Source organism: Strigops habroptila, chromosome 2 (assembly GCF_004027225.2).
Source record: "Strigops habroptila isolate Jane chromosome 2, bStrHab1.2.pri, whole genome shotgun sequence".
Lineage (NCBI taxonomy): Eukaryota > Metazoa > Chordata > Aves > Psittaciformes > Psittacidae > Strigops > Strigops habroptila.
This window is the reverse complement of record NC_044278.2, coordinates 31202301-31346479: the sequence shown is the minus strand read 5'-3', so window position 1 is coordinate 31346479 and position 144179 is coordinate 31202301. Positions and strand designations below refer to the sequence as shown.

General features: G+C 40.6%; 1 protein-coding gene across 2 annotated transcripts; it reads left to right on the top strand.

Annotated features, from left to right (window-relative positions):
- The first annotated feature begins 67164 nt into the window (after positions 1-67164).
- Positions 67165-132275, top strand: ERG (ETS transcription factor ERG). Of its 2 annotated transcripts, none has more exons than XM_030476956.1 (10): positions 67165-67356; positions 97719-97936; positions 111968-112119; positions 115518-115721; positions 116669-116749; positions 118900-118971; positions 124399-124461; positions 124826-124882; positions 126971-127018; positions 129795-132275. In XM_030476956.1, the coding sequence occupies exons 1-10, from the start codon at positions 67339-67341 to the stop codon at positions 130313-130315; spliced, it is 1434 nt and encodes a 477-aa protein (XP_030332816.1). In that variant the 5' UTR covers positions 67165-67338; the 3' UTR covers positions 130316-132275. The 2 variants fall into 2 exon arrangements, with proteins under 2 accessions (XP_030332816.1, XP_030332817.1); XM_030476957.1 differs by lacking the exon at positions 67165-67356 and adding an exon at positions 68115-68267.
- Positions 132276-144179: the final 11904 nt, after the last annotated feature.

The window sequence follows — 144179 nt, the reverse complement described above, 5'->3', positions numbered from 1 at the left end:
AAGCTCTCCTGGTGAACAGGGAGAAGGTAATAAAGTGCTACTTACCTCACTGAGGTTTGACTTTAAAAGGTCTGTATAAGCATAGAAATGCCACAAGGAAATAAAAGTACAAGTGGCTCAGCAAGTATTGTGGATGGCAATGGTTGTCCTGGGATGAGTGAATACAAGGCTGGGTTCAATCTGCTGCAGTCAATAAACTGTGCTGCGCTTTCATGCTCTGCGATGTCAGAAGAGTGTTGGAGTGAATTGCAGCGTTCTGTTTACTCCAGGACTGTTTATCATCCCTTATATAGTTGGAGATATGTTTCACTACATGAAGCAATTCACAGGGCATTCTCCTAAAAAGAACAAAAATCAGTTTATATCGGTGCATGACTTCCTACTATCTCTGTTTTACCCCCAAGCCCCATATACCCACAAATGTATTCGTGCCTCTCCTACTTGTCACTAGAAACGGGTATTTCATCTCTAGATTATTTCCCCAGTGCTTTTATTTTTCAGCCCACTCTATAGTAAGGGTTCATAGAGTATGTCCAGAAAGATGTTTTTGTTCCCCCACCTTGGGTTTCAGTCCCAAGACTGCCAATTAAATTATCCCATAAATCCTCCATTATAGGTAGTAAAACCTAATTTTAGATTTCCTGCCCACTCTAGTGTCCTGCCTGATTGCTACCAGTTGGATAGAGGCTCAACCTGTTAAGCAGACAATTGCAGTGAATTGACTGTTTCTTTCTGTGCCACATGTGGAGAACTTTTTAATATGTGGCAGTTGGTCATAATTCTCTCTGGTGATTTTCTAGCTTTTAGTTGCTCTAACATTTTTGGTCTTTCTTTGTTTTGTTTTTGGAGGCTGTAAAGTAGACATCTGTAATTTATTCTTTCGTCAAAATTTTTGTTAGAGAAAAGGTTGTTACCCTATGGATTAGGAAAAATGTTAACCTGTCTGCCACCACAAAAACATTAATAGTTTAAAATCAGTTTTTATACAATTCCTGTTTAAAAGAAAACCCTTCAGTAAATAGAGCTAACACATTTCTGTGTAAGGTGAAAATATTTCAGGTTATCTGTGTATAAATGCTTTATTCCCCTTCTGGTTCAAGTACAAATGCATTATTTAGCTGCAAACAGTGCTAAATTTCTTGAGGGCATCTTCTGCTAACCATATTCTCATGGAGGAGCATTTGTTTCACATACAGTATCATTAAAGATTCCTATATTATTCTGAGCATAAATGACCCCTAGTGTGACTTTTTTCTTCATAAACTTTACTAAGGACAAATAATAAATAACGTCACAAAAAGTGGGTTTATCATGTGAATAAGATGTAAATATTGGTGCAGAAGTGCCTTGGTCTGTGGACAAAAGGATATTTGCATTCAGCATGGAGCACTTTTGTCACTGAGATTTATATAGAATTCAAGAATGTGTATGTAAAGAAAAACTGGAGCCTAAAATACATGAGAAATAAACACCTTTCTTTGGCTCTCTGCTAGATTTCTTGTTTTTATTGTTCACCTGGTAAAACTTCTGGCCCATCCAAATCACAGATTTGGATACTGTAGAGGTATCTGAGTATATCTTGTACCTCCACAAAGCACCTTTTTTCTGCATGTATTTCCTGCCTGAATGAATTGGTAATGTTTTAACAGCTCTGTGTCAAATCAGGAAGCTACGTGGCAGTTGGCAAGGGACTGTTTCATCTCCAGAGTACAGTGACAGGAAGTTTAATTCCAGATACAGGGTGCATATACTTTTACAGGAATTTGCAGAAAGGGTAAAAATGCTGCTAAGAGATGGCATTTGAAGGAGTAAACACTGCTTCTCAGACTAACACATATGCCGGGCCAGGACTTTCCTCCAAGATCCAGCTTTGGTGATCCATCAGCTGGCTTGCCTAAGTAGTCTTCAGCCGAACCTGTTGGTGACAACCATAGCATGTGCTGGTAGTGCTCAGATTATGGCATGAACTCGTCACTTAGGAAGCATCTGTCCTTGCTGGCGGGCAGGACCACAGGCACAGATGGGCAAATTCATGTGTTTAGTGATCCTGATCCACAGATGCCAGCAGTCTGTGAGCTGTGAAGTGAATCATTTCCCTTTGGCAGTGCTGTCCTGTGTGGATTCTCTGAAGTCTAGTTAAGGCTGCTCCTTTTTATCTTTCCCGTCTAACACTAACAACATTTCCCTGCTTCACCCAACTGCTTCCCTCACTCTTTATGCAACGTACTATTTTCAAGACTATTAACTCTGTTAAATTTGGGGAAAACCAGGCAATGATTCCTAAGCTGATGGAAGAAAAGGTCAAGAAACATTTATATATACACACAGTATGATATCTCAAGTCTTGTTGCTCAAAGAACTAGGCTAAAAATGGAACAACTGTGGTCTCCTTGCTAAATGGATCTTCTCCACCTAGCTTTGTTTATTGTACTGTGATTCTATGTGGGGAGATTATCATTTGTTGAGTGATGCCTGAAGTACTGTATAAAAAATAAAACATACACAAAGACTAACAAAGAAGAGAAGAAAGAAATTTAAGCCTCCCAGTCACAGCACTGTTTCTTTAATGGTTGATGAAATATTATATGTATCTTTACAGTCCTATTATTTGTCCAATTTAGAAACCTGGAAATATGAAATGGGGTGGTCATATTGGTGCTCAGAAATAGATAACAGACAGAAAGCAGGAAACAATCTATGTGTTTTCTGTACTGAAGTTCAGTGCAAGAGTGATAGACAGTGCCCTTTGAGGTACAGAGCTCTATGAACTGCTGCTGAATTTCTTGAATGTGTAGTTGACTCCAGAAATCATCCCTTGTAGGAGAATTGTGCTGCACAATCAGAACTTTAGGTCCCTAGACACAGTGCCTATAAAGGAACCCTTGAAATGTAATCCGTCTGGCTCAGTCACATTTGTATATCCGTAGACAGGTTGGGAAGAAAATTCTTCGAAGCAGAGAGCACTTGATTTATCCGTGGGGTATAATTCTGAAACCTAATCCTGGTGTGTAAAAAGTCAATACTGTAAATTATGTCCAAGTTGAATGTTTGGTATCAGATTACTAGCAACACCTTCATGTGTGCCAGAGGTTCCAGCTCCCTATTCTAGCATCATCTGCATTTAAATGCATGTTTGTTGTACTCTGAATTTCTAATTTAGGAGCAGCAAGAAGTGGAGACAATTTGATACCCAGTCCAGTAACGCTAGGAGTTGTACACTGATTCATTGTACTCGGTGCTTTCATACTTATCTCATTTAAAAATATTAGCTTTTTAGATTGAGCTGAGATTTTTGCTGAATATCCAATGTCTTGCATGGGAATGCTCTTAATTCGAGGTATCCAGCTTCCAAATTTGAACTAGGCTTGTGTCAATCCTGTGCTGTCTTGAATATGCCACTGTTACCAGAAAAAAAGTCTCTCTGGTATGCTACGAAGAGGGGACGTGCTAGGGTTTGCAATTTTAGCATTACAGATTCTTTATTATTAATAGATTAGTGGGGATTTTTCCAAAGACTCCTATGGGTCACAAGAGCTCCTGTTACTATATTTCATATACTCATTTATTTATACAACTATACGTGAGGTCTTATGGTCTTTTCAGCCCAGAAAGAGCCAAGGTACTGTAAGTGTAAATGCAGTTTATTGAGTTCTGGAGATCACAAATATCTCCTTTAACATCTGATTTATCTTGAACTATGTGCATTGAAAGAAGTGTCTCAAAATCAGGAAAGAAGGGGCATATGCTAGTTCTTTGGACAGCCTGTGTATTCATACCCAGAATGAAACCTTGGCAGAGTAGTTAGAATTAAACTGTCACCACCGGGGCAGTTTTACTTTATGTACTGCAAGGTTGTATGAGTTTTATAGGTTCATTTATTTTGCCGATTAACAGTCCAGTCCTGCTCTTGACAAAGTCTCCTGTTTTTTTCTTTTTCATTCCTGTGGCTTCCCCAAGATAAGCAGAAGAGATAAAGTCTCAGGCAGAGGGAAATGTAAGAACAGGAATTTCAAGGGAAAAAATTCCTCATCCCAACATAGATTTGTCTGGACTTTATAAGAACTTTTTGTTTTCATACCATGCAGAAACCATCCAGACAGATCTCACCAGTGCAAGACCTCAGTATATAAAGGCGCCAGCTACAGACAATGCCGCATGGGGACTTTTGAATGCTGTTAAATATCAAGCAAAGGGATGCCATCAGCCCAGTGGATTGCTGAGTGTATCTGTTGGTACTAACCTACCAGGCATGCTGCTAGCTCCAAAGAGGCTTGGTGGTCACAGACGAAGGTGTTTTACTTTGACTTCCCAGCTGTTTGATGGGTATTTTCCAGAGATTTGTCACTGCCACAATTAGCCTTTACTGCAGGAGCTCACTGGCCACCTATCTTCCTCCATTGCCGCTATCAATGATGTTGATGTTTTATGCTCCAAACAGCCAGAGAAAGCCTGGAAAATTGAGTGGCAGCATACCCAATAGAAAGAAAGGGCTCAGAAGGAATGTCCAATTTACTGATGTTGCTGAGGACTTACTGCTTTTTATGTCAAGGAGAAGAACTTAGATATATAAGCCTTATTATATATATAATATATATATGTTGAGTTATATATGTATATCAAACCAGAAGAACTGGAAGAAATGTGTAGCATGAATTGGAGAAAGAAATAAGGACCAGATGGTGGTTTATATTCTGTCAACCTTTCAGCTCTTTCAGGTTGTTTACTCTATGGGTAAGAAGCCTGCATGTTTAAGGGTGCATGTGTCAGCCTGAGTTTGTGTGCTTCTCTACTAAATTATTTTTTTTCACGATTTGTTCATGATTGGGGGTGCCCCATCCTGGCAGTGTTCATGGTCAGGTTGGATGGGACTTTGAGCAACCTGGGATAGTGGAACGTGTCCTGCCTGTGACAGGAAGGGGTTGGAACTAGGTGATCTTTTAGGTCGCTTCCAATCCAAACCATTCCATGATTCTACAATTGTTCCATGCCAAGTGCTAGAAAAATACAGCTACATTCAAACACAATTTTATGCAAAATACGTGGATAAATATTAAGCAGATAATAATATTGGTTAGAGTAATTTTTCTTTCATGAAATGTAATTGAGCTATTCCAAATAATTAATGAGTTTGGGTCTTCCTTGTCTTCTTTCGAGTCTTACTTTTAGCAGATGGGAACTGAGCAGTTTCTGAAAATCTGGTCTCTTTCTCATTTTGACTGGGCTGACAAAATCACTAGCCTACTTGCAAAACAGTTGGCTGTGCTTCTTGCTGCCACAGAAGAAACAACATCCTCAGAAAATATTGTACTAATGTTATCTTTGTCTTCTCTTGCAATCTCACCACTAATGAAGTGGAATGACAGGCAGATGTTGTTTTTTTGAAAACTAAAGGTGATTAGGGAATGCTCCTATAGAATTTCTTTCAACTATAATAATAATAAAGTGAGAATTAAGAACATTCTGAATAATTGAATGACAGTAATATGAGTATTTTCAAAAAACATACTGTGATTTTGTTTTACACAAGCAAATGAAGATGATGCATCAAGACATGCAGGTGATGGTGATAAAGATGAAGAATATTGTACCTAAAGGTGCAAAATGCAATGACAGTATATAAAAATTCTGAAGAAAAAAAAAATAAATTCGTTTGGGTCAAAATGATAATAACACAACCTGAATACATGCCTGTCTGTAGGTAAATGTGGTGCAACTCTGTCTTTTCTTCCAAAAGGTCTGCATGGACATAGCTGGCTGTCCACCCCGTATTAACAAGACAGGGAACTTGTCCCATGTGCTGGTAGTGCAGAGCTGCTTTTCTACTGTGTTGAGCTATGGTGACTTCTGTCATGCCCTCTGCCGTGCTCCTTTTCTGTGGGCCTGCCATAAAGTAAAAGTTGTTTTCCAAAGTAGGAGAGGATTTAAAAGGTCATGGTGATCATAATAACCCTTTGGCAACCTGGATATACAGGACAGTGTGTGCTGTTGTTGCTTTATTCTAAGGGGTATATTAAAAAGGAGACTGGTACGAAGTAGGATATTGGTTATCCTCCTGTGTCTTCTAACATGACAGCTGGCCAATGTGTTATTCTGCTCTTCCTTTGCCGTTATCTCTTCTTTCCTGTAGAAAGCAACATCTTCTTTTAGGAAACAAATTGTCTTCTTACTTGCCTCTGTGTTCCTGCATACATGTTATGCTCTTTCCTTTATTTGCCTTTCACCTGATGCCTCTGTTGGAGACAGCCTGTATCCGGAGGGCATGTTAGTTGAGCAGGGAATCTGCCTATGAAATTACCCCCAGAATGAGTTTTTTTCCAGTGACTATGGAAAATAACAACTATGCACTGTGGGTGCACTGTTTATATGTTAATTCATATGAGTGCTTCCAGGAAGAGGTTGCTGGCTGGGGAGGGGCATCACCCGTGTTAGTTTCCAATAAGCTTGTAACTGGTACCCAACTGGTGTTGGTTTAAATATGTAGTCTTGAATAATTTGAGATTCAGTTACAAGAAGTATCACATTTTTCCACAGTTGAGATGAGAAGAGGGAGCATTTATAGGGGCAGGAAATTCTCTGTAAATAGTTCTTGTTCCTAAGCCCAAATTATTATTTTTAAATCCCTTTCATTTGTTTCACAGACTTGCACAGCACTGGGGAGGTGTCCACAATCATATTCTAAAACAATTAGGGTAACAGTTTTTTCTTCTCTGTGCTTCTTCAGCACTGTTGTGAATCTGACCGTTGGAAGTGTTGCCCCCAATCTCTTCCTGTTTCATCCTTAAAAGTTTACAAATTTGATTCCCTTGCTGGATCATGAAAACGCATTTTTCAGGGTGCTCTGGAACACCCAGACCTCAGTTCAAATCCCTACTGTGATTTAAGTAGAGTGTGGATGTAAAATGGGATCTTCCTGTTTGGGATATCCTCATTAGAGTATTAAAGGGTGCTGTCAGATTGGGTTCTCTCCATCCCCTCTGTAGGAGTGGGTCCTTTTTTGAGTTAAACGTTCGGGCATAGAGTGAAAAAGACTGTAGCAGCGTGGCTGAAACATATGGAAAGTAGGACACATTCATGCTAATCCCTGCTACAGCAAATGTCTAATTATTTATGTAAATCATAATGCTGCCAAAAGGAGCAGTTAAAAGGCCCATTGTGCTTTTGACTATCCTGTTGCATGTCCCTTGGAGCGTGCTCCTGAGAAGTTTGGGCTGTGACACAAGGTAAAGCAGAACCTACTGGGATGGAAATATGCTTGTATTTTAGGTAAATATCTTTTGCTGTATTGTCCTGCCTCAAAGGCAGTTATTTTTGGTTCTGTCAGAGTGATCCCACAGCTTGCAATGAAGATTTGATGTTTATCCCCGTGTAAGGGATTTTAAGCCAAATCAATGGAAACTAAGTTGAAGAACAATTGCGGCTCAGAGAAACTTTCATGTTGAGACAACACCAGTTTTCGGCTCCAATATGAGTAACAGAAGGCATCAATTAAATTCATCTTACTTATTTAGATGCAAGTTCATGTGCAGACCCTTTCTCTAGTTAATAGCTAAACAAAAATATGACTGAGAGGAAAAACTATACTTTGTAGCTAGACATTAAATATTTATCTCCTTAAGTGGCACTTCATGTTTTCTTGATATTCTGTGGCAAAAATTCCGTGGGAAAAAAAAGTTTGTAGATTAGGGAGAGAAGCTGCCCAAATGTAGTTACGAAGATGCTTGATCCCAGCTGGGGATTTGGTTACTGTTTTAAAATATTTTCTTTCCCCCCATTTAGTAACTCTGATCCTGGCAGAGACCTGGGGTTTTGTTGCAGATGGTTGTTATACATACTGAAAGGCCTGTATATTTACAATATGCTCCATAAGCTATTAAATGCTGTAAAAGCCTGGCGGACTTTATAGTTTGCATCCTGCCATTAGAGTTCCCTCTGAAGTCTGTCAGAGGGATATAATTCCACTCTAATTAAAGTTATTCCCCTTTTCCAAATGTGAAACTGGCCTAATTAATGACTAATTGTTTTGCAAATATAAAGTAGGCCTAATTGTTCCTTACCTCCTGACTACAGTGCCCTGCTTACTCCCAGCTACGCAGCACCCCTGTGAAGGCTGTTTTGTCGACATTAAACTCCGTTAGGACTACAATCTGTAGCCAGTGGAAACGGGAAGATATTTGGAGCATATTCTTTTTCCATTGGTGGTAACAATGGTCTTCCTGAGATGGTAGTATGCGGGTCCCCAGCTGCCCTACAGACCTCAGAAGTGGGATGAAGATTTTCAAATCATTGTTCACTTGTGGAAACTCCAGCTCTTGTCTCCTCCTGCTTTTCTGCAAGGAGAGGAGAAAAGGATTGTGGGGCCAGTTAACTGAGGCAAATGGAATTAATGTTATAGGATCTGTGGTGTTGTGACATTGTCCGTGGAAAATCCTGTGTAATTTTTAAGTCATCTGGCACTCAAACCCCAGCTCATTACAACAAATTCATGTGTAGCACTAAGTCCTTAGGAAATATGTACAACTTCTGTATACCATAAAGGGAAAGCATCATACCCATTACTAATACCATCCTAGTTAACATTCCCTGCCATGCACATACTTCTACGGCAATGGAATTTGATTCCTGTTTTTGATTTCCTCATTTTGGTGTATTGACCAATCTCAGAGTGCTCGCTCCTTTACTGCTCATTACCATATTAATTCGAGTCAAATCCACAGCCCACTGATATGAATGGGAGCTGAGCAGGATGTGGGCCTTTGATCTTTGTAGTTCATATCTGAGACTGAGTCAGTTAGCTACTCAAGGGGCTCCTCTGCAAGGTATGAGCTGCTTGAAGATGAAGCACATGAATAATATACAACCAGTCCTGGAAACACGCAAAAAGTAAACTTCCCATTTGCTGTGTTTAAAATTATGGCACGCTGCAACTGCAAGCATCAAAGACAGTGGAAGTGACAGTGCTGATTTGTTTCTTTTTCATCCCAACTATGTTCATTAGCAGGTTGTGCAAAGATGAGTCGAAGCTTGGGGTGTAAAGAATAGTGATTTACTTTTTAAATTCTTCTGACAAAGCAGAGTTGTTGCTGTTATAGATCTGGTAGTTGATATTTATACACACCTGGAACATAAAAAAGTGGAAGAAGTTGGATCTACATTTAAAGGAAATATTTTGCATCACTCAGTTAAATTCTTTGAACTTGCAGCTTGCCTTTTTTTTTCCTTTTAGGAGTACATTTGTTCAAAGGAAATGCCAGACTGATGTTACAGAAAACATAAATCTTAATCTACATGCTGCCATGTCTAGACCAGACCTTTAATACTGACATATATGACTTTTTCTAATGGTTAATAATTTTAGAGAACACAAAATGAAGTTTTAGAGCTGCACCAGGGCTTTGAATACTTACTGAAGCTCTGATCATACATAAGTTGTGACATGGCAAGCCAATGGTTTGAAGAACTGATGAGGCTACCACAGCCACATGCCTATTCTTTTTATGTCACTGGTGAATGTCCAAGAGGAATTTTGACATGTAGTCAGTATGAGATACCTACAATGCCTATTGACCCTCAGAAATGAAACAGATCCTAACTTCCTATTATGAAAGTTCATATGCTCTTGAAATAATGCCTTCATTTGTAACACTACACACAGATACGGACACATCTATAGAGATGGACATTAAATCTCTTTTTTCACTAAAAACACAACTGCGCTAGTACCATACTATTGTACCAAGCCAGTGTAGCACTGAGCAATAGATCAAAAGCATAGATGAAAAAGGTCCAAGGTTTTCAGGATCAACAAAAATAATATCATTGCAGTCTTTGGCTATGTAATGGGCAGGTATAGAGAAGACAGAGCTACACTATTCTCAGAGGTGTGCAGCAAAAGTCCAAGGGATTGCTGTTTAAGTTGCAACAGTGGAAACTGTGGCTAGAAAAAAGAAAAAAATAATTGCTGTAAGGGTGGCAACACACTGGAATGGGTGGCCAGAGCAGTGGTGTATTCTGGCCTGGGAGATATTCAGAGCTCAACCAGGCATGGTCCTGAGAAACCTGCTGTAATTGGTCCTGCTTTGGGCAGAGATTGGGCCCAATGACTCCACATGTCCCATCCAACTGCAGTTTTTTTGTGGTTCTCCTGCCTCAGAGCTTACCTTTACCATGTGAACATGGAGGTGCTGCAGGGAGCATGTGGTAGGGCCAGAAGTCATTGCCAAATGAGTACAGCATCTTCTCCCAATATGAGGTGGGGTTTTCTTGTGTGCTCTGGCAGGTGGAGGTGAACTTGGTACTGTTTGCTGTCTTGTGCATTTGTGTTATCTTGTGGGGAGTTTCCATTCATATGGAGTAGGGAGGGTTTCCGTAGGGCCAAATTGAGAAGATACAAGCAGAAGTAAAACTCAGCCTACACTGGCAGTTCATGTCAAACATAAAACAGTTTAAAGGGTCACAGTTCGACACCACAGTTGTTTTGGTAGGCTCTGCCATCTAAATTAGCTCTCCTTTGCTAGATCTCCATGGTGGGTCTGGAGTTCACCATACGGGAGATCTCAGGGCAGCACTGTGTTTGGAGTCCCACTGGACATACTGTCTCTGTTGACAGAATCTCTGTAGCTGACACAAAAGCCATATGCTCACATTACCATCAGTACTGTTGATTGTTGTTGAAACTGGTCTGAATGAGCACAGGAGAGTCAGTGGGTGTTTGGAAGAAAAAAATGTTGGGAAAGGTTGCATAAGTTTTGGATGAAATATTTCTTAGCTCTCACTGAACATAGGAATGGGAATGAGACCTGGAAATTAAGAATATTTTAGACATAAACACTGCAAAAAAAATGCGAGCAGTTCCTAAGTGTACTGGAAGCTGGGAAAATGTATAGAATAGCGGTGAGGGCAGGAGGGAAAAAGAAAGAGAATTATTTGTTGTATTAAAACATACTGATGAGTCTTGCTTAAGGTTGCACCTTTGAGGAAGGGTGGCTGAAATCCAAACAAATATGTAGAGAAGTGCAAAAATGTATTCTAAACTTGGATTCTACAATCAGGTTTTGAACCACCATAAAATCTCACAATTGTTACGCATCCATGTCTCATCAGTTTTTAGCAGGAGAATTTGAGGTGGGATCTGTTGGTTTGGGGGAAGAGAACAAAGGAAAAATTTTGATTACAAAAATACTGGAAGAACCTTTTCTTGAGAGCTAAACGATTTTGGGTTAAGTCTGTGGTGACAAGGTATCTTATGTATGGCTGAACCAAAATAAAGAGTGATGGCCAGCCTGGGGTGCAGGCAATGTGTGTTAAATTCCCATGCACAGGTAGCAGCCCTCAAATACCATCCAGAATGTACCAGTTTCATAGGGGCAAGACGTTATTTGGGCTTCCCTTCCTAAAGAAACAATCTGAATTATTCCTATCTCTTAAAATTACCATCTATTTCTGCTGTTTCTGGGAATTAGCTGGTTTCTGCAACAGCATTCTTTGCTAGCAGAGTTGCTGCTTCCTTCCTGGTACAAACCCCTTCAGAAGTGGGTGAAACACGTGTGTGCCCATATAGTGGTTGAGGTCTGATCCTGCATGGCTGAAATCTGTGATAGTTTTGCTGTTTAATGTAAATGGGATTGGGTCCTGTGCTAGTTGTGTGCTTTTGTGAACCGTCTTGATAGAAGGCATGGCAATAAATGTAGTAAGATAATAAACTTTGGCCGTATTTCTACAGCTATGTATAAGCCCATCTGTACACCGTATGTCAATAAAACCAACTGATTACAGAATAACTAAATATAAAGGGCCCCACTGCTTAAGAAATCCTCCTGTATCCCATTCCCAAACTTCCTATTACATCTATGGAAAATCTGGATGATAAACTGTATTTGTTGCATGAAGTCCTGATTTTGAATCTAAGCAAGAAGATAACTGCAGCCTTATCCTTGCCAAGGCTTATTCATGTCTTTATACATTAAAACTAATCCTGTTTCCTTTGGTGGAACTACTTCCAAAGTGCAGAGGTGGTTGCATCTGTAACTCTTAATTACTCTGGGGCCTTCCAAGGTTCTGCTGGAAAAGCACATCAGGTGAGTGAAGCCTGCTTTAACCCTGCAATCACTTTTGTTCTCCAGCTCTAAGGAAAATGCATTGTAATTGTTAATATATTTCTTTTTCATTTATCCACACGCAAACCCCCATGTGCTGCTTTTGCTGCACTTTTTGCCTCTGTGGAATCAGAATTGGTGAGCTAAATTCATTCCTCTTCCCTCTGTTTTTAAATAGTGTGTGAGGAGAAATACAAACATTTCCTTGCAATATAGAGAAATAAACATACTACGAGTTTTCGGTTGACCTTAAAGAGTGTCTTTTCTGTGTGAAATTTTGTCTCTTCTAATTTCTAAGTCAAAATTGCATCTTTGCTTAGCACAGGTTCAATAACGTGTTGTAAATTTTATGTTATGGCTTTACGCTCACTATTAATAAATACATTTAGATCCACAAAATATTATTTTACTAAACACTTAACTTTAGACTTTATAGTTTCACAAGTGACAGGTCTGTGTTTCATCTAGCAAACTACTGCCAAATCCAGATGCTGAAAAAATGACCCTAAAATTATACATTCAGTCAGTATTAGCTATTTATAGACATTCTTCAAATGCATTTGAAATAAAAAGGAAAACAAAGTTGTGAAGGTCACAAATCAAAGCATTATTGAAGATTACTTATATCCTTCCAAGGTACTTTCTTGCTAAGGATATGTTGTATTTCTATTTTTATAATGCCTTATCATTTTTTATTGATAGACTCAAATTGCAATGGAAGTGCCAGCCTTTTTGGTATGTACTTTTGAAGCCCTTTTTGCAGTGCAAGTCACCACTTAATGGAAGTCACTTTGTTTCTTAAATACCTTGTGTTTATACAGCTGTTCTGATTTTTTTTTTTTTACTTCACAACATCTGAAATGAGAGTGCCACAAGTAAAAAGAGAAATTAAACCAATAGAAGAAAAGGATTTTATGCCAAGGACATAAAAAAAAAAAAGGAGCAAAAAGCATTTAGTAACATAAAGGAAAATTGGTCTGAAGAACTTCAAAGACTGCTTAGTTTTGTTTGCTAGTCAGATGATCATTTCCACTGGAAGCTAGTGGAATTTACTAATTTACTAATATGCTGCAGGAGGATCACTACATGTGTTTACACTTTGTCTTAAGAACACTCTAGGAAAAAAATGGTGTTGCCAGTCATGTTGGTTGGGTTAATATTGTTCTTCATGGGAGCCTCTTTGCCATTCTTAGGGTGGAGTTTCAAAACAAGAGAAATCCTTCAGGGGGTTGTGAACAGTCATCCACCATCACCCTCTCTATCATGTTTTGCTTATCCCTAAATAGAGCGCTTACCCATTCTTTCTGATGCTGACATCCCATGAGCTGATCCCCCCTTTTTTGCTGGTGCAGGGGATGCCCATACATGGCTGTAGAAGGGAAGCAGGCACCACAAATGTCTTTGAAAACAAAGCTGTGCTGGAGAAACATGCTTCAGACACCTCAGCTGAGTATTTGGTCAAGTGTTGTTTCGCTTTCACTGAGTGTCCATGGCTAGGTCAGGCCTCCTTGTGGAAAGTTTCCGTCATATGGGACCATTTTTCACACTCTGGGGAACACCTTAGGTCTACAAAGCTAATGGCTTGGATGTGCCCAAATCTGTGTGGGCGTTTTCTCTGTGATAGGGATTGTCAGTATACTTCAGTGAGTGGCTATGCAATGTAGTTTACATTCAAACAGTCTACTTTTGATTTATCTTGCTTCAGAAAAGTTTTTGTCGAGCTCAACTTAGGGCTTGATATGATCTTTTCTCTCCTGGCAGGCCCAGCATTTCCCACTTCGGGGGTGGGAGTAGTTGATGGGCAGCTGAGCGAATTTGGCACCGGGAGCCCCACAGTGAGGTGCCACAGCAGAAGAAAAGTGTTGGTAGGTCATGACTGGGGTGTACAGGAGCAGGTTGGGCAACAGTTTCTTCCCACCGATGCTCTGAGATGGCTTCAAAGAAGTTTTTCAATGGAGCTGTCTCATGGGTGAGTTCCCTAGGACACAAGGGAACTCTGCCTCTCCTCTTGCAGCACCTTGGACCAACAAGAGTCCATGCACACAGGAAAAAAACAGGAAAATGTGTATTTTACTGTTTAAAATGCACATTAAAATTTAATGTGAATTAAAACAAAGATTTTCCTCAATTAGAACAAGAAGCCCCCCCACCCTGGCAAACCAAGGGGGAGAAAAAGGAGGACAACTTCCCAGTGCAGATTACTGAAACATTTCTTGCATCCCCAAAGTGAGCGTTTGCATGCAACAGATTTGTTGCCAGTACATTCTGTTCCTGAACAGCATATATGTTTCTTGAATATGACAACCGAAGAAATTTATTGAAAGCAGAGAAAATGTTAACTATTTTTTATTTCTTGCTCATATATTTCTAAGCTAAGTGGCAGTACACTTTAGTTCTCCCAATCTAATCTAAAAGAATCTTAAAGAATCTTAAATCTAATTTAAGATTCTTCAGGTTTTAGATATTGTTTTTAACTGCAACAGTTCAGTACTTTTCTAGGGTTCGCAGAACTTGGATAATCTGCACTAAATGATGTATTAGTCTAATGTACTCAGTAGTTATTGAAAGCGCATGGTGCATGCAATTTTTATTATGCAAATTTAATCAAGTAGTTATCCTTGAAAAATCTGTGACGTGTTCACACAATTATTTGTGACTTTTTAGAAATATACTGTCTTCTGCTTATTATGTATATTCCATCAGTTTGTACTAGATGCTTAAATGTGTTTGAAAATACTAATGTATCACCCAAATGCTGTGTGTGGTGCAAAACTTATACTGATTCTTGACTAGCAAGAATCCATGCACTTATTAGAAACAGATCTCTTGTGAACAAAATCAAAAATAGAGGCATAGTATTTGACAGCTAGAGGGCAGCTATAGCATCTAGTCTAATCTCCTGTACATCATCTGTCCTTTAGGTTCACACAGCTAATTCTGACCTGGAATGTTCAGGCACCTGAACTGAGTGCAGAATGCCAGCATTGGGTAATCCGCAAATCTTTCTCAAACAAATGGTCTTAAAGTCCAAGAGGCAGTGGCCAAGAAAGGGCTGAAGGAGCTGGTAACATGCACCATGGGAGATTGATGTGTAATTTGTTATTATTGAACTGGATCTTGTTGTTTCACTTTCTAAAATACTTTCATTTGCTTTTATCTTTCAAAAGGAGATACTAGTTTTCCTTAGCTTGTGACTTCATCCTCAGAATAATTTTTTATTAATTCTTTTTATAACAGTGAGCGAATCTTTCCACAGACATAATTTTAAGTGGAACATCCATTAAAATGTTTGAAAGAGGCTTGGGCTTAAACAGTGGAATGAATGTAAATTAAAAACTACTATTTGTCACCATATATTTCTCCTTATGTCATCCTGCTTTTGTACAACACACTGGTTTTCTTCAGAAAGCTGTATTTCCATAGAGCACTAGGGTCCATAATTATAATCTCCAGGCAGAAATTACGAGGTACTTACTTTGCGGCCATGTGTCTTGCTCTTGCAGAGCTGATTGGTGGACACCTACAGCTAAGTGTGGAGTTGAGCTGAGTTTGAATATTTAAATGCAGAAATCCAACAAGGCAGCTCCAGCATGAAACCGAAAGGCAGCAAAGTACACCAAGCAGGAATTTGACTTGATCTGGGACCTTTTCTGCTGACCTCTGTGGTTTTGCATTTGGAGAGCACAAAGTCTTGAATTCATTCATTAGCTCTCCCCTTCGTACCCTGTGCATGTGTATAAGTATCCTGTAACAGGATAAGCATCAGGGAGTAATCATTATCAAACACCCCTGCATGGTATTAAGATAGACAGTCAAAACCACGAGCTACAGAAAGTGGTCGGTGTAGTTAAATGTGTCAGACGTGACTCAAAAGTCTCCTTCCTTTCTGAAGATATTACTTCATTCATGTTAACCACATTTGTAAGTGGCCTGGACTGAAGAGATAGTGTTTGGGGAATTCCAAACTCTTTTATATGCAGTTGGGAGTTTCAGGAATAGCTGCTCTGCATTCCAAATTGATATATAATCCTCATTATTGCTTTGAATAAGAATATGGTAATTTGCCAAAAAAATAAATATAACAAGTTATTGGTCAGAGGCGTACTATATAGGGAGTACTAATAAAAACAAATATTTTTGGCTGTAGTCTAAAGTTCCTACTGTAAATGAGCTAATTTAGGGCTGTATCCTCCCCTGAGATCATGGGCTGGAACGTCAGATAAGCAGTAGCTGCACAGATACTTTTGGGTGGTAGGAGGGAAATGTGGCTTCTCCACCAGGTCCACATTCAAAGGCAAGGAGCGGGTGGACATTTTCTGTCTTTTCCCTGTAGGAGGATTGACCCCTCCAAGAAAAATTAATGCAGATCAGCTCTGTATCCTGGAAGAAAATCCTTCTTCCAGCTTCGGTTTTGATGAACTCCAGGAGAGACAGACAAAGGCACAGATGGCATAGACATGTCTTAAGATAGATGCATCCATTTGCCCCCACAGACCTGGAGTATTGCTATTAGTATAGAGCTAACTGTAAACCCCAGACATCTGTGCCTTCACAAACAGGTGGTGACACATGGCTTATTCTTCAGTTACTGACTTGCTTACGATATTATTCGAGTTGTGGTTTCACTGTCAGCTTGAACCACACCAAGCCCACGCCTGCTGCTGACAGGGGCAAGCCTTACGTCCCCACCACTCCGAGCTGGTACGGGCTCCCTCCTGCTGTGTGTTACTCCAGAGCGCCATGACTTGCTGCATTGGAGAACTCATGCTGCTGGAAGGGACTCCCATCATAAAGGTGATTTGCTGCCAGTTAGACCAGCGCTCTGATTTGACTGACAGAAATAGTGTTAACATTGTGTGAGGGAGAACTTATCAGTGTGAGCCGGTCATAAAACCAAAACCTCAGGAGGCTTTTCAGGTGGAGGGCTGGGCAGTGAAGTTTCCTTTATTTCCAGGAAAAAAAAAAAAAAAAGAAAAAGGAAGCGATTTAGTACTTTTTTTTTTTTAATTATTGTTAACTTGTTTAGGTGTTTTTTGCAAGTGAAAAATCTTTACATTTCTAGCTGCCAGAATTTAAACCCATCAACCAACCAGCCCCACTCAGCTTTTGTTTTTCCCACTGATTTTTTAAACAAATAATGGCATATTGTTAAATACCCATAAACTATCAAGGAGATGTAATTGTAAAATTATCAGTATGTTATTCCTGTATATAAATTGCTTCTAAAGAAGTTACCATTTATTTAATGTGCTCTTAAGTACAGAATAGAAGTGTACTAGATTCACAGGTTAGGAACCTCTCCTATCCCAGATTTATTGATCCTAATTTAATACTCTGCCAACCAATTCTACTTTCCATCACTTCATTCCTGCAGCTAAGCACATTGGATGGTGCACAACACATCCATTGAGCTCAGGTTTGCAAGGGCAGGACGAGTACAAAAAGTTTTCATTGAGAATGGAAAGTTGTAGAGGTGTTGATTGACACATCTTTTCCTATTTTGGTTTTCTTGTGCTTTACTGTTGTTTTATTCATGGTATCCACCTGCAGTTGTGAAGTTTTACCCAAACAGCAAATACGCACTGACTTCAGGTGAACTGTCTTGGCAGTAAGCAGCATTTTGTGTGTGTGGCAGGACCCTTCCTCAGGGTTTTATCGTTGAGGCTGTTAAAATGCAGCAAGGTTACAACTAAAGAAGGGAGAAAAAAAAACCCCAACCCCAAAACAAAAACTGAAGTGGTTATACCCAACCACAAGTTAAACACAAAGCTTTAAGCCCATGTCAAGCAGCTCTGCTATGTAATAGCTTACTGTCAGTGTTGGCCCTGGGTTGGAAGAGTTTTTATTTCACAGTCTGCTTATGGGACCCCTAGTTTATAAATGCTGAATTATAAACACTCCTGTGACTTCAGTTCTGGGCACTTCAGTTCTTCTTCACTAAATACTACTGGGTTTTGCTCTTTGAGACATTTCTTCCACGTCTGCAGTGCAGAGTGGAGCATGGTCTGCCCCAGCCCCTGGCAGGTCTCCCCTCAAGGTCCTCGGCAAACCTCAGGTGCCGGCAGAAGCTGCCTCCAGCTCCTCGACTGCCTCTACAGTAACATCTTCTAAACCTGGAAGTATTACAGAAAGGGAGGCATAAGCTTACGGTACCATGCTGTGCAAGAAGCTTACTGTTTTGTTTGTTTGTTTAGCAGTGTCCAAACTGCATACTTGTAATGATCTTCTGCTCCTGAGTTTTGCACAGATCAACTAAGGCAGAGTGTGTGAATTTCTGGCCTGCTTCAGACAGTGGCAGAAGTCCAGTTTATTTCAGTGGATAAGGATTTCACCTCTTCTTTTCTTAGTCCTGTTAAAGGAGTTAATTTAAAGAACTTAATAATTTAATGACTTAATTTCAATAAAGTCCTATGATAGGAATAAAGCAGCAGCAGCACCAGGGGAATGAATGATTGCACACTGGTTTTCAGTTAATGGTCCTTGCAGCTCCTCAGATTTGTAGACAACTTCTAAAGTGCAGTAAGCTGAAGTTTGGCTTAAGTTTGCTATAGAAAGGCTCCCACCATAGCCGGAATGATTTTAGGTGTCCACAAATCACGGAAGTCTGAAAACCGCATCCGGGGGATTCATCTACCAAAGAAGTGCAGGTCTAAGCTACAGCAGTAAGAGCTGCTGTTTCTGTATGCCACTGAGAGCAGGTTATTGTCCTTCCTTTTGAATATCCCAACCTTTCTCTCTATAGACACTATTACCATTGCTGGTAGGGCCTGGATGCACAAAAAGAGATTTCCTGAAAAATCAATCAAGAAATGGATGTCTCAAAAGTTCTCCCAACAGCTGAAAAGCATCAGTTCTTATGAAATATGTGGCAAGTACAGTTGCATGACAGTGTGAGGGGTCTGAAAGTCCTGCTGGCACTCACTTGGGATAGTCTGCATAACTGTTCAGGGATTCACCTCCTGTGAGTAATGGTAAACATCCTAAAGTCACGCTGGTAGAAATTCAGTGCAATGCCACTCTGTATTAGTCATTGTAGCAGAGCGTGTGTCTGTGTCAGTGGGTGTCTGTGTGTGTGTGTAACTCTTCAGTGCTGTGTGCCATTCATAGCTTTTCATGCTGTCTGACATTCACATATATGTAAAGTGCAGGCCCTTAGTGTCCCAGCAGCAGTGATACAGGGCTCTTTGGAGAGAGCCGCTGTCCTGCAGGCAGAGCATTGGTGCTGCTCTCTCCAGCAGCCAGTGCTTGGGTAACCATTTCTTATAGTCTTTGTTTTTGCTGCACCAGGAATCTGGCCCAGCAATTCTGGCATCTCATTTGCCATTGATTAACCAGCCCTTCATTTTCTGGTATTGGATACACATTGTGGCTGTATTTTGAAAAGCATTCCCTTTGTGAATAAGTACCTTAGGCTACATTCAACCCTGGCAGAGCAGCAGCATGGACCATATTTCTTTATTTGCTGCAGCCAAGCTGTGCTCCATGTGGGCATTGCTTTGCCGGGAGTTTTGCCTGGAGCCTTTTTCCAAAGCTGACTGCCTGGTCATGCTCTCTCCCAGGGCTTTAGTGCAGGGTGTAGGACACATCAGGAGGAATGTGCCTTTTTTTTCAGGTGAGCATAGCATGCCAAATTATGGAAAATGGACTTATGTACCTGTCTACAAGGGAACATGAGTGAGAAAATATATGAGAGGTGTGCGTACTGCCCCCCATGAAGAAGGAACATTCAGCCTCAGTACTTTGGCAGTATATGTGTACACTGAAAAGTCTAATCCTTTGGATACAACTATAAAAAGGAAAAACAATGTAATCACATCTGGTGAACTCCAGAGCTGTACATAATTCTGCAACTCTTTGAGGTACTTACATAACTCCAAAAACGCGGGTTGCATGCATGCAGGCACAGAAAGACAACAGGCTCCATCGCTTATCTGTGTCCTCCTGTGTTGGGTAGCACAGGCATACCCAGGTCTGGGTGGTCTCATACAATAACATGGGTTTATCTTGATACATTATTCTGTCCTGAACATCAGAGGGTAATTTGTGTCTCCTGTCTCATGAGCAATATTGCTACTTTTTGCTATTGCCGTTGTTCTTGTATGATACTTTCAATGGGTCAGGGGATGGAAACCAGTACCAAAAGCCATATCTTGTCCTGAGTAATTAGTACTGTCCACAGTCTGATGCCAGCTATCCTCTTTTCTTGAGGATGTGGGCAGGGCATGTGAGCCTGGTCTACTGTCCCAGCAGTCTCCTGCCTTTCCTCTGGTGCCTTTTCTCCCAGGGCCCTTGGGGCATGCTCAGTACATGCTCTGTCCCCCACATATAACTAAAATACAGCTTCTTTTCACTTGGTGGGAGTGCACATATGCTCCAGCTCCATTGAGAAGCCATTTCTTGCCTGTCTATGCTGCACTGCGGCCCACAGCAGCTCTGCAGCTCCGGTTGGGTGACCAGATACGCACAGTCCCACTGGTTACACTGACCTAATGAACTATTATTTGTTTTACATGGTGGTTTCCCATTATGTGACAGGGCCTTTTTCCTTTTCAATCATATGATGGACTTGCATCTGGCCACATGCCAGCAGGAGCGGCAGGGTCCACCCTTTGGGTGCTGCCAGAAGGACTGCTGCTATCTCTCTGCTCTCTGTAGATACAAATATGTCCTTCCAGGGCTAAACCCTAAATCAGGAAGGCACTTAATGAAGTGCTTAACTTTCAGTTTGTGTTATCATTTCCTTGTTTTGGTTTCCTGAAAAGAGATGTCTCAGTAAACCAGGCTTTAGTGTCATTTTGGCTCTTACATTAGACTCATGCTAGCCAGTGGAGGCATGGCAAAATCAACCGCGACGTGCAGACCCTGTGACAAACTGTCAAGCACAAACATGACCAGCATGAAATTTGGGCTGGGGATGGAGGAGATTCTGGCACTAAATACCATCTGGTTCAGCAAGTTAGTACCAGATGTCTGGAAGCTTCCAATTCCAGCCAGTAAAGGTGGAGCTGAAATAATTAAAATTATATTTCTGCTTGGAAAAGGCAAGAAAAGCTTTTTTAACAATGATTTCCAGAAGTAAAAGGGCAAAAGTCATGCTTTTTGCAAACTAGAACATGTCCTGCTTTAGAGTAGTTATAGATGAATATCCAGGTGAGAAAGAATGCACTGCCAAAGGTTGTGTTTAAAGCAGAATTCCCCCTTTTAGGATCACTGCTACACAGCAGTACAGTGAAAAGTCAAGTGGCCAGAACAGTTGCATATGCATCTTTCCAACTCATATTGACTAACGTTTGCTTGTCTTCAATTCCCATACCATGTGGTATAATGTTGGCAACTGGTTTGCAAATGTTGTCCGTCATTTACTCTTCTATAAAGAATCCATCTTCTTGGGGAAAAGCTGTGATAAGAATGGGCCTGGTGTAGCTCAAACAAATTCCCTTACACACCAATAGCTTCCTAAGTACAAAATCGTGCTTTTGTCGGGTGAACCACACAGGCAGCGAGAGCTCAGGAGAGGCAGAAATCCCTGCATCACCGTCAGATGTTCCCAGCTCAGCAGCTCTCTGAGCTGTAGCAGGCTAGGAGTCTTGCATGCTCCATCTTCACCACAATGGGAGATGGCACATAGCTGGTCCTCGTCAGGGGATAGGCTCCAGGGCAGGGTACAAGCAGCATTTTGGAGGGACAAAAAGGGGTGGAGGTAATCAGCTCTGCAAGAAGCATCGGAGCCCCTTCTCTTTGTCTAATTGTTGTGGGAAGATGTTTCCTGAAGTCCTCTCTTCTGAGACCTGGGTTGACCAAGTAAAATACATGGGTAGGGAGGAGAGACACAGTGCATACTTGCATGCTGAGCAAAGACTTAGAGAGACAAAAATAGACACTGATGCGGCACAAGTGCCCACTTCCTTGAGTAAGCTTCTTTGCTGGGGGTGAGGTACTGTTATGGCAACACAGTAATGAAAGTATGCAAACTGTGAAAACATGATCTAACACTGGGTTCAAAATATTTTTCTGTTCAGTTTAAATGAAATTTAGTAGTTTCCAGATCCTATGCATGATGTTTTGAAAGCTTAAAATACGAATCCCATAAATCCAATGAATAACATGGCAGGCGTGGATTTACTAGAGAAGGGAGGAAAGGAAGCGAAAGGCCTGTCAGTGCTGTTAGTGTTTCTATATGACTTAAATCTGAACAACATTGCAGTTGAAAGTTTGCTTTTACCAAAACAAATGTCTGTTGCTTTTGAAGATATTTAAGTCTATGGAAAGAAAAATCTTCTATTAAAACCATTACCTCAGTATCTCATTTGATACTCACAGGTAGCTGAGGAAAATGGGAATTTGGCCTGTTTCGGGGTTTCTCTAATAGGCCATCAAATTAAGTACTTAGTTTTCATGGATTTGAAGGGGGTACAAAAAGCTGGTTTTTCTAAGTAGTAAGGGGGAAGTGTACTGAGATCTAAATGGTGATACCTTTAATTGCACTGTGTAGTGCCATAGTTTATAGATGGTTCCCTTTTATCATGAAGACTGCTTCTGGGGCAATCTGCAACTCAGTTTTAGTCAGCTTATCAATATTTCTCCCAAGTAAATAGGTAAAAGCTATCTGCAATTTGATTTGCAAATTACTGTAGACGTGAGGACAGATAATGAAATAAAAAAGCCAATGCTGAGGAAAAAGAACTTTTTTTCTGATAGTGCCTTGCTGCTTTAAAACATGAAAGAAGTTCAAGGTCACAGGCAAAAGGCAACCTCTTGCATGAGAAATGGGAATTTCCAGGCTTTTAGGGAGAATGCAGAAAAAGCCAGATTACTTTAAATGATATTTGCGTTCCTACATTTTTCCGTGTTTTCTAGTTCCCTGATTTATTAATCCCAATTTTTTAGCAGTTATTTGATGTTCTAGTTACTGAGCAGTACTCTATTTATATTATATATTGTTATTATTTTAAATTTTTCTAATGGTCACCCACCCTTGCACATTCAGACATGCACCCCGCCTGCCCAAACCCCTCAGTATTTTATGACCGAACATGGATAAGGGATCCCAGAAGATTCATACCCTGAAGTGCTGTTAATTGAACGAATGGACAAGATTTGCAGCTCTCGTAAATGGGCACAACTTCAGTGAAATGATACTCATTTATATCAGCTCCAGATCTGTCCCAATCTTGCTGTATATTTCTAAGTCGGCAAGAAGCGATTGTGGAAATTGCTGATATCTTGGGTGAATAATGGGGCTGTGCAGGGTAGAGCACATCCCAGAGTTCTTATTTTGGGGAAAATCCTCAGTTACGGGTAAAGACCAATTTTCCAGGAGAATTTCAGGGCCAACTGTTTTCTCCTGTATGAAATACATCCTAAACAGATGGTATAGAAACAGAAATACCTTGGAGTTTCAACTGTACTTGTTCTCAAGTAGGTCTGGGGAAGGAAACATGCTTATCAATCTATAAAAAGATAAGAGATTTCTATTGAAAATAAGCTTTTAAAATATAATCATATTACTTCTGTTTCTTTGCTTATGCAGCTGCCTTGGGATCTGAGCTCCTGGTAAACACATTGGCCTGTTAAAGGACATGATTCAGACTGTCCCAGATCCAGCAGCTCACATCAAGGTTAGTTTCCTGTTTATTGTGAGTTCTCAGATGTTTTCAGAGTCATAAAATTTAAGAATATGTATACATACGGTAGGTTTTCTTGCATGTTTATAAATTGTGCTACTGCACAAAACTGGCTCTTTTATTGCTCAATATTTATGTTATTGTCTGAATCAGTCCTGCAAACTTTGTTGCTGACGCCTGTATTGATGTGCTCTGAAGTATGTGGAGATTTTAAGGATAGCTTTTCCTTACATTAAAACCCCTTGATGGTCCTTTAATATTTGGTACACTTGATAAAACACATCCACTTGAAAAATACTGAATTCATATCTCCCCAGTTCTGTGCCATGAAAGCCAGTGGCAAACATTAAGTTCAGTTGGAGAATGAAAATGAGCATCATGCAAAAATTCAAAGGCAAACAAGCATCCCTTTGAAAAGATTCAGTACATAGTTTTCTGTAAGTTATAGTAGCATAGATATTGAACTGTGGTATTGCCTTAAAAATTGCATTGTTTTGCCACATTTCCGAAGGTGGCGTACTGTTTTTCCTGTATCGTTACTATTATTATTACTGTTACTGATGTTACTGTGTTTTTCCTACCATTCTTCAGTGAAGATTAGGAACCTGCTAGCCTTAGCAGGTGCAGCTAATGTTGTGTTGTTAAGAACAAGACATTTTAGGGTATTGCACGTAAACATCTGAGCCTCACAAAGTGACTGATTTGGGGGTCATTATTCCTGACTTACTATTTCACCATCTAGAGGTTTTGTTTGGAAACAGTTTCCTGACTGCTTCTAGAGAACAGTAATTCTCCTTTGCAAAGTAAAAAGACACTCATATAGCAATGTCTTAGGTGGGAAGAGCCATCTGATCCTTATATACAAACTGCATGCTTCTCATTCACATGGATTTTGCCATCTGAAAATACTGCTGGTGTAATCAAATTGCTGTAATCAAATAAATAGTTCAGCCATGTTAAATGGGCTGTAAGTGAAAAGTTTTCTTTTATTCTTTCTGACTGGTTTTCTCTCTGTCTGTCTTTCTGTATTTTCTTGAGGTTACATTTTCTCCAAATTTCTCATCTTCTTTCATGGAGTTTCTTTTCAATCGACTTCTATCTACAGGTCAGCAGCTCCCTATAGAAAAACTAATTTTACAACTTATATTTAACTGAATAAAAATGAAATATTATTTTAAACAACTCATTTTTCCTATGAAAGGGTAGTGAATGAAAGAACCTCTCTGTATATCTTCCTACAGCATTTTTGGATTGTGTTTAGATACTAGGATGACTGACAGCAGTGGGAGAGCTCATCCCTTCTCTCTTTCCAAGTTTTCCAAAACCCAGCACTTTCACAGCCACCTGGTCCTCAGTTGTTTTTATGGAAAGAACAGAAAAACACACACGCTCTCCCCAGAAGTAGTCTTGCTTCAGCATGTCTCGTCACCTGGATTTCAACCAGTAAGACTTCAAAAAATTGAAGGGGATTTAGTACCTCTTCATGCTGCCTGTCTGTGGCACCAGAAATAACATTAAGAAGAACTCATTTTCATGCTTTCTGCCAAAACTGGTATCTGAAGTATCTGGATTTTTTTAACTATGGGAGATAGAGTTTGAGAGGGCAAGGCTGCGTGTGTGTGCATCTTACTAGAACATGTAAAACAGAGATGCATAAAAGTCTCTGTAATGCTGTATTCAAGGGAACTTGCAGGAGCCTATTTTTAGCAGATCATCACACAGAAGTTGCTCTTACATTGAAAAAGGGTGTGAGGAAGGCAATTAATACTGTGTTTGGGATAGGAAAGCTAGCCAACTAGACATCAAATCCTTCACATTTCTGTTTATGTCATTAGGGTCCACTTCAGTCTAAACACATTCTTCAGAAAGCCACCATGGATGCTCCATTCTGGCTTTAAAAGTGGACATAACTATGGTCTTAAAAATAAGTCATGAAAAAGTACAGTGCATAGGATGTGGGAAAGACTATTTGGTGTGATGGTCTTTTCTATCTCTCATTGCTGTGGTGATGTAGAAAGGACAGACTGGGTTCATTACAGTCATCCTTCATATGGTTTTGTTTAATGAACTGTACTGCATCAGGTAGTCACATGGTATTGCTTCTTCTATTTTCTTGAATTAGCAGACACAGCCTAATTCATGCACATTTAGAACTGTAACTTTGAAGATCGCTTTCTAGGAAGTGTCTGAATTATTAAGATTTGACAGGTTTTAAGATTTCAGTTTTCTGCCTGAACATGTGCAGAAAATTAATGTGAAAGAGACATAAATATGGCAAAATGAATATTCAGAGACATCTTTCTTGCAGAAAGGGTGATTTCATTTGCATTTATGTGAATTTTTATGTGTGCTGTTCTGAAATCAGCCGTTCCCACTACCAGGAGAAAATGTAACCACTCACAGGTTTTGTGCTCCATTCCTGAATGAGAAATGGTAAGAGTCAAATTCCAACACCAAGGCAGATGCTGTCCAATTTTGGGAATGTTTTGGAAGTCTCAATGTGTATGCCCTCATTCTGTTTGGGCAGCTTCATTCCATAGCTACTAAAGATTAAACTTTACATTCTTCAGCTTGAATGAAGCATCCATAATTGAATGAAGCATCCATAATTGATATGGTGAACTTCTGTTCCTGTTGCTCCCTAATGTATAGTTTTCACTTGAGTCACAGTCTCACGTTTTGCCCAAGTGTGAAGGAAAGAAACATTTGATGCGGACAAGAAAAAAGAACTTTTAGTTCCAGTTCAGCAAAATGTGGGGAATTTTGACTCTGATCTTTGATCAGTTCTATACGTGTTTAGTGCCTATGAGAGGGCTGAAATAAGCAAGACTACTCACATTAATAAAATTCAGTGTGCCCCCAATGGTTTGTGAGATCAGCACCTTAGTTTAGTAAGATTTGCTACTCCTAAGGCTCAAAATAGTACCATTAATTTGGATTAGTGGCAAACTGTCAAGAAAATTAATTTGATTTAAAGCAAGACAAATTAATTCTTGCTATCCAGTATCCCTAACCAGAATGAAGAAATTATTTTGGGGCAGGTTTTGGTGGTTGAAAGGGCTTGAGTACAAGACACTCATGTTTATACTGAAGTTTGTGTATTCCCTCACTCTTCCAGAATAGGTTTTCTCTAAAAAGTCTGCACACTGAAGAGAGGTTTGTAGATAGGACTTTGCAACTAACTCTGTCCTCACCTCTCACCCTGCCCATGCCACTGAAAGGGGCTATTTTTTTAATTGGGAGCTAAAAAAATTTTCAGTGTTAAGCATAATAATAAGAGTTTTGTTTATGGTGTCAGGAGATCAAGGTCCTTTTGTCACCAACAGAAGTTTTCAAACACAGCCAAAGTTGATCTCTATTCTATGTACACCAAGGGTCACTCCTAGAAGTGTACCTTTGAATGGACAAGACTGACTGTCATTTACACACATGTTTTAATGTGTTATTTTTGCTGTTCTGTTACTCATCAAACTAGTTCTTACAACAGCAGTCACAGAAACACTGTGAAAATGCTCCCTTAGCTTTGCATGATTTGGTTTTAGTGATTTATGCTTTAGGAATACTGACTATTCAATAAGATTTTTAATTTTTTTAAAGGGTTAAAATCTGCTTTCAGCAGCCTTACGTGCAAAGATCAAAGGCTATGACTTTATGCGCCTTTTGCCATCACTTTATGGAGATTTTGTGGAACCAATTCTCAGGAAAATATGAGTTACCGCTATTCCTTCGCCCCTGACTGGGAGAGGAAGAGTCCAGGGTACGCCTTGTAAGAAATTACTGTATTTATCAGAAATGGTGTCTAACCTGGAAGATTTGGTCTGTGTATATTTAGGTGGTCTGATTTTTCTGTTCCTTGGCAATGATTTTGAGATCTTGGAAGACTAAAGAGATAGATAGGTGAATGGCAGCAACTGAACAGAGGTGCTTGCAGATTCCATAGCTGCCTTTTGCCTTCTGGAAGTTGAAGAACAGGGGCACTTTATGTCCCAGGTAGCTTAAGCAAAGAGGGCATTTTTTATAAAAAATTCTCAAAGGGCATCAAGCGCTTTGAGCCAAATTCAGCTGGTCTGTATCTGTAAAACTTTATTTGTTCTGTGGATGTAACTAGAGATTGTTGCCTCTGAATCTAAGAAATTGGGGTACCAAATCTGAAAGCTATGCCTAATATTACAGTGAAGGAAAACCTGGTTTCTCAGAAGAAATAGAAGAATTACTCCATAGCTGTTTCTGAAAATTACTCCTATATTTAGCATTTATGTGCCTGGGCTGTTAATTGGGTGGCATATGCACGTTTCCGTGCACAGCATCCCATATTGTCATTGGAAGTATTACAAAACCTGATCCTAGAGCTCCTTTGTTGGCCAAAGAATATGTTGGATTTCAAATTGTGGTGGTTTAAAGATGATGCTGGATGTACCTAATCTGTTGTGTTACAGTTAAATCTGTTTGGTTTTTGTTTTGATTTGTTTTGATTTGGGTTTTTTTTTTTAACTGGTATTATTCATTAAGGAGCATAGTCTGGGTCTGATATAATCTGTTATTTTTCCTGGAATTGTAGAGCCTCTAAATAGGATCCAAGACTTCATTATGCTGGGAGTTTTGTATGCACAATACAGTCTCTGCCTGAATAGGCAAGGGGGACAAGAAGGGAAGGAGGATAGAATTACTATTATCCTCTAGGATAAGGAGGATAAAGCCAGGCTTTTCTTCCCACCTCTTTTTAGAGTCTTGACTAAGCTAGGAGCCTAGTCTTTGTGGATTCTTTGCATTGCTAAAGCACTTCTTTCATTGCTTATAAAATTATATTTGGGCAGCTCAGCTAGGAGTGAGAGCATGGAAATCTAAACCAAAGATGCAAAGGGCTTTGCCCAAAGTCACATGTCAAGTAAGCTAATGGCAGACACATTGCAGCACAGTTTAGTAGGCGATCCATATGGAGTATGTAATGCTACTGTATCACTGTATGTCACCACTGGAGTCGATTTGATAACATACTCCCATCCCCTCCAGAAAATACGAAATAACTGCTCCTGATAGTTGTTGGCTAATGAGCCAAACCTCCTACAGCTATGAATTGGTGATGACCCCATGGATGTATTGCCTGCAAAGGCCTTTAGGCATGAGAAGGTGCCTTTAGCTCCACTGCACAGAGGTAAACAAGCTACTGTGAGTTATCTGGGCTGCAAACTTGCTGCCTGACAGCTGCTCTGGGATAACTGCTGCATGCAGGCTCTCGCCTTGTGGGTTACAAATGTCCCTCAGTGACAGATGTGAAAAAGCATCGTATCAGCAGTCCCCAAAGCTGAGTAGCTCTAAGTCCCATCCCCTTTGCTTACCCCTCACTGTGTACTTCATTCATTATTCTGGCAAAACTTTAAAAGCTCTTCCTCTGCTTTTGTACTGACAGGGTAACACCACTGTTTCAATTTCATACTAATTATGCTAGCTGAATCACAGTTGCTAAGTCTTGTTTGAATGATAGCCATGGTTTACACTGGGTTCCTCATAAAATAAAGGAACTGAGTTTATCATGAATGTGGCTGACTCTCCTCCACACTAGCACTCATTCACCGAGCCCCCAAACGACCAGGCTTAAAAATCTGGTGCATTATTTCCATCCCCTGTCAGCATACATCAGTTACCTGTAATAATGCCAGAATCACTACTGTATTTGAATGCTAGAATCACCTGATAAACAGAACTTGTGATTTACTTTTCAGAAATTTAGAATTCTGGATTGCAACCAAATGATTGTCATAGAGTTTATATGAGTAAATTATTTTTTTTTTCTTTTCTCTTGAACTTTACCTCTTCTCTCTGCCTGAGCAAACACCTCCTTGCTAAAGGAAAAGAGAGATAATGGCTTCTGTGTACTATAATTAATGAACTATCAGCAATTCAGAGCAAATCCAAGATTGCTGCCAACAGCCAGATGCAAAACAGTGTTAATGACATGTTCAAAGAAAAGTATGTTGTTTTGATAGGGGATGGTCTAGAGACTTTAATCTCTATTGTTCCGGGGACTAATGGCATGGATAATTCCTTAAGTGAAGCCATTTTTAAACAAAAATTATCTTTTTTCATAAGCAGGAAAGAGCAAACTAAAGAGTACCAAATGCATTTTCAATGCTTCAGCTGATATATATGCTTTATACTAACCCTTTGTTATGTGGACTCAGATGTGTTTAAATCTCATTTCTGCAGTCTGCCAGACAGTTAAAAGTCTGGACATTTCTACTGCTGATGGGTAGAAACCAGAAAATGGATGGTCATGGAAACTAGAGCCAGGGTGGCAAGAAGAGGGTGAGGAGAAGTTACAAGCAGTTGGGAAGAACAGGCAAGACAGACAGGGACAGGAACAAAAAGAGTTAGGCTTTAGGGAAACTGTGAAAGAAGATTCCTCCAGTTCCTCTTCTTCTGCTAAAGAGCCTGGATTGGGACAGAGGGCTCCCAGATCTCAGGCTTGTTTTGCTGCCTGTAAATCTCTCTCAAGCTACTGCCGAAGTAGGTGGTCCTTCTTAGGTCCTGGCTATCCCAGTAGACAGGGCCAGCAACTCCATGTGTGTGTGTCCCTGTCATGTTTCGTGCCTCCAAGGCCCTGCCTTTTGTATGTGGCCACAGTGAGAGCACTGAAGGGAAGGGGTGCAAGAAAGTCTGCCTTCGGAGGTCCACCGGAGCAGTGCTTGGGCAGCCTTGGGACTCTGAGAGGCTGTAATGGCAGTCTCCTTCTTTGACAAGTGGTTACAGAAACGACCTGCCCAGGACTATCCTCACGCAAATCTACAGTGCAAATGCTAAAGATGTGCAGAGATTATCTCCCAGTGAGTCAGAGATTACTGTTTAATGTACATTTGCATTTTGCCTTGATCTGGCCGCAAATAACCCAAACAACAGGTCATCTTTAACCTTTCTTGAGACATTATTCCCCATGACTCATAATTGTGAAGAATTTTTTCATATTCAGCCACCCTGCTCCCCTCTTTAACCACCCTTTTTTTATCTGCTCTGTACAAATCTAAACTCCTTAATTTCACAGTACTTTTGCTCCTCCTCACCTTCCTGAAGAGGGAGATTTATAGAGAGCTCTCAGGAGGTTGCCAAGCATCCTACAGCCTGTCCTCATTAGTTCTGGTCACAGTCTGTTTCAGGTGATGGAGGCCAGGCAGCCTTCCCCCCCTTACCACTATAGCTGCATTCAGCCCTGCTTTCAGCCGTACTTGTTGCTTGGTCACGAATCACCGCATTGTTATCCTTCTGGCAATGCTGTCTAGAGCTAAAAGGCATATTCCAGGGGCTCTTGTTCCAGAAGACTACAGACAGGGAGAGAGGCTTCTCCTGGGCTTGGTGTGTGTTTTGTCTGCTCCAAAATCTATCAAATACTTCTACTGACAACCCTTCTCCTTAAATCGGAAATCTTATTTCATTATTTCCAACCCATGCTCTAATCTCCTCAAGACCCTTTTGGATTATTTCACCAATCCCATTGGTGTCCCAGAGTTGACTTTAGGGCATAATATCTTTTGCTGATGTGTTGTTTAATCCCCTTCTTTAGATTTTTAATACAGACATTACCTCATAAACAGTTATGGGCATTTGATTAGATACTTTCCACCAACTTGCTGTTTTATCATTTGCTGTAAGTCTTTGTCCGTTATTCTCTAGGACATTTTCAGACTCATAGTCTTCTTTCCCAAGACAATTCAAGTTCTTGCTGTGAAAAATATTTCGTCTTTGGCACAAGTCAGTAGCTAATATTTGGGTATTATTTCCAGGCATGTTTCATTAGAAAAGGAAACTGATCCTATACCATATGTATATTCTTGGTACAATTTTATTTATCAGAAAGTTCAACCTGTCCTTTTTTGCCCTAGAAGAACAGAAAGGATGACAGGATGACTACTGTCCCCCTAAATTCCCACGTCTGACTTACTAGCAAGCTCTGTTCCCAAGCGGCTCTACAGTGTGCTCCCTTCACTACCAGGTCCATCTCCAAATACAGGTTTTTGCTGCCTAATAAACTGCAAAATCCAAATGTTTACCATATTTACCACATGGTTAAACTCAAGTAATATGGGTGAGTTTTACTGTGTTACATTCCCTACATCCCTAGGCCATTACTCTGTTGCTTCTAGTACTTTTCTGGTGACATGAAAGGGATCAATTTATTCTGCTGCTGAGGCCTGCAAAGAGTGTTTGGCATGTGCGTTATATATTTCGTATATATATGTGATTACCTATCAAATATAAACTTGATGGCAGTCATTATCACCTCCTTGCAGAGCAGTAGGTTTGGTAGGACGCTATAACCTGCTATTTCAAATCCAGCAAAGTGGCATTCAAAAGGAGGTAGATAAGTCTGCGATGTGCTGTGAGCCTTCCAGGGTGAGCTGACATAATTATTTGTCCATACTGCCCTGGTCATATATAGAGATTTTCTGAGAACCCAGAAACCTGGCATGTCAGGGCTGTGAATAATGCAGGAGGAATCCTGCAAACGTGAGAAATCCTGTGGCCAGCATGGCAGCCCATGGGCCGAGCACTGCCTGCACTTCTCGGGTAGGTGTCAGAAGGAGCAGTGCAGTATGTTGGCTTAAATCAATGGCAATCTCACTGCAGCAGAAATCTGAATGTGCACCAAACGTTGCTGCTGCTGTCCTTAAGGGAACAGCTGGGAATAGGAGAGGGAGCTTTGTGTAACCCTTTTGACCTCTGTGTTTTATGTTTTCTGCTCTGCCATGGGGACTGCTGTTGTGAATGGTAACACTCGCTCCATGACCTCTGGGGAGGAAAAATAGGATAAGGCGGGATAACTTTAAAATGGCAGATTTTAATGGGAGAGCCTGAGGATATGCTGGACAAAACACTCAGCTAACTTTACCTGCTTGTTGGTTGGTATTTAGCTTAAGCAGTTTCTAGGTCCCCTCTTTAAAGAATAGGGGAGACCTATATTAGAAAGTGGTAGATTGTCCTTGGGGAGCACCAGTATCTTTCCACTGCTTACATGGGGACTCAGAATAGTTACATTACGCACAGGGGGACTTGTAGGTAGCTCTTCATTATATGGACTGAATCCCATCTACATGCCATATCTTCAATATGTAACAGAGGACTAGGGGTACGCCCAGGCTTTTTCAAAATAAGCCAGCTCCAAATCCAAAAGGAATATAATCACATCAAGATTACATTTTACACAAGTGTAGTAATTCTTTGGAATGCAGGGAGCAGATGGCAGGCCATGCAGCAGCAGCCATGCCCCAAACCTGAGTTAATATCTCTGGATGGCAGGGTGGAACGGAGATTTGTGTGGCAGGACCGCAGGCGATGTCTGAAGACACTTGGAGCACAGTCCTTGCTGCCTTGTCGACAGAAGATAGGCTAAGCTGCCCTCCTCCCGGCCTCCAAGCTTCCTTGCAAAGGAACCTGTGTATACGAGTGAGTGGCTCCTGTAGGACCCCTCTACGGAGAAGATCTGGGGAGAAGGGCTGCAGAGCACAGCATGCTGTGTGGCATGGACCCAGCTGGCATATGTGTCCAGGTCTGGGACAGCAGCGATTCCCTGCCCAACATTTAGACTAAGAGGCCCTCAAAATGAACACAGAATGAACAAAAAAAGGTTTTAAACTTAAGTGGAGGCCATCTGAGAATTCAGATTCATTCAGTTAAGGGAAGCCACTTATTCCTTAGTTATAGGTTCACAAAATCTTTCAAATTCTCTCTGAGTTGTCCCAGAACTGCAGCCAGTCGGCTAACAGCACGTGAGCCATCGCAGAGAAGTTATTAACTCGGACAGAAGAAAATATACTTTCAGTTATTACATGCTAAAAAAGCACAAGCTAAATAAATTTAGGCAACAGAAGCAATTATATCATTAAGCATTTAACTGAAAGATTGACTTTTAAATTGCTAATAATTCAAACCAAAGCATGCACACAAAGAAGAAGGGGGAGGAAGGTAATTGTAACAATTGAATCTAATCAGTGTCTCAGTTCAAATGCTTAGCTATAAATGTCAAAATATGTAAGATCTCATGCAAGAACAGAAGTGGAACCAGAATGAATGAGCATTCCTCACTTGACCAGATTCTTCTAATTGGGAGGAAGTTAAACACATGGAGTGGGGGAACTTTGTGAGCTGGGTTATCTCCAGATCTCCCTTTAGATACCAGCCTATGTTCCTGAACAGCCTTTCAGAATCCGCAGGAAGCAGTGAACTGAGGCACAGATTGCAGGCTTGGCCTCGTGCTTTCATGAGCCCTTCCTCATTCTGCTGCCGTTACCTGCAAAGCTGGGTCCTTATCGAATCAAGAGAGGGCTGCTGTGAGGGAATGGAGAGGTTCCCCTCCTCATCTGAAAAAACCCTGTTTTCTGGTGCTCTTCAAATTGCATGGTAAGGAAGGGAGAGTCTGTTCTGAGCTGCAGCAGAAGGTGGGTTTGATGAAGCTCAGTGCTGCTGGGGCAAAGCAGTGTGGGTCATTCTCTCGGTGGCAGAGTTGTATTTGTTTTCATAGTTTAGGGCAGGGCTGCTCCCTTTGAAAAAGTGTAAATCTTAATCAAATAAAACTGATGTGCTGCCATATTTACCCAATCTCACTGGTTGTCCTACATCATGTTTTAGCATATAAGTTACATGACAGAGTTATCCAGGGGTTGCCAGCTGACACAGAAACAAACCCTCATGTTAAATTGCCTGCAGATGTCCTCTTCCAACTCCTGTAAGGAACTTCTACCAGTTCTCTCTCTCCCCCCCTTTTTTTTTTTTTTTTTGTTAAATAAAAGCAGCAGAAGAGGGGGAAAACAATCCCAGTTGAATCTCTCTGCTAGTGACTCTGTTTGCAGGACAGGAAGCCTTAAGAAGACAATGCAATTTATAGGCAAGTGCAACAAAAACCCCTGTAAGGATTTCCATGGACTTTAGTGGACCAAATGACCGGTGGTTATTTTAAGACTGGAACTGACTGAATAATGCCAAGTCTAATGCTACCAAGGTGGGCTTTTCAGAAGATTCAGACCTGAGGAGGTGAGAAGATCTTTATGTTCTGTTGGCTGTAATTTATTTGATACTACAATGTATGGCTTAGAGGTTTGACTAGACACCCCTTTTGTTTTGATATATGTTTTGATAATGATCTAAAGAAATCAGGATTTTATCTGATGGACTTAAACTCTTGTTCTATTTGGCAGAAATCTCCAAGTAAGAGTGTGACATTCTTGAAAACATTCACTGTTTTCATTAACATAATTGGGAATTTTTGTTTTGTTTTTGGTTTCATTTTATGAACTTACTGAAGTTTGTGAACTTTTTGCCTGGCTGTCTCCCTTGGTTGGGGAAATCACAGAATGTTGTTTCTTTTTCCTGGGTGGAGGAGTATGGGCTATTTATATGTAGTTTTAAAATATGCTTTCTGTGAGTGCTTGCATTGCTCTTTGCAATGTGATATTTCTGGATGATCAGTCTAGCCAAAAGCAATTGCAAAAGGTTAGTGAAGAGCTCCCACTTAGATACCTACATGAAATATCGGCCCTTCAAAAGTTGTGAGTGCCAAACAACTCCGACTTGGAACAATGGAAGCTAGGGCGTGCTGACAGCTTCCGAAAATCTGGCCTCACGCAGCTTCAAAAGAGATTGATTAGCAAGTCTAGCAAACTGTGTGTTTTTTCTGTACTTGCTTAGCTTTGCATGGAGAATATTATCCACTTTTGAAGTGTACTCAGCAGTTGCAGGTGATGCTCTAAGAGGAAGGTTCCACCTGGGAAGGTGGAGTTCCAGGCGGGTCAGTAGGTAGGCAGGTAGCTAGGTGGGCAGGCAGTTTTTTGCCAGGTTTGCTTCAGGAGAGCTTTGGCCTGGAGTGTTGAACTTTGCTAGGCAGGTAGAAGGAAAGCCCTCTGTAACTCCTCCGTGTGGATCTTTTTTCAGTAAGAAAACAAAAGCAGTTTTCCCATTTGTCTTAAACTGCTTTGGAAGTGACATAAACAAAACCAGAAAAGCCACTCTGACATTACTGAAATAGGGATGTCCAGATGGGAAATTATAGTAATATAATTCTTGCATTCAAACTTCATGTCCTGTGTAACTTCCATGTGTGGGCAAAGGAGATAAATTTGCTCTCTGGAGCTACACATGCGCTTTTCTTTTGATTAAGCCTGAAAAGCTTTTCTCTCCCTGCCCCATGATGATGTTCTGAAGTCTGCAGGAAAAGCAGAATTAGCAATTAACGGTTTAGGAACTTTATTTCTAAACTAAGTTTTATTTGTGGCTTTCTGAAACTTTTTTTTTTTTTATTCTACCCATCAAAAATCACCAGCCACCTTTTTTCAGTAAAGCAGACCTTTCAAATACAAGAACAATAGGACTATGCTAAAATGAGGAAAGATTAATTGTGAATATCAAATAATGAGTTTTGGTTATTGTTGCTTTTTAAGCATGGTAAACAGGTTGGGGATCAATATGCTTGCAAATGACCAGTCTTCCTTTCCAGTGGTAATCCATATTCTTTTGAAAAGCTAATAAAAGTGGTGTATGAAAGAAATTCCTGGGGCACTGCAGAACTCACCCTCCTAGGGAGAGAGCCAGATGTGCTGGTTAATAACCTAGCAAGCATTCAAAGCCAGGGCAGTAACCACTTGGTATCACCTAAGCCAGACGTTCTGTGTCGGTGCAAGGCAATATCGCATACTGGTCACATTCTCAGCAGAGAGCTGGAAGACATGTGCAGTCTTATTAAAAGAAGGAAAAAAAAATAAGAAAGGAAAAGAAAAGGAGGGGACAGGCAGAAGGAGAGGGAGACAATGTGTCTGTCCTGAGAAGCAGCAAAGTAGCAGACACACTCCTCCACATATGCATTAGTCTGTCAGCCTGAATTCTGTTATCCAGATGTTGGGGTGGATCCTATGGCAGGGACCATGAAGGAAAAGGCTTTTAAAAGAAATCATATTTCAGTGGTGAAATTAACATTACCAGATTTTTCAAATGCAATCACTAGTGTAATTTTTCAGAATGCTTTAGTAAAATAACAAATTCTAGATTTAATGCTTTTTACAGGCTTCTTTGGCAGTGCCTCTTCTACGCACAAGCGTACATGTGCAAAACTTGTCAATTGCTTTTAGAACCAAGATGCCTTAGAGTAAATAGCACATTAAAATTTTTCTTAAACTAGTCCTACTGAGCTGAAAATTGCTTGTGGAGAGGGTCCCGAAGTCCAATGGGGACTTTCTCAAGGCCCCACTCCTTAGCATCAAACCCTGAAAGATCTTTAGAAATCACATCAGAATTGTGCTTGTGCATAATAATAGCGTATATATTTGCAGTGGCAATCAGAACACATCAGCATCAAATAAGATTTTTTAAAAATCCCAAATTTACTTTCCTAGGCACAGCAGAAAAATAAAATACTTATGGCGTTTATGGTATATTTGTAACTTGAAACTGTTGGCTTCATGTTACTGGGCATAATGTGTGTGGCATATAAACAAACATTGCACAAAAAGACAAGTCCCAGCTTTGTCTCTCTGACACTTTGCCTCTGTGACCGGGATCCCACAATGAACGCCACATGTGTGTTTCTGCTGAGCTCGTGTTTATGTTGAGCTCAGCTCAGCCCTGTGCTGATCTTGCCTACACATGGCAGGACCAGGGTGTACGAGGAGAAACTGGGGTGCGGTGATAGGAGACAATGTGCATGCCTGACCGGCCATGGTCGTCACAAGGGGAAAGGCAGGGCATCTGCGAACAAACATTTATTTAAATGTTTTAAACAATGCAGTGGTTGTTCTTGCCTGTAAATGTTTCGTGAAGCCTCAGGAGTGCAACATTTACATAAAAAGATGGTGATATGCTAATGTTACTAAACCTCATATTCATGACTGATAAGGAGTCACTTTTTTCAGCTGTCACAGAAAGCAGAATGTGGATATGTGAAAACTTGAAGCGTGGATTTGTGATTATGTTGCAAATAGAAACAAGGCAATTTTATATCAATATTAGTACAGTGCACTTTGGAAGCAGTCTGGATGTTTTCATACATAATTATAGGTTCAGTAAAATTGTAAATTTATAGAGACAGCTGGTGTGTCTTTTCGCATGTTGGAATAGTATCAGCTGAGTAGGTCTTGTGAGAAATCTCAGTTTGTAGTTTTGGTAAAAGCCAGACTCGCAGATGTAGATTTCTTTGTGGCATTTCACCGTTGGATATTATCTTGACTCTGCTGTGAATCTCAAAAGTTAGTAGACCTCTGCAGTTCATTCTTGCATCTGCCACACAAAGTACATGGAGAGGTGCAGCACCACTTAACCGGGGTGAAAAGAAATAATATTTTCTTTCCTGATACAGGCAGGGTGTAGCTCTGAGTGCCCAGCAGAGATAACCAAGCCAGCCAAGGATGGGCCAGCTGTGGTGCTGCCCACAGCAGAGGCACACTGTTGCGATGCCGCCAGCTCGCTAGCTTACCCTGCTTGGCAGCCGCACTGTTTGGATTCAGCACCCCCTCTTGCCTTGGGATAGGGGAGGAAGGGGCCCATGGCCTCCAGCCCTTGCCCTGCAGGACCTCGAGGAGCTGAGTGTTATCTCAGACACCCATTAACCTCGCAGTGTGCCCCGGCATTGAGCACACGCCTCAGGCGGGGCTGGGTTGAGAGCTGCGGGGGCTCCATGGGTGAGAGTTTTCCAGGCAAAGCAGCCCGTCATTGCACACTGCAGTTTGTCAGAGTGAGAGCCATGGAGCCGGCAGGGTGTGATTCATCCATCCCGGCAAGGTCTCTGAGGCAATCTGACATTATTCGGACTGATATCATTAATTAATGAGGGCTGAATGTTATTCTTAGACACTGGATTGAGTACTGGGTAGAGAAGCCTATGAAAGGGCTCTTTGATTTTGGAAAATTCCTATGGCACTGTCAAATTTGCTAACAAAATTAAATCATCTGCCAACTTTCCAAGTTAAGGAGCACATCCCTTCTGGAGGTTTGACTGTGTCTCCTCAGTGCCTTAGTGGGATCAAGGGATTATTTGGTTTATATTAATGCCAAATGAAAATGACAGATAGCCTCCAAAAACCAGTTATATTAAATATATCAGGTAGGCTTTGGAGAAAGCATTTTTGTTTGTTTGCATTTTGTTTGTTCAGCACAGATTTGATCCTCCCCCACCTTTGTTTAGCTGTGTTTGGTTTAATGCGCTCAAGGTGGAAAGGAGCCAAAACCCAGAGCTTTTGTGCAGCCTGGGGATTGGTCACCAACACTAGGTTGTGTGCTTGGGCTCTGCCTTCTGCCGGGGTGACCCGCAGCCCTCCGCAGCAGGAGCGAGGACCTGCTCATGCAGCCGTGGCTAACTCAAATCCCAGATTTAATGAGGTTTGGGTCTGGCCTTGGAAACATCAGGGTGTGCTCCAAAGCACTTGGGTCCCGGGGCTGGCACTGCTCTTCGCTCCTCCTGACGCTTTTCCTCCCTGAAGCTGCTGCTTGCCCTGGTGTCAGCAGGCCGCCTGCTTCATGGACCTTGCAGGTGTCCAGAATTAGCCAAGCCTTTGCGGGCCTCTGGCGGCAGATATATAAATATAATGCTGTCATTTAAAACCCCAGCCCCGGCAGGGCTGGGAGTACAGGAAGCGCGTGCACATGTGGGCCGGCTGACAATCACACATGGATCCCATTGCAGCCCTAATAACGCTGTGGTGGGGGAGAAGGGCGAGGGGGCCACCGGCAGGTCAGCCCCTCCGAGTTCGTCTGTCTCCAGACAGCTCTTGGTCTTTGTGTAAACAGAGAGGTGCCCAAGCATGGCTGGTGCCTCGGTTTGCTCTCACTGCCACAGTTTTTGGGCAAGGAGGTGGCATGCATAGCTAGCTGGTCTGCATTCCAGTGCTTTGTGGTTGAATTAATGTACATGTTATCTGAGGTAGGCACTTTTGGGATTATACACAGTGACAGTAATGATGTCACCAAGTGTTCATCTGCATTGTGGGTCAGGTTCGTCTGCAATACGTGTGCATGCATGCACATGCACACAGACAGAGCGCACACACACACAGCTGGGAGCAGACCAGCAGTCACTTTAGCTGAATAAAGCGTTGGGGCTGGGGGGAAGGTCTCTTATGGATTGTGCTAATTATAAAGAAGTTTGCTGTGGTACCATACGTTCAGCAGCAGAAAGACCTGGGTTATTTGAATTCCCTGTTTGGTCTGGTGTGGCTTGTGTCCATGAACCAGGATGTAATCTGTAATTCTGGCTGCTGGAGTGATGTTTTTTTTAGGGATGTATGTGTGAGTTGCTTTAGATATCTGCTCTAGAGGCGCCCTTAAAGCATTTTGCTTCTATTGCCAGGATCAACAGACGAGGTGCTGGAACAAACTGATAAATTAAATAGCAACAAGTTACCCAGACCTGATGGTATTAATCCAGGAGTTGTGATGGGCCTGAAGAATGATGTGCCTGAGCTGCTTACAACAGAAATGTAGGGACTCGAGGGAAGCAGAGAACTTAGGAGTCACAGTCTTTGTACTTTTAAAAACAAACATGAGAGCAGTGCTGGGAAGCACCTCCAAGCCTTAGTGCAGGGCAAAAATAACACCTACCTAGTTGCAATAATAAACAATGGCAAAGTTATAAATACACCTCCTACATCAGTGATATGAAAGAGATGAAGTGGGATGTATTTTCCAAAGGAAAATTAGAAGTCACTGTTGTACCACAATTTTTAGAATGCACAAAAAAAGCAGATTTGGAAGAACAGGTTAATTAAAAAAAAAAAAAAGCTCAAGGAGTTTTCTTTCACGGGTAGAACTGACGTTCAGTCACACATTAAAAATTGATAGGAAAGAGAAAATAAGAAAATAATAGTAAATATCCAGTTTTCAGCCTGACACCCCAGGTCAGCAGCAGGGTGTCTGTCTCAAAATGCATCCTAAATCTGGCATTGTTTAATACATTTAGTAATGAGCTGGAAAACAGGAAGTGAGGCCCCAATCAGATTAGAGATGATATTTATGTTCGTGTGTTTTTTAGGTTATTCAAGACAAGCCTAAGGAAATACGGAATGTTTCACCAAGCCAAGTGGAGAATACTGTGCTATGACAAATCAATATGAAAATGCATATGAAAAAGTAATGTAGGTAGGAAAAAAACATGTGCCATTGAATAACTAGCACTGTGATTAAATATACTGAATACCACTTTTGAGACACACTGCATTAATCTTGTTCCATGCCGAAAACTGGCCTCCTACTCTTTGCTTATCAGTTTCTAATTTATGGTGAAATACGAACCTGCATCCTATGACAATTGTTACTCTTTGATAACTTTCTTAAAGTTACTCTGCAGAAAGTCCTGAGCTTCTGGTACACTTGTATTCTGTCTGGACTAACAAGTGATCCATGTGGTACAGTGGCTGACAAATGGCAGTGATGGTAATTAATACCATAATCAGCTGTTGATGCTGCTATGATGGGCCTCTGCTCTTGTGGTGGCTGGGGTTGATACAAGATTAAAGTGTGTCCTATTACTGCTTCTCCACAGAATCATCCTCAGTGCTGCTGCTGTTGGTTTTGGTAGAGAATTTGGTATCTGTATTTTTTTTGTGATACCTGTATAAAACATTTTTAGCTGCCTTGCGTTTACTGTCTCTTGCAGTATAAAAATGTTAATTTTTCAACTTCTATCGAGAGAAATGAAAGAAATTCAGTGATTTCAGGAATAGAGAAACGGAATATGAATAAGAAATACAGAAGAGTTGGTGCTTAGTGGCATACCAGAAACCCACTCTATAACTTTTCCCTGGCCAAGGAAATCTCACTTGTTCCGAGGCCCCTAGCAGTATTGTTGAGTGATGTCCTTGGGGAAATGCTTTTAGTGAGCCTCAAGATTGTCTGTAGCCCCTTCAAGAAGTTGTATTATTCTGTGATGTTTCTACTCAGGCATCATGTCTGCTTTTGTGTGAGGATTAGGCACTGTAAAGGGACTGTGCATCCTAATGACTGGTGACCCCTTTTGCCCATGGGAACAGTACAGAGCAGAAGGAAGCTGGGTGAGCATCCTCTCCATCATGTCAGTGCCTTCAGGCATGGCCTCAAATATTCACTTGCAAGATGAGAGAATAATTTGGTCTCTGTCCCTCCAGGAAGCCTTCTCCTTTCCAGAGGAGACTGCCAAGGTTAATAGCCATGCGTGAGTGTAACCTGAGGTGTGGTCAATGTCTTATTTTTCGGGACCTGGATTAAAACCACCACTAAATAACCACCTGTCTGCTGGTGATGACTTCTGGTTGTTCCTGAGCTGAGCTGGATTTAAGACGGAAATGTGAATGACCCAATTTCTATTTATAGTTTCCTTAGCTCTCCCATGCTCCCTGACATATCTTTACTTGGGGAACTACATAAAGCAGTTGCCACATACCTCTTTCAGAGTTTCCATTAGTATCAGTTTGTGCAGAGCGTGCCAAGTCCAGTTCTCACTTATGTCAGTGAGATCCCAGTGCTCTTCGAGTTCCCTTAGATCAGAGAGCTGTTGTGGCTGGCACTGGTTGCCCAGTACCATGCATTCTGCAGAATGTGTTTTCTGCCTTACCATCTTCCATTATTTCTGTCTTTCTGATGTCCTGTACATATGGTCTATGAAACCCTCCTCTGGTGTACATGCCATGTCTTCATTACTTTATGTTACTAGGGTCAGGATTCATCTCACCTAAATTTACTTGTCTGAAAGCTAAACCTTTCTTCAGAGCTAATGAAAATAGAGGCATATCCTGAGGGTATTTCATCCCATTTTAAAAGAGATTTCAAAGGAGCCTTGACAAATATTTAGTCTAGATGTCGAACTTTTGGGTAGCTAAGGTAAGGTAAAGATAATCTTGCTAAAGGATTTGCATACATTGCTGCTTTTTGATTCTGTAGTGAAATGGTGCATTCACAGGCTTGAAGAGTCTCCTCAAACTTAAAATAAAAATCATGCACCAATATTATAATAATGGATCAGATGAAAAAAAAAAAGTTCTACAAAATACATTTCAAACTTCTATCTCGGGTAGTTCTAGTACCCAGTTAAAGGCATCAGAGGTACAGGGATTAGCAATTTGGATTTTTTTATGGTTTCTTTCGGGGGTGGGAGGGCAAAAGTCATTCATGGCCTTGTGAGATTGTGACTTTTTGAGAGTTTCATAATTCACTTTCATATGTTAGTTTTTGTTTCACCAAAATTACAGGATTACACATAATTTAAAGAGTATATTTAATCCTATTTCTTTAGGAGTATGGTGAAATACTTTGCCATATGCTTTGTGTCTGCTTGGCTCTGCCTGAAAATTAAATACATGCTAATCTTTATTCTTTCCCTGCCCCAGTAAGAGGGTCTTTTAAAATAAGTTCAAACTGACAACCCTATTACCCTAGTTGATGCTATCATTCCTAGCTAGGATACCCTAGTGATGCTATCATTCTTAGCTAGGATCCCTGTGTCTCTTGCAGATTTTCGCTTTTGCTGACAAGGAAGCACAGCATTCCTGGCTATGCACCATATGGTAATGGTAATGGCTATGCACAGAATGGTTGAGAACCACAGAATGCTTTGGGGCTGGAAGCCTCAAAGATGACACAAGAGGTCATCTAGTCCAACCTGCAGCTTTTATCATGAAGGAGTCCTGTGGACTTTTCAAGCTATTTTTGTGGGAGTCTCTTCACTCATCACTGGCATGGAGCCAGTGCTGGGGTAAAACATGGCAACCATTCAGTGGTAACCAGACTTACCACTGCAGCACTGCTGAAAAACTGGGGACCATTTTGCAAAATGTCAGTATTTTTTATGACATCGGTCATGGGAAACCAGGTCCTCAGTATGAATAAATTAATGTTTTGGCTTTGCTGGTGTTTGCAGAGTTGCTGTGATTTCTACCTGTGTCAAAACTGGCCCTGTCTGTGTACTTTTCGCTCTCTGAAGCCTTGATTATACAAAAGCCACTTTTGTGTGATTTCCCACTTTCTAAATCTTGAAGCAGCAGCTGTCAAAGGAAGCATCCAACATCATCCAGAGGGGACTCCAGCACTGCCATTCCCTGATCCTGCTGCTCACTGATCTCCCTAATCCCTTTGCAGAGCAATAAACTGCAGCTATTGCAGGCCCTGCATCCTTCTCACTTCAGGGCGATGGGAATTAAAAACAGCCTTATCCTTGGCTCATTCTTATAGCCAGCACCAGGTGGATTCTTATAGCCAGCACCAGGTGGAGGTAACCACCTAGGTGGCCTGTGTTTGTTGGTCTTCTGATAGATACAGCAGCTCTACCAGTTGCTTACTTGATCCGGAGGGTGGCATGAGATCTCCCTCTGCTTCAGTCTCCTGCTCTGCAGTGGGGAGATAGCATCTCACCAGCAAGAAAGGAGGGAGCAGTATTTTGCCACTTCACTCATCTGTAATGAGGGTAAATTAAAGGTAACACAGGCAAAGAGCTGCAAGGTGAATGCATTAAGTTAAAACCAAGCAAACACCAGGTAAAATTCCTGAAGTAAACAATACAAGTCCATCTCAGATGCCTAAAAGTAGAAGTGATAGCTTCCTGCCATCACTTAAGACAAATAAAATTAGAGATTTCCTCTATGAAAGGTTTTGAAAGGAAATTATCCTCTCATGCAGTCAAAAGCCCCTCTTAAAATCTGTGGGGTGCTTGCTTGAGTCAGAGCCATAGGATCTGTCCTGGCATGCATGGCCCTAGCAAGCGCAGCACCCTTTGTCAAAGGGAAATCTCACGCTGAAGAAATGAAACAGTAGCTCCAAAATAATGGGGTTTGCCTTTAAGATGTGCACATTCTCATGATCTTAAAAGTACATGCCTTAACTAGAGGCTCTCTGAGACAGGTTTAATGTGAACCCTGGGATCTGGTAGAGCAGGACTTCCCATGGCATCTGCTGGGCTTTTCTGAAAAATACAATAAAAACGAGGGCCATGACATTATGGGTGGAGTTGTGTGGGAGAAAGTGTATGTCTGACATCATTTTTTCCAGGGAGCTGGACAGTGGGCTTGTGATTTCAGATGCTTTACTAGATATGGCTGGTGATCTTGATGAGCAAACCAGGCTGCCTTTCTGCTGGGTGAGGTTCAGATAACTCCTAGCCCCACTGTTACGTACTCTCATGTGGTTTAGATAAAGAACATTTTTATTGCTTTGAATGAGATAGACTTTAATGAGAAGGCAGTTTTGGAAGTGCTGGCTGTAATAGCAGCACTGTTAATATTACTGGTTTTGGCATGGAAGACACAGGAAAAGGTCTTTCTACAGCCAGACATCTGACAGGCTTGAGGGGGGGTAGCATCTCTTCTATCTGTCTTGCTCTGCATGTGGCTATAACTTGAAACCATTATTTCCTCTGTGACAGGCAAACAATTTGGGCTAAAAATTAACTTGGACTGGGGAGACAAAGATCGGCTTCGCACATGTAGGCATAACTTATTGCACATCACATTCCTCCCTCTTCCAGAAAAAAGTTGTGAGGGAGTTTCCTGAAATATTTCACTGACAGGAGCATGAGAAACTCTTTTTTTTGTAAGGAAAGCTGCTTAGAAGAAAGGAAGGAATCTGTAATTACATAACTTTCATTTATGCCAACATCCATTTGTAACGATTTTTATATTCACGTAGCAAATCAACAATACATTTTCAAATAGTCTGTTGGCTGCGTTATTCTGAAGTGTTAAAATGTTTCTATATCCATTTGTATTTACATTTGAAAACAAAACCCTATAAGAAATATCTTTACATTAGTGTTGGGGTTTTGAGTTTTGGTTTTTTGGTTGGGTTGGTTTTTTGGGGGTGTTTTTTTTTGGTTTTTTTTTTTTAAGAAAAAGAGATATTTAGAGGAAACACAGTATATGAATATTGCCATTTTAAGCTATATATCACTGAACACATTGAACACAGGAAAGCAATACAAAATGTTATACTTTCTTGCTTTGAGGAATTCTGCGCTCTGAACAGAATAAAATTGCAGTAATGTAGAAGAAATATTTTGGAAACCTATCAAGGAAGTAAAAAAAGATGTAAAATAACTTCACAATTCTTAATTTAAGACAGTTCACAAGAAAACAGTCAGATGCAATCTACTGTAATATTTGCAGTCTGTTTTCCTACACACTGGTGTCGTACTTTTGAGATGCAACCACAAAATGACAAAACCCAGAACAGAGGCACCCCGGAGAGGTTGCCAAGCCTGCACCTGCCCTAGGTAAGGAGCAGGGGAGCTGGTGGGGTGCAACTCTCATAAGCATCACCTCTATGCACCTGCAGGGGAGCTCAGCACCAGTATGTCACAGAGCCTGTTGTGTGGCCACAGCCCAAGGAAACCACCCCAAGGCTGTCTCTGACCAAACACTTTTAACTCCAAAGGCCACCCTCTCGGGTGCAAAGATCTAATGTGCAGAAGCAGAGCTGGGCATGTAACAGTCCCCTTGCAGGAGAGCAGGGAAGCAGTGGGTCTGGGGGGAGGGAGACAGGAGTGCTGCCCCATTCCAGAGCAGAGGGCCCCGCATCGAGGCTGGTCTAAAGCAAAAATGTTTCTTCTGGGAGAAGCTGCCTAACTTTAAACAGCTTCTCCTCTCTCATACCGTTTCAGGGTGGGAAAAATATTCTCCCAGCAGTCCTGGATTGCTTGTCCTTCTTTAACATGAGGGCATTTAAATGGTGTCTCTTACTCTCCCCAGAACATTGTTCAAACCACAGGGTCACAGGAAAGCTTAGGGTGTGGTGGAGAGCAAGGCAGGGTGGGAGGGGAAATGTTTTCCTTCTCGGTGAGGTTGATCCCCCCTCTCATGCAGAGTTTATCCCTGTCAGTGTTCAAGGCCAGGCTGGACAGAGCCTGGGGCGACATGGTCTAGTGTGAGGCATCCCTGCCCATGGCAGGGGGGTTGGAACTAGATGATGTTAAGGTCCTTTCCAACCCAAACCATTCTATGATTCTATGATTTAACCATTCTCATTGCACCTCGTGGCAAAGATCAACATCCATGGGTGCTAGGTCTCAAAGACAAAGTTTTACAGCCAGATCTCATGGACAGAGATACAATCATTGTGGATGTGACTACAGGTTCAGGACATCCCAGTGAAGTTTCTACCAACAGGAAATGAGGATAAAGTTTCTGGTGTGTGGTGTAAAGTGTTTTTTCAGAATCATGTGAAACTACATCTTAAACAGTGTATACACGCATAAACAGAAATAATTTTCTGAGTGAAGGTTGCTTATGTGGTTTGGTGGCCCTTGTAATTTTTTTTAAATCTGGGCAGCCTGAACTTAACATCTTAGAAGATTACTCCAGAGGGACTCCACTGTCTTCAGAGGGAGCCAGTCTGACTAGCCCAGAGCTTTCAGATAGCTAGCATAAGCAGAAATGTATCCCCTACTTAAACATAGATTTAGCCTGGTAGGCCAAAAAATCTCAAAACTGCCAGAAGATGTTTTACTTTCAGCACTGAGGTGTGGTGTTTTTTTTTTTTTTTTTTTTTTTACATCTTTCCCTTCTCACACACACATGCATTTTGGCTGCAATTTATCACTTTAAATTGTTCCCTATCAAATATGAAAAGTGTTATGAGTAGCTAGGATGAAGTGCAGGCTCTAAGGAAGACAGTGACGAAACTCCCCTGGCTTCAATGGAGACAAGATTTAACCCTCACCTTTTTTTTTTTTTTTTTTTTTTTTTACCGTTTTTAAGCTATATGTATATGCTTGTATTGGTTATGAAATGCATGATTTTTTGTTATTTTATTTTGGCAGATTCTAATGCTAAATAATAGTATGTATTTTTTGAAGTTGCTAGCTTTGTAAAAGGAAATTAAATAGTCACTTTTAAAGATAATTACTCTGTTTAAAAAAAAAAAAAAGGTGTATTGAGGTATTAGAAACTGGGACAGTAGAGCCATCCAGAGGGAGATGGCAAGATAAACTGGTGAGTAGGGCTCTCCATAAGGCAAAGTGTTTGAATTTTTTTAACAAACTGCTCAAATTCTAAATAGTGTTTGGGGTTTGGTTTTTTTATTTTTTCTTTGATAGCTGTCCTTGAGCATAGAATTGTTTTCTATGCATTTGCATGCCCTTTGAAGCAATTCACACATTGCGTCAATGCATTCAGGCTGTGGCTTGCTCACAAGCTCTGAATTTAGTATGTTGATTTAAAAACCTATACTGGAACTGTATGACCAGTCTACTCCGTGCATTTCCTGTAGTACATTTTCTGAATGGATAATCAAAACTGTCTAAGCTACAGGGCCAGAAAAAAATCTGTCAATGCTCAAATGTCTTGCACTGAACTCATCCTTCAGTACAGAACTTCCAGGAATGAATACACATTGGAAAGACGCTTGTATCTTTAGCTTACAAAGCACCACAGTCTTGTCATAATTTCATGTCAGTGACTTTACAACTGCACAACTGTAGAATATATAGATTAGCAATAGTTATTTTGGAAGGTTGATGTAGCACACAGCTGGGTAATTCCTTTTCTGTATTGAGTTATGACTACAGTAACTAATGGCGCTACATTTTAAGGGAGCTCATAGAAAATCCTACTGAATTTACACTAACAGTTGTTATTGAATCTCAAAGAGAAGTGATTACAAATGAGCTTGTGGAGTGTCAGAAATGCCAAACAGTGAACATTTTTAGAAGTATGCAAATATTTACATCAATGCTTGCATTAATCTAAGTATTTTGACACATAATGAATAAAGCATTAGCATGAGGAACACATTATACAAAACCACAATAATCACTGAGGTTCCATAACATCTTGATGACCTTCTAAAATCTAGCTGATGTAGACTTTAAGCTAGTAGTAACACTGATGTAATTTGCCTTGTAAACAGATTAAGAGATTTGGATGAAAAACATCAACATCGGCATTTGAGTTTTCTGAAAAAGCCACCAAAAATGTATACACAGCAAACTTACATATCTCAGCTTTTTTGGTGGGCTTCATCTCACCTAACTTCAACCATTTGTAATGTCTGCATTTAAGCTTCCTTTACTCTTCAATGGGAGGGAACCAGCCATTTTTACAGGCAAAAATAATCTCAGCTGAAAGCAGTTGCTGGAAATTAAACAGAAAAATATTCATATGGATTACAGTCTTCCCGATTCCCACAAAAGAGGCTCTAGAATAGTGTCTTACTGAAAGAGGAGACATCCGCAAAAGGTGAAGGCCTTTGGGAGGAGGGAAAGGTTGTCCTCAGGCCCATGTCCCCAGAGGAGAAGCGGAGCTGTCCAGCAGTGCCGGCACAGCACACCGAGCAGTCGTAAGAGAATACACACACGAGGAGAAAGTCCCACCTTTCCCTTCCACCAGCAAGCAAGCACTGCACTTGCATGCGTTACAGCTGCAGCCACATTGCTTTTGAAGCCTCCTGTTTGCAGGGGCTAAGAAAGTACTAAGTGTGTCTGACATCATCCACAAATGTTAAACACAAGTGTAGCTGGGTCGACGGAAGTTCTCCTTTGAAACATGCTTTTGAAACACTGCAGCCTTCAAAGCTGGCTTACATGCCCTGTGCTGTGACACACAGCCTTTTGTTTTGCATAAGTGTTTGTTTTAATGAGGTAGTGCAATGCAGCTCATCAAAATCAAAAACATATGATGCACCCTAGGCAAAAGAAAGGCAATAACTATACAGATTTTTGAAGAGGGCTGGTCATACCACAGGCTACCATTATAACAGAAAAAACAACAAGAATTTTAATATAGCTGTCTGGCCAAATATATTAATTTAAATTGAATGGCTTTTTCTGATATTATAGCTGTGAGGCACAATGTTCTACTGGCAAGCATCTTCAAAACCTTTTTTAGAAGATTTGCTTCAAATTATTTCTGTGCACCAGATCTTGATGGTATGTACATTTGGGAGTCTAACCAAAGGAAAAAAGCTTTTGATTAAATCAATGACCTTTCCTGGAGGTCGAATGAAATGAAGATTGTAATACAAAAAGCTACCTCCTCTAAACAGTGTTTTCTTCAAAATATTTACTCTAAGCTCTCCTCCATTAACTTTACCCTAACTTTTTCACAAATATTCATATCCTTGTGGCAGAACAGTAATATACTTTCCCATTAGCAAATCCTTTTAATAAATTTTAGTCATTTCCACAATTACTTCCCCAAATGGCTTGCTAACCACCAATTTGCATTCTTTGCCAGAGAAGACTGCTGGCTGCTGTTTACTCTTGCAAACTTGGTCATTATTGTGGTCAACCTGTGTTGTGCTTCTTCAAAACCGGTTTCCCTCAGCTCATTGCATCCCTTCCCCCTTGGCAAACTGGTGACATTTTCCCTCTGAAGTGGAGAAGAATGAATGTGATCATTTCTTAAAAAATTATTCCCTGTATTGATTTCACTTGATAAAGAATGGTATCATCTTATCCTGGAAAATACCTTTGCGCTTTATTATTCCATGAAGCAGAGCTCTGGGAACTCACTGAAGCTGAGAACAACATGTAACATCCTCTCCAGCAGTTGATGTTAGTGAAAATTGAGTCCCACAAGGAGACCAACAACTTGCGTGCTGGTAGCCTGCCTATTATTAGATTAGGCTTCCTACAAAGCCATCATAAATTTCACCAACAGGCACAGACAATAACAACTACTGTGCTGAGCTGATGGAGGAATAAGATTGCTTTCCTGCTCACCTGGGTGTCCTCATTTTCACTTGGGTGTGGGACAACCTACAGACAGCCCTGACACAGATTGCAGTGTTCTCAGGATTTCTTCTTGTGCTGTCTGGGGTGGATACTGATTCTCTGCAACCCAAGTTGTCTTCTACAGCAAAAGAAATCTTTAGTGAACTCTTTAGGGAAGCGGGTTTTTTGGCCTGTGCCTGTCTGATACATCATAAATGACCTGACCAGGATGTGACAGTCTGGCTCTATGCTTATAATGCAAAGATTATTTTAGAACAGAAAACAAGCTTTTGCTATATACTTTTTAGAAAACAGTCTACTGTTTTTCCCAACATGCTTTCCATAATTTTATAGCCATAAGAATTGAAGCAATTCTGATAAAAATCAGTTAAGTAAACAATCTTCTAATAACATTTCTCCCATCCCTTTTGCATCACATGTTAGATTGTGCTGCACTTCTAAAATGTTGGTGGGCAATTCTGTGCCCCTCACAGGAGACAACAAAATTCTTCAGGGTGTAAGGTGACAGTAATTTGCTTTCTCTATCCACAAAATTGCTAATGGAAATATTAGCTAATATTATTTCCATTATAATAGCTCTGCTGCTCTGAAACACGAAGTAGTTCCCTTCTACCCCTTTTAGCCTGTGGTACCTTTTCCGAAATCCCCATGCAAACATCTTCTGCAGTTAATAGGAGTGCATCTCTGGGGCAGACCCAAGAGGCAGTATCCTCCTTCAGTGAACTGCAGGGAAATAATTTTAGCCAGAGAGTTTAATGGTTCTGTCTTGGTTTCCAGGTTGCATCAGTTGTCTCCTTAGGGAGGTCTGGATGGAAATCTTGCTTGTGGAGTACCACACAGCCACATGCGACCCCAAGACATGCGGGAATGTAGACATAGTACTGCCAGGCTGAGAACATGCTGCTGTCTCAAGTGTGTGGTTTCGCACTGCTTAATAACAGCGAACATTTGCAATGTTTTATTTTGTTCTCACTTACTTCATTTGCCTATGAGATGTTTCCTTGTTGGCAAGTTACTGTTCATATTTATTTGTCCTATGCCCAGGAAAAAATTCAAGATCCATAGTTAAACCAGGTTTTGCAACCCATGGGATTGAAAACAGAGTTATGGTTGGTTTCCAGAAAAACATAAATGCCCGCTCCAACTTAGAGGGCTGAAAAGCCTGAATGTAGAACTTGACAGCAATGCTTAAGATTGGTTCTTTCAGCTGCTCTCACACATGGGCAGCACAGGGCCCTGATCAGTTACTTGTAGTCATGCTTAGCTAAGAGTGTTTCAAATGGGAACCTTTCTTCTCAAGATATAGTGCTATATTTTAGCATGATCAGCATTGCTTCTTTAGCACAACCAGATAAACAACAGTTTCCCAAAAGAATTCATTTTGTTATGATACCAAAATAATCTTACTCTTTTCATATCCAGACATTTTTTGGTGAATTTGTCCACTTACCTGAATGCTTCTCTGAGTTTCTGACTATAATGTTGGTCACCAAATCTGGTACGATTGGAGTTTGGCAAAGCTATTTTTCTTCTGACTTACATGCATTTGATACCTGAGTTGTTGTTCTGTAAGCATTGAAGGATATCTAAGCCTGTCTCAGATTTGAGCATTTTCCGGCAAAATGTTCTTATATATAAGCCTAGCTTTTATAAAGCAGAGATGTACTTTGCTTTTATCAAGGCCTCCAGCTATAACTCTCTCAGGGTTAGACCTAGAGAGGTACAAGGGCCTCAGGATATACCCTGATTTCAGAGATGTCAGTCTTGGCACAGCTTAGAACTGAGCCTGCACCATGACAGCCCTTTTATCTCTGCTCAAAGGTGAAAGAGGCAATAAGCACCAGCTGATTGATGGGTGTGATCAGATATCTCCTACAAGTCAGTTTGTGGCAGCACAGCACATCTCTGTTCTGCTGTTCTTTTAATGGCATATGAAGGGGTGATATTTGTGACTTTGGGTAGGAGACCACTTTCCTTCCAGTCCTGCTCACTTAGGTTTTCTTTCTTGTTTTCTAGAAGCTTTCTTATTAATAACTGACATTTTATTAGTTCCCCATCTGAGCTGTTGTTTTTTTCTTCCCCTAGTTTCTTCATTTACCAGTAGCAACCTGTATTTCTACTTGTATTTGCCTACTGACCTTGGATTCAGGAAATTGCCTCAGTGCATGCTTAACTTTGAGGATAAGCTTAAATTTTTACCGATTTTAATGGGATTTAAGCATGTGCTTAAAGTGAAACCTAAAATTAAACATCCTTCCTGAATAAGTATGTTCTTCTGAGTCAGACTCTGCCTTCATTGCCTGAGAATAGATCCTGGCTGCCCCTTGAGTATGTTAGACATGCCGGATGTTTTCAGAAGTGGTTAATCTGGTGAAAGAATTTATCTCAGTGTCATAAAGAAACCACAAGTTTCCTTCACTTTCAGTCTGCTGCTTTTATATCATTGGTCAACTGCTTGTGCTGCAAGAGAATGTGTGGAAAGTTTCGTAGTCTTATGGTTGTATAGGTAAGAGATCTACCCAACTGCTCACTCATAGAAGCTGGTGTGACTCCATGCAGATAACTGCCTTTGTGAATAGAGGCTGGGCTTATGTGCTAGCTATTTGAAAGCGGAAGTTGTCAGATGAAGCCCAAAACTCCAAGACTCAAGAAATAGGCACAAGATGGTAAACAACAAATACTGTAAAACAAAAAGAGGGCAAGAAGTGCAAAGGACACATACATTCCCATGACTCTTCTTCCTTGGACAGGCAACACACTGAAAACTTTGAAAGGGAAAGAAATACAGTGTCAGTACACAGCACAGTACCATATAAATGTAATATGGGAGATGTGCACCATTATTTCTGCTTGTGGCACGTTGTTGTAAATGGGATGCGACTTTCTGACTATATAAGTTCAGTTTGGTTTAGAAATGCACAATGTTTTGACTTTTCCTAATTTTCCCACTTTTTTAATCAATAATCCAAAGCAATTCATGGAATTAAACTCAAATTTGCAAATATTTCGGATGGCTCAGAATTGTATTTTATAAAGGATATATTATTCACTTCTCTCCAAAATGTGGGAACAATATCCCCATTATGATATGTTTTCAGTTCTCCTCAAAAAACATTAACACGGTAAAGTCTTAGTCCCTAACTATCTGCTTTACTTCTCTTAATTTATCCAGTGCATAAGGATGTTTATCACCCTACTCTATCCTTTGCATTTCCTTAGTACATCCTAAATATTTGGGGAAGTGGGTTGTTTCCATGTCTTGCCCAGTGAATCACCATGTAATGAATGAGATTGTAGCCCAAAATAGCATACTTTAATGCATGAGATTTATTTTAATCTCTAGGTGTTCCAGCTTGAAAATGGCAGGGTAACTTGAAATTTAAAAAAAAAAAAAAAAACACCCAAAAAACCCACAAACAAAAAAAAACCCCAACAACAAAAAAAAAACCAAACTGTAGAATAAAACCCCAAACAAAACCATGATGAAAATAAAATCCCTTAAATGAACCTTCACCCATAGCTCAACAGAATATTCAGCTGCTGAACACACCAGAAATATTTTGTTAGAGCTGAACACACAAAAATTGCCATTGTAATTGAAAAGTCAACTGGTTTGACTTCTTTTGTACAGTCTTTAAAATTAATAACGTAAATTACCATGTATGAATCTGGCTATCCATAGTGCACAGATTTCTGTTGTTTGGTATAGGAAGCTTGCAGAAGAAATCTGCTTGTTTTCCAACCTTACTTGAACTAACATATCATTTTATTTGTTAGCCACTTCAATTTTGTTTCAAAGGACAATTTCTAGAATGACATCTTAGTAACATAAGACTTGCTGTAACATTTGCATTTCTATTAGAAGCTCAAGCCAGAAAAATATCGCACTTCTTGGCAGTTGATTAAAACCATTTACTATAATTTTTGATACTGCAATTATATGGTTCTGTGTCAAATAATACATTCTAAATTCTTTCCTCATGGAGGGAGCTGCGTGGCTGGCAGTATCTTGATGGACTTTCTTGGATCATACTCGTGATATTGGCAGATACACAGCTTTGGTTCTGCATATGCTTGGCTTGAACAAAGCCTACACAAACATAACTTCGAGAGAAATGCATTCTTTTCTAACATTATTCCTGTGTGTTATTTGTACTCCAATAGCAAACAAAGCTTCCCCAACCTGCAGATATGGGACTGCCGTTGTGCAGGACCTGGGAGGAGTTTATGGTTGAAGGTCCTGATCCAAGAAAACATCTGACCAAGTGTTATATCGCAGTTAAGTTGCTTGTAATTGCTTCTGTCCCACTTTGCACAGGACAATTAAAGAGCAGGCAAGAGGCTGAGCTGGGGAATGAGTGACTGAATGATGAAGCTGCTGTCTTGGCAAGTAGCAAATCCCACTGGTGAGGGATGGAGGTGATCTGAGTCCTGTGCCTGGGCATGTGCTGGGCTACCATGGAGAAAAGAGGGAGGGCTTTCCCTCCTGGAAAATGTTGAGAACTGTGCTCTTTCCTTCCTTTGCTTTTATGACATGAAAGTGCCCTGAAAACAAAGCATTGAAACTACTTAAAATATCTGTTCAAGGGAATGGCCAAAGTTTTCAAAGCCTGCTACTTTTTGTTCAGGCCAAAACTACTCAGCAGGTTTGTCCTGAACTAGCAAATGGCTTCAGCTGTCCCCCAGCCACATTCTTTGGCAAATAGCTGCATTGCCCATAAGTAAATACAGGTTCACCGAACTGTGATGGAAATTATGCATATGGTAAGAGGTCTTTCCAAGACTGGAAATTCAGCTTGGCCTTGGAGGGGAACAAGCTCTGTGCTTGAGCGCTAGGGTGTTAAACCACCTGGCTGTCTAAAATACCTTTGGCTAGGTGGTGAAGTAGGTTGATATGCTAAGTAACTCCTTATGGAGTATTGGCACTAATAGTAGTGTCAGCTGCTCCCACTGTTAGTGGGAAGGTCAATCCATCTATACAGGACTGTTTTTCAAGCAACATTTTTCTATATTCTTGGTAAGACCATTATCAATATCATGTCTAAAAGAAGTCTGTTGAAGACTATTTTCCACATCAGATAGGAAAGTCCAGGTTTTCTGAAAATTGCCTGCATTTTTTTCACCTGCTGCTAAGGTCTCCTAAAACTCTGCATATTTGACTACACTGGTAAGTCTCACAGTTGACTGACCTACATTGGACATGCACACCAGTGTCTTCAAGCATTTGTACCGATAGTATGTGAAGGCACGAATAAAAGCTTAGTTACAGATAGGACGAAACTTCTCAGAAAAAGTAAAAATGAAAAAAATGAAGTCCCAAGCCTGGAAAACCACATTCATAAATTTGTTTCTTACATTTTATCTAGTCTTCATTGAAGTCAGTGAGAATGTGGGGTTCAACTGTGTAAAGATAAGCTCATACATAAGTCTTTGCAGGATGAAGTTCACATCTGTGGTGTAATTTTTAAAACCAAAATGAGTCACTAAAAGAAATCCAACAGTTCTAGTTGCTAAGTGACAACAACCCTGGACTTGGTGAAGGCTGAGGTTCTCAATGACTTCTTTGCCTCAATCTTCACTGGCAAATGCTCTGACCGTACCACCCAAGTCTTGGAAGGCAGATGCAGGGACTGTGAGAATGAAGACCTTAGGCCCACTGTAGGAGAGGATCAGGTTTGAGATCATCTTAAGAACCTGAATGTGCAGAAGTCCATGGGACCTGATGAAATCCATCTGTGGGTCCTGAAGGAGCTGGCGAATGAAGTTGCTAAGCCGCTGTCACATATGTGAAAAATGATGGCAGTCAGGTGAAGTTCCTGATGACTGGAAAAAGGGAAATATAACCCCCATTTTCAAGAAGGGGAAAATGGAAGACCCAGGGAACTACAGACCAGTCAGTCTCATTTCTGTGCCTGGCAAAATCTTGGAGCAGATTCTCCTGGAAAGCATGCTAAGGCACATGAAAAACAACGACGTGGTTGGTGACAGCCAACATGGCTTCACTAAGGGGGAATCCTGTCTGACCAATTTAGTGGCCTTCTATGGTGGGGCTATAGAACTGATGGACAGGGGAAAAGCAGTTGACATCATCTACCTGGATGTGTGGAAAGCAATTGACACTGTCCCGCAAGACATCCTTGTCTCTAAACTGGAGAGACATCAATTTGATGGATGGACCACTCGGTGGATAAAGAACTGGCTGGATGGCCGCATGCAAAGATTTGTGGTCAATGTCTCAATGTCCAATTGGAGACCAGTAACGTGTGGTCTCCCTCAGGGGTTGATGTTGGGACCGATATTGTTCAACATCTTTGTCGGTGACACAGACAGTGGGATTGAGTGCGCCCTCAGCAAGTTTGTCAATGACACTAAGATGTGAGGTTTAGGTTGATATGGTGGAAGGAAGGGATGCCATCCAGAGGACCTTGACACAGGTGGACCTTGACACAGAGGACCTTGAGAGGTGGGCCGATGCCAACCTCATGAAGTTCAACCAAGCCAAGTGCAAGGTCCTACACCTGAGTCGGGGCAATCCCAGGCACAGCTACAGGTTGGGCGGAGAAGAGATTCAGAGCAGCCCTGCAGAGAAGGACTTGGGGTTTTGGTTGATGAGAAACTGAACATGAGCCGGCTTTAGTGTGTGCTTGCAGCCCAGAAAGCCAACCGTATCCTGGGCTGCATCAAAAGAAGCATGACCAGCAGGTCAAAGGAGGTGATCCTGCCCCTCTACTCTGTTCTCATGAGACCTCACTTGGCGTATTGTGTACAGTTCTGGTGTCCTCAACATAAGAAGGACATGGAGCTGTTGGAGCAAGTCCAGAGGAGGGCCATGAGGATGATAAGGGGGCTGGAGCACCTCCCATATGAAGACAGGCTGAGAAAGTTGGGGCTGTTCTGCCTGGAGAAGAGAAGCTGTGTGGAGACCTCATAGCAGCCTTACAGTATCTAAAGGGGGCCTACAAGGGTGCTGGAGAGGCACTCTTCATTAGGGACTGTAGTGATAGGACAAGGGGTAGCAGGTTCAAACTTAAACAGGGGAAGTTCAGGTTAGATATAAGGAAGAAGTTCTTTACTGTGAGGTTGATGAGGCACTAGAACAGGTTGCCCAAGGAAGTTGTGAATGCTCCATCCCTGGCAGTGTTCAAGGCCAGGTTGGAAGGAGTCTCGGGTGACATGGTGTAGTGTGTGGTGTCCCTGCCCATGGCAGGGGGGTTGGAACTAGATGATCTTAAGGTCCTTTCCCAACCCGAAATATTCTATGATTCTAAGATGCAAAGGAAACCAAACTGCCTTATTGCCACAGCTCCTTTTTGAGAAATGCAGTAACGCTTCATGTAGAAATGTTTAACAAGGAACTTCTGTTGCCTAGTCACAGTACATTGTGGGAAATACCAGGCTAATTCTAGAGTAAGATCAAGTCATTCAAAGTCAGATCCAGCCCAATAGAAAAAGGGATAGTTTAAAATATTTATCTCTCAGTTGACCCATGACACAATCTTTTGAGAAGATAGAGATGAAGTAGACACCCCATGCAGCTGAGTGCCATGAACTGGAAAAGTTTAGCATCTTCTAGGGCCAAGCCCAAAACACAGCTCATCTTAGACTAAGTGCTACCAGACTAATGCTGCATACAAAACTTCATTTCTGTTTTACTGGATCCCAGCTAATTGTGAATGGTTGTTGGGAAAGTCACAGGCCACCAAGGTAATTCAACAGACATGTTTTAGCAAGTTTTTCACACATGTCTGGCAAGCCTTTCATAGTAGGAAAAGGTTTTAGGGATTCTTTCCTGGGCATTAAATCATGCATTAAATCCTATCAATTATTGGTTCCCTCCCTGTTTCCACTTCTGCTCATTTTTTGTTATTGGACGGTAACTTTTGTGTCTTGTAATATGACCTATTTAGGGCCTTTTGAAACTCAGAATTTCCGGTTTGCAGGAAACTGTGATAATGTGTAATTCTGTTTAATTCTTAATGGGTTGAAACCTTAGTCCCATTGAAGCAAAAGGAGTTTTGCCATCCGTGTTGGTAGAAGCAGGACATTCTTTATTTTTCTTAAAACACTGTGAAACCTACAAAGTGCTTTTAGATATTGATAAAAAGATTGTGGTGATGATGATGACAAATCCCAGGTTCGTAAAACATCTGAGTTAGAATTATAATGGCAATTAATTACATTCAAAGCTTTTTTGCAATTTTATGCCCGCAGTTTTTATCCATTAAAGTAGTTGAGAACTCCTTGCTTGCTTTCTTGCCAGTGTGTTTAGTTCCCGAGGAAAAATATTTGGTTTATCATTGCCAAGTCCTGTGGTTTCGCTTTTGTACTTTTAAGATAATAATCTAATTTTCTGGTATGTTGTTGGAAATGCATTTCTCTAAATGTACTGAGCTTTAGAAATGTCGTCATAAGGAAATTGGATCAGGTAGGACTTTATCAACTTGGCATTTCTTGGGTGTTGGAAATACTTGGTATTTGTCATCAAGCTTTAGAGATCCAAGGTACACTGTTACTTTTTAGAAGAGTTCTCAGGCACGTTTCGTTCTGGTAGTAAAAATTTAGTTTATAAACTGCTTGAATAATGGCAAAGGAAGAGAGTTGCCAATAGGCAGTTCCTGGGATCACCCAGTTTCCAAACAAAAGTACTTTCTCCTACTCAGACGATCCTGCGTGACCAGCACTGCAGATAAAGCTCCCAGACACAGGATTTAGCAGAAGAGAGGAATGAGTGGTTTCGTTGCCTGAGAAATGAGTGAGCTATTTGTAGCACATCATCATGCTGTGATCTGAGACTTACCCTCTCTGCTCTTCAGAAAGCCACAAGAAAACTGCAGTCTCTACGGGCATTTTTGGTTATTATTTCTTCTCAACATATTTGTCCTGCTCTTCAAAAAGGTGATAAATATTTTTTGTTTAATTGTATAGCTGAGATTCAAGACCAGTGTTAGTTAACAGTGATTTTTTTAATTTTATTTTTTTTCCTCACAAGGCATATGGTATTGCTGGGTCTTGGAGAGAGCTAGAAATATCAGACAGTTACAGAAATGTGTGAATCTTACCCTTTTTGGACCACACAGCCTAGCCTTTGGAGTACTCCTGCAAGATGTACTTTCACATTTTCCAAGTGCTTGATTTCTATGTATTTTCTTGAATCTTATTGCAAAATAATTTTTCACTTATTATTCTTTTCATGTTTTCAGTATTTAAAAGAGACAGCTAAATTTATTCTTCTGTCCTAGACAGAAAAAAAAGAAAAGCAAGTTACCTGTGGAAGTAATTTGCTTTTACTATATATGTATGCAGTGTGCATTTAGTATTTGGAACCAATGATGGAAATGACATCTCCTGCAACCTAAATTTCTTCTTCATAACTGATAAAAGGAGAGTGTTCTTGGAGGAGTCTAATTAGTGCGTTGCTCCATCAACCCCCATCCCACTGCTCTTCTGACTGTGCCCTGCCACACACAGCCGAGGGTGGCACCAGGCAAGTGGTGCCTACTCCAGACAGGGCAATTTTTTCAGTTTTAACATTAGATACTGTGAAATACCTGTCATGAATTGAGATGAAATAAGTAGACCAAAGCTTTGTGTATCTATAATTTCTTTTATATTTCCTCTCTTCCCCACGGCTAAAGAATTCACCCTCAGTGGAAGACAGCTGTCTAAATGGAAGGTGGCTGATTGATACTAGGGAAAACGATCAGTGGTCAATCCATCTTTTTGTTCAAATCTTGAACTACATCTGAGTTCATAATTAGCTTAAAGATGTATAAAGTCATGAGGGTTTCTATTTGTGTCTTGTCTGTCTGCTGGGGTGGGGGATATTTCTGAGTGTGTGCATGTATCTCAAGGTGGTCAAAGGGTGGCAGATTTCAGTTATTAAGAATGATCTGGATTAGCCCTGGTCTTTCTGGGTCACTAAGTTTCAAACACAGATATTTTACATCTGTTTCTTGTTCACAGCCACTAACAAAGAAGTACAATACCAAAAGAGTCCCAATTTTAGTTGCATGTCTGGTCCTTTAAGGAATTCAGCCAGTTACTTAGAAAGAGGGGAAGAAAAAGGCACAGCTATACCTCCTATTCAAATTTGCAGATTAGGCAAAAGCCCAGAGGTGAAAGGTCAAATAAAACAGTTGAAAGCATTTTCTACAGACTTCCTGGTCATAGAGGGTAAAAAAAGACCACGCAGTCCTCCAGAGCATGCTATAAAAGCCAGAAGAGTGTGAGAGACACTTCAATAGGTTCCATTCTTGATGAAAATCTTGAAACAGCCTCACTAATATGGTGTAGAAATCCAATATGCCAGACATACTTGCTGTGTGCAACGGCCATCAATCTAGCGATGGTAGGACCTTGAAGGATAGTGTTCTGTAATAACCAGTTCAAACTGTTGTGTAGTTCAGTTAAAATTACCTAAGACATTTGGAAAAAAGTGATGAAAAATGTTGGCTTTTGCCCTCACCGTCACTTATTTTTTCCTTGCAGAGTTGTTGTTTTTTTGAAGTGTTTTGCTTTGTTGTTTTGGGTTTTGGTTTTGGTTGTTTTGTTGGTTTGGGTTTGGGGTTTTTTTTTGTGTCATGTGGTATCATTGTCGCTTACCCAGCTTTAAATTAGCACCAAATTTAAAACAAATAGCTGTCATATCATTGGCAACTTTCCGCCAAAGGTTTTGGTGCACTTTAACTATTAGTCCATGCAGCACTCCTTCAACATTTGGTGGTACTACTGTTACCATGTTGGAGATGGGGAAACTAAGGAAGAATGAAAGGAAAGTTTAGGGGAGATTCATCTGACATAAGTGGAGTTAATCTAAAAGCTGGGTGTCTCAGGTAATTGTACAGGTTCCCATTGTAGGTAATAGAGTGAAGTACTTTAAAGGTGCAATTCATCTCACCTCTTCTAAGTAGCTGTTGTAGGTGAGACTGATTGACATGATGAAGACAGTTGTGTTGGGAACTGCAGAAGTCTTGAAGAACTAGCTTAGTCTTAACACTTACATTTAGAATTGTTGAAGCCTGATAAGTGAATCCCACTTCAGCAGGCAGTATAATTCAGTTCCCTGTCTGTGAATGAGTGTGTCAGCACTTCTCTGTTACTGACTATTGCAAATAAATCCACTGTCAATAGAACTGTGACTGTGCCAATGTAATTCATGTCAACAGAGCTCCCATTTAATTTCCAATTTCTGTGGTATTTTGTTTATGTAGAGAGTATAGCTGATCTCCAAAGATGATCAGAACAGAAAGATGGGCAAACAGTGGCGTAGTCACCAAAAAATATTTTTGCTGATAGAATTTTAAATAGCTTGAATAACAGGGACTCAAAGTCAGTAAATGAAATACTTTGACTTTCACTTTGAAAATTTCTAGTATTTAATTTCTGTAAAATTTTGTCCATTGGAAAACAATCCATTCTTGATTGCTGTTGTTCCATGAAATAAAGTTTAAAAAAAATGTGTTGCCCCTGAATCAGGCCCTCTCCCAACTTTTCAGCTCTGTCGGCAAGCGAAATGAATTCATTGCTGTGGCAGGAAGGAAGGTGGGGATGGGGGAAAGACGTGCAGAGGCTAATTGGCCGAATGGCTTGGAGCAGCTGAAGATAGCATGAGGGGTTATTGAAAGGAAGCAAAGACATGAGAGTGGGAAGACATGACCAGCCCTGAGGCCAAAGCCGATGGTGGGTGCCACCGCAGCAGGAAGAAATCTCTTTTATCTGCTTCTATTAAAGTACTCTTTTTATGAAAAGAAGTAATTTCTGTCTTTGGAATGAACTGTTCATTGCATCGAGTTGGAGGAAACAATGTGTCCCGGCGAGCCAGCAGCTCTCCTTTAGAGGCGCACGGAGCACCCTCTAGTGACCACTGGTGCCAAGGTGCCTGTGGCTCCTAGGTGTGTTCCCAGTGCTCAGAGCCAACTGGGGAACGTCAAAGGGATGAGGACATGGTCCTCCTACTGCCACTGTGGTGCAAGACGTGGTAGTAAAGCATACAAGAAGCACAAAAGCTTGTAAACAATGCTGGAGGAAAGGGTGCCTTTCATGGGATGCATGCTGCGTTGTCCCAGTGGCCAAGTAGTGATAATAAGTATGAATTATGCTGCTTTACAAGGGCTGCTTGCTTTGATATAGTAATTGGAGTTTGATATCAGCAAATGCTCCACTTCACTGAGAGCAGCGCCTTACTCATATGTTTCCAGCCAAGGGTCAATGGGCAGAGCCAACCCCAGAACTGGACCCCATTTTTCCCAGGATGGAGTCTGTCCTGTGCCCACAAACCTGGTGCAGCATCAAACCCACCCAGATGTGGAAGGAAGAGGTTCCTTCAGCAGCCCCGAAGGCCCAGCAGTCCTGGGGATGAGTAACAAGAGTCCATCATTCTGGAGAGCAGCGCCTGAGTTGCTGGCCTCACAGCCCTTTGGGCCAGGCTGTGAAACTGCTCTCTCCTCAGCATGCCCATTGGTTCCACTGCTAAAAGTCTATTTGTGAGAGCTTTATTTGTGGTGAGGGGAGAGTTTCGCCCTCTGTGAGCAGATTTACTGACATTTTCTTCAGAGCCAGCTGAAAGCTGTGGATTTAAGGGAGGAAGTCCTGCTGAAGGGCTTGCTGACAACTTGTAAGAGTGTATCTGGCCCTCACACCAAGCTGAGCATGGCGAAACTGATGTTTGGAGCTATATTTAAGCAAAATGCTACATCTTTTTTTGATGATTAAGACCTTTATAGATGTATCCTCATGTTCCATGAAGCAGCCTTAATTTGCCTGAATTTCTTAAAATCTGCTTCCAAAAACTGAAATGCTAAGTCTCATCTTGTACTCAACTTTTTGACTTGTAGCCTGGTTCTACCTGGAGGAGAACCTCCTTTTTACATGTAATGTTCGTCAAAGGAACAGAACTCACTTCGTTTCTCATCTCTCTTCCTTTCTTTTAATACCCACATATGCAGGCACTGTATGTACACATACTAAGCAGAACAAACAAGGTGAATGTGTCTCCAGCTTCCCAAATTATTTATTCAGAGTTATTTATAATGTAAATAAATTTGTACAGTTAAAGGGATGACGGCCACATTATTAGCAGTACTATCAACATTTTTAAAGTAAAAAGGAAAGAAGCTATCCGAGCAGAGGGCTGAGCAAGCATTGTGAAAGTAAAAGACACAGTGGCACTAGTGAGGATAGCAAAGCGCGCCTCTAGTCTCCTGGTCAGCCTAGGCTGAGCAGTGTTCTTGGTTTACCTTGCAGACAGCAAGATGGATTGCAGATCTGTTTACATAGGGAATATTGCAATATGTTTCCTACAGCCTAACACCCTAGTGGATGTGACATGAAAAAATCTGAGGACAGGATTGCTTTTTAGAGTTAGTGGTGTTTCAAATGGTGAGAAATGGTCTCTCTGGAAATGTTTCTAGTACATCCTAGAAAGGGTGCAGCAAGCAAAACAACTTCTTTGGCAGTTCTTCTTCTTTGTTTAGGACCTTGTCTAATCACTTCTTTTGCATGGTCAGACCAAATCTTTAGGTCTGTACAGGGCCCTGTTGGTTTAAGCAGGCTTAGATCAACATAGATTGGATCCTTCCTCTCCAGTTTAGAAGGCTCTTCTCCAAAGAGGGAGCTCTTTAGTCCTAAAGGTAGAAAGCACTTAAAGCAATGTTTAAGCCTGTCTGTATTCAGGAAAGAACTTAAGCAGAGCTGTAATTCTAAAGCATGTGCAAACCCCTTGTTTTCATCAAGAAACTTCAGCACATGCGCAAAGTTTAACACAATCGGTAGTGTTTTGTCACTCTGCTGTTTCAAGATGCAGGCTTGAATGTAGAAGAAAATTCCAACAGAAAGGAGCCTAGAGAAATTAGGGTTACGAGCTTGAGAAAGAAATTAAGGGGGAAGGGCATGTTAGGTGACTTGTGCGGATTTTGAATACTTTTTTGTGTTTTCATTCTGCTCTTTGACCAAGCCACATTTTTTTCAAGCTCACACAGCATTATTTCAGACAATAGCACATAGGTGCCTAACATAACAAAAACTTATTTTCTTTCTATTTAACCTTACCAAAATGCAGAAAAGAGAAAAATAGTAGAAGTGTTTGTACTATTTTTCTTTTGCAACTGGATGATGGTGATTTGGTAACCCAATATTTGCCTTTCCTTACAATACTAAGGCTCTGTCTTGGAATTGGAGCAACAGAAGTGTAAGCGCTCAGAAATCTGCCTGTGGCTATTAGTTTGAAAGTCAAATAAACTTCATTGAATTCTTTGGCACAGAATATGTGCCAGTTTAAAATGGCAAAATCCTTACCGGGCTGTGGGTTCTGTAAAACTTGTATAATAATGATAACAGAGCTCAGCAGAGTCTGATACTGCCTGGCTTATGGTTCCAAAACCCTGTATAAATCAAGAGGAGGTTTGTCTGTGTGGAGGTAGGCTGGAGAAGAATCATTACTAAAACCTGCTTGTGAATGAATTTGTTAGATCCCATCCACTGGAGAGCTGGAACTGATACTTCAAGCCTCTCAATATATTTGAGAGAAAAACCAAAATATCATGGGCTTAACTGGAGTGGAAGTCACCCAACTGAAACATTATACAACTCTTTGAAATTTCAAGAAAAAAGTTCTAATCTTTTGGCTGTCTTGCTCATTGTTTGGAGATGAAAAGGGAGGAAATCAACATCCCCATGAAATACAATTACTGTAAATTGCTTTCTTTTCATACGGTTCGTAATGAAAATAGGAAAGTTACCAGAAGTTACCTGCTCTGCATAAGCACAGTGATTTGGTGGATGCAGACTGCAAGAAGACATTCAGCAGTGTAACACCAGATTTCTAAATGAACCAACTAATGAATAGTATAAACTGTTGTACAGCAGTGCTGACTCTGGATTGCACTGAAGTGCCCAGAAATCATCTTTACAGTGGAAGAAACCATATGTCCTCAAAATGGATAAAATAAAATCAACCTAAATTTGTACAGGGAGTTGATCCTGTAGCGCTTTAGGATCCAGACCAGGGATGCAAAGTAGGGTGTTTGCTCTGCCCTTCCCAGTGAGTGATCTGCTTGTGAGGCAGCTGGAGATAAGTTGAAACACAGGCTCAGCTGGCTGACACACCACCAAACTTGAAACAGGGTCTTCCCAGGGGCAGCTCTAGTGAATCCCAGTTGCACTTGTCCTGTGTCATTCTGTTGTATTCCAGGTATTTCCAGCTCTGAAGTCCCCGTGGGGAACTTGGAAATAAGGATTTCCCAGGACCTAGTGGGTGGCAGAGCCATCCCTGTGAGCAGGGGTGAGTGGATGACCCTTTCCTCTACCCTGCCTTGGGTGAGATGGAGCAGTGCCTGCAGGACGAATGCCCCAGGGTGTGCCTCTGGAAAAGTGCGTGGCCACTTTTCACCTTCTTTGGGTCAGGATAGGAGTGGTAGAGTGAACTGGGACTTACCACTGTCATTGTGTACCATTTGGAAAAAAATGCATGCCAAATGCCAGCAGTCATCACCAGTTACAGAACAGTGCTCGATTTCCTTTCTTTTCCTAAGGAGCAGCAGAGGAAGGCGTTAGGAGAGGGTGAGGTCATCTGCTTCCACTAAATAATGCTACAACAAGCCATCACTATTTCTTGTTCTTTTTATCATACTGGAGTCCCTGGTCGGAGATCAGAGCCTTATTACAGTGGGAATTATCTACCCAGTGCTGCAGTGCTTATAAGCAACATGTGCATGGTTTGATGTTGTTATAGGAAGCATTGAGAAATCAGCTATAATTAGAAGATTATTAAAAAATTAATACATTCTGACTTCTTCTAGTTTTTCCTTCAGTTTTTGAAGGTCCTATTTTCTAGTTCTTCTTTTCTAGCTAAAAGCTCAGAATCTCTTGACTTCAAGAACTATGTCTTTCACAAAAAAATAAACCATTGCGAGACTCATAAGAGCGAGAGGGTTGTGCCAGCATTGGATCCTGAGTGGTTCTTTACATATGGATTTTTACACTGACTGATACTGTGGAAAAACTTTGCCTTTCTTATTCCCATCCTTTGGGATTTTTTTAGTTCAGCACTAAGCAAGGGGCTGGGACAGGGACGGTATTTTGTTTGCGCAGCTGGTAGTTTTGGGGTGCCCTGTGACTGCCAAGTGCTACAAAAGGACAAATAAAAATATAACACTGAATAAAAATGACTATCACACTCCAACCGGGAAGGGAATCGCCAGTGAAACCATCTCATTTTCATGCATGGATAGAGCTGTGAAGTAAAGGAATAGTGTGGAAAATTTAAGACTCTTTATGGCATTCAGACATTTGCTTCTTGAAATGTATGTCTTTTTGTGACTTCCTTTCCACAGTAAGAAAGAGTCATCAAGAAGAAATTATTATCCTGAATCCACTTGCTTCTTTGCTAAGAAAAAAATTGTGCTAGATCCCATAAGCTAGAAAATGTCAATAGCTCAAGAATTCAGGAATGAGGTTAGTGGACAAATATAGATGTGGTATAAGCGGGGCTAGGCTTCATTAACATATTTGGAGTTACACCCGCTTATACCAAGTCTGGCTTCAGCCCTGAATCAGCAATTCCCCAGTGAATAGACTGCATGAAACTAGTGCCGAATTTGGCCCATTTCATCTGACATCTGCATCCTGCCTCAAAGTGGCATGTCACACTTACTGCACATCAGATCACACCTGCCCAGGCAGTCACAGGCAATTGACTTTTTTGTTAAAAAAAAAAAAAAAATTTTAGTCACATATCATCAAGAAAAACAACATTGTTTTAGGACTCTTATCTCTTTGCTCCCAAATATCCTGTTTCTTCGAGCTGCAGTGGCCAGGACCAATAGAAACCTCTTCCTGCCATTGGCTGACTTCATTTCCCAGAGTTAGCACAATCTCATCCGCTCTAAACAACCTCATCAAAACTTCTTTCTGGTCAGAGCGAAGCAATAATTATTATTAGCAATTATTAGCGATCAATAATCTTGATCACATTATGGCAAGCACTATTAAGGTAAGAAAGGGGTACCTTTTTTGTTGGAATTTTTTTTAGTGGCGTGTTCTTTGGTTTCCTTTATCAACCTAGATAAGTTAGAATTGGGCAACACCCCCACTGCCACAATAGAGGACAACAAGATTTCCTTTGTACTGCCTAGTAAATTTCCTTTTTCCTACTCCAACCATCCGCAAGGCTTAAAAACTTCAAACTCGGAAAAAAAATTGGGTTTTTTAAATTCACTGTTCAGTGCTGTGGATTGCATATGCGAAGCCCTTTTATGAGAGCTTCTGAAATTTCTTGTAGGTATCGTTCTGACAACTTGGATGTGTTTGCGGACTGCCATAAGGGGAGAGGGTGTGCACTGGAAGGAAAAAACCCAGTTCCTAAGAGCACTAACCTTTTGGATACTTTTAAATGTTTCTCTTGCTGAAGGGGACACAAATATTAGCAAGCGGGAATGAGAGGCACCAGCTCTTGTTTCTCTTTTGTACAGGTGTTAATTACGTGCTTTTCTAGAAACTCTTATCCTCATACTCGGGACCTTTCTGAATATTATTTTAATGGTGGCGGCAAGATCTCATGGGTGTGTTCTTTTTTGTTTTATCTTTTTTGGACAATAAAATTCTCTTACTGGCTTATAAATTGATCTCAGTGCATGGTTTGTTTTTTTTAAGAATGGCTTCACTGCATTTTTCAGGTTGTGTCACTTAGAATGTTAAATAAATCTATATGTCTATCTGTCTAGTTTTTGCTTCGCTGTATGTTGCAATAGATAGCAGTTACAGATATAGCAATAGCTGTGATTAATTGCAGAAGTATAACTGTAACTAAACGCTTTGTGAGAGTGAAACTAATTTTACATAAAGAGCAAAACAGCATGTACAGTGAGGACTCTGTGGTGTTGTATTATCAGATTTGGGATCAAGGTATTTGCTTTCTTCATGGTATTATGTATTCCTGTACTTTTCTAATTATGCCAGAGATTTAGTAGGAGATATGGAATAGCAGCGGTGCCTGGCCATTAGCTAAGTGGAGTTGCAGTTTGATTTCTCAGTAACTTCTGCTTAAATGTTTACATTTGAAAAATCATTCAATGCTTTTTGTTGTGCTTTTTGGAATCTGAAAGTCTTAACTGCAGACAATGGGACTAAAAGGACTAATGGACCTTCTCTTTTTTGATGCTTTCAAAAGGCTATCTATAGAGACAAAGATCTGAATTGCATCTGCATTGCTGGCCAGTATGTATTATATGCTAAGCAGCTCCTGAAACAGCTGAGTTCCCTTTGGTTTTGCTGCACATTTGAGAGCATGCAGGGTATGACAGGCGTTCTATGAAAATCTTGAGGTTCAGGGAGTCAAGTTTAACATTGCTAAAAGAAGGGCTATGTGCTGAGATAGTAACGCTGGTTCTTGTGTTTATTGGTCAGAATGCACTATCGATGTTGATGGGATTTTTTTTATTTTTTTTTTTTCCAAAATGATGGTACAATGAGAGGAGATGTATGCATTTTGAGTAGCTCTTATTTTTTGATGTTGTTTTATTTGCTGAATTATAATAGGGTAAATCATTGTAAGCAATACCTTATCGTTGTTATTATTATACCTCCACCTTACACTTACAAAGGTGAGAAGAGACTGCGTGCAGCTGTGTATCATACAGCCTGGCAATGTAATGCGGTCAGCAAAGGGAGGTAGTCAGCAAAGCCTCCAGAGTGGAAAAATGTACATTATTGTCTCCTTATCTGGGAGTGTAAAACTTGCAGGGAGAAATAGGCACCCCAAAATATTGAGGATTTTGGTGCCCAAAGTGCTGGGAAGGCCTTATATGGTGAAGCAAGGATTTTATTTATGCAAGTGCAAAATGTAAAATGACTGGAAAGAAATGACAAGTGCTTTGTACTCCAGATGGAGAAAATGTGCTCCTACATGAATCTAAGCTAGTCCAAAGAGGTTCAATTCCTCTTCTATAATGAATATATAAGGAAGTCATTTAATTGGGAGGTTTCTGAAATAAAGAAATCACATTTGAAGGCCAAATGTGTGTTTATGCTTTTGCTAAACAGTTACATTCAGCAAACGTTTTTTTTACAATTTCAATATAATGGCCTGTGTTGTCTGCTGGCAATGGGTAGCCTAGCTATCTCAATGCAGGTGACAAGAGGCAGTGCCCAAGGAAGGTGGAGAGCCTTATCCGGGATCTCTGTGCCAGGAATTCACTCTTCTTTCGTGAAACCCTGGAGTCATTAAATGTCAAAATTGGGTTGCAAATGGCTATATATCTGTTGATAACCGAGTAGAAATTGCTTCAATCTTACAGTCATGCAAAGGTGTAAGTTTACTTACAGTAAGACTGTTTAATTCATCCATTTTCCTATCATAAACGTGCAGACAGACCCATGGGACTCTCAGGGCTCATGAGAAACCAGGCTGGCTTAACTGGGGCTAATTGATAACTAGGAAGGCATTTGTGTAAGTTTTCTGGTGCTGGGTTTGACGTCACAAACGTGGCTTTACTGGGAGATACGTCTCTTCTTGTCCTGTTCCCTTCTTCTGCTTCCTCCTTCCCCTTCTCCCCCATGATAAGGGAAGCACTGCGGTGGAAGGTTTCTCCTAAGAAGGAGGACACAGCAGTGCCTTTTTCCCAGGCTCTAACATGAATGGCTTACTTTAATTCTGACCTTCATGCTGTAAGAGCAGCCTCGCTCGCTCAGGCTGGGGACCTCTCCCTCTGACCGGGAGCAGGGCCGACTCCTGTGGAAGGCAGCATAAGAAACTGCGGAGAGTGGTGGGATAAGGTGTGCGCCTCCACAGTCAGAATTTTGTTTTCAGTGCGCAGTCAGGCATTTGATACTTCTAATGTATTCGCTTCCCTATACCTGGTGCACACGGGGCTAACCTCACTGCTATGTTTTTGGGTGTTTGAAGGATAAAATGTTATTTTCTAGTGGAAAAAGTCTCCTCACAGCCAGGATTTCAGCTCTAAGGTGACTATTACTGACAAGTAATATCTGGCAGCTATATGCAGTAGCACAATGTCTGCACAATTTTCAGAAGCTGAAAATATCCAATCAATACAGCACTGCTAATTATAAGCATCCCACTATTTACTGTAAATAAATTTTAGAAAATATCAAAGGCTTCTGAATTAAGCATCTGTCTTTTTGGTGTTGGTTTTTGGTTGCTGGAGTTTTTTTTAATAGAATGGAGAAAAAATTACTTAAGTGTTACCTTGGGATGAAGTAAAAATACTTATCCTGAAGGTCATTTTGTTTGTTTTCCCATTATCCTATAGTGGAGGAAAGAACATTAAATAGAAAAACACAACTAGAATTATACTTCCTTGGCATGTCGCAAGCCTTGTTAAATTTTTCTCCCTGCCTGCCAATGCAATTACACTTTTCCTTAGAAAAGCTCTTAAGTAATCTTGACTTTGCAATGACTTATTGATTACGCTTGTGGTTATTTCTTTTACTCTAATTTACTTCTAAATATGTGCATGTCCACTTTTTGTTATTGATTTCTAATGTGCTGTTCACATGAAAGCTATGATTTCTGGGAGAAAAAGTCTATGTGTTTGATAAAGGACGGGAGAATCTTTGTGGTTTCTGAGGTTTGAAATAGTATGGATATACTGATTAAAGCAGTGTATTGTGGCAAGATATTTTTCTTTTGTAAAGAATCTTAGTCTGTGCTTCTATCTATAGTATTACTTTCCTCTCACTTTCTATTAGAAAATTTAAGCACTCACTCAAATACTTCTAAAGCCAAGGAAAGCTGGAGACAGTTAAAAATAAAAAGTCTGTTCTTGGCATATGGAAATGTTTAAGTCTTTGTTTAGAGGACTGCATCTGCACTGAATCCAACAGAACTAATACAGTAATTTGTACTTCTGTTCCTTGCATTAAAAAAATTACAAAGGTTATTCTCTTTTTGTTCTCATCTCAGTTAGCAAATGATCCAGTGGTCTATTTAACTTTAAGCCTGTAAATGCTTCCATTGGCTTTGGTGATATGACACAAGCCACTTAAAGCTAAGCACACACCTGAGTGCTCTGCTGAATCAGAAGCAAGAACAGCAAGAGTGCCTTAAACCACTTAGCCTGATCTTGCACTCCTTAATTCAAAGTTTCCAGCAATTTCATGAAGATCTTGTTCCAATAAAGGCAGTATTATCAGACCTATAATTATTTCCAGGTAAAATAGTATTTCTGACCCAAATACAAATGTACAATTTCAAGGAAGAAATAGTCATATAAGAAGAGAAGAAGATATTTGAGGGATTTTTGTGTTGTTTTCTTTTGCTTTTGATCAGCGGTTATTTAACTCAATCTGGTTTGTGGCTACATATGCCAAAATTAAGTCAAATATAAGGATTTTGCTTTCTAGAATCAAGTCCCCAGGCAAGGAACAACAGCTGGAAAATGTGTATGTTTGACTGTCTGAGTTGGTTTGTTTGTTTGTTTTTTCTTAACAAGAACTGTATCATCTCTTAACAAAATGTTTTTCAGCGAGTTACAAAAGGCCTTTCAGAAATAACGTTTAAAGAATCAACTGCTCTTGGAGAATGACTTGCTGAAAGATAAATACAGAAGTAGTTTTGAGAAATGTGGATGCCAAAAGAAGATATTTATTTTCCAAATGACAATTTAGAATCCAGTGAAAATATAGAATGCTGTTAGCTCAAAAAAAGGTAGGATTCATAATGCAAGTTTCTAAGTCAAGCCAAGACAATTATTTTGAAAATCAGCAAAGTAGAGAAAAGAAAAAGAAAAATTGGGTTTGTATCACTTATATCACCAATTTTAACAAAGTAAAGGTGATATTGTAGAAAATATTATGTGCAGTGCCAAACCATGTCAAATTAACAAAACTCTTTTCACTGACTGCAGTTGGTTTCTATCAATCAGATTCATCATTAACTATTAAAAATTAATTAATTTTGACAGATAATTGTACAGTGGAGAAACACTAGCAGCTTTTCAAATTGTCAGTAATAAAAAACCAATGGTTGGACAAAATGGCATGTGTTCTGCAAGTCACCTTGCTGTCCTTAGCATGTATTTGTGGATTATAGAAGAAATGTTGACTATGTTCAAAATGCAACAGCAATATGCAAACTTTGAAGCACTCATATGAAAATGGTATCAATCCTTTCTTTAAAAGATGGATGTGTCTTTATGGTCAAAGGGGTTTATTTTAAATGTTGTAACCAAGCCTGCTTGAGGCTGGGTAGTGCTGTGTCCTTCAGTTCATTTCTTCACTCCCTTTAAAAGAAGGGCCGTGTCATCCTGTAAACAACTCATCACAGTGAAGAGGGGGAGTTGTTTCAGGAAATCTGGTGAGATTCAGGTTGCAAACCTGTATCACAGGGAAGTTACGTCTCTCCTTGGCGTGCATCCTTAGGCACCGGGTTGTTAATTTTTCCTATGCATATAGTCATCCAATTAGAAAGATTAGGCATTGCTTTCAGGAAAGGGATATTAGTGGCTAATACACAAGTAGTATTAGTAATAGGTTTTAAGAACTACTGTGTACAAACCAGTGATTACCACTTCTGGTAATTACCATGTCATAAATCAAATTTGTTGCAAAGTAAAAGGAATAAAATTACAATTATTGTAATTAAAAAAAAAATCATTGAACATTAAAAGGTAAAAAAGAATCATGAGTAACAGTAATTTTTTAAGGCTGAAGAACACACCAAGCAATCACCCACATACAGTGGACTAGGCCAATGGTCTTTTAGAAAGGTGGATTTTGGAAATTAATGAGTGTAAGGAATGCATATGATATGCCTCCCTTCACTTGCCATGTATATTTATTTGGAGTATATATCTCAACTGATGGGTGGGAAATGTGTCACTAGCTGGTGTAACCTTTTCACACTAGGAGAAGGTCTGACTTGCTTAGTCAATTGTGTGTGTAGGCAGGTTAAGCATTGCCTGATAGATGGGAAGGAAATGCAGTAGCAATTTACAAGGCCTGGGTATATGCAAATACCTGCAGGAAGAGGTGGTTCACTGTTTATGGCAAGTGGCAGAACTCTAAAATGATCTACCTGGCTGAAGAGAGATGAAAAGCAAGGTACAGAGAAACAATGCTGTAACTGGGAAAAAAGCCACAGGAGACTGGGAATGTTTTGTTTGACAAATCCCTAATTACAGTTGTGCTGAGAGAAAAAAGTAGCAGCATATTAATTCTACATGAAAGATTTTGCATTAACTGCAATGAGAGTCTATAAGATTTTTTTAAGCCTCGTTCTTTAGAGTTGAAAAACATCTTTTTTTAGACTTTATGTTTATTACCTTGATAAACAGTAAAATGCTGCCACAGCAATTACCTTGATGATAAAGAGTCTGTAGACAGATACTTCCTGTGTTCATTTCCTGCCCAGATAAGTCGCCAAAATCAGGGACTACCAATACAGGAAATGCTTTCAATAGGAACTTCCTATCTGTTAGTATCTAATTCACTGAAAGGATCTAAGCCCTTCTTGTTTGATATAAAGGTAATGTTCTACCTGTTACTATTTAAACATTAAACAGCCACAGTACAACACATCTGTTGGTGTAAAACTTTAAGGCCAATGCTGTTACATCGGACTATGAAATGTATATAGCATGCTTCAAAATACATTGTCATTCTGTCAGATGAAAAGCGAGCAACCTGCCTCCAAATCCTTGTTGTCTGCATCCTTTCCTTATCTGTATGCCCCACCAAAGAAAATACACATTTCACTAGCCCTTGAGGTGGACTTCTCCAACAAATAGCTCAGAGCGTGTTCTAGATATACTAAAGACTCACAGCCATCTCTTGCAATCCACAGTGACATATATATTCAACCAAAATGACTGAAACGGAAATTTTGCCTCCCTCTACAGAGAAATAAAACCATGACTAACCTGTATGTTTGAACTTGCTAAGAAAAAGAGAAACTTAGAGCAAAAGAAAAGTAAACAAAGACAGAAAGCCTCCATTGCTAATCATAACTTCAGGGTAATTGCTTTCAGGCACATGAAGAGAATGAATGAGGATTTACAAAACCTGAAGAGAAATTGGCCAAAATGAAGTTAAAAATATTTGGCCAATGGCCTGACTGGGGCCAGTCTTTCACCCAAATTATTCAGGAGCTTAGCGCAAATTTTGTGCATTGTTTTGCCAGTGATCCCTCTGGAGTCATTCCAGGTTTCTGCCACTGTGACTGAGATTGTTATCTTGGCCCCTCCCCATAGAGTAGTTCTTTGCTATTCTGGCTTCATATATGTTGCACCTTTTTGTCTTTGAAGAAGAGACCCATGTTCAGTTAGCTTCCCAGATTACTGTTGGAAAGGCAGTTGTTGTGTTCTTACAAGCTGGGAATCTGAGGTTGGATTTCCAGACCTTTGCAGAGACAGTGGTGAATACATCACTTGGAACACTGGCTGTCAAATGGGAGAGCCGGTCCTGTGCGGACTGGACCCAAAAGCCCAGTTACTGCAGATTGGTTCTGCAAGTTGACATTAGTTTTGACAAGTAACTTCCACAAGGCCACGGGTGAAGAAACTCTAGGAAGTTGCCCCTTGGCTTTGGGTTCACAGAAGTGTTGGGGAAATATACGCTTTGTTCTGAAAGCAATGTTCCTTGGATGTGGTTAGTCAGCTCTTATCTACTTGCATACATTTTTATTATTGTTAATCTTTGGCGTATTCACATCAGCTTCCCTCATGCGTACGGTATTCCCTTGGAAGTGCTCAAACTTGTTGCTTTTTACTAATCAGATCAACTCACTAAAGTGGTGGCCAGAGACATTTTTCACATTATTTCCATACAGCCATTACCTTTTGAAAAATTTTCCTGCAATTTGTCATCAAGGCACCGTTACATGTACCATTTTCATGGAATTCAGAATCTGATTGTTTAGTCTACATAAAGAGGGAAAAAAGAGGGGGATCCTGTGCCTTTAATGTTGTTTATAACGGTTGGACAGAGCTTGTCAGGTGAAGGTTAATTGCCCTCCAGTTAAAGCAGTTCTTTGCACAGATGGGTTATCAGGGCTGAACACTCGTTACAAGATTAATCTCATTTCCGACAAGACTTCCCTTTCCTTCAACTGATTTTTGCTCAGCCATTGGACCTGTCACCAGCCGTTAAAAGAAGGGTGGGTTACCTCTGGGATATTAATGCTTATGTGCAGTGAAACAATACAAAGTGTGTGTCATATCGGTAGGGAACATCTTTAGGAGACAGCACATTTCAGTGCTGTTCTGAAGGTCGAGATTCATAAACAACAAGAAACAATCAGGAACATTTGTATTAACCCTCTTAATGAACACAAACTCCAGCTAACCATCTGCAGGCTCATTTTTCATGTCCGTTCTCTTCTAAATTTGGTATTTTTTTAGATCCAAAGGTGTAATTTCTGTTGGAAAAGTAGCCACTTGTGAACGTGGAACCCAAGACACTTCTGTCCAGTTGATTAACTGATGGACATGGCCACTTCAGTTTATGTTTTTTTCACTGAGAGGAAATATAGCATGGTGACCACTTGAAGAAATTCAAACTTTGGGAGTTTTGTCTTGGGCTCTATAGTAAACCTGTTGAATTTTCCTCTTACTCTAAGCTGGAGTAAATGAGAACTGGATCCACTATATGCACTGGGCTTCAGAGGTATAAGATGGATGTAAAGTGAGAGGAGAACCAGGTACATCATGTTCTTAGCATGATATTGCCTTGCTAGTCAAGACTGAAGCAGATCTGCCAGTCCGGTCCAGGCTTATCCTGAGCTGTTGGATGGACTGAGTTCAGGGAAGCTACAGCATGAACACGAATGTCTCACTGGAGTTCTGGGTTTATTTCAGGAGTTCTGATACAACCAAAATAACGCAACTTGGCAAAATTCTCTGGCTGCCAGGTTTCTTCCATGCAGCTTTAGTCAGTAAATTCCAAAACACTAAACAAATTTTCAAGGCAACAAAGGGGGTAGCTCTTATGTTTCCTCAGAGTTTCCTGTCCTGGCTTTGGATCAGCATGATCCTGTTGATGGTGCTGAGTCTCTCTATTGACTTCTGTGAACTTTGAATCAGGCTGAGTTGCCTCAGCCAAAAAATAAAGGTCTGTGGAGGGTCGCAGGCAGCACAGTATTCACTGAATGGTTGTTGTAGATGTGATCTATCAAACTGCACAGATGTGCTAAACTGAAAGTGTCTGAGCTATTCCACTGATGTTTTAGGTTAAGAGTGTGCAAAATATGCCTTATTGTGCTGGGATCTGCAATGGCGAGGTGATGTCACCCACTTTTTATTGAACTAATGGTACAAATCCAGCACATTTTGTACACCTGTAAGGACAAAGGTGTCTGCACATGTATAACATTAGACAGGTTAAGTAATGCAGAGATTTATGTCCAAGGAGACATCAGAAAATCATGTTATTTCTTCTGACTTTATAATGAAAATGTAGGAAAAATATGCAAAGAGAGAGATCATCATCTTTATCTGATAGATGCACAGCTAAATAGTCGTTATTGTTCCTATGCGTGGGGCTCCTGCATAATGAAAAGAATAAATTTGTATTTGTAATATTGGTCAAGAAACAGTTATTCTCCAGAAAATGCTTCAGTGAAGGACTTTACTGAAACTGTTTAGTTTTTATTTATGTTTTATAAACATTTTACAAAACTAACAAATTATATAAAAAATAGGAGTTTGTTAGAAAACGTCTATCTACAAGCTTTTGACAATTTCTTAATTTTCTTTTTTGTTTTCTTTTAATCATCAAAGTAGTCTAATAACCTTACTGCTAAATTCTTAGGGGCTTTTTAAATACTGGTGAGACTAAAAGTAAATTCTCCTTTGATTTAGAATCCACAGGTTTTAAGGAGATGTACTCATTGCAGTTATAAAGCTAAAATGAAAGGTAGACAGGAATGTAACCTCTGGATGTCATACTCTTCAGCAGTATGCATTCAGAGCCAAAGAAATTCAAGTAAGTGGATTCCATTACTGGTTCTAATAAGATAGGAAAAGTGCATAGTAAATCTTTACAATCCCAACTAAATCATTGGTTCTTTATGCCAAAGGGGGCAAGTTTAGTAGAAAGTCTTTAAGTGGACCAGATTGAAATTTCCGGGGGAAGGCCCTGAAGTAGGTTGTTAAATCTCTGTTCAGAGCCCTGAATAAGGATCTTGATTTTCCAAGGTGCTGATCAACTTGAGAGTTCCCACTCTTTCTGCTGAAAGAAAACAGAGACTTCGGATGGATCTGATATGAAAAAAAAAACCCAACCTACTTGTCAATACTACCTTTCTAGAAAATTAAGGAAGATTTAAAGTGGTTAGATCTTTTTTTTTCCTAGGAAAAGTCTTTGTTTAGTAAAATAATGTAATTGAAAGTTGAAGGCAGTCAGGATATGAATTTGGGCAAAGTGGCTTTGCTGTACTTTTATTTCTTATTCCTCCTCCCAACCTGTAGTTTTAACCAGAAGAAATGATAGAAAACTGCAGTTTTGCAAAACCTCTTCTTTATTTTTCCTCCCACCTTTAATATACAAAACAAGGGCTGGTTTTGTTTTGCAAAGTAGCAACTGTTCCCTTTTAAGCTCTTCAGACCTTTTGTTTGACGATATTGTGTTAGGTTTTTATTTACATGTGTATCAATGACATGCTTTTGGACAAAAAATTGCCACTAATTATTGCTATTCATGCAATGCTTTTGCATTTTGTTTTCTTGCTTAGAATGGGAAGCTTTAGCTCCGAACATTCAAAAATTGGATACTGATGAACTATGAATTGCAAAACTGCTCGGTGGGCAGGTGTGTTGCAGACTTGACAACTATAACACCTTTTTTAAAAAGTGCATTTAAATAGATGTTACAAATCTGTTGAAGTAAAGCACAGTCTACAAAACGTATGTGTAAATTATTCACTTTTAACTCACTTTACATAAATTCTTTGTCCATAATGGTGCCCAGGTCCTTTCCAATTAATGTGAATGTTAAATCTTAGCTGTCTTCAGATTCACATTTTTCTCCCACATCTTCATCACATACTTAATCTAACCTTTTAGAACCCAGATGAGACCAAATTCTATCTGAAGTATGTTTGTCTTCTAATCTTGGGCCTTCATAGTGCTGATTTCCTCTTTCATAGAGTTTTTGTTTGGCCTCAATATCTGTCAGTCTTGGCTGCTTTTTGGAAGATACAATTCTTGCCAACTCTCACAATTTTTATCAGGAGTCTTGTGATATTTAATGATTTTCTTAAAGGGCAGTTTCTTGAATTATATGAACACTTGAAGACTTCAGTTTTCATTGACAAAAGACTCTCTAGTACTACAGAATCTACACTAAAGGCTTGAAAGCCAGGAGGCAGATCCAGAGTGCATCGTTTTTAAGTGCTCTCTATTTCTGAGGCCTGACTTAAAAACTTTGAACATTTCATGTAACAGGGCTGAACTCAGCACGGGGCAGAGACCCTGCAGAACTACACATGCTGCCTGGACATTGCTTACATGCTTCTTAAGGGCCTGCATATGCTGCTAGTACCGCTTAGGTCTTGACCTCATCCTGTATGCAGTTAGATGTCACATAAAATGAGCACCTTGCCAAAAGGTCTGATGAAGATAAACGGCCAGTAACTTGGAATTTTAGGGTGTGCTTTCTAATTAATAAAATTAATGTATCATTACATTCTTGCCATAGAATCATAGAATCATGGAATCATAGAATCAGCTAGGTTGGAAAAGAACTTTGAGATCATCAAGTCCAATCATTACCCCAGGACTTCCAAGACCACCACTAAACCATGTCACTGAGGGCCTCATCTACACATGTTTCTAGTTTGTAAGCTCGGATTCAGATGGATTCTTGTCATCAGGTGTCCAATATTAAGTCTTAATCCTAAAGCTGTACAGAAATAAAAGTGAGTGTATTTTCTGTATAGTAACTGACAAAAGGCTTCAGCTCATTTTTTTAAAATATGAAAATATCCAATGTTTATAATATCACAAGTAAAGATAATGCATCTCTATATATCTTCGTAGCAATTTTCTCTCCAAATAGTGCAGTTTAGAGGGCTTGAAGGCTTTTATAACACTGTGGAGGATCAATTAAGGAGGCTGATAAGTTGTTTGAGAAAGGTCAGTGTTACATGGGGTGTCTGTGAGCCCCAATGCATTGTTTTCCTTTTTTTTTCCTAGCTGATCTTCTGTTCCTTTCTTTAGTGAAAAGAGGAAGACGCAGAGAAATTCAGAAGGTTCAATAAGAAGACAAATTAAAATATTACAAAAGGTTCTATATGAAAGTTTCAAGGTGGAGGTAGAGAGAAGTGGGATGTGATAATGAAATTAAGGTGACAATAAGGAATGTGGGGTTTTTTTTCAATAAAGATATTCAGAATTCACGAGATGACAATGAGCTTAAAAATAATTTCAGGAATTTCAGGGAATAATGTATTTTATATTGCTTGTCTTATCTGCCTTCCAAAACTTGAAATTCACATTTTTTTAGCTAAAGTGATAACAGTCTTTGGTTTTCAGCTGACTCTAGAATTTAGGTCAGAAGGAACTAAGGTTCAGTAAGATCATGAAAGTTGGCAACTACTGTTGTTAAAAAGGAAGCTTGATAAATCCTTGGAATTAACTCTTTTAAAATCTTAGTTACATAAGATAATGTAAATAGGATTGGATGATGCTGCAAATGAAACTTCTAAGTCTGATAATGACACTAAAACTAGAAGCTGAGAAGAAGCAGGAACAGTGCAATTGGCTTCAAAACGATTTATAAACTACTGCATAAGCAATTGGAGCAATAATAATCAGTGCCAGTCAGTGCTGAAAAAATCAAAGTGAAAGGTGGAAAAACAAAATCTGTCAAGGAAGTGCTTTGCATCATGAAGTATCCTAAGGAGGACAAAGTTTTAGACTTACTGGAACTACCCGCTTAGTATACAAGGGAAACTAGCAGAAAAAACAAAGTCATCATACTCTGAATTTTCATGACAGTAAGTATCAACTGTAATCTCCAGTACTTCAGAGACCATTTCCAAGCACCAGATTTGTATAAATAAATGAGAATGTGGCCAACCACAGAAGAACAGAGGCAAATGCATGGACAATCTAAAGCTCAAATCTAAAACTCTAAATTTGCATTTGCTTTTACAGAACAGTTAGCTGTTACAGAAGACTTTTTTGTGTAAAGACCCTAAGCTTCTTTTATTTAAGATGGTGGGGATGAAGCAGAGAGCTCTATAGCACCCTTCAGCCGCAGATGCTGTGCAAAGGCCACTGCCATGCTATGGGAGATCACCACTGCTGGCTGTGCTCCTCTCTGCAACGAGGAAATGCCTTACTTCCCAGGCACATTGCGTCAGGACAAAGGCAAGCACTTCCCTACCTGTCTTGTCATTAGCAAAATGGCAGAGCAAGTCATCTCTCTGTTCTAGGGAATGTGATGCCTGTGTTGGTCCCAGCACAACCGTTGAAATAATAAACAAGTAGTCCTCAGTTGATACATATGAATGTATTCTCCTTATCACACATATCGTTCGCGGGGAGGTCATTTAGCAACAGGCTTAAATAACATGTCAGAGATTTATGTAAGACTATTTGTAAACTCAGCTGGCTCAGAAAGAAACCATTGTGATTCCCTGGTTTGTGCTACTGCTAAAAAGCCCCAGCAGAGCTGGCATGAATAATGTATTCAACCAGCCACTGTGTTTTCCTAAGCTACATCTTCTGTATTTGCTGTAGTATGAATGTGTTAATATCCATCCATTGTATTTCAGTCTGTTACCCAGCATGTCCCCTAAATAACAGATGCTGATTCTGTCTTCTTTTAGGTGACAGAGGAAATTTAATGCAGAAGCTTGCAACAGAAGTGTTCAATTCCCTGACCTTCAGTATCATTTTATTTCTCCTTTCTCTTTTAATGTTCCTTTCTGATTCACTTTCTAAGCTTTCTAGAACCTGTGGGTTTGCTGATCAAATGTCAAAACGTATCTCTGAACTAAAAATAAAATTAATATTTTTTTAAAGTTAGTTTTGTACACTGCTCCAAAAAATCACACCTCATTTGTCTCCATATATTGAAGTCTTACAATGCTAAGTGATCGATGCTCTGTCATAAAAATGGTACCACTGTGGATATCTTCAGCACACCAAAGTCCTCATTAACATTACCTCGATTGCGTCTGACTTGCTCAGTTTCTCTGGTTGACTTCATTGTACTCCAGCCAACAGCAGAATCCTCCAGTCTCACAGACTTCAGACTATTTTTTAATCATCCATATTCTTTCCTTCTCTAGATTTCTTTGATCTCCTTTAGTAATACTCCATCTCTTCCTCTCTTCTTTTTCACTCAGATTGCAATTTCTCTGCTTTATGCAATCCTCAGTTGCCTTCAACTTCTAAACACGTTTCTGAAAGACAGCACTGGTTTCACAATGACTCCATTTTCACAGAAATATCTTACACCCCTTTCCACCAGAAACGCAGTTACCTGGCTCTGCAAATTTAGGTCTTGTTGAAATGCTTGTAAGAGTAGCTTGCTTGTATGGGAGTATCTTCCCCTCTGAATAATGATAATAAAGTATAATCAGTAACCTGCTAACTACTCCTGTTGTTGCTGGATAAGTACAGGGCATTTTACATTTTTAATTCCCATGTTGTAAGCCCAGTGGGAACAGAGAGTTATGTAGCACCAGTGAATCACAGCAAGTTTTGTCCATGATCCTATTGCTAATGACTTCGGCAGAGCACTGGAAGGGAGGCTTTTCAGTTATTCAAAGATCCGCAGTATAACTGGAAAAAATTGCTATTTTCGGGAATAGCTGCTTTTTTTCAGGTTCCCATCTGAGACACTTTCATTGTGATTTTCAGAGCTTTTCTATTTCCCACAGAATTGGTGTCGTTACTAACCTCTCTGCACTTTTAATCTGGCATGAAATGGGACATTATACTACTCAGTTGCTAAAATTTCATAGGCTGCCACAAAGCTCAGTTAATGTTGAAGTTATGCTTAGAGAAACACCTATAAGTTAAAGGCTATTAGCTCTTATTTGCAAATAGTTCTATATATGTCAACAGAACTGCTCATATTAAAGATCAGTGTGGAATGCAAAGTTTTTAGCTAACAGGTTTTCAAACGAGTAGTGTAGTTTTCATTGCAAGAATTGGCAATTTCACTGAAGCCTAAAAAGTATTGTAAGAGTGAAAAAATATCCTCAGGGATTTTACTAGAAATAATGAATCAGAAACTCTGGACTTTGAGAACTGCATAAATAAGAACTGATTTTTCAAATAACTGATTAAAAAATTATTTGTGCATGTGGCAAATATAATATTTAGTGTACTTAACATACAAAGCCTATTTGTAGAAAAAATAGAATACAAAAAGAAGTGGCAGGAGTTTTAAATGTTTCTAGCAAACTTTTTTTCCATAGTCGTGACTGAAGTCCGAAGCTTCAGAGGGTAATAAACAGCTTTAAAACATGCCATGTCAGTGATGAAATACTCGACATGAGGAAGCAAAAATCTTCCTGAAGCCTTAGACCTGTTTTCCATATCCTTACAAAAGAGTTGGTTTCTGAAGATCTGGTTTAGATTTTTGTCTTTCTGAAAGTGTCTGATAAGAAAGATTTTATATATTTTTAAGACATTCAGAAGAGTCAGAAGCCTCTTACTAAAACCAATTATGTGTTTCTGTTAACTCTGATGGAACAAGATTAGTTTACATTGAATAATAATTTCATCTGGTAAAATTAGTGTTTGAAATCCTCAGCGATCAGTTTGTATTTGGCTGCCTGCAGAATTAAAATCTTCAGAAATTCATGCTTTGAACAGATGCCTAGTGCAAACATGGATACTTGAGGCTGAGTGCTTATGCGTGTAATTATTTGCTTGACTAGCAAATGTATTGAACACCCATCACTACAAAAGCCTCATTAACTGGATGCGTTCTGGGTGAATTGAATGATATATTAAGAATACTATAAGACTTTCCTTGGTCAAATTCCAATCTTCAGTCTGTCAAGCTCCCAGAGGGAAAATAAAAAATAAAAGCCCACCTTCCTGGACTCATGTCAAGTGCTGTTATCAGCTTACTGTTGCCTTTGGCTTACCTCAGCTGTTGGCAGCTCCTGACATTAACAAAAGCCAAGACCCAGCATCGCAGTAGGGCACGAGGATTCCACATATGAGGGATGAGAGCCATCTTCCCTTTAGTGGGATGTGCTGCATTAGAGAATTTGCCCCAGCAGGAGCCTGTGGGGATATTCCTTCCCACCCTGCACAGCTATCTATAGCAGGGAGGGTTTGGAGCTGATGGGGGTGAGCAGGAGGGCACCCTCACTATTGTGGATTGCATATTGCACTCCTGCATGTTCTCTCCACTGTGAGGAGTGGTCCTGGGCAGTCAAAGGGCATCTAAACGTGGAGAGAGCCATCCAGTTCCCTCTTTGCCACCGTGATGTTCACACAGAGAGGGAGATCGGCTAGAGCAAAGCCAGAGAAAACAGCTGCAGAAAGAGACAGGACAAATATGAGTCGTTTGTATGGTTTTAGCTGGGTTTGCTTCAGACTGCTGAATAGCTCTTTGCTTTTCCCTCCCCCTTCCTCAGTCTCTTCACCTCCACTCCACTTCTTGCCTGCCGTGCATAGTAGCCTTTCATTTTTTATTATCTTCTGTGTAGCTCATTCTAATTGAAAAATAACTTCTGGCACAACTGTGACAGTCACACTGGTCACACCATGCACTTAACTTGTGCTTTGTATTTATTGCCCTCAACTTGTGTCCCTTCTGTGTCAGCTGCAAGCGTTTTGTGACAAACTCTATCTACTGCTTTGCCTTAGTTCTGTGCCCAAGATAGCAGTTCATTTATTTCTTGCATCTAGCACTGCATAACAGTCATGGTTACTAAATACTATTGAGGCATTTGAAAGATCCTTTTAGCTGCAGTACTATGGCAGTTTATAAGTCTGCAGTAGGAAGTCAGTATACCATAACACGAGTGTTGCCCCATCTCTCCTTCTCTGTAGAGTATACCTTTCATAGTAATGCCAGGTCTTGCTGACACATGGTAGTGTTTTGGACTGTGGGTTTTAATTACAAGTGACTGTGAAGTCTGTGGTTTTGCATCTTTTATCAACAGAAAAAAGAAATAAACCACATTTTTTCACTGCGAAAACAGTGTCTCTGTACCCAAAGATTTCAAAGCTGGTGAGATTCTTGATTTGGGGAAAAGCATTCTAGTTGTTGTATTGGTTCTACAATGTTTCTTTCTTACTTGTGTAATTGTCATGGACAACAAAGCTGAAATAATTTGTTGCTGACTTACTTTTATTCTTTCTTTCTGCTTTTATATCCTTGACAAGCCCAATATGGAAACAGGATTTTAAAATGGCATAGTGACATTTATCATTGACTTTTACCATGTGTGTCTCAATGAGTGGTATGCACTATACCTGTGGGAGTTTAGTATATGGGTTTGCTTGGTTTACTGAATACTGGGAACTTTCGAGATTGCTCAGGTCAGACACCAACTAAATCAACATGATCTGGTTTTCCCTTCTTACAGAACGACATGTATCATTTTGCTTTATTTAGTCCATGCTTTCATTTTACTAGATTGCAGAGAAGCATAAATGGTGTCTGTTTACATTCCTTACTGATTCAACTTGAAATTATGACCAAGTATGGCTTGAGTAGTCTATAAAAAGATATGGTAGTTTCTGGCTCTCAGACATATAAAGGTGTTCCTGGAAGCTCAAAACCCAGAGTGCAAATCAGTTAGTCTTCTCGATGATTTTGAAACCTCAAATCCTTTGAAATAGTTGGCAACTTGCCCGTTGCATATTTACAGTTACACAACTCTTCCTCTCTGTGACTTTTAAGAGTTCCTCCTTCCTTTTTCCTTTAAGTTCTTTGGCAGCATCAAAACATCTCTCCCTCTCTCTCTTTCCCCTCTCCTCAGCCCTCCCCCCTCTAGCTCTCTCTCTCCTTGGTATGGCACATTGTTCTGTGGAAATGGGTTGTTTTGAGTTCACACTTTGTTTTCCTGCTGTTTTTCTGGGAAGCTGGATGTGGCATGAAAGATATGGGAATAGCTTATAGGAAATGGGTTTGTTTGGGGAAACAATAAAAGAGAAACAGCCTGCATATGTCTCCTGTATGTTTGAAGGCATAGCATACAGTATGTAAAGGCATTTCAGGGGTCATTTTTTAATGCAGACCAAAGAAAAATAAATCAAAATCTTTTCTTTCAGCATATCTTAAGTTTTGCATCCACACAGCTTCACTTCATAGACTAATGCTTATTAGACACTTGGTCTTACTAGCGAGGTATGGAGAAAAGCATCTTAATGTTTTCTACTGCTGTAGCAAATGCATCTCTCAAGGTTCTGGACTTGAGATTGTCTTAATGTCATTGATTTCTCTGCTCGCTTTTCATCAATGACAGCAGGTGGCCCTTTCCTTCTGGAGCTAAGGTTGGTGTTACTGAAAAATACAGTCAATATCAGAGCTGCAGGGCATGGTTTTCATAAGAGTGGTAATGTTGGTAATCAGTAGTTAAGAAAAGATACTGCTACAGGGAAGAACTGCAGGATTTTTCTTGGTGCCACATCAAAGATATTGCCACATGCATTTTCCTTTTCTTCTTCACATGTACAATTAAAAATTGGCCACAACCTGTTTCTGCTGCACATGAGATTCAACAGAAAGCATGGTTACAGAGCCACAAGTTGCACAATAAAGATGAAAGTTCAATTTGTGAGATAGTTCTCATAAAAAAGGGAAAAAGAATGATAAAAGTTAATATTCTGCAATAATTAATATTTTGTGATTTTGGATTGGTGATTTTGTTTAGAAAGACGTTGCTTAAAATTGCTTAAATAAAGTAATAAGTTTAAAAGCAAAACCACAGGTGTACTTGGGATTAGTTTTGTTTTTACTGTCACAAAGCAATTTTTTTTTATATGTGAGGGTTACTTGTTGTGGTTGTTCTGTTTTATTTGGTTTGGGACAAACAAAGAACATCCACTCCAACCTTTGTTTGTCATAGGTATGAAACAACTTTTTTCTTCTGATCCATTGGTTTGGCTACCTCTCTAAGTGCAATATATTGAAAACCATACCAGTCTCTTTGGCTGATCTCATAGTTAATGATGTTTGAGCTAAACCAATTATATCCTTACCCTATACTGGTTCAGCAGAGCAGGTTAAATGTGCTTAAACATAAGCACACACTTTAGTGTTATTTTACTAAGCACTCTCCTGTGTTAATCTTTGCATACACAGAAATGACATAATACTGTGTGTGACATTCAACCCCATATTAATTTCATTAGTCATGTTTTGTGGCAAATGACTAAAATAACGTGTGCTGAAGTATGAAGCAAGATATTCATTATAAACAATTACAGGAAGGTATGTGAGGCTATACACTGTAAAGGTTATCGTGACAGGAAGTCATATTTTAAATACACAGTGGGCATACTTAGAAAGTTCATTCTGAATTTGGAAAGATTACCCATCTAAGCAATATTCTATGTGCCCATAAGATGGGGAATACCATGAGAAACTTATAATACTATATATGTATCTGTTCAATGTATACATGGAAGATCCAGAATAAAAGGTGCCTGAGGAAAAGGGAGAATAATGTAAACAAAACAACGTTCTCTTACAGTGTTATGCAAAAATTGAGAGCACTCCTTAATATAGTGATTTTTTAAAATGCAGTAGCAATTTGCATTTTAATTCCAGTTATCTAATGCAGAGAAGTCAGCAAAACATATCAAGACAAATACACTTGGAAGTAAATAAAAGCATTCGTAGAAATAAAGATGGTTTAACCAGTGTTTGCAAAAGCTATCAAACAAGAAATTAGTAAGTGTTGGATGTGATAAGTTTTCTTTAAATAGAAAAGTAAGAATTTTAAATATGTATGAAGGTGAACATAAAGGAGTATCTGAGACGTTGTCAGCCTGATGCAGCAGACAAGAGGATCTCCAGCTCGAGGGGGTCCCTGAAGAGAAAGCTGAGCTGCAGGAAAGCACCTCTGCAGCTGCCCAAGAATGGTTCCCCCTTGCTGTCCTGGGCTGATTGCTGTGCCCGGCAGCTGCTGGTTTGAGAGGACTAGCCAGATTTAATGGGTAACATGCCCAGTTGTTTTCCCACTATTTCTTTGGGGTAGCTAATCGTCCATTTGGAGCTAAGGTCCCCCATAACTGCAGTCTTTCGAAGCAGAATGTGACTCATCAGACACACGCACACACGTGTGCGCACGTGCACAAACACCACACACAGAGGCACTGCAGGGAAGTGATGGGTCACCCAGAAGCTCAGTTCATGGCCATCATCCAAGTGTTATTTCCTTAATGCCGTAGACATTCGTAAAAACCAAAGGTTCATTGCAAAGGAAACTAATTTGGATGCTCTTTTCAGTTTTACCTGATATTTAATTCTTTCATTGATTCAGTGGCTGTAGAGATCTCTTCATTCCTTCCTATACATTTCTCATCACTTTGCTGATGAGTTTATGTTCTCTTTGGTACATAGTGTGCCTTAGAGAAAAGTATTTCAATGCCTGAACTATTTTTACTTTAAAATTTGTTCAGAAATTGAAGAGGGATTACCTAAAAATGTGTGTGTACATGTACTTACGTGTATATATATAAAAAATGGGCATATATAATTATGTATGGAAATAAGAAGGTGGTTGGTCAACCCACCACAGTTTACAAATATTGAACTTAGTAGAACTGTAATGTATAATCTTGCAGTTTGGGCTAAATGGTAGGAAAAAGAGCTGCAAATGTTACCCTCTTGTGATAACACTGGACAAATCTTTTGAATAAGGCAGAAAATAATCATGTGGTATCTTTATGTTAAGAGTTTTCTCAATAAAGTTTCCAAAACCAGAGTACCAGGGCAGTTACCGTGTTCAAGCAAAGCCTTTAGGTCTGGTCAATTGCCTAACTCCAGTAAATACATAATAATCCTTGAAGACATCCCATTCAAACTGCCCATGATGCCAAAGATTTTAAGAGGACCCAAGGAAAGTATAGGCTTGCATGCCTAGTGTGGGATCGGTGTCTTGTTTTGGGCAGCTGTTTTGGTCTCAAGACTCTTTCTCAATATCATTTTGATCTAATAGCAAAAGTTCATGGCAGGTGTGGCATGCAGCCTCAGTTCACTTCCGATTGGGCTGCTGGCCACTTTAGAAACGTGCCACCTGTTTTGCCAAATAAATCTTTGCTTGAAAAATTGCTGAAAAAGCCCCCAGATGTTTATATTTTTTAACAAATCAGAAGGTTAGTTGCTCCTTCAGATTAATAAAGTCCTATCCTAGAAAGGCAAAGTAGAAGCAACAGGCTAGCTCTGTGCTGAGACAGAAATGGAGTTTTATATCCAAGTTTTCCCAGTTTTTTAGGCATTTTGAAGCCCTAGAGGTTAACAGCCAAGAAGGAAAAACCTTCAGGCTTTCAAAGTTCATAACTGACAATACTATCAAAATAAAAAGGAAGAAAAGTCTATTGTATTGACTGAAAATAAATAGCCATTCAAACTTCAGTGTTACAGCTCTTTATGTAGATTGACGTGCTAAAATAAGCATACAAAATTACAATTTCTTAAAAATGTGCATACAATATACAATCTGCAGGATACAATTGTATTGTTTTTACCACTGGTGAATTAAAGTTGACATAATTATTCAGGAATACGTATTCTGAGCCTAACCAATCATTGTGCTTCTACAGCCCTGCAGCCACTTAACCCTGTTCATTCAGCTGCTGGTGCAGCAGATAAAAACCTGATGTTGCCTCAGCCTTTGAGTAGTTTACCAGCACTCTGCTCATGCAGAAGGAAGATCAGAACCAGATTCATCGCTGTATAGCACTAGCTTGTCTGCTAGTGCTACGGTTTGTGATACAGTCTTGTGAATTTTGAGGTCCACTTCCATTCAGAAGCCTGGTGCAGTTCCTTGGTGGTTGTGCATGGGCAGAGCTGCTTGAAGGCAGCTCTCTTGAAGTCACTTGGGTGTTGAACATACATGGAAGCAGATGCAGGGTGGAGGCTTTCATCTCTGCATTTGAACAAGCCCACTGCATTGCTTTGGTGGTGTCCAGGGTATGAGACATATATGAAAGTTTCCTATTTCCATTTATTAATTCTTGGTTTGGGGTTAAACTATTCATTTGCATTTTACTGCCTATTAAAGACTGCAGATGAAATAATTGATTATGAAATGGCAGCTTTTTAAATCAGATGCTCATGGACACTTCCTGATCTCCGGAAGTTAGTGTTTCATCAACTGTACTTGGTGTGAGAATTTTAGTATGTGAGATGCAGGATAGTCCCATATATGGCATGGAGCTTGGCATGAGGGAGATGCGCTTTCTAAGCCAAAACCCATTTTTAGCCATTCTTCCTAAAGGTTCCCCATCTGCATTAGTGGAATGATGATTTTTTTCTTATTTTATGCAGCAGTTGAGCAACTGAGGTGAATGCCTCATGCTACAAATATTACCCTATGATGAAAGGAGGTATCTAAAATAGCTTGGGCAAAAATAGGGTTTGCTGACAATTCAGTAATGACAGTCTGTATATTAGAAATTATGATAAAGCACAAAGTCTACATATGAATTTATAACATTTCAGAATTTGTTCATTAAGACACAAAATGTTAAACCTTTGGGCTTAGCCGTGAGACCTCTTCATATTACTAGTCTTGATGAAGCCAGAAGGATGACTTATATAGAGGGCTGCAGGATCAGTCCTTAAACTTCTGCTGTTGTTTCCCAGAAATTAATCTAGCCAGCAATTTCATAACATTATTTTGATGGATATTTGATTATTCCTTTTTTCAAGTGGGACTGCGGCAGTGTCTCTCCTTTGCTTCCAAACATCCTTTGTATTTTTCTCAGCAAGAGGTGAAGATAATCAGATAAGTGGCAGCACTGGGCCTGTGTTTGGATTAACACTGACTATCCAAGTGCTCTTTGCAAAGACGTGGAGGATGTTAGCTGAGCCGGCAATAAGATTCTCATGGGTGGAGGTGAGGACAACATCTGTCTTTCCTATCTTGTACTTGCCAAGGCTTTTTGTTGTTCCTGAACTCTCTCATGAATATAATATGTGGATTTTCGTCTGATCTAATGAATCCAAGACTCAGAAATTTAGAAGGAAAACATATTCCAGATGTGTGCTACAATTCCTGACTCAGGTGACTGCATTTTAAGTAGTAACCTTTTCCAGTATGTTCCACACACCATATTGAATGTCTTACAGAACCGCTTCTTTTGTGAATGGTCAGAAGAGAGTTGTAAGAGCATCATGATTAATAAGCTATAGCAAGGCTGAAACATCAATCATTTGCCTTTTGTTTCACTGATTATTGCTAGATGCAATGAATCCAAGGCTTAAAGACTTGGCTTTAAAGCAGGACTGCAAATTTCAACTAGAAGCTCTTTAAGCAGTTCAACCACAGCTTGCTTTATCGTGCGATGCCTGTTGCAGACATGAGCAGAGTTTCAAACTGGAAGACTGCCTGCTGCTCTGCGAGGTTCTGGTGTCCATCTTCACGTATGGTCTCTGTTCCAGCATGGAAATGACATTCCTGGCCTGTTTGAAATTAGGCTTTCACTCCAGATAACAGCTTCCTAGAGCATCAGAAGATGCAGTCTGGGGAAGAATAGAAAGAAGAGTAGCAAGCCAGAAGAGTGACTTGGTAAAGTCTGGAGTGGCTGCCTACCAAGGTGCATATCATGTGCTCTCTTGCACACTTTTGCCTGTTCTTTCTTTCAGTTACAGTTGTATGTAATCAGATTGAACACAACTTCAACAAGTACACAAGAGATAGGGAGTGCAAAAAGCATGGAAGCACTTAATAGAGCTAATTGCCTGATCTTAATCAGAACAATATCCCTCGGAAAATGCAGGTCCTCTCCAAATATAACTGTTTATTAGAATATTTTAACATCTGCAAAACACACGCCAGTGTTTGCAGATTTGTGTTACAAGTCTTCCTTTTAATAAATGTTTTGGTGAAAGTTTTCATATAACAGGTTTGTGTCTAATTTAAAATGAAAATAAGTCCCAGTATATCAGAATTCTTCATAGAACGCAGAATTAATTTTTCTGACCAACTGTAGACATCCGACAAGTGATAGGAAACAGCCTATGTCTAAATGGATTGTGGCTGTGTGGAGGTCTAAGCTTGTGCTTGTGTGTATATTATCATGAAATCAAAATAGTGAAGAACTAAAGCCCTTTACATTAATGAGGAGAAATATAATAAAACTGGTGTCAAAAAATAGATTATATAAATGCAATGACATATGGCAAAGCTAATTAAAATTTCTCAATTGCAGTGTCTTTGCAAGCCCCTCATAGTCAAGGGTAGCAGGTCTGTTTTGGTGTGTGGGAATGCTGACTCCAACAAGACGACCCCACAAGTAATAAATACATTTTACTGTCTACAGCATCTGTCAATGTGCAATAAGGGTTTTTGCTGTATTTGTTTCTCCTCATGCATCCTCCTCTTTACGTGTAGTTCTTGCCCAGTTCTTGTCCAGCTGGTTTGTGGTCAACGTTTTTCATCGTACTACTGTGCTATTGCCTGCTAGGATTTTGACAGTGCTGGCCAGTATGCGCCTGATTGTCAAAGTTCTAGAAACACTTTTTTGAGCAGCAGATCATTTCATAGATTTTGGATAGACGGTGATCTACTAAATCTTTTCTGTTACAGGGATTAAGCAATGAACCATGTAAATATTATAAGAAATTAAAAAAAAAAAAACCAAAACCCAAACCCCAGAGCTGAATAATTTGAGATATATGTATACACACATACATACAATGAGTGTACCTCCTGGAGATGTGATTCAATTTGATTGCTGTACAAATGAGTGGAAATGGTATCATGTCTGAAGTGGAAGCTGGGTTGATGACATGGAGGGACAGTGTGCAAATGCATGTCATGCACAAGATGGCATGTTCCCTAATCAGAATTAACTTGAGAAAAAACACCTCCAGGTTAGAATGGCCTCCAAAATCTTTTAAAATACTGCTGAAGTATTTTTAACCCAGTAACCATCAGCACAAGCAAATTATGCAAGACAACTGCACATCTTATTGCCACCTTTAACCATTTCTGAAGTTTGATCAAGCTTTAGGAAAAAAAGTCTTTGCCCTTAAATCCTGACATTGCATGTAAAAGACAGGCCAGCTTGCATATACTCTCATGATGGGAGCTACTTCAATCACATTTCCTGTAATGTCATGCTTATAGGCCAAGTAATCTTGCATTTGATTAAGTAAACACCTTTGTCCTAATGACTTTATGCCTACTTTAAAGGTGTTGCTGTACCTATTGTTCTACAAATTGCCAGTCCGTTATTGTTTCATTTTTACTTATCAGTGAAGTATAGGTCAAAACCAAATAGAGAAGTCATTTTTTTATTTTATCATTAGTACGGAAAGTCCAAGTGAGAAGCCAGGTTTTGCACAGTACAAGTGATGAAAAAAAAAAAAGACCTCTTAATGAAGGAACAGAATTTTATGTTTTGCTGGGGATGTCATGAGAGTATGTGCAGAAAGGAAGATGAAATAAAGAACATCCATGTCCAATATTGAGCTCAGATAATATTACCCACAGCGCTACTTTACTGACTTTCATGAAAGACCTTTCCCACCTGCCACTGTAACTTGTATGTGTTGCTTTGTTCATATAACATTACCCCAGACACTGGTTACTAGAAATGAAAGGCTTCACTTCTGAGGTGTCATGAGAATATGTTATTGTCACATGAAATTCAAGATCACCCATCCACTACTAAAATTATTACCATAAAGGTACAAAACTTGGTGAGATTAAAAGTAGCCTTATAATGCATCTATTTTATAATAGTTATAAATGTTTACCTTGCTTTATCCCACTTACTGCTTGACGTTGCCAAACTGCTCCAGAAACAGCATTATAATGAATGAGAAAAAAAGAGCAAATGAGTAATGAAAAGTATTTACTAGAAATAGAACTGGCATCCATATGTAAAAAAACCTTGCCAAAAATTGTCAGTATTGATAGTTTTGTCTATGTTCATATATGGCCAGACCATGTGACTATTCTTTATGACAGTGAATGCTGACAGTATTTATATTACATTTGGTCCAGGAGCTTGCATTTAGAATTATAGCAAAAAGCACATTTTCAAGTCCCTGTCTTTAAGAAAGAAATACCCATACTGCTTTCTGTCAGCTGTTCAGTACAGTAGTTTGCTGTTAGAGCTTTTCTTTCACAGCTTATGTAGGGTTAAGGCTTGAAGGCTTTAATTAGTAAGGAGAAATCAAGGAAAGACAAGATGAAACGAAGCATGGAAGGAGCAGCTGAAGGACATTTTCTGTCTGTTTTGGGGGATACCAAATTATGCAACATTCTCATGTAGCTGAGAAATGTTTTATATTTCTTGATGCTATTTTTATGCTTTCCACAATACAAGTTTCACATGAGGTTGTGTTGGGTTGTATGAGCTCTGATGGTTCAGCATCACTGTGTCTTGCAAGGTCACTGGATTCAGAAAAGCCTGGGCCAGAAATCCTCAGCTTTTAAGACCACTAAGAGGAAGAAAGGCAGCAGCTGCCAACCCTGGACACAGGTCCCACCTGCCTGTTGCAGAAAATGTTTTCCTTGAATATTCAAGGACCACATAATATCACCTGTAGAGGTTATTGGTAAATTGACATCGATGGCCCTAGCTGCATTTGAAGAAGAGGACAGTTGGTATGCCTGAGTCCTGGCTGGCAGGAGGAATAGCAGAACATAGTTAGATGTTAAACATAGTTTCCATGTTTCCCACATTGAAACCTCAATCTCATTTATGTGAGAGAGGAAAGATGGTTAAAGAGGAAGTAAGGCTAATTCTAGTTTAGACCATGTTCTTCAGTTACGCTGACTCCTCAAAATTGTGCAAAAGCTTAGATGGCCAGTTCAGCTTTTGTAATGTGCTCAAAGGAGGGGTGATGCGTGTCCTACAAGACTGGCCAGCTAAGATCAGTGAGGACTTGGAGTAAAGTATCAGAGATACTCACTATTGTAGAGTACACATTAATAAGCCTTCTACGTGAGGACCGACCCAACAGTGTGCAAAGTTGGCAGAAACTCAGTTATTCCTATGGAGCCTTTACAGACCTGTCAGCGTGCACTAAATGATAACTAGCGGGATGGCGTGCAGATGAGTTTTTGCTGTTGAATCAGAACAAAACTCCAGCTAGCAAACGGAGCTTTTTTTTGTTGTCCATGAATAATGAGGCTTTTTTTTTCCTGAAATGTGAAGTCTGTCTCTTGGGTTCATTTATGTTTGTCTTGTTTTTGCCATAGTCTTTAGATATTCATATAACCCTTATTAATTGGGATCATATTTGCGGCATTTGCCGTCCTCCTCAGGATGTTAAAATGTGTGTACTTTCCCTATTTGTGCAACATAATAAGCATCCATAGCACAAGCAATATATACTGTCGTTAGTAATGCAAATAAATAGAAAACTCTTTTTTTGTTTGTTTGTTTACATTTATACTTACCCTAAATATTCATAAATTAACTTACATTAGGTGGAGTCAAATTTAATAGGAACCAGAATAAATTTGCTTTGTTTCACGTGTGTGGGAGGATGAGAAACATATCCATTATATAGTGTTCGAAGCCTGTTTTGAAAAAGTCTATTAGTAAATGGTTTACAGAGTAAAATAGCATTCTGCCTCTTGTATTTGCAACCTTGTATCTGCTTTGTCCTATATCATTCACACATTCATGCATATACTGGAGCTAGCTCTTCCAAAATTAATGTTTTATTTCATGAGGTTTGGCTTATGTAATAGCTCTACAATGGGGCAGAAAAGAGAGAACTATGCAGTAGTCTCAGGCGTGGGATGCATTGTGATCGCCTGGGAAAACAGTTATGGACTTCTAAGAAAGAAATTTCTATTTTCCTTCTAGTGTAACATCTTCTTTCTTTAGTTCTTGTGAAATGATCCATGCTACTTTACTACCCAAGTACATCAAGTCCTCCTGCTGTCTCTCAGTGCAGTGTAGCCAGGGAGCAATCTCTGGGGAGCTAGGGACCAGTAGCCATCTCACCCTGAACCTCCTTGAAAAGCAAAAGCCACCTGCAGGTTTTCCCAGAAACAGCTTATCATAAAAGCTTCGGGCTACCACCAGCAACACTTTTTAGCAAGCCAGAGACCCACAGGAGTCTGAGAGGCATGACAAAAAGGAGAAGTGTTATTCTGGCATCCCTTCTGTCTTGCAGAAGCACATTCGTGCCCCCAGAGACCCAAGAGGCAGCAGTTCAGTAGCTGGGCGCAGGTTGGCAGAAGAATGTGCAAAGCAGGGGTGTTAACTGGGGAGTTAACATTAACGGCGACAGCCTGGTGGGTGACCTTTGCATTCAGACGACATCTGAAAAGCACTAATGAAATGGTGCAGATAGGCGTCTGAATTTTGCATCCTGGCCTCTAGTGGGAAGTGTTAGTGTTAGTGATTCAGTCAAGAGTCTTTGTGGCACTTGGAGGGCTGCTTGAGATCCCATTCCTCAAGTCCAGAGGTTAAGGGGTGATCTCAATTTTCATCAGAAGTAATAAGAAGAGGTTGCAGAGAAAACATCATAATTCATATTAACAGAGTGCGCCCCAAGGGCTCACAAACCAGGCAAATAAGAAGAATGATAAATGTGTACCCCTTTAAAATGAACAAATACAACTGCTGATTTTTAGGGCAGCGTGCAACTGCTGGAGTGTGCAAATCCTTTTCTGGTAGCCGAGGAAGGCAGGACCCTGTAGGCAGCCGCCCAGCTTCCCAGAGCTCTCTCTTTCCCCTCTCCTTTCTCCATCACATCCTCCTCTGCTGAGAGAGCCACACGGTTTTATTGTCCTCCCATCGGCTGTCAGCGCAGGGCTGGCAGCAGCGCAGGCCCACACAAGCTGCCTCGTGAGCATCCTACCCCCAATCTGGCTTTGGTTCACACCCCTATTCTTGGCCCCTGCACCTCCAGTCATGGCCAGCTGGCCGCCTCCATGGCAGCTGTCATCTGGTGTGCTGCACGCCGAGCCTCCTCCACCGGCCTGGTGCTGCGGCTTGCTCCCCAGTGCTGGCAGGGGCCACATGGTAGAGGGAGAGGTGTCAGGCTGCACCACTGTTCCACTTCATTTCAGGGCAAAGCCATAGCACCAGAGTGGGAGGAGGGAGTCGCAATTTGGGTTACCATCTGTTTAGACCGCCTATGCACCATGTTCACCACAAGTAGCTCCTGGAGAGGGAGGCCTTTCTTAGAAGGCTGCTTTCGGAAGGGTGGCCCCCTAGCCTGTGTGGTGCTGGGGACCAGCAGGAGGGTGGGAGCCCAGACCAGTTCCATGGCTGGAGAGCCTTGGCTCAGGCAGGAGGGTCCCTTTGGCAGCATCAGCCCTTCCTGTAGCTTCCCAATGGCATGTTGGCTGCCTGAGCCAGGCCTGGGCACTGCCTCACTGCCATCACTCGGCTCCAGATAACATGGGGAAGGAATTGGTACCAATGTGAATGCACGGTGGTGGGGAGAGAAGGTGGCCTTTTCTCCCTCTGGCACCCGTGCGGCCTGCAGCCAGCCACGATGGCAGCCACCCTGCCACCAACAGGCCTGGTGAACCCTGCCACCCTTGAGGGCAATAACTGCAGTGCTGCCATGGGAAGGTGGCCAGGGAAGCCCTTCCCACAGTGCCAGAGCAGGATGCGCAGCAAGGAGGTCCACCAGGAAGGATTGCCATGAGAGAGGGAGGTGGCTGGTGTCCTCTTCAGGGCTGGTGGCAGGAACCTCTGCCGAAGCTGGCAGCAGATGCTGGCAGAAAAAGCAGGGTCCCTGGACTGGAGCTTGCGCCCAGCTGTCTCAGCTCCCTGTCCAGAAGGGACTTGGCCTGGGTCCCAGAGGAAGGAAGAGGAGCTCCCAGTGAGTCAGCAAGGCCTGGCTTTGGTCGCTTCTTGCGGGGGCTGTTAAAGCAGAGATGGCAGCTTGCTTACTACCCCAGCGTATCTGGCCCTCTGCATTCCTACCTGGGATGCCAGAGGCATGAGCTTCGCTGTCTGTGCTGCCCTCTCCTCCTTCCCAGCTCCTGGCCACTATTCCTAAGTCTTTGGTAGTGTGTGTTTGTGCGTCTTCTCAGGCACTGGTGGGAACGGTCTCCTCAGGGGAGAGGTTGTCTTCCTGCCATATGCTGACGGTATGTCTGCCACCATGAATCCTCACCTCCACTGACAGCAGTAGCATGCCTAAAAAGCAGTGAGCATTTAAGCAGCTGACCAGCTGTTCATCTTCTCATGAGATAGACAAGTCCTTTACTCTGAAACATGGTCGTGCTGACTTCTCTTCTCTGGTTTGCAGGAAGCGTTATCAGTGGTGAGTGAAGACCAGTCCTTGTTTGAGTGCGCCTACGGATCACCCCACCTTGCGAAGACAGAGATGACGGCCTCCTCCTCCAGTGAATATGGGCAGACGTCAAAGATGAGCCCGCGTGTTCCCCAGCAAGACTGGTTATCACAGCCCCCAGCCAGAGTCACCATCAAGATGGAGTGTAACCCAAACCAAGTTAATGGGTCAAGGTAACAAGGCCAGTGTTAGTGTGGCTCAAGTATACTTTTTCTAAAGATGGGTCTAGCTCAGCTGTCTAAATCTGAATCTAGAACCATTTTAGGTGCCCCAAGGTACCCCACCTGGCCACCAGCTGCTGTCCTAGAAGCCTACAGGTCTGCTGCACATTGTGGCTCACACCTGCCACCCCTATTTAGGTGTTGTGGAGGGTCTCAAATGGTGCTACAGGCACAGTCTTTTCATGAGCTTGTGCAACACCTTGCTGTGTTTCCTCTTACGGAGAATAATTTTAGATGTGAACTTGCATTGCATGCTAAGTGAAAGAATATGTATTAAAGTTAGCAAAATGTGAGTTTGCTGTAGTCTGGCCCAGCAGCACTGATCCGTGTAAGGGTGTGGTGTATGTGAAATAACACTCAATAGAAGTTCTTAAAATACAGTAACTTGGGCAGTTGCCTTTGCTCTAAATATAATCAAGCAGAGAAGCACAGGAAGTAAATTCTTGTAGTGGCAGAGGGAGTGAACTATCGATCTTTACTTTTATATTTAATGTAAACATAGTGCCAAAAAAACATAACCATGGAGTTGGATTTAAGAACGGCTCACACTGAAGAAACAGCATATGCATGGAGACAAGCAGTGGAGTAGAAGGGAACAAGAAAAGAAATTACTCAGCTCAACAGGCAGTAGCCACAGCATGTCAGTGCTTTAACTGTTGTCTTGGGACTTCTTTTTATCAATTTCTCTATGAAGGAGAATTGTATCGATTAAGCTGAAGGTAACGCAGTGGTGTATACTGACTGGTAGCTCCCCCAAGCAAAGGTGCACTCTATGGATTTCTTCAACCTGAAAAGCACAATGAAGATTTTTTTTTCAAGGAAACTATCCCAACAAGTGCTTTCCTGTTTCAAATGCCTGACTGTCAAAACAGTTTTCCTTTGGTGTTGCTGAAGGGCAGAGGTCCAGAGAGTCGGTTGCTTGCAATTGTTGGTGATGTACCAGTGAAGGCTGTGCTTCACATCTCTCTGTCACAAACACCTGCCTACTGATCTCATCTCCCAGGATCACTTGTTTAGAAAAACCTCAACCATCGTCACTGTGGTTACTGTTCACACTTGCTGTCCTAATGTGATGAGCACCACAAGCAGGGCAAAGTGGTTGACAGTTTATCACACCTACACTTTTCACCAGTGAGGATGGAAATCGTGCTGAAGTCAAATTCAGAATTTCTAGTGAATAGTCAAAGGTTTGAGATACGAAGAAATAAATGGTGATCTGAAGTTACAGAGAATTAGAGGAAGGCTTCTTGTAACTCTTCTTATTCAGAACTTATGCACAGTCAGTTTCAGTGAGGGGTTTTTTTCTTTTTTCTTTTTTTCTTTTTTTTTTTTTGTGCTAAGGAAATGCACAAATATAATCACAAATGGAGTATTAATGCAAAATTATTGCTTCCTAAAGCTTACCTCTAAGTATTTGTGCTGGCATTTCTTGAAGAGAACTAATCACAGTTTTTCACAGTGTAAATGCCATAGAGTGCATGAGAGTAGATAATTAGTGTTAATTGTTACTGAGATTAGTGGTAATAATTTGTAATGTTATACATAAGTAAAGTCAGTCATACACAGTCTCCTATTTTGACATACTGCCAGATATTAAGGAAGAGTCTAGATTATACAGATTCATTTGCAGTTGTTGCAATCACATTTTTAAAATCATCAAGCCAGAATCTTGAATTTGCTGTCTTGGATTCCTGAAATACATACCTAACCTGAATATTAATGCTCAGTTCGTGAATCACAAATATTTGGCTGTTGCTGTGGTGGTTTAAGGACAAAATTGTATGCAGTAATTCTGTCTTTTATTAACTGAAACCTTGTCCTGTCTAATCCTTGCTAGCAACACTGGTAAGGATTATACTCTGATTTAGGAATGCAGACAAGCCCTGCCTTGCTGCCCAGAGAGGCCTGAAAGTGTCATCGTGGATAGATGTGCGTTTGGGTGTGCAGCTGGACGAGATCCTGTGCTTAGGGCCTTCACTTCTCTCCTGGGGGCTGTGCCATTGTTGGATAAAACCAGAAGTAACCCAGAGAGTGAGGAACTGCAGTGCAGCCACGAGAGCAGAGCGTCCCAGCTGCAGGGCTGGAGTTAGGCTCTCCATCTCTCTCCTGAACCCTCAGTTTGCATTTTGCTGCCTCCTTGGCAGTCCGACTTCAGCAGGCACAACAGGGCAGGCTCATGTTCAGCATATTGTACAGCCTGCTAGCTGGGGTCATGCATTTGGGGGGCAAGAAGGGGGATTTGCTATCCATATCTCCCCAATCCAAGGTATGTTCACCTTCTATATGAGAACTCAAAATAGTTTCCAGGATGGATAAGCATTCAGAATCGATGAATTAAACAGGCTATTTGGACATATCTTCTTAATGCCTATAATTTCTCCTTCCTTTATGCTATTTTTGATTAGTGTATGCTAGTTTCTATTAGTATCACCTTAGAGTGATACTCTGGCTACCTGCACAGTCAATAGACAGGAAGTGGCTGCTGGTTTAGGTTGCCTGAGTTGCCCTTTGTGAAGAGAGCTATCTGCCTTTCCTTCAGAGGTATCCTGGTCTCCACGCTACCTGCATAATATGTTGTTTGTGCATGTTTTTTGCACTGTTACTAGCAGAACAGGCATCTACATTTGCAAGGATATATAATCTGAGCATTGGGGAATTGTCCTTAAATCAATCTTTTTTGATTAGTCATGATGCATAATGTTGATTCATACTTTTCCAGCAGAGCTGTTATTTTTATAAAAACGTGATACACAAGAGTTGCCAAGGCATCTGGAACTCCAGTACCATGGTTTTGCACTATCCTGACCACCTTTACCACCATTACAGAAGTAAAAGTATGAAAAGAAGCAATTTTGTGTGCCTCTTCTCTAAAAAAAAATAGCATGAGGTCTACCCAGTCCATCATTTGGACTTGGAGTTTAGTGCAAATCAGCTGAGCACCACATGAGGACTAAGTTCTTCATTTTTCTCTGGACAACATCACTCAGAGGTGCTTAATGTGTTCATCAGTAGAAAATGAACAGCCCAGGGGTGGCCATTCTTTCCCAATATGAACAAGCATGTGAGCTGGCACACAGGCTATGCTGCTGGAAAAGGCTGTACAAATTACTGCTCTGAAATGCAAAATGGTTTTCATCAGAACACTGGCTTTCTAAAAAGCATGTTCTGGCTGAAAATATAATGGTATAATGGGAAGAAATTTAATTCTTTCTATATTGAATTAAAAATAACCTGCAGCATTGGGTGCAGGGGTTTGTTTATTAATCTTGGATTTGACAGCATCCCCTATTGACAGGTCAATGAAGAGCTGTTAACTGGAGAAAACAAGGAAAATTAATACTTCACTATAATTCCTAAGACTGAAAAATAAACAACAGCAAAAAAAAAAAAAAAAAAAATCACTTACAGACTACCAAAAAAAGAATAGATTAACAAAACAAAAAAAATTAATGCGTACATTGCTTGCTTGTATTTAACATAAAAATAAAAAAATAAATTATATTTTAATGAAGATACACTGTTTATTTCATCAGAGAAGTATTATTTTATAAGGCCTAACACATGCCTGAAAAACGTGTTATTACACAAGTGTAAATATTACACTTTTAATGAAGAACTAACATTGCCAAGTAACAAATATAAATATGTTGTGGCATTTCTAAAACTCACACGCATATGTGCATATAATATGTATAGTGTTATTATACTTCGGTAATTGGAAGGCTTCCTAGTATGTGATATTCCTGATAGTTGCAAATAAACTTGTGTATGACTCAAACATTGCATTAAAAAATTATGTATCAGAAATAAATTATTCTTAAATAATCATGTAAAATATTCTGATATGATACTGATGAGTACTGTCAATATGGACGTCACTACAGGCCAGTGCGATAAATGCATCTCTTTTACAAATCTAAAACCATTTATTCCTTCCTCAAGCCCTGCTAGGTCTTTGCCATTTGATGTTGGTGTTTCATTGGTTTCCTGACAGATTATGTGCTGTTCATCACATACATAGTATTGGTCACACTTTTTATGCAGAGACTAGTGGTTCCCTGCCATTCTGTGGGTTATTTTGCATTTTCTTTTCTGCAGAAGCCTTCCTCACCCTGCTCATTTGCAGTCCATAAATTTATTTCCTTAAATGAAATGCTCAGTTCTTAAAAATGCTTCATATGTTAAAAATTAACACATGCAGTAGCTAGAGCTGCTTTTCATTTTTAGTAAAACTGTACCTGCTCTGTTTACACCTATTTTAAAATCTGGGTTGTCCCAAAGGATCTTGAAATACCACAGCCACATTGCAGAGCTGCAGAAGTGCTGCCTCTAGGATCTCTAGAGTATCCTCTGTAATTGTCTTCCTATGTGGAGCCTGAGTCTGTGGAAAGAGGATACAAAGCAGGGTAACAGACCCCACAAAATAGCAACCAGAGAATAGTTAGCATTGCAATTTTTTGCTGTCCAGCTCTCCCTTCTCACTGTGTTAGGCTACTTCCTGGCCATATATTCTGCTGTCTGGAAGGGGGTATAAAATTTTAGGAGCCTACTGAACCCTTAAACATCAACAATTAAGTACCCACTCAAAGCAGAAATGTACGCACTCTGCTAGGACTTTCCCCAGATACACTTTGGCTGTAATTGCCCCACATTAAATCTCAAAACATAACAGTCTTAGAACTGGCATTCCTATGAATACTGAAGCAATAACATTAGAATGAAATTAAAGGGTTATTTTCAGTGGGCTGCAGAGGGATTAGCTACACGGTTTTCTCTAACAATAACAGTATTTTTAAAGCTAGACCCTTCTGCACAGCACCAGAAAATATAGCCTAAGGGCCTATCTTAAATTAAATAAAGCAAGAAAAGTTTAAATTAAAGCTGTCATTTACCTTGCTGTTGTTGTATATATAATGCAGATTGTCACAGCTGGTATCAAATTGAGTTTCTTCAAATGCATTATGTTGGTGCAGCCATTATGCTTCTTTCAGGTACATAAATCTAATGAGCCTTTCTGCCACCATATAGTCAATCTTTCACCTGAATGTAATAATATTATTTCCTGCTATTTATTGCTCTTGAGTCAGACCAAAAGATTCACCCTGTTATAGTAAGGCACTATAATATAAATCTGGAGATTGCTTATGTCATACTGTTACTTACTTTACTGTTTATTGTTCTTTACATATTTTATCAAATTAAGTGTGAGCAATTCTATTACAATGAAGGAGTTTAAGTCATGTTATGCATTTACGGTGGAATTCACTCCTGTGAAAATGCTCCCATGAGGCCCTAGGTACTGCTTGAACAACATTAAATCCGTGAATTTCTCAGTGGTCTCTGAATACACTCACCCGTGGGACTCCACCATGCCCATGATTGGGACTAAACAAAGGTAGCTTGGAAGAACTACTTTTACTGGTAGGTAATCAATCTTTTTAAGGGAGGCTGAAGTGGAACATAGACTCTTATTCAGGCCACAGATAAATTTCTCTTGCCATGAGCAGTGTGATGATTTCATTGAAAAAGCATTTTGAAAGTTAGTTGCAGTGAAAGCACAGCAGAATTTTTCCAACATCAGCTTGGCTGATACTAAGTCTTAAAGAAATGCCAGAAATAATTAATTGTGATTAAGATTTAATCATGTGCAAAATGTTGATTTAAGTGCTACCAATTGTTGCTCGAAAGCCATTTGAGAATGAAATTACCACTTAATATATCTTTTGTGCTGGCTCTTTTGGGAAATACCATTTTTCTTTGCATGTTACTGTTCTAAGTTTTCATCAAAGAGCCTCTGTACTAGCTGGGTTGAGTGCTTCTGACACACAGGAGGACTTTTTGGAGTCCAGACTGACCTCAAGTTTTTGTCTTTCTTTTTTTTATCATTGTTTAATTTTCCTCTCGCTGTAAGTCTCCTAAGTGGTAGCTTTTTTTTTTTGCTATACAAACCAGCAAATTTGAATGGGTAGCACTTGAGGTACCTTGCACAGTCTATCCATGTGCCAGCTGATGTGCAGCCTCTATGGCGGGTGCATTATCCATATGGATCTCTCCATTGCCACCATGACAGTACCATTCTGTTCCCAGGATCCAGGCTGACGTACTTTAAACTAGATGAGGCACCTCTGCATTACGCTCCAGTCCGTGGTATGATACTGGTGGACCTACTTAGAGCATTTGCACACCTTGTGTGTATCTAACACATGGAGAAACAGGGTTGATCTACATTAATCACCCTGACATCACTTGTTTTTCAAGGGCATGGCTTTTTCCATCCCTGGAGCACAATCCCATGGATGAGGCACAGTGCCATCCCTTCCACATCTAGTGGTGTACCACCGGCATGCAGCCCTGGTATTCTTGGTAAACCTCAGCTCAGACTAAACAACAAGCGTGGTCCAAAACCCACTGCAATCAATGGGACTCTCTCCTCTGTCTCCAACAGGGCTTGAGTCAGCCCCTGCGTCAGTCCTCAGCAAAGCTGGGAGATCTGTCTTAAGAGGATGACTTTCCTAACACACATATTGGTGCTGCCTTTATAAGGTAACATTAATCTTGGGTAAAAAGACATGATGTTAGTTATCTCAGACTCATAATCTTTTTTCCCACTGGCTGGGTGGTTGGTGGAGTGGCTGCCTACCAAAATGGAAAAACTGCAAATTCAGGATCTTCTCCATGTAAGGTTTTATGTGTGACTACTTCAAAAGTTCCTTTTTGCTCTGAAAATCCATCAGCTTAACATCAGTGCATGTGTGTGTGTGTTTGTGTGTGTGTGCATGGTTTGGCTCTATTTTTGAGGCAAACATGTTGCCAAGGACTAAAAAAACCCTTTTTTGCAGCTTTTTGGGGGGTGCGTGGCTGGCACTGCTAGCTAAGAAGCTTTCCACTCCGGGATAATGGATTCATTCATAATTGGCATGGTTACATTTGGATTGACCACTGATGCTTAAATTGTGTGCTTAGCTTCAGGATTTTAAGAGAGAGATGAGGATAGCCAGCTTCAAAAGTGCTAAGCAGCTAAAAGCTCGCATATGTGTAGTGAAATATAAAATCAGTTTTCAAATAATGACATAGGCCCCCCCAAGAGTTATGATCACTGTCATTATTTCTGACTATTACTATAATTACTGCTTTATTTCCAGTACAGTATTTACTATGTCTAGAGCATTTAGAGAAAGTGGTTGTGGTGTTCCTTGGGCTGGCATGGCACAGGCAGTGTTAGTAGGCAGATTGTTTCTAATCCAGCACGTTTGGAGATGAGTCTTCTCCTCTCCCCCTTTATTAGAAGTTTTATTTTGATCAGGGTGATATCAGTGGAGTGTTCAGTATTTAAAGCTTGGGAATAGTATTTTAAGACAAAGCGGAAAGTGTGTAAGAAAAAGAAAAGTGGCTAATCATTTGCTTTGCCATTTTGCACCCATCAGCCTCACAGCCCAATAATGCTAATCACAAAACTCAGCAGACATTCCATAGACATGGGGATTATGGTTTCCATACAAGATGTCATTTTTGTTTATGCCTGGCATGCTCTACTTTGCTAACTTTCTGTATAATCCATGCCCATAAAAGAAGGCATATCTGGTTTGGGGAGGGCCCTGTCTCCTGGTATTTCATATTTTATGAAACCACAAATACAACAGTCTTACAAGCTCTTGAAATGCAATACAATTTGAGAAATGTAATCCATTACCATTATAATAGAATTTCTATAAAAATAATAAAAGAAAAACAAGAGAAAATAGGTCCTGAAAGTTATAGGCCAACTGGGAAGTCATTGTGGCTTTGGCCTAGCTATCACCATGTCAGACTTCAGCCTTCTCCCAGGCAGCAATCTAGTTGTAAATTATGTATATACAGAACATCATTTCTTAGCTTTGGCTCTTAGTGACCCCCTTCTCTTCTTTGCCTTTCTTCACTCTAACCTGACACATAAGAAATATTGAAGTGTTTGCACTAATGGAGAAATGACAACGTGCAGTCAAACTTAAACCAGCTGTTTCCCTGCACTGTGAACACAAAGAGCCAGGCTGGTAATATTTATAGCTTGACTGGCCTCTAGTGAGCCAGACGCTGACTGCCTTAATTTGCCATGTTGGCCTTAAGGCTTGAAGCAGCTGTGGACTGCAAGATCGCCAGGGAAAGTTAGCAAAAGCAAAAAAAAAAAATAAGGAAAAGATTGTTTCAATTAGCCAAAGTTATTGTTTGATTGAAAATGAACGGCTGCTGTGTATACAACTCAATAAACAAGCATCTTTTATTTTGCTTACAGAAAGCCAACGTTGCATGTGTTGGCATGTGGTGTTTGCTTTTTCCTTTCACTGGAGGAAGGAACCAGACGCATCTCTAAGTGCCACACTGTAACATCTCTGAGTGACCCCTGGGACAGCCCCGTGCAACCCTAAGCACCTACTGAGCCCAGGACACCCCACAGAGTAGTGTCTGCCCTTGTTTTGGATGCTGCTGGGTGTAATGGGACTGCTCCAATCCCACCCTCTCCACAGCACCGGTCCATTGTGGATATCGAAGACCATTTTGGTTGTCCCTGCTTAACCCACATGAAGTCACTTCCATGACTGCATGGCCGAGTGAGGACTTCAGTTTTCCATTTTTTTCCTTTTCTTTTGTCTTAGGATTGCTTTTGACATTCACCTTACGGCAAAGATAAACAGACTGTCAGTGTGGCTTCAGCATCAACTTAAGTCAGATTTAGCTGGTGGCACAGGTCCTGAGGAGCTTCCCTTCCTTCCACAGACCTCATTAGCTCACTCCCACCCTGCCTACCCCCTTTTCTGTGGGCAAGCACCGCCTTCACATAGCTGCCCCACATGGGTGGGGGACTGACTCAGGTTGTAGCTAAACACTGAGTTACTTCTCCACCCACCCTTTTATTTACTTATTTGTGTACTTCATGATCCTATGATTCTACTTGCTGGGGAAGCAGCTCTCCAGTCCAGTTTGCTAAGCGGGTGCATGAGAGCCTGCATGAGCACTCCAGGGGTATTTCGACCTCTCTGCATTTTCTGGCATTTTAATATCTCTGTTGCGCTGGAGCCCTCTGTGGACTTGTGCTGCTTTAACAAGAAGCCTTGGAAGGGAAAATAAAACCTGTGCTTTCCTTTCAGCAGTTTAAGTGTGGTAGTGCTCACCCAGCAGATTTAAAGGCAGGTGCCTGCACAGAAGCAGAGGGGTTGGTGCACTTGCAGGGCTTGGCCTGTTGTATGCACAGAAGAAGCTGGGCAGCCACATCCAGCTAAGGTGCTGGGCGATGAGTGTGTGTGGTGGAAACTGGGCTCTGTCAAAGCAAGTGTTGGGGCCTCTGATACCACTGCTGAAAGCACTTTTCAGAGTCTCACTTAGCACCCCTGGGGATCCCTGCTGGTGCCAGGGAAGCAGCCTCTGGGGGCCTGCAAAGCTGCACCATGAGTGGTGCAGCCACAGTCATGCTCTGGCAGCTGGGAAGCCTGGGCTGCTTCTCACCAGGGAGGGTTGGGCTGTCCTCAGTGACAGGTGTCAGGGGGGAACCCAAAGGGTCATCTGCAGGACCCGTCATTGCATATCATTGCTGCAGCAGGTCTCAGCAGTTGTGAATCCCACTGGTTCATGAAGAAGAAGAAGGTGTGGAGAGGGGCAGGGAAGAGAATTTAGGGCTGCAGCTGTGTAACCCCTTGAATTGATACTGCGGAGTAAAGTATGTCAGGCGTGCTTTAGGAAACAGCAGTGTACCTCCAAATCTCAGGGATTTTTTTTTTTTTTTTCCTTCATGGGCCACTTTTTCAGTGACAAACCATTTTGGGGGGGAAGTGCTGACCAAATTCACCACAACTTGAGTAGTTGCAGTGAATGGAGATTAACATCAGCATGCTTTGCCGTACACTCAGTATGAGCTGACCTCTACACGATGTTGTTCTGGTTAAATGTAAATTTACGTATCTTGGCCCAAATTATCAGAGGGAGCTGGCTTTGCAGAGCTTTCCCTCTTGTACATAAGTACAAGAGACATTGCAGGCTTGCTCCCCTCTTTCTCAGATCACCGGCATTATGAAATGGGAGAGGAATCTGGGTTCTCTAGGACAGTGTCATGCTTTGTTTGCCAAAGCCTCACAGAAAAAAAGTTCTGATAGCTCAGTGTGTCCTCTGACCTGACCAGCTGTGGGCTGGATGGGGACCACGCATGGGAAACTCTTCAAAGATATTCTTACACCACTCTACTCTTCTGAGACCCTTTTTCTATAAGTAGCCTCCGTAAGGAAGTTATCCAAGCTGTGATTGTTACATAAACTTATGAAGATATGTAGATATTTTGAGAATTCAATTTTTCTCATTGATTTCTCTCTGAAATTCTAAATATCAAATAGAGGGGGTTACATTATGGGGATGTCACAGAGATCGTGTAAAGTTTTGCTGATTCCTAGTCTGTGTTTCTCTGACACCTTGCATTTTAAGAGAACACAGGTGTTTTATATCACATGGGGAAAATAGTAGCATAGTGAAGAGGAAAAAATGTGTTTCATACACTTATTTATGAACTTACATCTGCTTTCATCATAGTCAATGGTTGGCAAAACTCCAATGGGCTTCAGTAGGAGTGGGCACTAAATTTAACCATCAAATCAGGTTGACTCTAAATAACCCTGAGCAAAGGGAAGGCTTCCAAGTCCCAGGACCCCTGGAGAAATATTTTCTTCAACAGACATTTATCAGCAATCAGAGCAGAATCAGATCAGGACTGGACAAAGTGCTCTTGGGTAGCATGATTGTAGTATTTCCACATTTTTGGGGGATTGTTTTTCTTTTTTTGTAAATTCCAGGTGTAATACAGTATATTTACAAAGGGTAAAAATAACATGCAGCTGTGAAGAAAAACATCTTGGGTTTCATTTCAGACCTAGAGCTGAGGATGAATCACTGCAAAGCTGCACCCTTTATGCTGGGCACACTTTCTGAAAGCTGCTTTTCCACTGCCCCTGCTCTCCTTGTGGTTCAGAAATAAAGCAGACACACAGAAATTCCTAAAAAGAGCCTTTGCAGACAATCACTCTCTTGTTCTGGGCAATAAAATTACCATTTTCTAGTGTCTGCTTGCATTTTCAGCTTTGCTTTCTATACCATAGAAGTCGGTTCCAGTCATTTGAATTAAGCCTTGCTTCAGTGGAATGCATAAGCACACGTTCAATTTGAAGTACCTGAGTAGTCCTGTTAGCTACCATGGAGCTGCTTCCATGGTACGTGCTTGAAGTTCAGCATGGTCTTAGAAGATTTGCTGAACTGGGGATTTGCTTGTCCACCCAGTAAGCTAACAGGACAAAACCCTTGACCATCTGCTTCTGGGTTTTAATGAAAAGTTATGACTTATTTATGATCTTCTTCCCCACCCCCATCTGTGTATATTCAGATCAGAAAACCAGCTCAGAAGCCTGTCAGATTGCCAAAAGCAGTGTGCTACTGGATCTTTCACATCATTTACTGTTCGGTGTTTATGAGAGTGGTTTTAATGCACAATTGCCCATAATAGTGGTGAAACCTAATACTGATGTGATGTTTCATGTCAGCAGCAAGGCATTCATGTCCCTAGATGCCAAGTTCCTTTTCACAGAAGAACAAAATAAAGTAACTGTGCCAGTTAGGCCAAAGGATGCTGCTAGCTCTGTTTCCCAAAAACATCTCTAAAAAGTCAGCAAATGGGCAAAATGGTTCTTTCTTTTGTCTTTGTAATATAACTGACCTTAAAAGTCAGGGTGAGCATCTGCATAGGTGTAAGGTCAGGAGTTTGATGATGTTTCCAAATATACGTGATTTAGTGTGTAGACTCACTTTTACATATATGCCATTTGTATTTGTCAAGGGTAAATGCCAGCATTCTAGTCACAAGCAATCATCACAAAAGCTTTTTCAATATGTTGATGTCTGAAGAAAAAGTTATTTTTTTTTGCTTAGCTCTGTGTAGACAAGAAATAAGGTGCATCCCAGAATTATATTTAGGGGTATGTAGCGGGATAGAAAAGTTAAACTTGAGAGAATGCTGCCCAAGTACTCTGGTTCTGAGAGGAAAGGCTAAATTCACCACCACTCAATGACAGGCAAGACCAGGTGGTGACTGCATCTTCCCGTGTGGTTATTATTCAGTCCTGTGGCTGACAAGGAGTTGTAGGATCTTTACACAATGCAGATTTCATATGTAATATGTTATGCAGCACCCAAGATATTTTATACCTGAAAAAGGTATGTGAAGCCAACATTTACCAGGCAACATCTAAGGCCCTGTTCCTTCTCCTAAAGCAGATGACAGTACCAACTGAGTGGTTTCTGTGATACGTTTTGTTTTTAAACTGAAAGCCATCAGCAGGTGGGGTTTTTTTAATATATACATTAACACAGCATGGTAAAAATAGGAGTAACACTGCATAGAAAAAAGTGATAATATGTACTTTTAGTATTTAATATGTATGCTAAATCTTCACAGCTTTCCAAGTGCTAGTTATTTTTTAAAACACATATGAGAATTATAACTGCATTAGTTCCTGATCCATGGTAGTGCTGAGGATTCAACTCAACCAGCTCACTTGAACATTGGATAAAATATCTGCCACGTGCTTTTGACATATGTTGAGCAGACAGTGGTCCAAACTGTATGTTATTTTTCCTCTTTTGTCCTTAAACAATAGCAGAACTCTTCTGGGGAAGTGTCTATATTCTGACCACTGGTGTGCTTACAGTGACATTGCTGCCCAAAGCTTGCAGCAGGAGCTGGGATTTCCAAGCTGGAGAGACCAAGAGGCTATGGGTGAAACACATGTTGGGGGGTAGATCCGGAGTCTGAGTCTTGGAGGATGTCTCCGTTCTCCGGACTGCAAATTAGTCGATTTGCAAGGAACCTAAATGAAGCATTACTACCTGACTGGTTGGTTGTTTAGTAAGACCACAGTATATTTCAGGAGTTAAATGGCAGGACAAAAAGAAAACCTTTTAGTAATGTAGTTTCACTAGAGAAACCAAAACCCAACTAACACCCTCTTTCCCTTGCCAACAGCCTCTTTAAATTTAAAGGTATTCCCCATGGCTCTGTTCTTTGTTTTGATTTTTGTAACAATTTTTCTCTCTCTGATGAAACACGTTGTAGACATTAAATTAAGGGACAAATATGTCTGTGTCTGCCAGAAAGAAAACTGTGATGCAATTAAAATGCCATTAGGGAACCCCCTGTGGGATGTTAAACCTAAAGACTCTATTCAGAAAGCAAAGCCAAAATTAAAGAGGTGTCTGGTTGCAGATCCTCTGCAGATTTCCATTTCTTGACTACAGTACCATGGAGACTGTGCTAGTGAGGAGCTGAAAGGTTTTTCCAGTCATGCGTGTGGTATTTTGAATCATGGCTTTGGCAAATGTTCCTCTTCTGTAAGCCATACATAGAAGTATGTCTACACTGCATGATATAAAGAGCAACTGAGCATGGCCCACATGAAACAATGACAGCAGTGCAGAGGGGAAGCTGTCTGAGGCTTGGACAAGCCCTGTCTGAGGCTTGGACAAGCCTTGTCCGAGGCTTGGACAATGACAACTAATAATAGTTTTCCCTCAGAGAATTTGCATTAAGTGCATCTTTATGTTTGCTGAGTTGTCTGTGAGATGTTTGGAGAGAGAAGTACAAGTACTTGCAGTCAGCAGGCTCAGCAAGCTCATGAACAAGCCTCCATTCTAGTCTGGTCTCTGGAAATAAATCATTAGTGTTTATATGTTTGGAGATATATAAGAGCCTGATCCTTTGAAAATAAAAATAAATATATGGTCCACTGAGGCTGGTCATTTTTTCTGAGGCAACTGAAGAAATTAGCAGAGTCATTGGGTGGTAGGTACTGAGTTTTCCAGCAACAGCCCAACCCTGATGCTTGAGTCTTGTTTTTTCCATTTCATTCAGTGTGATTCTTTGCTGAGGATATTAGTAGGGACTGGAATAATAATAGCAGCACACCTCTCTTCTCTGTCTAGGAATTCTCCTGATGACTGCAGCGTGGCAAAAGGCGGGAAAATGGTTAGCGGCTCAGACACTGTTGGGATGAACTATGGAAGCTACATGGAAGAGAAACACATTCCACCCCCAAATATGACTACCAATGAACGAAGAGTCATTGTGCCAGCAGGTTAGACCCTCTACACAAAAATTCGAAGCAAAAAAGTGCATTTCCCCTAAGTCTGCTAACATTATTTAAGAGGATTTGGAGAACAGTGGCAATGTGATACAAGTGATCAGGAAGAAAAGAGCAGTAATTTCCCAGGGTTATTAAGAGAGAGCTGAGAAATATTGTAGTGAAGCCATCTCCCCAGCCTGTTCCTCCCATTTCAGCAGCAAAACTGGCTGATTACAGGCACTCAGATGTTATCTGACTTCTCTAGCCCTTAAATGGGCAAAATGAAGAGCCACTTCCATTTCCTAACACTATGGACTATCTGGGTGCAGAGTGTGAGGGAAGAGAGGCTCACTGTACCATGCCGTATCCATGCAAATACCAAATGTAGTCTGGCCCCCAGCATGCTAAAACCGCAATTGCTTCTGTGAAATCAAACAGTGCATGAAAAGCATTTATGTAGGTTATCCCCTGAGTTTGGGTGGTGTAAAACATTTTAATAAGCAAACTGACAACTCTTCAGCAATATGAGTGCAATTGAGAAATTCTTGGTTAGTCTTGGCAAGCTTGGTTGTGGGATTCAGCAGTTAAGTGAACAAGAAGAAATTCACTCTTGTGTGCCTTGTCCTCCAAATAAACCTCTGCTGGAAGGTTTATTGCTTTGGTTTGCAGAATAATTAGCATGCCCATTTCTGAACTCAAAGCATTAGACCATCATCATGACATATATGAGTTCATAAACCACTGGCTATACGCAGCATAGACACAACACCTGTAACCTGCAGACAGAAGGGAATGTTTTGCTGCTAGTTCCCCTCCAGTGGAGATGTGCCTATCTGAAACATTTCTGCTACTGCTATGTTGCTTAATATTCTTACAGTTTTTCAGTTGATAAGATATGCAAGAGTACTAACTGTGGCCAATTTTGCAAGATGTGACTATTTCAGTTATTTGTCAAGATACGTGTGGACAAATACATTGCAGTATCCTCTGCAATGGTATTGACAGTTCTGTTCTGAAGACAGAAGAGGGATGCACTGAATAATGAAGTCTCCTGCCAACTGGAAGCAGACCACACTGACATTCATGACATGTGAATGTTCCTCTAAAACGTTTGTCTTCTTGGCGTTTGGCACCTTTTTTTAGTCTTTTAGTAACCCTTAGCATGGTTACCTCACACAGATCTTTCTTTCTCAGTGTATTCCTAGAGATGTGTTTTGAGTGACATTTTTTTGAGGTGGATTTGAATAACATTTTTTGAGGTGGATTTGAGTGACATTCAAGGAACAAGATGATCACAGTCACAGCCTTGCCACTTGGTTTTGTTTGGCTACTACATAGGCAGTGTGCAGCTCAAGTGGCAATGTTTAGGAATAAAAAAAGCAAAATTCACATTTCCAGCTGTACTAACTTTCTAGTTCTCATAAATAAGAATAATTTAAAAATTATAGGCATAATCAAAATGTTTTGGTAAAATTCCTGGTGTTTGGTTGTTCACTCAAACCAAACTGAATGTAATTGTTGGAGTTCTCTGTTGCAGGTGTGGGAAATCTCATACAGACCCTAGGTTTACCACCAGACTTGCATCCCTCTAGTTTGCTACATATTTCATACCAGATTGAGGAGTTCTTTTGAGTGTTTTTTGGTACACTTCAGAGAACAGAGAAGCCCTCTGAAGCTCCAGAAGATAAATATTCTGAATTGCCAGGGCTTAAAATGCCAAGAGAAGCATCAGAAATTGGGAGGCACTAATGGGTGAAGGATTGGGAGTGAGCAAGAGCATAACAGTCTCTAAAAGCCTATGGAAAGAGATCCCTCCTCTTTCAGACCAGCCTGAAGATCAGTCAAAAGAGAGGGAATGGCACTGAAGTTACACCATAGAAAAGCTATTTAGTTTGTCATTCAAGTCCCAACCCTTCTACTGACTTTCATGTGATGGACTAGGACATGGAGCTGTTGGACCAAGTCTAGAGGAAGGCCACAAGGACGATAAGGGGGCTGGAGCACCTCCCGTATGAAGACAGGCTGAGAAAGTTGGGGCTGTTCAGCCTGGAGAAGAGAAGGCTGTGTGGAGACCTCATAGCAGCCTTCCAGTATCTGAAGGGGCCCTACAAGGGTGCTGGGGAAGCACTCTTCATTAGGGACTGTAGTGATAGGACAAGGTGTAACGGGTTCAAACTTAAACAGGGGAAGTTTAGGTTAGATAAACAGAAGAAGTTCTTTACTGTGAGGGTGGTGAAGCACTGGAACAGGTTGCCCAAGGAAGTTGTGAATGCTCCATCCCTGGTGGCGTTCAAGGCCAGACTGGATGGAGTCTTGGGTGACATGGTGTAGTGTGTGGTGTCCCTGCCCATGGCAGGGGGGTTGGAAGTAGATGATCTTAAGATCCTTTCCAACCCTAGCTATTCTATGATTCTATGATTCTTTGACTACAGCCATTTGACCTCTGTGTACTCAGTTCTCAGTCTTCAGAGTATCACAGAATCACGTAGTCATTTAGGTTGGAAGGCACAAACTCTTGAGGAGTTCGTTTCCCCTTGGTTTTAATCTTTTCTCCGCAAAAAGTATAAATTCTTCATGGTAGGAGCTGTCTTACATTATGGAGATGTGCACTGCAGGTTCTTGGGGATGGGTTCAGGTTGATGGGTGCTAACTGCAACTCAGGAACAGGGAGAAGTAGAATGGAAGAGAAATAGAAAACAAGGAGTTTATAGGCAAAAAAAAGAAGCTAAATTTATGTTAAGGATTTATCCAAAACCACAAGGTATTTGGCTTTGTGCTTTGCTAAAAATCTGGACTTTTTTCCCAGGTGGTTATGCCAATATTTCAGGTACTAAGTAACCATGCAGGTGTAACCATGTACAGCAATACAACACAGCAGTCTAGGAAAGGAAGTACAGAATATTTTAATATGACCTATTCTAGTTTATGAAATAACTAACCAAATCTGTGAGTACTTACTTAGCCTGTGCCCGAGGAACAGTACTTCTGACGTGAGTGGAAATTTCACTTGAATAAAGATAAAAATTCAACAGAGCTTTGAAAATTGTCCAGACACAAGTCACAGTGCTGTTAGTGGGATTTCTTGAATACTTTTCTAAAGAGTATTCTCTGCATGAGGACAGAAACATAAAAATAGCAAGACGAAAGAACTAAATGGTAGAAGGAGCTCAACAGCAGAGGGTTTGTTGTGAATAATCAGAGCTCGCAGCTCTTCCTTAGGTTTTCACAGACAGTTATTCTCCTTTGCACTCGACAGACCAAATTAATTTGTTCTGTATCTTCTCCAGCAGTCAGTAAACAGGGGATTAAGTTCTTTCCAGTTCAGCTGTGGTCTACATTTATTTTATACTGGTCCAGCACATCAGCACTCTCCCCTGTCTGCCTAATTTTATGCTTTGTGATACCACCAGATCCTACGTTATGGAGCACAGACCACGTACGCCAATGGCTGGAATGGGCGGTGAAGGAGTATGGTCTCCCAGATGTGGACATCTTGTTATTCCAGAACATCGATGGGAAGGAGCTGTGTAAAATGACCAAAGATGACTTCCAGAGACTCACCCCAAGCTATAATGCAGATATCCTCCTGTCACACCTACACTACCTCAGAGAGAGTAAGCTAGTTTTCTGTCATTATGGTAGTGGCTACAATCAGTCTGTTGTTGATATCAGCCTTAGATTTAATAGTGTTGATACACTCAGCTGGGTTTTCAAATGTCTGTTGCAAATTTTGCTGTTCCTATGAAGCCTGATCCAAAGCCTTTTGCGTTTGATGGAAAGATGCCCATTAATTTCAGTTGACTTTCACTCATGTTCATTGAAGAAAACAGGGAATATTTCTTCATGTCCATCTCAGAGAAAAATCAAATTGAAACCCAGCATATTTATCAGCATACTGTAGGAAGAAAATCATATGGGATTCAGTGCTAATGTTTTTTCTGGTCACATGCTCGTTTCTTTCCATTTTAACAATGAGAATGCTAAATGAGAGTGCAAACAGTGATTCATAAAGTGAATTCCAGGCATGATTGTAAGGGCTGACAGCAGTTTGCTCTACTCTGAGTAGGATCATGAAGATTTCACTGAATTGAATAAAAGTTCTGTAAATTCATGGAAAAAAGGAACAGTCCCTGAAGTCCAAATGCAGATTACTTATAGTGCATGGCTAACATTTCAAAGGGAAAGAGGGGACTAGTGAATTTCTGGCTTGAGGGCTTTCATTTAAGCTTGAGGAAATTTTGCAGGTTTGCCTCAGTTTAAAGAAGTTAAAGCAAACATGGCTTTTCAAAGAAAAGAAAAACAAGCATTGCAACACCAGTGCGGTGCAGTCTTCTCCACACGCACACTGTCAATATCAGTCAGAAATATTATGCATTCATAATGTTGAATACATGAATGCCCTAGTTTAAGCTGTAGCGCACACGCCTCCCTCCAAACTGCAGACTGAAACTAACTGTCAGTAAACTCACATTCACACAATCCTGTCAGGGGAAAATATGGTTTAAAAAGATAATTCACAATTTTTTTTCATTTTGGTGTTGCTTTTTGTTTTGTTTTGTAGCTCCTCTTCCACATTTGACTTCAGATGATGTTGATAAGGCCTTACAAAACTCTCCACGGTTAATGCATGCTAGAAACACAGGTAATAATGACACTGCTCCCATTGCTACAGGTCATCTTCTAAAAGCAAAAAATTCCTTTTTATGGGTTGCTTGCTAAAAGTGGAAATGGTAAATCAGGAGGGAGACAAGCGTATCCTCTCCTTGATGTGTGTGTGAGTTTTATGAACAGACACACAGGAAAAATGTGAGATCATGCAGGGCCAGATGGTGCAAAAATGGTCTCCTTACTGGTATTTTTTTGTGTTCTACAAGAGAATGGGTTCCCTGACACAAGATAAATTGCAGGCTCAGAGCCTTTGTCTCTGAGGATTTTTTTTCTCATTCTGTCTCATTGTACTGTCAGATCTACTCCATGGATCCCTAGAAGGTTGGTGGAGCTCAAAAGTGCTTCAGCGCTTGCCTAAGTGTTGTGGGCTCTGTTGAATGGGGACTGTCTTCCCTCCCATGCAGTATATATATTGTATAATTCGGTAAAATTGCTATTTAAGCAGTTAGGTCATCTCGTTTGCCAGCGATATGGGACTTGAGCTGGAAACTCCATAAAGTTTGTTGTAATCTCCACTAAGTCTGAAATGAATATTCAGCTTTCTGTTAATTTGGGCCAGGAAAGCATTGAGTGTAGGTAGGAGAACGATACAATACATGCCTCTTTCAAAATGTGACTGAAAATATATATGAAAATAATTCAGAATACATTTGACCTTGCTCTCACAGTTGTGCAACAGAAGATGGCATGGAATTGTGTACACAGTATGATATACATACTAATTAAAGATGTTTGGAATATTGCATGATCATGCCTGAGGGTATTAGTTACCAACAGTGACCAGAAATAACAATTCTTTATAAGAAATGAAAAAGATAATACAAAGGATAATAAAAAACCAACCAACCCAACAAAAAACAAACAAACAAAAACCCCACAAAAGAAACCCAAAACAAACAAACAAACAAAAACAGAACAACAACAACAAAAAACCCAACCCCCCAGAAAAAACCAGATTGTGATGCCTTTTTCATATTTCATTTAGTTTTTCACTGTGGTAAATAGCAGTGAGTGTCCCAGCAAAATTAACTAGATTAGAAGATCTCTCCCTGAGAACAGATGTTTGCCACTTGACATGAAGTCCTACTGTAAGCTGTAGGCCTGCTGCAAACCCCACCAAAAGCAATATTTTTTTTTTTCCATTGACTTTGATGGTGTTTGAAATTAGATTTAAACTCTTTCTACAAATAGATGGACTTGATGGTCTTTTCCATCTCTAGCTTTCCAGATTCTAATTCCCAAGCAGTTTCAATATACAATTATCCAAGTGTTATTCAGCAGTTCTATGTGTTATCTTTTTCTACATGTGTGCACTGACAATGATATTTTGAAATTCATTTCAGCAAAATGAGATTTGCCTGCATTTCTGTTGGAAGTTTCATTGGGAGTGTAAATAATATCATGCTGTTCATCAGCGTAAGGAAAATTAGTTGTTCCTTTGGCATAAGATCTTTAGAGTGGGGTTTTCAAAGGACCCGAAAAGAGCTAGAAAAAAGTTCTTGAAGTCAGCAGTAACGGCACAAATCCATATGACCCTTTTCATGTTCTTAAAGATGGTCATTAGAAGTCTGTTGATGTAGTGAGAGCAGTTTCAGTGTCTGAGATGAGATACCATTTTCTATATCAAGCTCAATATTTTTATTTTTTTTCACTATGTGGAGAGAATGGGATTCATGAGGGTCTGACCCAAAGCCCACCAAAGTCTTTGAGAAGATTCCCACAGACATCAATAGGCTTTTGCCCAGACTTGCAGTCTCTGTTGGAAATATGAACCTGTTTAGTGAAGTGCATGCACTAATGAAAAGAAGGCAAAAAAGTTTTATTTCAGAAAATATGAAACCACTTGCTCAGGTGGAGGTAATTGTGATGAAGGTAGAAGGGATTTCCTGAACTTGTCTGTCTCTTCCCTTACTGCAGATTTTGCACAGACTTTTATCCAATAATTTGAATGGACTTGTGGAGGTGCAAAAGCTATCGGAATTAACTTTTCTATTTAATAGTCCTAAGATAGAAATTAGTCATTCATAGTCTTCATTCAGACATACTACAAGAGGGAAAATATCAGTTGACTTAGGGGTTGTGAATATGAATCTTTAGGTGTTATGTCATCTTCTTTCTCTTTAGGAGGTGCCACTTTTATTTTTCCAAATACATCAGTTTATCCAGAAGCAGCACAGAGAATCACAACCAGGCCAGGTATGAACAATGACCATCTTTTGTATGCTGTGATCTTATCCATTTCATCCCTTGAAGTATCTCATTCTTTTTCTCATTCAACTCTCTTTTCATAAATATTAGACTATAGTTTGAATACACACACATATTATATACATATGTTGTATATATATGTGTTTATGTATCATTGTGTAGAGTGACACAATTAAATAGAGCTGTTTAATAGATCTGTTTCTTCTACATATCATCTCTGTATTTGAAGCAATGCTGTCTACTATTTAAAGTACCAGAGAATCAGAAGACCTGAGCTCTATTCACTGGTACTGTAGCACTGTCCCAGCACAGTCACTTTTCAATGTGCTTCAGCTCTCTGTCTGTAAAATGAGGCAAGAATACCCTCTTTTATAATGCTATTTGAAGTATATTGGGAAAAAGTTCTCTAAAAATGCTATCTAGTTTTTATTTATGTTTGAGGCAAACAAACCCCACAAGATCTGCCTGTGAGTTTAAAAGGTTAAAGCAAAATCAAAACATAAGGAAATTCTTATTGTTCAGAAGTTTGAAGCCCATGGAAGCGTGCTAATATGTGAAAGGCTAAAGAGAATAAAGAAGATGAGGACATTGCTATGAAGCTAAAGATTTTCTTAATATCACACTTCACCTCTAAAGATTCTGGAAAAATTACTGATCTGGACATTTGCTTTTCCATTAATAAGTGCAAAGTACTGTGAGACATCAAAAGGATTTGCAGCAAAATCCTAAATTTAAAGGAAATCCATTACTGAACCAGAGTCATACATCCAAGTGTACTAAAGGGATGCTTGAATTGACTGGGCGCTTGTGAAAAGATACAGTATCTCATTAAAAACAGAGGGTGTTTCAGATAGCAAATATTATATATATATCTTTGTCAATGCTCTAGGGTATAATCCAGGACAATACATATAAGTAACTATTTTATATACACTTGTATATACTTCTCTGTAGATTTGTTAATTGACAATTTTAAAAAGATAGATAGGGAAACAGCTACCAGGCTATTACATGACCAAATCCACCCTGTTTAGTTTCTAGGAAAACAAACTCTTCTGCTACATTTATTTGTCTATAATAGTGAATAAAAAAGAAACCACTGATTCAGTGCACACATTTAGCATTTGGTTTTCATAAAGCATTTACCAAAGTGCCCCATGACTATTTACAATAAAAGTTAAATCAGCATATCATAAGAAAAAGATTAAGAACTGCTAATTAACCCATTGCCAAGACTAAAAAATGGACATCTTAAGTCATAGGTGCTTTAGCATTCTCTGCCAAGATCTGTAGTTATTAATAATTGGGAAAAAGACACAATATATTTGGTATAACACATAGACATGGCATATGATTTTGTCATTACTTAAACTCAGAGGTTCCTCTAAAGGATTCCTGTACAGGCGTCTAGAAACATTAATAGAGAAGGAAGCTGGCAATATGTTAACAGCTGAAAATGCAAGTTGATAAATGCAGTATAAGACACAAGTTACTTGCATATCTTACTGATTTCAAATTAACCATCTTCACTTGAGAAAGAAGAACTTAACATAGGCTTCTTTATTTATGGCACAATGAAAGCCACTGCTCTAGTACGTTGACAAAGTATAAAAAAAAATTAAACAAATGAAGAAACACAGTGGAGGATCATGTGGGAAATCTGACTGTGTCATTAAACAAATCAGCAGTGTGGCCTTGTACAGAAGACTGTGTGAGTCATTCCTCAAAAAAGCTGTTTGCAGAATTAGAAGGTGCTTAGAGCAAGCCATGGAAATATGGAAAATCTTTCAAGCATGTTGAAAGATACAATAAGTTTAGAATTGTTCCAGTCAGGGTCTGGGGATGAGGAAACAGGATATAATTATCAAAATAAAGAATATCACAGAATACCTGCTTAGTCTCAGTATTAGAAGTGAGGATATTCGAAAAGAAGTTAGGCATTTTCATGAAACATTAAAGCAGTTTTCTCTAAAGTAAAAATTTCTAAACCACATATCAGACATAGTGAACTCCTGAATTTCATTATTTTTATCTAAATCACATTTACAGTGGCACTTACAAAACTAAGTGTTTTATGTCAACATCTTCCTGTGTTTACACAATCACTTGTAAGAGTTGTAGTTTGGATGTAGGGTGTCTCTATTCTTCTGTGTAAAGTGGTATATCCTAAGTAAACTTTTCTTACAACAAACTATAATGTGATTTTGAAAGTATTATTTTATCTTTTACAATTGAAAGTTGACAAACATCTCTAAATCCAGAATTTTTGTTCGTAAAGAAAAAAAATCTTTTTTGCAGAGTTTCAGTTTTCTTTCAAGAAACTGTTTTGTTGGCTTATTCTGTGGCTTTCCTTTTAGTTAAATGTCATATTTCAACTAGACTGCAAAGCAACTTTTCCATTACAAAGTTCTCTTCATGTGAGAGCAATGGCAGACCCCAGGGACAATCACTTGATGACATGAAAAAGGTCAAAAATGAGGGGTGGGAATACATAATGTTAAATGGGAATTAGCCAAATCCTGGTAAGCAATTCTGGAGAAAGTATTTAAGCATTGCCATTGTTAAGGCATTACAATAGAAAATAGGAAATGAGCAGGGCTCATAATCAACTGCAATGACAAAGGAGTATTTCTTCAGTCACCTTTACAACAGAACATGACGTTTCAGCAAGCTGTAAGTAATACAACGAAGCTGTCAGGAGCTCAGGAAGACCTAATATGGGTTTGTCTACATGTCTCATCAAACAGGAGCATTCCCATCAAAGATCTATCCAAGATAAGGACATGTTGTACTAATATCTCATGAATAAGAACAGATCTGCTTATCTAGGATAGCAACATGTTTATCAAGACACAATACTGAACTAAGAAAGAAGTTGGAATTTGGTGCTATTTCAAGAAAGGCTGATAGCTGGATTTTTCTTTCAGTGGAGAGGGTGTAGTCAGAAAACCAGAAGATGAGTTAAAAGGCAAAAGTTTTCTCACAGTCCTAAATTTGTACCAAATACATTTCAAGACTGTAAGTGCCACCAAGTACAAGCACATGGCATCACACAGCCTTCTCCGTGTACAGGTGTCTGATAATTTGGACACCTACAAAAAGGAGAGAGGAAGAGCAATGCAGAGCAGAGCAAAGGAGACTGGGGGGGGGGGGGGGGGGGGGAGGGCACAAAATAGGTTCCTTACGTCACCAGAATCTCCCTGGCAAAGCTGCCATGGAGGTAGAGAACTGGCCAGGCAAAGCAGAATGGGACAAGACACATGCAAGCATCCCACAGCTGAGCCCTGTACCCATCTGTACAGGCAGAACTCAGAACCCCCTGGAAACATGACCAGAGTCATTCTAAATTTTTTTTCCAGAAGATAAATTCCTCAGGCCATGAGTTATCTCTAACTACAACAGTTAATAACAGTGTTGATGTCAGCCTGGTCAGGACAGCTGCATGTTACAATGATTCACCTGCACACCAGTATTCTGCTCAGAAATGAGCACTTGTACATTCACGTTATTTTTGCCAAGTTTCTGAAGGGCAAGATTGTGGTATAGTTCTCAAAAAATCAGGGATAAAAAATCACTAGTTACTCAAATTCAGTACAAAGTTAAATTGCATATCTCAGCAAAACGAAAGTTTTCAAAGTGTAAGATTCCATGAAGTGACAGCACTGGTAGTGCCAGTCTGCTCCACAAGCCAAGCAGACTAAATAAATTAAAGGCAATTTGGTTGTGAATTTCACATTACACTTTATTTCCATTCGATATTTCTGCACTTGGAAATGGGCAGAGATAGATCTGTTTTCACAGAGCCAGTCTGTGACTGTTTCTTTGCTTCATAAGTGGTTTAATTTCCAAACATCATTTCTAAAACAAAGCACAAGCATTGTTAAGAATCAAGTCATCCACAACAACTTAGCGGCAGGTGGGTACTGCTAACTTCCTGAGATCCTGGGCAGTCTACAGAAGTCTCTGATTTTGGCAGCAATTTTAGCTGATGTGTTAAAGCTGGCCATAGAAAAGCACAGGCAATTGCAGAGGATTTCAAAGAGTAAACCAAACATTTGAATTTATTACATATACTTTATGGAGAAATCTTTTAGTTTAGTTTATTCATTTTTATGTGCTAAACCATTTAAATGAAATAGAAGTAATAAGTAAATGAAAGAAAAGGCAAACAAAAATTTAGATACATAAAGTTAAGGAGCTTGTCCCAAGAAGCAGAAAGGAATATCTAAATAGATGAAACGGGGAAAAATCTATCCACTTTTTGGAAGAAATATAATATGTATGCATATATATGTTTAACATTTAAGCATGTTTAACATTTAAGATGTTTTCACATCTTATGTTTCTAAAATCTGTAAGGATACTGGGGTGTGAAAGGAAAAGTGAAAGAAAAGTCTTCCAATACCTAAAGGAGGCTTACAAGCAATCTGGAGAGGGACTTTTTACAAGGTCACATAGTGATAGGGGAAGAGGGAATGACTTTAAACTGGAAGAGGATAGATTTAGATTAGATATTATGAAGAAATTCTTCATTATGAGGGTGATGGGGCATTGGACCAGGTTGCTCAGAGAAGCTGTGGTTGCTCCATCCCTGGCAGTGTTCAAGGCCAGGTTGTACGGAACTTTGAGCAACTTGGTGTAGCGGAAGGTGTCCCTGCCCATGGCAGGGGAGTTGGAACTAGATTATCTTTAAGGTCCCTTCCAACCCAAACCATTCTGTGATTATATGATTATATGAATAATTTGAAATTACTAGTAGAAGAGAAACAAGTGAGATTGATAAAATGAAGCAATCAACTAGCCAAAAGGTTGCATTCTGAGTGATGATCTCTGTCTATGACCAGGTGTCAGAAAAGGGAACTGTCAAATTCAACCTGTAAAGTTTGATTAATCTCAAAGGATGACAGCAGCAAACTTAGAAGAATGGCACATTAAATGAACTAAAGTCTATCTTGTTAAAAGAAAATACTGTTACATGCTGAGATTGGGAGGAAATGGTACACAGTTTATGCTTAATCTGAGCTCTGACCTCTTGGCGGACTTTTCCTGCAAGACTCAAGCATAAATTGTCCATGATGTACAGTGTGTGTCATTCCTTGGTGTTCCGGGCCGAGGAAGGGGACCAAAGGGAGTACTCTGAGCCTTTGGGAATTATGGACTGTGTGAGTATTTTTACCAGCTATTTCAGTTCAGTTCAGACATCTAACAAGAATAGGCATCTCTAAAGAGCAATGCAGAGAACAATGTGACTCTGTTATTTTTAGAGACAATAAAGACAATGAAGGTTCTTAACAAAGAATATCCTTCTTATTTCAGTATTTTTTTCAATCCTGTGACTCCCCTAGAAATGTGCCCCTCATGGACGTATAAACTTTATTCTGTATCTGCATGAATCAGTGCATCTTTCCTTTGCAGACTTGCCTTATGAGCAAGCCAGGAGATCAGCGTGGACGAGCCACCCCAGTCCTCAGTCAAAAGGTAAAAGCATCTGCATATGTCTAGCCTGTGGGCCTAATGCACATCTGGTGCAACCTGGATAGGCTCTGAAGTGAAGTAATAGGAGCTACTTCAGCACTCAGCTCTGGAAGATTTTTACCTGTGCCTTGGCTGGAAAGCATTTTGGCTCTGTATAGACAATACTGGGTGGAGTTACTGGGGCAGCCACATTTTTCCTTGAACTCAGGCTTCATCAAGTCCCTGACCCTGTAGTCTTATAAAACTAAATCCTATTGTGACCATCATTGAGTGGTGAGCAGCAGGAGTCCCAGGCCTGTGATCTGTCACAGGTTTGGTGACCAGCTTCCAAACTGGAAAAATAACTACATGGTTTTTCCATTTTCAGCTACTCAGCCATCATCCTCAACAGTTCCCAAAACAGAAGACCAACGTCCTCAGTTAGGTGGGTGTCGTTTTGTTTGAATTATGCCTGGGTCTGATGGGGTTTGCTGAGCTTGATGAGAAGAACAGCTCTCCCCTGCCAACCAGAAGTAAATTGCAATGTCTGATTCAGACCACTAGTGAGATCTCCAGCTGGTGGGCACTAAGTACCCAGATGCGTATGAGTTAGCTCTGCAGCTGGATCTGAGATGAAGGCCCCCATGATCACTGACAAATGCTTGTAGTGATGTTTAATGGCACTGATGACCTTGCAGAGTGAAAAAACTGGTAAACAAACTACAGTGGTCCAGTGTGAGGCATCCCTGCCCATGGCAGGAGGATTGGAACTAGATGATCTGAAGGTCCTTTCCAACCCTAACCATTCTATGAGTCTATGAAAGGTAGAAGGTAAGGATGTCAAAAGACCATATAGTAGCTGAAATGCTAGCAGTTGGAAAATGTGCATGAACAAGGAAATGAAAATGGATTACAGCATAGAGAAATTTGTTTGGACTGGGTTTTGGGAAATTAAACAGGAGAATTAGAAGGATTCTCAATCTGTTGGGAAACTAAGGAGAAAGTAGAAGTTTATGACCTGTCAATATTCAAGGCCAGGTTGGAGGGAGTCTTGGGTGACATGGTTTAGTATGTGGTGTCCCTGCCCATGGCAGGGGGGTTGTAACTAGATGATCTTAAGGTCCTTTCCAACCCTAACTATTCTATGATCCTATGATTCTGCGAGTTTGTAGACTAGTGGCTTTGCAAAATCAGTGCATTTTCTGTGTTCAAAGCGGCTAATCCATGGGGTAGGACCTAGTCCTTTATTGTGAATTTGACTGTGTTTTAGACAGGTAGCTAGAAAGCGCTAGAGATGTTCTGAGTCAGTTATGGCTTTTGTTAACAGCAGAAGGGTAGAAGTGGGAAATAAAAGAGATCTGGAGGATATTCTTAGCTCAGAAGGCTCTGAGCCTGTTTTTATCACATGGATTTCAAATCATTATTCTGTTTTTTTTTGTCATATCTAAATAAGACTGTGTGCATGACTACTTCTCATTAACTCGTATGCATGCTGCCTGGGAAGTATTACCCTGCTTTTTGCCCAAATAGCATTGTATCTAATCTGGCCTTCCAGCCATGAGAATCTTTCAAGAAATATACTGATGATTTATGTAAGTCCTTAGGACCATTTAATGGCTGCGTGTGAGCTGCACAGATTATTTAAATGTATAAGGAATGTAACCTTTTAAATCTGTAAGGAATGTAACCTGATTATCTTCTTGGCTGTAAAATGGGCAGCCGTTTGAGAGCAGCCATCCAGAGGCGAGGCAGCCCAGTGATAGGGTCGTTCAGCAAGAGGCTCCGGGCTGTGCTTGCAACCCATCACTTTGGCTTTTGTACTTCTGCCACAGCTTTCCCTTTTTCCTGTTGTACTTAAGGAAACTAAGTTTTCATTTCTGGATGGAATCCTTTGAGGAAAACATTGAGATGCTGTGGGCATTGTGTGGCTGACACAGGCTCTTCTGAAAACCCTAGTTGCAAAGTTAATATGGGGCATCCCTCACTGGACTACAGTGACACAGAAGAATCGACCCAGCCACGTTCCCTGAGCTGACCAGGCACTCTCAGCCCTCTTCTTGAGATTGTTTTGGCACAGAAGGAGTTAGCAGTCGTGCAGGGAAAATAAACATGGTTTTACAAGAGAGGCCACTGTCCTTTGCAGAGGGGACTTTACCCCATTACCTGTCTGCACCTGTGGGCCCTGGCACACTGCAAGGATCGATAGTACCAAAGGGTTCCTGTGTGTATGTCTATTTAAGTAGAAATTAGAATACCTCTGGGCCAAATTTATGGTGCATCTGAATATATGCTTGTGCGCACTAATACAGTAAAAAAGGCAAATGTTTATCCTTGCAATTGTTCACTTGCACACCCAATTTCAAGGCAAAACATGCAAATATTGCAATGCTGAGCAAGGAACCGCTTTCTCCAGTGTTGGACCTTCTGTTCCATCAGGCAGTATACACTGCCCCTTACAAGGTTAAAAAGTAACACCTAAAATATTTGACATCATTGCTACATGATTTTAAATCTTTCTTTCACCATTTTGTAGATCCATATCAGATTCTTGGACCGACCAGCAGCCGACTTGCAAATCCAGGTGAGAAGAGATTTTGCTGATTTAGGAGGATTTCTTTTCACTACTCATATCTCCACTTCAGTTTTAAGCCAAACTTGGAAGATGATGTGATAGATTTTACCACTCTTCTGTATGACTCAGTGGAAGCCAATGATACCCAATGTGTTGCAGGATTAGGTTTCTAAATTAAATGAGGGTGGGACTGAGGTCACAGATTAAGACACAGAAGGTCACGTATCTTACTGTAGGTGCCTACATATGAGCTAGGTGTTTTATTTCCCATTGTATTCATTGGAGACATAGTTAATATAGCTCTCTGTAGAGAGCTATTCAAATAATTCTTAAGTAGATGGTTACATTCTGTCACTCAAATACCTCATTAGAGGTATTTGAACTTCTCATATCAATAGGAGTTCACTTCAGTTGCAAAACATCAGGATTTTGTTAAATGCTGTAAGATAACCCCATCTGGCCTCCAGGTACTTCTCCACAGGGGCATGAGTCTTTTAGCAATCTGTGTCATATGTGTCCCAGATTCTGTTAATACACAATACAATGCCATAATGACCTTGACAAAGAAAAAATTTTGAGATTAATAAATTATACAGGGAGAAAAACAGGAAAGCACAATCTATTTGCAAAGAAAAATTAAACATTTAAAAAATATTTTCCCACTTTAAGAAAGCAACAAGGTGCATTGTGGGCAGGGGCTTGTAGCATATTTTAGCTAAAGACAATGAACCTTCTTGGTGAGTTAATAACACTGATTGATTGTGAACTGTGCAGATTTCACTGTTTCTGCTCTGAGCCCAGAGGACACATTGTGACTGTACACCACCATAATCAACATCATAATCTGCCACAATGGATTGATGCTGTAAATCCACATCCTATTCCCCTTGCTTTAACAGCCACAGGACACCATGTTTCTTATTCCACATTGCAGGTCTCTTCAACCTCCAGTAACAATGTGTCTTCTTAGAACCAGTGTATGGTTTTTCATGGCATGAAATTGCCAAAATACTCATCCATTTCCTTTCACTTTTTCCCAAGTGATATCAAGCACAGTGCTAGATTAGCTCACTTTATAAACAGTTTTGTATGGCATAGGAAAGCAATTGAGAATGAAATTTTCCAAATGGCATAAGGCAGTGGATTTCCAGGTGACGCTGATCTTAACTGGAAGTGGGGGCCTGCCTCCCTCTAATTTGTTCCTAAACCCCAGCTTTTACAATTTTGTCAAGCATCCATTTGATAGACTTCATTACTGTGGAAGACACTAACATGATCTGGATTGAGATACTCTTTTAACATTTAGATACAGAATTCCTACACACCATCATTCCTGTGCTTGAACATGTTTTCTGTGTTTATAAATTGGTGGAATTACTCTCTCATTAAAAGGAAATTGACAGCAACCATTTATTTTCATAGGACTATATATTACATTTGGAAGGCAAGTGTTTATGTTAGAACATATGTTGGATTGCTTATACAAAAAGTTGTGTTTCGTCCAGTGCTGAACTGTTTATTGATTTTCCAAGGCTAATCCTCTTGTTATGTTTTGTGTATTAAAACTTGCATGCCTTGCTCATACCATGGATTCTTTTGTTTGTTTGTTTACTTAATGCATGTTAATGGAACAGAAGAAATTCATTAATGGCAGTTTGGATAAATATAATTTAAAAGAATATGGGTTTCAGTTGTACTGAAGTATAAACTGCTAATGGATTTCAGATGCTACTCTAGCTTGATATTATAATTCGCTACTATAAGTTTTCTAAAGAAAAGCTTGTTTATTATACCCACATATCTGGTTTGGAAAAGAAAAAGAAACCTGACCTATTCCTGGTCAGAGATGTACTTAGAATTTAGCACATACAAGCTGGTTGGCAAATTCTGCTGACATTGTGCTTGTGAAACAGATTGGCTTGCAAGCTGCTTCAGCTGTGTTTTGCATCATTTCAGTGCTGCTTTATTAAGAAATGCTAAGCTTTTAGCATGAATATCAGTGGCAAGGCCCTTTGAAATCTACTTTCAATTGCCTAAAATGGTCAAATTTCATTCCTATAACTCTGGGCAACACACTTCTGCAAAGTTGACAGCAGACTAATTATCTTCTTTGTAAGATTAAATTGGCAGAGGAATGAGGGGAAAAAAAAAGGTTTTAAGTCTTAACTTCAATAATCATTTAAACTTGTTTGACACAAAATGATGACAAGAATGTATTTTATGGACCTTTTCACTGTTCTTGCAAATGTTTTGCCCTATGGTTGTATGCAGTACAACAGCGAGCTAATAAGTTTCCGTTCTGCATTTCCCCAAATGCTGCAAATGGATGATATGGTTTGGCATGAGCCCAGCTTTCTCTAAACTTCTCCATTTTGTGTAGGCTTATTCCATAGCAGAGAACATTTAGTTACAACATAATGCTGTGAGAACAAGCAAAATGTTACGCAAGTGAAAGCTGTTTGTCCTGAACTTTAGAGATTAGTTTCCTAAATAAGCACTGTATTATTTCCCCATCAGTTGTCTACACTGAATGACATTAGGTAACTATCAAATCTCCATGTAATGGCATTCTGCCACTCAGATGGGGGAAAACATGACACATATTACCATTATCTCTGCTCTTCAGGATTTCATGAGACAGGGCTGGGAGAAGGGGGCAACTATTTAAGAGTAAGAAGTCAGAACAACATTTCCTACTAGGGTCCTATATGAGAACCTAGAAGAACTGAAGTATTAACATTATTAGTCACTAGTCCTGACATTTCCTTTTCTTTTTCCCCCACAGGGAGTGGGCAGATACAGCTATGGCAGTTCCTGCTGGAGCTCCTCTCGGACAGCTCCAACTCCAACTGCATCACCTGGGAGGGCACCAACGGGGAGTTCAAGATGACCGACCCTGACGAAGTGGCTCGGCGCTGGGGGGAGAGAAAAAGCAAGCCTAACATGAACTATGACAAACTCAGCCGTGCGCTTCGCTACTATTATGATAAAAATATTATGACTAAGGTTCATGGTAAGCGCTACGCCTACAAATTTGACTTCCACGGAATTGCTCAGGCTCTCCAGCCTCACCCCCCAGAGTCATCCATGTACAAATACCCATCAGACCTCCCCTACATGAGCTCTTACCATGCGCATCCTCAGAAGATGAATTTTGTAGCTCCCCACCCCCCTGCTTTGCCTGTAACATCGTCCAGCTTTTTTGCTGCCCCTAATCCGTACTGGAATTCACCAACTGGAGGTATCTATCCCAATACCAGACTGCCAGCTGCGCATATGCCTTCTCATCTTGGCACCTACTACTAAGTGGAGAAAAAAGAAACATCAGAAAAAGCAAAGAAAGACACTTCTCGCTGGGATACAGTCCCTGATGAATTGCAATGAACTCTATTGGAGTCCATGAATTAAAAGTGCCTAAAGAGATAAGTGAAGGTTTGGCTAGGAAAAAAAAAACAACAAACATTAAAAAAATAAGACTCTTTGTAGTAGGGATTTAAAGGAGATATTCAAGAAGTATTAAGATACTAAAATGTAATGTATATGGGCATCGACTCTGTGGACCAAACAACAATAGACTATTGTAGGTAAAAGCATGAAATGATAAGGAAAACCTGCAAAAGCTAGTGGTCTTAAAAAGTTGATAAGCTTATGTGTAAAGTTTGTTATCTTACTAGTGCAAAACTGGGACAATACTACAGCAATATAAGGATAAGTCTATAGTGACCTAACATACAATATATGAACTATTACTAAAGAGGGAGGGGAAAGGGAAAAACAAGGGGAAAAAACCCTACCTGTATTTAAAAAGTAGAAACATATCAACAAAAGAGGCTGGTTTAGTGTGGAAGCTGATTTGTGATATAACAGCATTGTTTTAGTTAAAATCAAATGAGTTCCATTCATGAGAGTGTTATCAGCTACTCAAACTGTGAAGACAACCCAAACTTTAAGATTCCGTGACAGTATTACAGGAACCCTGAGCCAAACATTGGAAATAAGAATGTGCTGAAGGGCAAGTGTATGATTGTAGATCAGAGGCCTGCACCTGACAGAGGAAGCAGAAAGGAGAAAGAGGAGGACGAAAGTGGTGAGAATGCGAGAAACTTCTTTACCAGTTGAGACTGGAAAGACTGAAAACTTAGTAGCATTGGGACTATGAAGAAACACTTGTTTGGACTTGTGAAACATATTGCTCAGTATTATACCATTCCCAGTATTACAGGAGGAACAGACTTGATTTTCTAGTAATAAAAAAAAAGGTGGAAAAAGGGAAAAGCAGAAGAATTCAGAAATCAAAATATGCATCTCTTTTTTAAAAAAAGTAAAACTGGAATTGTGTCTGATATTTAAAAGTTACCAGTTGGAACCTCGTCATTATCAAGGGAGTTTGTTTTCTATTGGTTAAAGTGAGAGACAACCCCTGACTGCCAAAATCAGAAATCATCTAAGTATTTTTGTTAGGCGGGCGCCAGTTTTTCTTTATCGAGTCGCGAACGCTGTGCGTTTGTCAGAATGAAGTATACAAGTCAATGTTATTTTTTCCTTTTTATATAATTATTATATAACTTATGCATTTATACACTACGAGTTGATCTCGGCCAACCAAAGACACAAAAAAGGGACAATCAAAAATATTGTGGCCTTGAATTTTAACTCTGTATGCTTAATGTTTACATTATGAACATATTAGTACTTAGAATGCAGAATGTATGTAATAAAATAAGCTTGGCCTAGCATGGCAATTCAGATTGACACTGTAGTTTGCATTTGCATTTCCATTTTTAGTGCCTGGCATGCCTATCAGATCTCCTACTCAACATGTTAAAATATGGTAGGCATTTTGTTTTAAAAATCTGTTTTATGAAATCTGGCAATCATTAAAATGTAGGACCAAATAGCAATGCTTAGCCTAAGTTCAAAGTGGACAGGTGCTGTGTATCTTCTTTTCCAGACAGTTCTGCTAAAATACTTGCCGCCCTTCGTTAACAGTGCCTTGCCATTCCTGTCCTGAGCTTCCTTTGCCCAGAGATTGCAACCATGCCCAATTCTTTGATAACTTCATGGCCAAGTTTGAAAATGAAGTCTAAACGAGGCCTCTAAGAAAGAATACTGATACCCAGAAATTATCTTTTGTTGCCATAAGATTATGCAGCATAATCTCAGCCTGAGATGTATTTTCATACTGAATCTTATGTTCAATTACCATGCCCCCTTTCTATTAACACATACTGTATCATTATTAGTAAATAAAGTGAATAATGAATAACTTCCATTATTCCTCACTTCAGAATTGAGTGTATGGTAGCTTGTTAATTTGTCATTGCAGTCCATCCTGGCTGTTTACAAAGGGCAGGATATTTTCTTTCTTTTCTAGATTTAGAGGCTTCCCATACTTACCCTGGGCCCCAAAACTACATTTGGCGCCTAATGGCATAACTCCATTTTTTTTGCAACGTTGGCTGAAGAACTGGTCTGGAAAATCAGCACTGACATTTATGAGTGGCTCTCCACAGCAGGCAGCATTTTACTGCAGAGACCCCAGACAGCTCAGACCTCCGACTGCATCCCTCTTTTTTACTGTTCTTTTGTCTCTTTTTTCAGACAAAATGGGTGTGGTTTCAAGTTTTATTGCAAATGTTCTGCATATCCGTTCTGTGGAGCATTAATTGATGCTGTGCAATGGGAGCCTACTTGCCAGACTCCTGCATTATGAGTGTCTTGGTGGCAGTTTATAAGCACAGGATTATATTACTATGTTTGAGACCTGATCAGTGGCATCATAAGCCTTGTGATAATTTGGGAAATAAGCACTGTAAGGTCTATATCTCTTAAAAAATAAAAACTCATGGAAAGGTTAGAAAAACTGAACTCTTGGAAAAGGTTAGTCACTATTTTAGAAAGTTATGGCAAGCACACCAACATGCTGACTATCAGAGTAATAGTTTGCCTTTCAGTGGAAATACCTCTACACATGCTTACTATCTACTTCATGTGTACTTCCAACTCAAAAACGGTAAGCGTATTGTTGATCCGCCTTTTAATCAAACACTTAAAAATCCAGATAAAACAACCATCTTTGTTTAGATTGGCAAGGACATGCCTGGAGGCCTCCAAAGCATCCCCAGTGCTCACAGAGCTGCCTGCAGGATTTCCAGATTGTGTTGCCTGGCTGCTATCATGAACAACATCCTGACATTAAAAGAAAGGGTCCAAATCCTGGGACAGGGATGGTGTCACAGCAGATGGTGTGATGCAGACCCCTCGTGATGAAGAGCAAAATCCTACAACAGCCCATGGGTAGCTCACAGGCGAACCAGTCCAGGACACCTGTCTTAGAAGTACACCTTTCCCCAGGACCAGCTCACAGTTTTACAGGAGCCTTGGAAAACCTGGATTTTGCAACCCTAAGGATGAAGAGCAGAGTGAAAAATGGAGAAACCCTACTGCTGCTGCATTGAAATGGGTGGTTTTGCTACTGGCAGGGCTTTCCTACCCCAGGGGCAGCAGCTACCCCACTGGGTCTTCCTTCTGGAGGGCAAGGACCAGCCCAGTGTCTCAGGGCACTGGCAAAGGTAGAACAGGCAGTGGACCCATGGTAGTATTTCTGCTGCTCACTGCCTGCTACCCAATCTGGCCCTGCCAGTAGATGCCAGGAAGACTAGAATGAGGCCAGAGTTTTAGGGGCTGGTTCCTGGTGACAAGGGATGGACTCGGCCCAGACAAAATGCTCAGGGAAGATGAGCAACTCTGTGTCCATACCATGAAAGATATTGATGTGAGGCTCAGCCAGGCCCCAAGAGCTCAGCTGTGCATGACATCTGTTTGCCATTTAAACACCTGGATGCATGGACAACATGGCCCTGATGAGTCCACATTTGCACAAGTTGGTCATGTTTATAAGTCTCATACCTTATTACAGCACACTGAGGACTGCTTTGAAAGTAGAAGCTTTATTTTTCCTGAAATTTAGAGCTATACATGGGTGCTTATCTTTCACCAAGAAATACACATCTGTCTGAGAAGCTACACTGTAATATGGGAAGCGAAGGTGAGAAAAGTTTTAAAAGTTAAATTAGGAAGCTCAAATTTCAGTATTCTCAATATTTCCCCTGATATAAAATTGGTTTTGATGAGTATATACAAAATGCTTTTGAAGGATGTATTTTGCAAGACTTGTATTGTGAGTCTTAATGGACTCAGAGAGAGATTAGGACAGCACAATACCAACTATACCGAACTCTTTCATTCCCCACACTTTCCACATTCAGAAGACTCCAGATTGGGTATCTCAAACACTACATGCTTTTTAAACTGCCCACAGAAACACAGGGATCAGCAGTGATTTGGACTTTTTTTTTTTTTCTGCAAACTCTTCTTGCTCGGACTGTTTCTTACACCAGAATTGTTATTTACAGGTGCATTAAAGGAAGGTAAGAAAACCACTCTACCTTATGCTATATGCTTTATGATCCCATGATCTTTTTCTGTGGTGTTTTTTCAAGTTTTGATCACATCAGGGGAATGGCCCTGAGAATAGTCTTTGCTTACCTAAATCATTAGTAAGTCAGATTGGCACCTCATCCATCCGAAGGTTTCAGGTAACTCATGCCTGAATTTTAACTGCCTCCTGATGCAACACAAGTGTTTCATTCCCTATCTGGTCTGTGGAGGGAGCCTTCGGATAGCTTCACAGCAGAAACTGCCTGCCCTCGTGACCTTAGTTAGGGAGGTGAGGTGCTACCATGGAGCCTCACTGGAGTTGTCACATCCCTCACTGTGCTGGGCTGTTAAAAGAGCCCTTCCTCATCAGAGCTCTGCTAATAGCTCACAGCCCTTAGGGTTCAGAGAAGGCTACTCTCTACCACTTGGCATTGTACCAAGGGCGGCAAGGGCTAAGGAGTCCATGAAGCCTCCCCCTTGGTTAATTAGCACTATGGCACTACCTCCATAATGATGACTGCATATGCACACAACAGGTCAAGGAATGAAGCTCTTGGCTATGGACTCTCTCACTCCTCTCACCCTGTGGTTATGTCTTGACCTCTGTGCAGACCATGAGAGGGTCACACCAGGAATTTGGCAAGAGAAAACATGAAAATGAAGTCTGGGTAAGCCACCCCATTCTCAGTAAGCAGATGAGGTTCCTCAGAAGGCTGTCCTGGCTCCCTACTTGTTTCCAGGCTTCATCTGCAACCTCTGAAGTGGCTTTGCTCTACCGCTGCTCTCTGGGTGCTGTGACCACTCCTTCAAGGCACTGGCATCTGAGACTACATCAGAGGCATGACCCAATGAGACCTTGTTGAAGAAGGGGGATTATTCTGTGAGCTGGTTAATGAGGATATTAGGCCAACTGGAATGTGGAAAATTGTTTCAAAACTTAATGGCTGTCATTGTTTAAAAAGGCACATATTTTCAAGAAGGCTGAAGAAAACAGCCAGGATGGTTAGGCTAGGAATTGCCCTGAGACGTACTTTTAAATGAGTGGAGTGAGGATTTCTCAAAATCAGGCTCAGAAAATTTCTTGGGTTGTGTACCAGAATATTGGGCCATATATATTTTAGAAAAGAATAAGGGGCAGAACATTTACAATCCTAGAAGAAGTAGTGAGAAAGGCTACTTGAGAAACCCCATCCATGTCCCTCACTATCATGGGACTTTTTTTCTATTTTATACTTACGGATGTTTCTTTAACCTTCTTCTCATTTGAAAAGGACTCAACTCCAGGGTATTTCCACCCATTCCCTTAACATGGAGGTTAATACATGTCATCATCAAAATGTTTTTGTGTTCCTGCTATTTTTGTATTTTGCAATTTCTTCTGATTGCGCTTCCCATGCATCACAGTCCGGAGTTTCCAGCCTGCCTCAATGTTTACGGCTTTCCAAATATTTGTAGTTTATTATCACGCTCCCTTTGGCTGGATGTTAGCCAAGCTTAGACGTATTCAACTTCACAAACTTATCCCTCTTCTTCTCTGATAATTGTTAATGGGCCCTTCTTATTTTTCCTTTTTCTTTTTTTTTTTTTCTTTTTTTCACTCTGTGCACATGAGCAGGCCAGATGTCTCCTGCTGTCTGAACCAATTCCATCTATGATTTCTCTGGCTGCCACTTCCTTCCCACTGGAGTTTGCCACTCACCCCACTCAAGCAGCTAATGTGCTTGTAGCCTCACCTGGCTGAAAGGTCTTCCTTGAACAGCTAAGAAACCCTTCATCCCTTCATCTCTGAACCAACTTTCATGTTCTTTGTTTGGAGCAGTGTCTTTCTCATGAACTGAAAACCGTCCCTTCCTCAGATCTCTCCACCAAGACACCACTAGGAAGGTTTTTCCAAACTATTGTTTAGAATTGCCTGTACTAATTCCACCAGCTCATCTTGCCCAACTGTGAAGTGTTTATTTTGGACTTGTTCTGTCTGTGTCCCAGCCAGGCTTAAAGCTACTTCAGACAGAAAATGCACATCCACAGAGCACCCAGTAGTGTGTTGCTGCCTTATACTAGATAATCATGAGTAATATAGCCAAAAACAGTGCCTATACATTTCCAGTTTTCTTCATTATGGAAAATTGAAAGCTGCTCAGAAGAAAATGGATACAGGGTTCTTAAAACAGGCACAAGCATTTGGGTAAAAGATTGCAATGGTCTTTTTGGGCTTCAAAGCAGCCTTAAAAGGAAATGAAACATGAGTATGAAGTTTTAGATATGTCTTTCACTCAATCTTTCATACATTTTTTGCAAAATTATCAGGTTGTATCAGCAAACAAGCCATGTAGACCTCTTAGTCACCTGAGACATGAGCTCAAGACTGCCAGGAATCATACAGGGCTTTAAAGGCCACCTTCCTACACCCTCCTGGAGAAGACCTGGAGAGCTTGTGAAGCCCTCCAGTACATCTGCAACAGCACTGACCACTGAAATGGTGGTTAAAAATAATATCCCTTTTCCCTTGTGGGTTGGGGGGGGGGTATGTTCACCTGAGTTATTATAGTCAAAATACAAGAGGAAGAAAAAAAAGGGAAAAGTCAAAATATTCATTTGTTTTACGGTTGAAAAATCACCCCAAGTTGTCTGGTTCCCAGAAACAATAGTCTGACACATCAATATATTTCAGTTTCATGGGATGAGAATGGCATTCATATGACCCAGCCATGAGTCGGATCCTATTGTGCTGGATATGGTAAATAGAGATCATGACTAACAGATGTTGCTTTGAAGTGCTCATATCTTTAAATACACAAGACTAATAAATTCTGGAAAAGGCTGTATTTTCTACCAAGACTAGCTGAACATTTTCCATTTCAGCTCTTTCTTCCAGGAGGGAGGGTGGGATTATATTTTTTCTTCTAACATGTTCTGAGGATAAATCCAGGAACATGTAGAAGGTGCTTGGACATTGCAATGGGCTCATATCCTGACACAGATAGACATGTCACAGCCTGGCTCCCTAAGGGACTGAAGTGTCTGCTGTTGCCCTGAATGACTACTGGGTACAACTATGGAAAAGTTGTAAGTAGCTCTGTATGGTTGTAAGCAAGCTGTAAATCTCCCACCATGAGTTTCCAAGGACAAGACAGAAAATCAAGACTAAAGCAAGTGTCACACAGCCTTTGGAGCAGAGCAGGGCTTGATTCTCAAAACAGGTGTGAAAATACAGGTTGCTGCCTTGGCTGTTCCTGTAAGATTGAAGTGGAGGAGGTGGCAGGAATGGGGGAATACAACCAAGGATACATGGAAATGGTAGGGGTATTATCAGTTGGGCTTGGAAAGGGAAAAGAAAAATAGAGAAGGACCTCAAAATCAAGAGGTAAAGAAGAAGAAAAGGAATTATGAAGTGCTGTCAGAGGGGGTAGCAAAGTGTGATGACACTGGCCCCCTTAATAGGGATTTGTGGAAGGGGATGTAAGTGTACCTTTAAGACATTCTTGCAAGGATTACTCCTTGCAAGTGCTAAGTGATGGTGACAAGTAATCAGATCAGTTGTCAGTAAACAGATAGCCAACCAGAGGATCAAAATATGGACTGAGTATGTGAAGGCAGCAATCAAGGAGGTTGACCTAGCTCAACCTCTCCTACCCCTTAGGGCAAGGGCAATTGCATGTGGTCAGAGGACGCCAGGGAGGCTTCAATATATGGGAAAGTCCAAACAGGTTATTTTCCTGTACAGGCATGGAAAGTGAAAGATGGATCTGAGGGACATGGCAAAGAAAACAGCAAATGGGTATCAAAAGGTTAACAGAAAGAGAGATGAGAGTGGAGGGAAAAGAGATCATAGATCCTAGGGAATGTAGAGAACCAAAAAAGGATTAAATAGAAGGTAAGGTCAGGTTTAATTCAAAGTACTGAGCCCAGAAGAGATGCTGGAGAGCAACTGTGATGTGCAATTTGGTAGGAGGAGGCAGGGTAGTACATCTGGGCTCAAGTAACAGCTGAAACCGCCTGAGCTGAGGAGACAGTGAAGTTTGTAAATGTTATACTTCATTTCTCTTTCTATATTTACCACTTTAGTATATTTTCAGCTAACATTTCATCACAATTTCCACAGACATTTCATGTCACGACTTCATTACAATGTAGACTGCACACTGAACAGCTGTAAAATAGCCTTGCCAATGCTGGTAATTTGCACTGGGAATGTAATATCCAGTTCCAATCACTGGTGAGTGCTATGCAAAATGAGCTAACCAGCATTTTTCATTTCTTTAACCACTTACCTCAACAATTAAATGTATTGCAATGCTAAATGTATAGTACATAATAAATCATTCCAGACTGTATAAAAGCATCAGACGATACATCTCTGTTGTTTTGTCATAAGCTGTATAAAATGCTGGCTTAGCACTCTGTAAACGGCTTTGTTCACTCTTGTTATTTTAATTGCATACCAAAACCCAGTAAAGTTTCTTTCATACAGTGTGTGTCTCCCACTATGTGCCAAATCTAATACGCTCTGCTTTTCCTACTAGATGCAGATCACAGTGAAAGGTTTTAGCATAGCAGTCTATGGGGTGGGAAACCAGTCATTACTTTAATATTTTTGATGTTCCACTGGAACTACTGGAATAGCTCTTGATCTGAGACATGGTAGATGCTCCTATTTACTGTTACATTGCTACTTCGGCTAAAAGCTGAGACATTTGGTTTGTGGCTCGGTCATCTATTTCTTAAAAATGTCTCATGGGCTTTACTGCAATTATAATTATATTACAGAGAGTCATTGGGGCCTAACGTGCCTTTTTTTTTTTTTTTTGGCACAATACAACCTAAATTGGAAGAGGTAGAGCAGCTTTATTTAGTCAGAATACCTGACAAAATGTAGTTAGTTGGCTGATGGTGAGTTCCAAATGACCCAAAGTAGCTTAGGCTCTCAAATCTGATGATAGACTTGTGATGGGCTTTGTGTCTCTCAGTTCCTCAGAAGTTCCAGAAATCCTTCCTCAGTGCTTTGCCATTTGACAAAGTCACATTTGTTTGGAAGGACTCAAGCTGAGTACAGGACCCTGGGGGTGACCCACCCTCCAGCAAAGGCAGCCATCAGGGTGTAAAATGCCACCATGCAAAATGTTCATTCACCCAAGCACTTTTCAAAACTGTGATTGACAGCTTTATGTCCCCATGGTGGGATTTGGGGTGAGCTTCCAAAGAAAAAGAGTCAGACAACAATGTAGATTTGGGATTGTGTTCGAGTATCCGTGACTGTGAAGTCTGGTCTTGGTCTGACACCTCCATGTTGATGTGCAAATGTGACCTTCTTTCCCCAAGCAAGTTCTCCACACAGGTGGAAATAGAGGCCTTAGGGCTTGTGGACCTCAACAAAAATTGCCCATGTGCGTTCTAACCCATTCTGTGGGGCTGCGGGATCCTCTTACAGCCTTCGGGGTAGTAGCAGCAAACATGCATCTGGGCAGTCACCTCTTTCAAGGCTACTGAGTGTCAGTGGGGAGAAGCAGTCTCACGGACTGAAGGTGCTAAGAGTTTCCTAAACAATAAATGTGACATGAGGCACTAAGGAAGGTTTGAGTGCTTGTGGCATTGTCTGACCAGCAAGTGATCTGGGCAGGGTTGTGGTTGATTATGAATCACATGGAGAATTGACAGGCCTCCAAGGAAGAAGCAAAGCTCCCACACACCTGCTGGGCCTCGCATGGTTTATACAATTATCCTTATCATGATGCTCCTGGAGACTCTCAGGCTTAGTCCCCTGCACCTGCACATAGAAAGAGCTGACCCGAACGTGTTCTAGGAGTGGTATGGTTTGCTTGATAGTACAGGAGTACACGTTAGGCTTAGTCTGCAAATACTTCATGCCTCCCCTTTGACCCCCCTGTCATGTTACGCAGTTACTGACTGAGTCAGCTCCTGCAATTTTCCCTGTCACTGAGCTCAGGCTTTGATATCCAGAAGCCACAGCTCCATTGGCAGCCAGTCACCAAACTGACCAATCCCTACAGGCAAGGATGCTCACAAAGCTGTGGGTGTGCAAGGCACTGGGCATTTTTCTTTTAGGCAAGAAAACCAAAAATTCTCTTTTTTAAAAATACAAGAACTGGTACATGAATTTGAATCCTGTGTTACTGGTGGCAGTGTGCCCAGGCTGGACCACTGGAACAGGGCCCCTTTGGCCATGCTCCTGCTGAGCAGTGGGCAAGGTAGGCTGCAAGGCTGGGAACAAACCCAGTGCCACGGCCAGGCCAGCAACCCCAGCATTCATCATCTCTAGGCTGTGGACAAAAGCTTCACAGGATGCCAGTGCAGTCTGTGCCAAGGGGCGCTGGGGCAGAGGGCTGCCAAGTCAAAAGCTCCTGCTTTCTTACCCTGCATGGCCACTGTGCTCCTCCTATGGTGGGGTTCATCTTGGGGCACAAACCTGTGGGGTTGAGTTTTTGCAGGCAGTGATCTGCCAAGCAGCCCTGTGTGCTTTCTACCTGTCCCTCCTCTCGCTACAGCCATGGAGGGAGGACTGGGCATCTGTGAGTGTGCCTGCATGATTCCCAATCCCTCAGCAGGTCCCTGTAGTGTGGGTGACAGTGTGCTTACCCTAGGGACAAGTGGACAGAAGCCCAGTGCTCACGCCCTGAGCAGTAGCCATAGTTGGATGCCACACTGTCCTACTTGGCCTGTGATGCAGTCCTGCTTATGAAAGCCAGCCCTGGTAATCTCAATCTGCTGCAATAGCAAGGAACCCAGGAGACCCTGCATCTCCATCCTTGCGTGCCCATCAGCCCCAGTGACCTGCTCCCCTGGGAGCCAGGTGCCAGGAGCAGAACAACCACAGCTGCTCAAGTGTGTCAGGGCATATTCGCTGGTCAAGGCATATTCCTGCTTCCCCCAAGAGATGGCACTAGGATTCACCAAAAGTGAATCACTCGGCACCCTGAATATATTTACATCTGTGAAAAATGCCACCAGAGCCTTCCACTGCAGTATCCATTCCTTGCTTCCCCTAACCAAGGGATGGCCCCTCTGCAGCATGGAGCCACTACCTCCCCAGGACAGACCCTAATGGGAATTTAGCTTATGGGCAACAAGAAGAGAGTGAAAAACTAGTTGCCACCTGGGCTGAGAGTACGTAGCAGAAGGGGATGTCTTTTGGTAGGATGAAAATACTCTCTTCCCTCCATACATCCTGTGGTTTATTTCTAAGGCAATGAGAAAAACAAATATGCAATATTGGAATTAATCTTCTTATACGCTGACATTATCTGTTGTAGCAAAATTGACATCATTAGGATTTTTATGGAGAAGTTAATTATTTTTTCATTTGATGCAACACAGCCCATAAAGCTATGAATAGAGAGTCTGTCTGGTAATTTAGGCCACGTTTTAAGGTTTTTTTGAATGCAAATGTTTCTACATAATGATAATTATAGAAATATTTTCATGATTAAAAGAATAAAACTAATGAAAATAACTTTTGGTGAGATTGTTTTTCCTTGCAGTTTTTATAACATATTGAAGAAAGCTTTTTATCTGTCAGTGAACCAATTGGGTTTTTGCCTGAAATACAATCCCCATTCCAAGATAATGGACTTTTTGTATTCATTAACGTCTCTAATAGAGCTATCACCTGAATAGCTGGAATTTTTCTTTTCATTAAAGAAAATTATAGGATCATAGCTCAACAAATGAAGAGAAGTTAAAGTGTGCAGATGAAGGTTTTCTAAAGAGAGCAGAACTCCAATGCTGAAAATGCTTCCGTAGCACATTTCAAAATGAAGAGAGCGCCTTGTCAAAGCAACTCACCTTCCTGGGCAGCTCATCAGCCTCATGGACTGTTGAGTCTCACGATTTCCCAAACAAATAGTATTCATTAGCATTACAAGTTCAGCCCTGACACTTCTTGCAAGAAGGTCTTTTGCTTTGCAAACGCAGGTGTCTCCTGAAAGATAGATGATTCCCATATGCTTCCAATTTTTTTGGACCAGAGGTTAGCATACAGTCATTCCTACTGCTAGCAGCCAGAAAGATGCTTTTTCCTTCTGCATGTTACTGTCACTAAAGCGGGATTAAAAACATAAGTGTGAAAGGCAGTCTGAAGACTGTACTTACCCCGAGCTGAAGATCCCATGTGATAGGCTTGGGAAAGGTGATGTCCTTGCAATGCAGATGTTCTTCAAAGTACATAAACTCGGAAGTGTCTGTGGAGCATGTTACTATCCCTGAGCATTACCCTATTTTAATAGTGCAAAGTATAATCTGTATGTCCCGCTTATTGCATTGCCCACTCCTTTTGTTATGCTTAGCAGTACACTTCTGCTACTCATGTCTTTGGGTAGCATGATGCTCTTTTCAGTGGTTTACAAATTGTCATGCATCTTTACAGCACAACTACTAATGAAACAGTGAAGTGGCAACACAGCCTCACAGAAGAGGACTGCTCTGGCCTGGATTCACCCATAGCCTTTCTGGAGGGCAGCAGTTTGCTGCATTTTGTAAACTCAGGAGACCTCAGAAAGAAAACAAACAAAAAACAATACAACAACAGCAAAAAGACTACAAAGCAGCCCTTATTGTGGAAATGTACTGTGTAAAGAGTATATACCTAGGATCATAGGATCATAGAATCACAGAATCATAATTAGAGAATCATAGAATGGTTTGGGTGGGAAGGGACCTTAAAGATCATCTAGTTCCAAACCCCCTGTCACCTTCTGCTACACAAGCTTGCTCAAAGCCCCGTCCAACCTGGCCTTGAACATTTCCAGAGATAGGGTATACACAACTTCTTTAGGCAACCTGTTCCAGGGCCTCACCACTCTCACAGTGAAGAATTTCTTCCTAATATCTAATCTAAATCTACCCTCTTTCAGTTTAAAGCCATTACCCCTTCGGCTATCACTACACGCTCTTGTAAAAAGGATGCTTTGGAGCAGTATGCATGGGCATCGGGGACCTGGGTGCTTTAAAATGTCCTGACACTAGATGGTGTGGTGAGTTAGAGCAATGCCCTCTTCTCTGGAGACCCTGTTAGGAATACATTCCAGGCCGGTCCTGGGGTTTGGCAGGACTGTGCATGTTTGTCAGCCTCCGCTCAAGAGGCCCCAGGGTCTGAAGGAGCCGTGTGGTTTTGGGTCGGGACACAGAGAGATGCTCAGCTGTTTGCAGCTGTGCCAGCCCACTCCGACTCCGGTTCTACTTCTTATTCACACGCTTTCATTAAGAGCATCATTGCCCAGAAATTACAGAAAAAGCAAAGCTAATTACTGAAATTAATCATCCCCAAGAGGACAGGAGCCAAATAGGCACTGAACTGAGTCTAGCTGTGCTGCAGGGACTATTTCCCTGCAGCCTGTAAGCACAAGTCCAGCTCATATCAACACTGGCAGGGCTGGCCATGGGTGCAGAAGTCAGCACGTGTGTGTGTGCATGGCTGTACCAGGGCATCTGCACTTCATCTGGCAAGTGCTGAGCTGCCACAGGGAGCTGTGGATGCCTGCAGCATTTGCTGATGTCAACGGCAGCAAATGGGATTCGGTGCTTTGAGGATGGCTTGGCACCTCGCAGGCAAGAGGCTTTAATGTGGTTTCTTGGGTGTAACTGAAAGCAGCTTTTGGCCCAGGGGAATGAATATTTTTTGCCTTTGTATATGCTCTGATTTTTTTAATCATGCCGTTAAATATGTTTTCTGGAGAGTGGTTATTAACAGAGGATATATTATAGTAACTTCTTCGGA

Coding starts and splice junctions, on each gene's coding strand:
- ERG (XM_030476956.1), top strand. Junction 112,120..115,517: donor AAGAGTCATTGTGCCAGCAG/GTTAGACCCTCT, acceptor TGATACCACCAG/ATCCTACGTTATGGAGCACA. Junction 115,722..116,668: donor CCTACACTACCTCAGAGAGA/GTAAGCTAGTTT, acceptor TTTGTTTTGTAG/CTCCTCTTCCACATTTGACT.